General features: G+C 42.1%; 1 protein-coding gene across 6 annotated transcripts; it reads right to left on the bottom strand.

Moving 5' to 3' along the window:
* Positions 1-34,284: 34,284 nt before the first annotated feature.
* LOC106573625 (kelch-like protein 25) lies at positions 34,285-90,452 on the bottom strand. Of its 6 annotated transcripts, XR_001321390.2 has the most exons (5): positions 90,274-90,452; positions 84,367-86,218; positions 52,309-52,359; positions 51,888-51,986; positions 34,285-36,297 (listed from the first exon to the last, which is right to left on the bottom strand). XR_001321390.2 is itself a non-coding variant. In XM_014148849.2 (3 exons), the coding sequence occupies exon 2, from the start codon at positions 86,172-86,174 to the stop codon at positions 84,405-84,407; it is 1,770 nt and encodes a 589-aa protein (XP_014004324.1). In that variant the 5' UTR covers positions 86,175-86,218; positions 90,274-90,452; the 3' UTR covers positions 34,285-36,297; positions 84,367-84,404. The 6 variants fall into 6 exon arrangements, 2 of the variants coding, with proteins under 2 accessions (XP_014004324.1, XP_014004323.1); XR_001321389.2 differs by lacking the exon at positions 34,285-36,297 and having other exon boundaries at positions 51,557-51,986; XR_001321387.2 differs by lacking the exons at positions 34,285-36,297; positions 51,888-51,986; positions 52,309-52,359 and adding exons at positions 59,354-60,069; positions 60,174-60,468.
* Between the last annotated feature and the right edge of the window lie 53,727 nt (positions 90,453-144,179).

The raw sequence follows: 144,179 nt of genomic DNA, 5'->3' as shown, positions 1-144,179 counted from the left end.
ATATTCTAGTTACTGGGCAGGAGTAGTAACCAGATTAAATCGGGTACGTTTTTTATCCAGCCGTGTCAATACTGCCCCCTAGCCCTAACAGGTTAATTAGAGCCTTATTCTAAAATTTATTCAATTGTTAGTTTTTTCTCATCAATCTGTACACAATACCCCATAATGACAAAGCAAAAAAAAAATCCCTGAAATATCACTTTACATAAGTATTCAGACCCTTTACTCAGTACTTTGTTGAAGCACCTTTGGCAGCGACGACAGCCTTGAGTCTTCTTGGGTATGACGCTACAAGCTTGGCACACCTGTATTCCCATTCTTCTCTGCAGATCCTCTCAAGCTCTGTCAGGTTGCATGAGAAGCGTTGCTGCACAGCTATTTTCAGATCTCTCCTGAGATGCTCAAGGACATTCAGAGACTTGTCCCGAAGCCACTCCTGCGTCTTGGCTGTGTGCTTAGGGTCGTTGTCCTGTTGGAAGGTGAACCTTCGCCCCAGTCTAAGGTCCTGAGCGCACTGGAGCAGGTTTACATCAAGGATCTCTCTGTAAATTGCTCCGTTAATCTCTGCCTCGATCCTGACTAGTCTTGCAGTCCCTGCTGCTGAGTGACCATCAGGTTCTTGGTCACCTCGCTGACCAAAGCCCTTCTCCCTCGATTTCTCAGTTTGGCCGTGTGGCCAGATCTAGGAAGAGTCTTGGTAGTTCCAAACTTCTTCCATTTAAGAATGATGGAGGCCACTGTGATCTTGGGGAGCTCAGAGACAATCCTGTCTCTGAGCTCTACGGACAATTCCTTTGACCTCATGACTTTTGCTCTGACATGCACTGTAGACTGTGGAACCTTATATAGTTATTTGTACTCTGATGTAATGACAGGAATCGTTCATATCCATCATATATCCTCTTCGGATCCCTGTGGATATGAGATGGTAAGTTACTGGGGGAGGACAGACATCAATGTTCATTATGATGAGATGCATGACCTTCGAGTGATTCTAAAATCCATGCCAGACCAGTAATACGGTGTCTTTGATGTGAATACAGTTTTATGGTGAATCCATCCAATTTCCCGTTTCCCCTTCCCTCTGACAGTACAGCATGTTCTCTCTCTATGATTTAATCTGAAAGGTGTGAAAGTGGATAGTACCCTATGCTGACGCATGGCAACACCTCGCTTGTGAAACTACCGAAAGTTGTTTTCTAGATAGTATCCTCTCAGAAATCTTATTTTGTCACTCAATGTTTGTGTGTGCCTGTTCTCTCCTTTTCTTAGTAGAATTTCTCAACATTTTACCCAACATCTGACCAAATACCTTTCTTTGGCCTGCATGGAAACCTAATATCTTAGCTGTGATCACCGTCATTGTTATTCTCCACCTTGTAGGGAAGTGGTTCCTGAACTTTTTCACTATTGTCACGTCTACATTGCCTTCAGAAAGTATTCATACACCTTAAATTATTCAAAATGTTGTTGTGTTACAACCTGAATTGAAACTGTATTAAATATAATTTTTTCTCACCCATCTACACACAATAGCCCATAATGGCGAAGTGAAAACATGTTTTTGGACATTTTTGCTAATTTATTGAAAACGAAATACAGAAAAATAGAATTTACATAAATATTCACAACCCTGAATCAATACTTTGTAGTAGCACCTTTGACAGTGATTACAGCTGTGAGTCTTTCTGGGTAAGTATCTAAGAGCTTTCCACACCTGTATTGTGCAACATTTGCCCATTATTCTTTTCAAAATAATTCAAGCTCTGTCAAATTGGTTGTTGATCATTGTTAGACAACCTCATTCACTGTCTTCTTGGTAAGCAACTCCAGTGTAGATTTGGCCTTGTGTTTTAGGTTATTGTCATGCTGAAAGATGAATTAATCTCCCAGTGTCTGGTGGAAAGCAGACTGAACCAGGTTTACCTCTAGGACTTTGCCTCTGCTTAGTGCCATTCCGTTTTTTCTTTGTGCTGAAAGACTCCCCAGTCCCTAACGATTACAAGCATACCCATAACATGAGGGAGCCACCACTATGCTTGAAAATATGTAGAGTGGTACTCTGTAATTGGATTTGCCCCAAACATAACTCTTTCTATTCAGGACAAAAAGTTCCTTTGCCTAATTTTTTGCAGTATTACTTTAGTGCCTTGTTGCAAACAGGATGCATGTTTTGGAATATTTTGTATTCAGTACAGGCTTTCTTCTTTTCACTCTGTCAATTCAGTTAGTATTGTGGAGTAACTACAATGTTGTTGAGCCATTATCAGTTTTTCATATCATTGCTATTAAACTCTGTAACTGTTTTAAAGACACCATTGGCCTCATGGTGAAATCCCTGTGCAGTTTCCTTCTTCTCCGGCTACTGCGTTAGGAAGAACTCCTGTGTCTTTGTACTGACTGGGTGTATTGATTCACCATCCAAAGTGTAATACTCAAAAGGATATTCAATGTCTGCTTTTTACATTTTTTACCCATCTACCAATATGTGCCCTTCTTTGCGAGGCATTGGAAAACCTCCCTGGTCTTTGTGGTTGAATCTGTGTTTGAAATTCACTGCTTGACTGAGGGACCTTACAGATAATTGTATGTGTGGGGTACAGAGATGAGATCATAAAAACATCATCAACACTATTAATGTACACAGAGTGAGTCCATGCAACTTATTATGTGACTTGTTATTAAGCAAAACTTTACTCTTGAACATATTTAGGCTTGCCATAACAAAGGGGTTGAATACTTATTGACCCAAGATATTTCAGCTTTTCATTTTTAATCAATTAGTAAACATTTGAAAAAAATAATTACACTAAACGTAATACATTTTAAATTCAGGCTGTAACACAACAAAATGTGGTAAAAGTGAAGTGGTGAGAATACTTTCTGAAGGCACTTGTATTTCTATGGGCATAAGCACTGTCAATGAGACAAACTTTTCACACCCCTCTTGTTGGCGAAGAGAATTTAGCAGGTTTAATGCTTATTTCCTGCAATTCCATACATTTTGCCATGGGGTGGAAATGTTATATATTTTTTTTTAATTTTAAAGCTAATTTAAAGTACATTTCCTGCAATTATACAACATTTGCCATTTGGTGGAGAGAACATTTTGCAGTTTTAAAGCTCATGTTTTTCATGTGATATTTAAGAGACCAACATTACCACAAAATCAATGGGTTAAAATCCTAGCTAAAAAATAGGCTAGTTGATCTGGACATTTCTGAAAAGCTACAAATATAAGGTCTACAATGACTGGCATGACAAGAGGCTGCTAATGCAGTACCCAATTTCGAAATTGCACTTTACTCTACATCCAGTGTCCTTACACGCTGTGACACAGTAATAACCATGTATGATATGCCATAACAGCTGACATTACTTGTCATAACATGTCATAATATGGTCATAACACTGTCATGACCTATATAGTTACACCTGTTATGACATATATTGAATTATTTTATGGCTGGTTATGACACCTACATAACAAATGTCAAAACCCAAATTATTCAAATTTGTTTTTTTCCTGCCAAGAAGATTCCTTTCGCTTGAAAGTTTTTTTCTTAAATCCTTGTTTTTTCTAATGAATTCTTTACAGTCATGTTTTTTTCTCCATCATATTTTAAATAACTTTGTGACACTGTCATGAAGCATTACGACCATCCTGTGTCACTTTCCTTGGACTAAGAAAATATATTTTATGACACTGTCAAGAAGCATTATGACCATCATTATCATATAAGTCAAATAAGCCTATCACGTACATGCCAGTCATCAGTCAAAAAGAGGGTGTCTTCTTCCTGCTCCTGAAATCTGCTCCTGCAGTCATCCCTGTCATCAGCAACAGAGCATTGGAGTTTTTGCATGTCTGACGTCAATGTGTGTGCAATTACACTTACAGTTGAAGTCGGAAGTTCACATACACTTATGTTGGAGTCATTAAAACTCGTTTTTCAACCACTCCACATATTTCTTGTTAACAAACTATAGTTCTGGCAAGTCGGTTAGGACATCTACTTTGTGCATGACACAAGTAATTTTTCCAACAATTGTTTACAGACAGATTATTTCACTTATAATTCACTGTATCACAATTCCAGTGGGTCAGAACTTTACATACACTAAGTTGACTGTGCCTTTAACCTCTCTAGGGTCGGCGGGACGAAATCGTCCCACCTACGTAACAGCCAGTGGAATCCTGTGGCGCGTTATTGAAATACCTTAGAAATGCTATTACTTCAATTTCTCAAACATATGACTATTTTACACCATTTTAAAGACAAGACTCTCGGTAATCTAACCACACTGTCCGATTTCAAAAAGGCTTTACAACGAAAACAAAACATTAGATTATGTCAGCAGAGTACCCAGCCAGAAATAATCAGACACCCATTTTTCAAGCTAGCATATAATGTCACAAAAACCCAGAAGACAGCTAAATGCAGCACTAACCTTTGATGATCTTCATCAGATGACACACCTAGGACATTATGTTATACAATACATGCATGTTTTGTTCAATCAAGTTCATATTTATATCAAAAACCAGCTTTTTACATTAGCATGTGACGTTCCGAACTAGCATACCCCCTGCAAACTTCCGGTGAATTTACTAAAAATTTACTAAATTACTCACGATAAACGTTCACAAAAAGCATAACAATTATTTTAAGAATTATAGATACAGAACTCCTCTATGCACTCGATATGTCCGATTTTAAAATAGCTTTTCGGTGAAAGCACATTTTGCAATATTCTAAGTAGATAGCCCGGCATCACAGGGCTAGCTATTTAGACACCCAGCAAGTTTAGCACTCACCAAAGTCAGATTTACTATAAGAAAAATGTTATTACCTTTGGTGTTCTTCATCAGAATGCACTCCCAGGACTTCTACTTCAATAACAAATGTTGGTTTGGTCCCAAATAATCCATAGTTATATCCAAACAGCGGCGTTTTGTTCGTGCATTCAAGACACTATCCAAAAGGGTAAAGAAGGGTGACGAGCACGACGCATTTCGTGACAAAAAATTCTAAATATTCCATTACCGTACTTCGAAGCATGTCAACCGCTGTTTAAAATCAATTTTTATGCCATTTTTCTCGTAAAAAAGCGCTAATATTCCGACCGGGAATCTGCGTTTAGGTAAAAAGACGAAAGAAAATAAAGCATGGGGTCGACTTGTGCACGCGCCTAAGCGCATTGTCCTCTGATCGGCCACTTGCCAAAAGCGCAAATGTGTTTCAGCCTGGGGCTAGAATTACATCATTCAGCTTTTTCCTGCCTTCTGAGAGCCTATGGGTGCCGTAGGAAGTGTCACGTTACAGCCAAGATCCTCAGTCTTCAATAAACAGAGGCAAGAAGCTCAACTAATGGTCAGACAGGCCACTTCCTGTAAGGAATCTTCTCAGGTTTTTGCCTGCCATATGAGTTCTGTTATACTCACAGACACCATTCAAACAGTTTTAGAAACTTCAGAGTGCTTTCTATCCAAGTCCACTAATAATATGCATATTCTAGTTTCTGGGCCAGGGTAGTAACCTGTTTAAATTGGGTACGTTTTTCATCCGGCCGTGAAAATACTGCCCCCTAGCCCAGACAGGTTAAACAGCTTGGAAAATTACAGAAAATGATGTCATGGCTTTAAAAGCTTCTGATAGGCTAATTTACATAATTTGAGTCAATAGGAGATGTATTTCAAGGTCTACCTTCAAACTCAGTGCCTCTTTGCTTGACATCATGGGAAAATCAAAAGAAATCAGCCAAGACCTCCACAAGTTGTAGACCTCCACAAGTCTGGTTCATCCTTGGGAACAATTTCCAAACACCTGAAGGTACCACGTTCATCTGTACGTTCATCTGTACAAAGGACCTTGTGAAGATGAAACAGGTACAAAAGTATCTATATCCACAGTAAAACGAGTCCTATATCAACATAACCTGAAAGGCCACTCAGCAAGGAAGAAGCCACGGCTTCAAAACCGCCATAAAAAAGCCAGACTACGGTTGCAAGTGCACATGGGGACAAAGATCGTACTTTTTGGAGAAATGTCCTCGAATCTGATGAAAGAAAATAAACCTGATTGGCCATAATGACCATCGTTATGTTTGGAGGAAAAAGGGGGAGGCTTGCAAGTCGAAGAACACCATCCCAACCATGAAGCACAGGGGTGGCAGCAATCATGTTGTGGGGGTGCTTTGCTGTAGGAGGGGCTGGTGCACTTCACAAAATAGATGGCATCATGAGGGGGGGAAATTATGTGGATATATTGAAGCAACATCTCAAGACATCAGTCAGGAAGTTAAAGCTTGGTCGCAAAAGTCAAGGTATTGGAGTTGCCATCACAAAGCCCTGACCTCAATCCTATAGAAAATTTGCGGGCAGAACTGAAAAAGCGTGTGCTAGCAAGGAGGCCTACAAACCTGACTCAGTTACACCAGCTCTGTCAGGAGGAATGGGCCAAAATTCTCCCAACTTATTGTGGGAAGCTTGTGGAAGGCTACCTGAAACGTTTGACCCAAGTTAAATAATTTAAAGGCAATGCTACAAAATACTAATTGAGTGTGTGTAAACTTCTGACCCACTGGGAATGTGATGAAAGAAATAAAAGCTGAAATAAATCATTCTCTCTACTATTATTCTGACATTTCACATTCTTAAAATAAATTGGTGATCCTAACTGAACTAAGACAGGGAATTTTTACTAGGATTAAATGTCAGGAATTGTGAAAAACTGAGTTTAAATGTATTTGGCTAAGGTGTATGTAAACTTCTGACTTCGACTGTATAATTTAATATGGTCAATGTAATTAATTAAACATACTGTTGACACGTAGGCTATGGTGTAATGGAATGTTTTGCCTTGTGTGGTAGGCTTTGTGGGTTTTGAGACTCTTATGTAGGTGTCATAACCAGCCTTAAAATAACGCAATATATGTCACAACAGGTCTAAATATGTGTCATGACAATGTTATGACCATATTATAACAGTTTATGACAAGTTATGTCAGCGGTTATGACATATTATGATGTGTTATGACACTGGGTGTCAAGTAAAGTGTTACCATTCATTCTACTATTACAACTTTCAAGAGGGTGACCAAAATTACAGCTTGGACAGCTTCAGGCGATTACTGTCTCAGACATTCCGGTGGTTACCCCTCTAAACACTGGGTTGATACCCTGTCCCACCCCCTCCTCGGGACTGTTATAATACCTAGTCACAGTGTCATAAGACTGTTATACAAACACACAGCAACTAGGTGACTCCCAGGCAGCAGGAGCATGTGAGGAGCCCCCTGACTGACGCCCTGAGCCCTTCCCCCCTCGGCCCCAGCAATTGGCTCGGTCTGGCCATATAACCTACTGCTGGAGGGAGAGGGATGGAGAGGAGGAGGGAGGGAGGGAGCAGCAGCTTTATTTACCCTGCACACCGCAGCAGACAATGTGACAGGGTGGTTACGTGAGCCATAGTAATGTGTTCCACTGAATTACAGTCAGGGGAAACCAGGGAGAGAGGAGAGGCCACTCAGAGATGAAGGAAGAAGGGGAGAGGAGACTAGAGAATAACAGCAGTATGGCTGCTCTGTTGCCCGGGTTTTCAGGATACTGTTCTCCAGCTAATATGGCAAATAGATTACTGTGCACCAACAGTGACCTCTTGATGATTATTGTCACAACACCTGAACACCATACTTTATACATTACTTTATTAATGACCTTATAATTTGCTAGATCAAAGCTAGAAATGTAAGTGTCCTTTGCAGTGACATGCTATCTATGACACAGTTACCGTGAAGAGCTTACTTGTTATGATGTATTATGACAGCATTCCTACTGTATTCTTGAAAGGCACAGTGCCCTTTAATCATCTGTATAGCGTAGTGATTCAACATATAGCAGGGTTGGGTTCTAAAGTGCAGAGTGATCTGATAAAGGACAGGAACGCCAGGTAAGGTCCATTAGGGTGGATGTGTTATGCTGCATATCCTGTCTTTGACGCACTGGCTCTGCTCTACTCTACTCTGGCCACAAGGCTGGCTGCTGTTGATTTCCAGAGAGGTAGAACAACTCCTCTCAGAGAGTGAGAGAGAGCCATCAGCTTCTCTTCTCCTCTTCTCCTCTTCTCCTCTTCTCTTCCTCTCCTCTCCTCTCCTCTCCTCTCCTCTCCTCTCCTCTCCTCTCCTCTCCTCTCCTCTCCTCTCCTCTCCTCTCCTCTCCTCTCCTCTCCTCTCCTCTCCTCTCCTCTCCTCTCCTCTCCTCGCTGCTCCGTACCCCAGAGATCTCCCTCCAACAGGCTGGGTATCCCACCTCTTCAAAGGCTGTTAATTGCACTGTTAAAAATGTGTGGGATGACTCATCTGTCCAGGGGACCACACCTCTCTTGTCTCCTGTCATGTCCTGACCAGGCCTGTCCATCGGGCCCCTGGGAGCCGCGGTGCTCTCGCTGGTGCATGGCCCTGTTCACTGCAGACTGTACTGTACCTACCTTGACTAACAAGAGGTCTTGTCCTGTCACACAAGTGTTGGCAGGAAGGGGAGGGATGGGAGACCTTTGAGATTCCATCCACATTAGAGTACCGTAAATTCTGGACTATAAGCCGCAACTTTTTTCCCAGCTTTGAACATCGCGGCTTAAACAATGACACGGCTAATACATGGATTTTTCCCGCTTTCAATTTTTTTCAAAAAAAAACATTCTGTGACGTACTCAGTTTTTTGGCGGCATGAAGCTTTCATTAGACCAATGAAATTGCCGAATGGGTTAAGGTCAAACAACTTTTTTGTTTACTGTTTAGATTAAATTGAGCGCTCTCAAACTTCCCATCATTCTGATTACGGTAGTCATTTTGTCACCCTCATCATGGCAAAGACACGGAGAAATGCATATGATGCAGCTTTCAAGTTGAAGGCGATTGATCTGGCTGTTGGAAAAGGAAATAAAGCTGCTGCACGGGAGCTTGGTCTTAATGAGTTGATGATAAGACGTTGGAAACAGCAGCGTGAGGAATTGACTCAGTGCAAAAAGACAACTAAAGCTTACTGCTAATTTTATATTTTTTGTTACAAGCCGTGTTTCGTTAAAGCCTATTTATTTTTGTTACAAGCCGTGTTTCGTTAAAGCCTGTGTAAAGTTAATTTGTTTCAATGTACTGGTAGGCACCTGCGGCTTATAGACATGTGCGGCTTATTTATGTTCAAAATAATACTTTTTTTTAAATTCTGTGGGTGCGGCTTATATTCAGGTGCACTTAATAGTCCGGAAATTACGGTATACAGTATACAGAGTCCTGAAATGTGGAAGTGGAATCCCTGCATAGCACACAGAGCACTGTAAGTATAGTGCTCTTCCAGTGACATATTTACCATATTTGGGGAATCTATAGAGCAAGACTACAAAATAGAAAGGAAGAATACTGCCCAATGTGCACACCACGCCATTTAAACGTGACTAATTGGGTAATACATTATATATACAAAAGCATTTGAACACCCCTTCAAATAAGTGGATTCGGCTTATTTCAACCACACCTTGTTGCTGACAGGTGTATAAAATTGAGCACACAGCCATACAATCTCCAAAGACAAACATTGGCATTAGAATCGCCTTACTGAAGAGCTCAGTGACTTTCAACGTGGCACCGTCATAGGATGCCACCTTTCCAACAAGTCAGTTTGTGAAATTTCTGCCCGGCTAGAGCTACCCTGGTCAACTGTAAGTGCTGTTATTGTGAAGTGGAAACATCTAGGAGCAACAACAGCTCAGCCGCAAAGTGGTAAGCCACACAAGCTCACAGAATGGGACTGAGTGCTGAAGCGCATAGCATGTAAAAATTGTCTGTCCTCGGAAGCAACACTCACAACCGAGTCCAAACTGCCTTTGGAAGCAACGTCAGCACAAGAACTGTTCGTCGGAAGCATCATGAAATAGGTTTCCATGGCCGAGCAGCAATGCCAAGCGCAATGCCAAGTGTCGGCTGGAGTGGTGTAAAGCTTCCCGCCGTTGAACTCTGGAGCAGTGGAAATGCGTTCTCTGGAGTGATGAATCACACTTAACCATCTGGTAGAATCTGGGTTTGGCGGATGCCAGGAGAACGCTACCTGCCCCAATGAATGGTGCCAACTGTAAAGTTTGGTGGAAGAGGAATAATGGTCTGGGGCAATTTTTTATGGTTTGGGCTAGGCCCCTTAGTTCCAGTGAAGGGAAATCTTAACATTACAGCATACAATGACATTCTAGACGATTCTTTGTGACAACAAAGTTTGGGGAAGGCCCTTTCCTATTTCAGTATGGCAATGCCCCCGTGCACAAAGCGAGGTCCATACAGAAATGGTTTGTTGAGATCGGTGTGGAAAAACTTGACTGGCCTGCATAGAGCCCTGACCTCAACCCCATCGAACACCTTTGGGATGAATTGGAACTCCAACTGCGAGCCAGACCTAATCTCTCAAAATCAGTGCCCAACCTCAATATAAACTATTGTGGCTTAATGGAAGCAAGTCCCCGCAGCAATGTTCCAACATCTAGTGGAATGTCTTCCCAGAAGAGTGGAGGCTGTTATAGCAGCAAAGGGGGGACCAATTCCATATTAATACCCATGATTTTGGAATGAAATGTTCGACGAGCATACTTTTGGTCATGTAGTGCATTTGGTTGAGACTTTGATCAATAAGACTACAACCTATATTCACACACTCAAAAACACAGCCAAATGTTAGTTGAATTTCCAATGTGGTATCACTATGCTTTCAACCATCTAAAAGTACAACCAAAATTCAATGGAAAAACAATTTTTTGGACAGATTTTTCATTTAGTTTTCACACAAATGTCTATCACTGCACTTTCAACCATTTAAAAGCACAGCAGAGTTCAAATGGGAATACAACATCAGATATTTTTATTTATACAACAGATGAATATGTTATCACTGTGCTTAATCTAATAGAAGAACCAAATGACCTGGATGGATTTCAGTTGAGATTACATTATAAGTGCAAGGTGCAGGTGATTAATGCTGTTCGAGATTCTGCACAGATTATTACAGCAATTATGAAGATCTCCACAGACCTGTAACCACCTATGCATGCTCTCTTGAACATGCACACTTTATATGATTTCATAAGACATTTATAGTTACAGAAACCTCGAAATGTGGCCATGGATGTGTTACTCATTTTAAAATAGAATGTTACATTAGTTTGTAAAATAGACTTAACTTTAGGCGTTTTACTGTATTACAAAAGTAATATTGAATTGTGTTTGGTTGACAATGCAACCAAATATCAACAATTAAAGGAGATGTAACTACTGCTTGGATAGTTCCATCTGAACCACTGGCTTAATCCCATTCTTAAAGTTGTATTTTAGGTTGAGTTGGAAACATGAATCCAACATATAAGTTGTTTACTTGTCGACAAGTTAATGAGCTATTGTATTTCAAAAGTTATATTGAATTATGTTTGTTGTCAATGCAACCAAATATGAACATTTGAAGGAGATTTATCTTCTGCATGGATACTTCCATCTGTATCTTAAATTCCAGTTTTTCTACAAATGAATCATTGATGTTGGATTCACGTCTCCATCTCAACCAAAAAATAGAATTGAATGAACAGGGCTAAATCAAATTAAAGTTTAAATGCACTTTAAATAAAGTTTGATTTCATTAAGTCCTATTCTTCGACTTTGATTTTTGGTTGAAATGACGATGTGAATCCAACACATCAATTATTAAATTGAAGATAAGCTGGAATTAAAGCCAGTAGCACAGATGGAACTATCCAAGCAGAAGATTAATCTCCTTCAAATGTTGATATTTGGTTGCGTTGAAAACCAGACACAATTCAATATTACTAAATATCATTACATTGGAAATCAACCAGAGCTTGAAACCCCAGGCCTACACTCTTAGAATTTTTTTTGTTGCTATCTAGTACCTAAAATTGTTCTTTGGCTGTCCCCATAGGAGAACCCTTTAATGAAGCCTTTTTGGTTCCAGGTAGAACCCTTTTGGTTTCCACAAAGAAGCCTTTCCACAGAGGGTTCTACCTGGAACCAAAAAGGGTTCTCCTATGGGGACAGCCAAGGAACCCTTTTGCTAAGAGTGTTTTGTATTGTCTATTGTTAGTTGAATTCACATTGAAGATCTGACATTGTTTTAAAGGTACACATTTTATACAAGATTTGTCGATGTTGAAATGTGGTTACCATGATGCCATAATCCTGTGGTTGAAATTTCACCCTCAAACATTTTCTTTCAGATCCAATGTATTTTCCACGTAGATTCCATAATACATTTACAAATGATATGGGTGATAACTGATGACTGCCATGCTCTTTGTACAGTATTCCTCTCGGGGTAGAACATCAGGCTGCACTTCTACAGGTTCTATAAGAGGACGCATCAAACCCCCACTGGGCCCTGTTCACACGCTGAGTTTGTGCCTGACATGACTGCTTCCAAAACATCTTTCTTCCATGTGGTGTGAGGCTTGAAACAACTCCCCCATTCCCTGCCTCCCTCCTCCCTTCTGCCCACTTCACATCTCCCCCTCTCCCGCTCTTTCACCAGTGAACATGGTTTACATAACATGATTCTCACTCACGAGAAAATGGAAACAGCAACGCAAACAATGACAACAAACAAAGTGTCCTACTTTGAAAGGCAGTGCAGCAAAGAGTGACTAAACCCTGTGCTCAGACTCATTCTTCTGTGTGCTGTAGACGTGTGAACACTGTTCTCCCCTGGCATGCTGTTCCTCTACTCAGTTGCAGGAGATGTGTACTTGAAGATAATCTCTCAAGGATTAGCAAAGATGAAAGAGTTTTATATTGTACTTTGTTGTGTGTGAGTGTGCGCGCATTGGAGTGTGTACATACGAGTGTGTGCATGCATGTGTGTGAGAGAGAGCATGTGTAAGACAGAGTATGAGCTTGTGCAAGACAGTGTGAGCTTGTGCGGCTGTGGCATCCAGCACAAGCTTTGTTGTTTCAGCACTGCTCTGGGAGGTCAGCTCTGATTTTACAGCTGCATTTCTCGCATAGTTCCTTCCCACACTTGGCATGTTTACTGCCAGACAGACAGACAGACAGATGACATTGCCCCAGAGTAATGCACAGACAGAGAACCTGGGCTGTCGAGCCCTGGGCTTACCTATGCCCGGCAGCTCCAGACTCCTGTTATGTAAATTTGACAATCTTAAGGAGCCAGGCTTCCCATTGAACCGTGTCACAGCATGTTTCTGTGGAAATGCTATGTTCTCTCCTACATTCCCCTCTCTCAAGCTGGCATTACACAGTAGGCTATACAGTAAGTAATGTTGAGAATTTTCTCAGCAGGTTTACATAAAAGGATTCACTTAACCGTAACAAATTATGAAAGAAAATATAAAATATGATATGATCCACTGAACATGTAGCAATGTAACTATACTGTTATATGAGACTTTGTGTATAGCTTCTGCTTCTGCAACTAGAGCACTGTCTATGAATTTGAAGAGGTTCCATTTCCCAGCACCATCTCCATTATACCTGCGTTCAAATATATGTGTATTTTATTATTTGTTATTTAAATACTTATTTTCTGTATTTGAGTATATTCAAATAGTGTGGCCCGAAACAACTACCATTGAAAGTATTGGTAAGTATTTTTAAATAATTTGCTATAAATAGCCTACTCTTTGAAAGTATTTTCAAATACTTATTTCAAATACTATTTTCAAATACCTGGTTTACGTCAGTGTATTTGAGTATTTTCAAATCTTTGAAAGCAATTGAAATACCCTAAATAGTATTTGAACCCAGGTCTGATCGCCATACACCAAAAGAGTGGCTTGCTTCTGAAGCTAAACAGGGTTGGTGGTACTCGTCACTGGATGGCAGACCAAAGGCATCATTTATAAAATGTTTGTATGCACAGATTTAATCATAAAATCACAGCAACAATGTGAACATTTGGTTGTTGAGACAATTGGAATGTTTGATGAACAGATGCTTTCCTACAATGAGTCATGACAAAGATGGAAATAAATGTGAACCAGTAATCATTTCATGATAGATATGTCTGTTTTACTGTAAGTGAGATGATTAGGGGCTCTATTAAATCTGTAATGCTGAAGCGTTACAGACTCCGCAATATACATGTAAAGGTCATTTCCGATTGAGCTGACATAAGCAGTGTTTACAGTGAATGCAGTCACCACTAAAGCAGGAACATTGCCTTTTAATTTAGTAAATCACTCTGTAAAGCTGATTTCCGCGATGAAGATTGAATAAGGCCTTATGACGATCATACTTCCTTGTATGACAATCACCTTCAGTTTGAAAAAAAGAGAGGTACCATTGCTAGGCAGTGGCGATTTTAGCATGTAAATATTGGTGGGGCAAAAAAAATAAAAGTGGGACGCATGCCAGCAAAGCCACTACACAACACAACACTAAACAATACATTAATTGCACTGTAACAGTGACAAACGGTGCCCACAAACTGTTAGGGCCTACATAAAGCTGTCCCAACAGCAGTCCCAACACCTTACCACCACAACACCTGGCTACCAGTGGAGCCTTGTCTGGCAGCGAAACAGTTAATTCAGCCTCATTTACTGCCTTTAAAAAAACATAGCTGATATGGCTGACTTGCTTAAGCAAATGTGGTTTCTAATGACAATTGAGATGTACAAACTAGAGGTCGACCGATTAATCGGAATGGACGATTAATTAGGGCCGATTTCAAGTTTTCATAACAATCGGTAATCGGTATTTTTGGCCAACGATTTGCCAATTCTTTAAAAAAAAAGTTATAAATATTTTTTAACTAGGCAAGTCAGTTAAGAACACATTCTTATTTTCAATGACGACCTAGGAATGGTGGGTTAACTGCCTTGTTCAGGGGCAGAACGACAGATTTTTACCTTGTCAGCTTGGGGATTCAATCTTGCAAACTTACGGTTAACTAGTCCAACGCTCTAACCACCTGCTTTACATTGCACTCCACGAGGAGCCTGCCTGTTATACGAATGCAGTAAGAAGCCAAGGTAAGTTGCTAGCTAGCATTTAACTTATCTTATGAAAAACAATCAATCAATCAATCATAATCACTAGTTAACTACACATGGTTGATGATATTACTCGTTTATTTAGCCTGTCCTGCGTTGCAAATAATCGACGCGGTGCGCATTCGCGGAAAAAGTTGCTCCAACTTGTACCTAACCATAAACATCAATGTCTTTCTTAAAATCAATACACAAGTATATATTTTTAAACCTGCATGTTCAGTTAATATTGCCTGCTAACATGAATTTCTTTTAACTAGGGAAAATGTGTCACCTCTGCAACAGAGTCAGGGTATATGCAGCAGTTTGGGCCGCCTGGCTCGTTGCAAACTGTATGAATACTATTTCTTCCTAACAAAGACAGCCAACTCGGCCAAACGGGGGATGATTTAACAAAAGCGCATTTGCGAACAAAGCACAATCGTTGCACGACTGTACCTAACCATAAACATCAATGCCTTTCTTAAAATCAATACACAGAAGTATATATTTTGTGTTCCTGGTTCGAGCCCAGGTAGGAGCGAGGAGAGGGACGGAAGCTATACTGTTACACTGGCAATACTAAAGTGCCTATAAGAACATCCAATAGTCAAAGGTATATGAAATACAAATTGTATAGAGAGAAATAGTCCTATAATTCCTATAATAACTACAACCTAAAACTTTTTATCTGGGAATATTGAAGACTCATGTTAAAAGGAACCACCAGCTTTCATATGTTCTCATGTTCTGAGCAAGGAACTTAAACGTTAGCTTTCTTACATGGCACATAATGCACTTTTACTTTCTTCTTCAACACTTTGTTTTTGCATTATTTAAACCAAATAGATTTTTTTGATGTATTATATTAAGTTAAAATAAGTGTTCATTCAGTATTGTTGTAATTGTCATTATTACAAATAAATAAATAAAAAATATCGTCTGATTAATCGGTATCGGCATCGGCGTTGAAAAATCACAATCGGTCGACCTCTAGTACAAACTATGGCATAAGGGGACGACAAGTGGATAAGAGGCAATCCATAATTTCGATTAAGACATTAACGAGCGAGCTAGGATGGATGTAGCACTTTTGAAATGTACAGTGACAGAATTCAAATCATGGGCCGTTCTTAGTGTTCTCCCTGTACGCCAAGTCAGAACTGTAGTATAAATAAAGGGGGCATACAAGCAGACAATGAAAGCTCTTACAATATTCGATGATTACGTTTCTCTAAAACAGGTTATAGGCTACATGTGCACCACCAAGTCAGAACAGTAGGCGAAATTAAGAGGGGTAAATAGACCAAATTATTAGGGTGAGGCACACGGGCTACTAACATCTTACTACCCAACATACACATATTATTACTTTCTTAGCTACAGTAAACATATCTCCCTGGCATATTACATCATTTATGCAGCAGCATACAATACATTGTTGGACTCACCTTGTTGTGCTGTGCTCACTTGAGCAGGAAAGTCTGGCATTCTCTGGATTTATGGTGCTTTCAAAACAGCTGGGAACTCTGAAAAAAACAAGGTCATATAATGATGATCTTCAGGTCGTAGCTTCAGGCCAGATTTACAATTCTGAGTTGGATGACCGTTTCAAAACATATTTTCCCAGTCGGAGCTTGTTTATTCCCGACTTCCCAGTTGTCTTGAACTCACTGAAGTCAAGTTTTCGCAGTTCCGAGTTAACAGTTGTTTTGAGCATGGCACAAATCATGCTTCATTGACAGCATGGTCAATGTTGAATGTTTATAATTTTAAATTTGGAAAAGAGCCTTTTAATCCAAGGTGACGTAGTGTCCCCATGAGTGACAGAACACTGAGACAATCACGGCGCAACATTCCGTATTTTCTGATGGCTTGCCCCACAACCACAGAAAGCACTGAGCTAGGCTGAAACACCTGCATTTTGGAGCTGCCTTATTCAAGAAAACAAAATAGAGACCATGTTTGTATGCGGCTTTATCAACTCAATTATATATATTTATTTATTATATTGTTTGCATACTGATATGTGACACGTATTAATGCCAAAATAACATGCAAAACAGGCAAGCCAAGAAAAATGTTTTTTTTGTTGCTAAAAATGTGTGGCTCGAAACAGGTGGGGCTAATTTTTTTAAATGTATTGCTCAGATGTTATTGCTCAGATGTTATTGCGGGTGTACCGAAATGCTTGTGCTTCTAGTTCCGACAGTGCACCAATATCTAACATGAAATCGAACAATTCCACAACAACTACCTAATACACACAAATCTAAGTAAAGGAATGGAATAAGAATATATACATATAAATATATGGATGAGCAATGACAGAGAGGCATAGGCAAGATGCAATAGATGGTACAAAATACAGTATATACATGAGTAATGCAAGATATGTAAACATTATTAAAGTGGCATTATTAAAGTGACTAGTGATCCATTTATTCAAGTGGCCAATGATTTCAAGTCTGTATGTAGGCAGCAGCCTCTCTGTGTTAGTGATGGCTGTTTAACAGTCTGATGGCCTTGAGATAGAAGCTGTTTTTGGTTCCCAGCTTCGATGCACCTGTACTGACTTCACCTTCTGGATGGTAGCGGGGTGAACAGACACTGGCTCGGTTGGTTGTTGTCCTTGATGATCTTTTTGGCCTTCCTGTGACATTGGGTGCTGTAGGTGTCCTGTAGTTTGGCCCCGGTGATGCGTTGTGCAGACTGCACCACCCTCTGGAGAGCCCTGCGGTTGTGGGCGCTGCAGTTGCCGTACCAGGCGGTGGGTGATACAGCCCGACAGGATGCTCTCAACTGTGCATCTGTAAAAGTTTGTCAGGGTTTTAGGTGACAAGACACATTTCTTCAGCCTCCTGAGGTTGAAGAGGCGCTGTTGCACCTTTTTCACCACACTGTCTGTGCAAAACGTCAGTGTCCGTGACGTGGCTGGTTTTCTTTTTGTAGTCCGTGATTGCCTGTAGACCCTGCCACATACGTCTCATGACTGAGCAGTTGAATTGCGACTCCACTTTGTCCCTATACCGACATTTTGCCCTGTTTGATTGCCTTGTGGAGGGAATAATTACACTTTTTGTATTCAGCCATATTCTCAGTCATCTTTCCATGGTTAAATGCGATGGTTCACGCTTTCAGTTTTGCGCGAATGCCGACATCTATCCACGGTTTCTGTTTAGGGTAGGTTTTAATAGTCACTTAGGGTAGGCACATTTTAGAGTGGCCTTTGACTGTTCCCAGCACAAGGTGCATCTGTCTAATGAGCACTAACATTTGAGAGAAATAAGCTTTTTGTGTGTTTGGAACATTACTGTGATCTTTTATTTCAGCTCATGAAACATGGGACCAACACTTTACATTTGTTGTTCAGTATATATAGATTGTAAACAATAGTGGGGCATACTGGGCCGAGTATCAAACCTTGGGGAACCCCTTTATGTAACTAAAGGAACTCAGATTTGACCCCATCTACCTTGATGGCCTGAGTTCTGTCATTGAGATAATTATGAAACCATCGGCAAGCATCAGTACCCAACCCTATTGAGGACAGCTTATTCAACAGAAAAACATGGACTGCAGTATCAAAAGATTTGAACAAGCTACAAAATTGGCAGCACAATTCTTTCTATCATCTAAGGCATTCACAATATAATTTGCAACAACCATGGTAGCCGTAGTGGTGCTCAACTGGCTGACCAAGACCGGTATGACTACCATTTCTTTCAAATAGGAAACCAGGAATAGGAAATATGAAACCAAACATGAAACCAGAGATAAAATGCTGATTAAAAGCATCACAGATCTTAACTTTTCAGTAATGATGAAGGAGTCTAAAACTACTTGCTTAGGCAGGGAAGTAGAGGAATTACCAAGCTTCAGTGAATTAACAGTTTCCAGAATTTAGAGGGATCACTAACAGAGTATTTTTTTTGGGGGGGGCTGTGGTCCGTATTGACCAGCAGGGATGTTCCTGTCCCATTGCGCACTAGCGACTTCTGTGGCGGGCCTGGCACAATGCACGCTGACATGGTCACCAAGTGTACAGTGTTTCCTCCGACCCATTGGTGCGGCTGGCTTCCAAGTTAAGAGGGAGTTGTGTCAAGAAGCAGTGCAGCTTGGCTTGGTTGTGTTTCGTAGGATGCACAGCTCTCAACCTTCGTGTCTCCCGAGTCCGTACGGGAGTTGCAGTGATGGGAGAAGACTGTAAATACCAATTGGATAACACAAAATTGGGGAGAAAAAGGGGTAACAAAAATAATAAAACCTCTCGAGCCAGCTAAGGCATCCCTGGTTTCTTCGGCAGTGGCACCCGGACCCGATGTCACCAACCAAAACAAAAAACAACAAAAAACTCCCTGATGCTTCCAATATTGGTGTCAGCATTCTGTGAGGTCAGAAGCTGGGAGACAGGAAGCAAGTACAGGGACTGAATATTTTATAAATAACAGACATGAAACAAAACACGGACAGCGTCTGGACAAGGGAAACATAACGATATTAATGCTGACGCGGATCAAACTGAGGAATAGACAGATATAAAGGAGGCAATCAACAAAGTGATGGAGTCCAGGTGAGTCCAATGAAGTGCTGATGTGCGTAACGATGGTGACAGGTGTGCGTAATGATGGGCAGCCTGGGACCCTCGAGTGCCAGAGAGGGGGAGTGGGAACAGGCGTGACAGATACGGCATTTCTACCCTATTTGCAGCTCAAATCAATAATAAAATGTATTTCCTCAAACGGTATTGATGTGGGATCTAAAAGTGTGATAGACAACAAACTGAGGGGTGTTGCTAATGGGAAAGAAACGTTTTCCGCCTTATACAAGCTGGTTGGCATCTCCTCCTCAAACAACAACATCCCTGCTCAGTTATGTTGGGAACAGGACTTGGGTGTATCTCTCACTGCAGTACAGTGGGATGCAACATGGAAACACACAACATCGATATCCAACTGTGTAAGGTATAAAATTATTCAAAATTAAGGTCTTGCATAGGGCTTATATTACACCTCACAGATTTGTGTTGGTATGGCTGCGGTGAGGTTGGTACACTAATGCATCTGTTATGGAAATGTCCAGACGTCAAAAGATTTTGGACTGAGGTAGGTGATATGTTGAATTTTGAATGTACAGTATGTTTCCCACTTTGTCCTGCAGTGTGCCTGTTAGGAGGTAGGGTGGACAATATCTAACCTAGAACCACGCAACATACAGTATCATTGCATTGGCCTTCCCATCACTCAAACCAACAAATGGAAAAACCAAAGCCTGTAACAAATAGGAACATCCATTAAGTCATCCAGAAGCATCCTACTAATTCAATTTCCCAGGGAAGGGGGAGATCTTTTCAGGGAGGGATCCCTGCAGAGCACCGGCCAGTCGGTTATGGAGAGACGACACGGCGGCAACACACCCATCAGGTCAGAGTGGCGTCCAGCTGCTGGAGTAGAAGAGAAAGTAGGTGGATGTGGATGTTTTCTTTTATTGTATTTAACCTTTATTTAACTAGGCAAGTCAGGTGGATGTGGATTCCCCAATAGCTTGTATAAGTTCACTACTTGTTTGCTAAGAGTAGCCACTTCACCTCTGTAGTCCTCTGCGAGCAAACAGTTGCTACATTGAAAGTCCGGGGGGGCCACGTTGTCTGGGAATAAAACAAAATATCACAGCTCCTGCAGCATTGAAACTGTTTGTTAGCGACCTCCATTTGAAACTTTAGGCTAACTGGACTTCTGTGTCTATCTTCTTGACAGGAATTTACAAAAAAAAAACATGCATGTCAATCTCTCATGGCTCAAAGTGGAGGAGAGATTGACTGCATCACTACTGGTCTTTGTCAGAGGTATTGATGTATTGAAAGTACCAAACTGTCTGTTTCAATCAGTTAAAACACAGCACAGACACCCATACATACCCCACTGAAACAAGACATGCTACCAGTGGTCTCTTCACAGTCCCCAAGTCCAGAACAGAGGCTAAGAAACGCACAGTACTATATATAGCAATGACTACATAGAACTCTCTCCCACCTCAGGTAACTCAAGCTAGCAATAAAATCTGATTTAAAAAAACAGATAAACAACAACTCACAGCACAATGTGAAAGCGAGAGAGAGAGACATATACACATTATTCTTAGTAATGTAATAATGGAGCAATGTACATATGTATAATGCACAATGTTTTGTATGATGTAATGTTTTATTTCTGACCCGGGAAAAGTAGCTGCTGCCTTGGCAACAGCTAATGGGGATCCTAATAAAATACTAAATGTTATTATATTTATAAAAGTTATTACATTAATTAACCAGTGTTATTACATACACCATTATTACAGGGACTAATTAATACATTCTGCTTAAATTGAATAAATTCAAGTAGAGACCTGGCTTAGCTCATCTGTTGTTAATTATCATGGCTGCTATACATGATTTATAATAGGGGAGGGCAACATGCAACAGTTGTGTCCTCATGGAATATTTTATTGTCTTTATGATGTTTGGTTCTGAATTCCAGCTCAAGCTTGTTGAAAGAGAGATTTAGTGTTGGAGAAGCTACTCTGAAAATCTAGTTTTCCAAGCTACCAATTACTTCACACTGGAAGAATTAAGCTACACTAAAGCTACCCTTCAGAAATATAGTCTATTAACTAAAGATACATTGAAAAAGTAGTTATCTACATCCAAACTACTTTGTGAAAAATGATCATACGCAAATCTAAAATGTCATATAATACAAATAGCAAAAACAGATCGCTCTCGAGTCCCTTGTTAACAGGATGTGTTATTGAGTCTATTAAACACAAACCTATGTTTCAAGTGAAAATGAAGCAGGTCTTATGCCAACAAAGAAAGGAAATTCTTGCCTACAATTTTAGAAGAAAAAATAAATACCTAAAAGGGTTCTTTGGCTGTCCCCATAGGAGAACCGTGAAGAATCCTTTTGGAACCCTTTTTTCTAAGAATGTACTTCACCCATCTTTTCTTTTTGCAAAAAAGTAATTTGTAATTCCAGTAGTCTGCTACACCGCTACATGGCAAAAAAGTAATTAACTACTGAAAACACTAACTATATTTGAATTTAGTTCAACTACCACCAAGCTACTGCAAAATGGAGTATAGTTACTAGTGGAACTAAATGTACAGTAGCTCACTACTCCCCATCACTAGAAAGACTACACAATGGTATTTCCAAGTGGCTTTTCAACCTTATACACCTTAATTTTACCTCTTATACTTTCCCCAGAATTTGTGAGCCATTGTGAATGCGGTAGCTAGCAAATTTACATTTACATTTACGTCATTTAGCAGACGCTCTTATCCAGAGCGACTTAGAAATTGGTGCATTCACCTTATTTACGACACAACACTATCTATGTTGTAGCCTACTGTTCAGTGTAGGGTTTGTTGTAATTGTAGTTTTGTCCTCAACTGTTCCTGTTTGTATGCTCTCAGTCCCAGTGGTGCAGTCAGGCCAGTCCTAGTCTGCTGCTCTCTGCTCCACAATGACAACAACACCAACCACCCCTTACACACAATATTGCTGCAGCCAATCCTCAGCTTGACCTTTAACCTCTCAACTCCCAGGAGTCTGTGTATCCAAGGCACTCTCTGAGAGAAGGTCAATAGACTTTCTGCAGAACATGTCTGCATACTAAGCAGTAAGAGCAGCAAACCACTGTCAATCCCATCGCTGGGGGGTGAGATTAGCTGTTCATAGTGTTTACTTTTACACAGACTTATAGGGCTAATGGAATTTATTGATTTCACATGTCTCTCTTAATCAGTGGTAAAAAAAAATGAGATGGTGGAGTATCTGACAAGCCCTGATCTATGTTTGGCATTAGAGGGAGGAGTGAGTGTGTGAAACGCTCTCTGTCTTCTTAATGTACACTGACCAAAAATATAAACGCAACATGGAACAAAGATTTTACTGAGTTACATTTCATGTAAGGAAATCAGTCAATTGAAATAAATAAATTAAGCCCTAATCTATAGATTTCACATGCCTGGGAATACAGATACGCATCTGTTGGTCACAGATACCTTTAAAAAAACAAAAACAATTTGCATCATGCAGTGCATCTCTTTCGCATAGAGTTGATCAGGCTGTTGATTGTGGCCTGTGGAATGTTGTCCAATTCCTCTTCAATGGCTGTGCGAAGTTGCTGGATATTGGTGGGAACTGTGACATGCTGTCGTACACCTTGTTCCAGAGCATCCCAAACATGCTCAATGGGTGACATGTCTGGTGAGTACGCAGACCATGAAGGAACTCTGACATTTTCCGCTTCCAGGAATTGTGTATATATTTTTATTCAGCTTAAATTATTATCTCACCGGCATGCATTGCTTCTCCACACAATTGTGTATGTTCATGACATTTCTGGGAAGCTGCCAAACCAGGTTATTAGCCTGACTGTATGTACAGTATAGCCCACAGTATGGTGGTCATCAACAGTGTGGCTCACAGTATACGTCAGATCCTTGTACTTGTACATTTACAGTAGGGCAATTGAGAGATACTGCCTGAAAAATCGTGTAAACGTTCTTTATGAGCCATAATGTTGAACAAAATGTAAACTTTCACGAATTGTTGCCTGTGAGGCTTGTCTTTCAGTTGCTCTAAATTTTGGATAAAATATCCACAGGAAAGTATTTCTTAACAAACCTTTTAGGGAGCTGGTAGGTGTGGTTTGATTAGGCACCGGTTTTCTCTCATCTATAGCTATTGAACAAAGCATGCCATGAACAACGGGTCAGCAGGTAGCCGAGTGGTTAGAGCGTTGGACTTGTAACTGAAAGGTTGCAAGCTCAAATCCCTGAGCTGACAAAGTAAAAAATATGTCGCTCTGAAGGAGGCAGTTTACCCACTGTTCCTAGGCTGTTATTGAAAAAAAGAAATGTGTTCTTAACTGACTTGCCCAGTTACATTACTGTAAAAAATCAGCAGAGAATGAGAACAACACATATTTTTTTGTGTGAATTTTTAATTTTTTGGTATATTTAAATCCTAATAAAACATTTCAAAAAGGTGTTGTTTGTTCTCCATCCTCCTCTGATATACCTACCAGCTCTCTAAAAAGTCAGGTGAACAATACTTAACTGTGGATATTTTGTAAAAAATGTAGAGCAGCTGAAGGACAAACCGCACAGACAACCGGTATGTGCGGTTTGTAATTTTTTTCAACATTCTGGCTTGTAAGGAACATTTACATGATTTTGCAGGCGGTATATACAGTTGAAGTCAGAAGTTTACATACACCTATGCCAAATACATTTAAACTCAGTTTTTCACAATTCCTGACATTTAATCCTAATAGATATTCCCTGTTTTAGCTCAGTTAGGATCACCACTTTATTTTTAGAATGTGAAATGTCAGAATAATAGTAGAGAGAATGATTTATTTCAGATTTTATTTCTTTCATCACATTACCAGTGGGTCAGAAGATTACATACACTCAGTTAGTATTTGGTAGCACTACTTTTAAATTGTTTAACTTGGGTCAAACGTTTTGGGTAGCCTTCCACAAGCTTCCCACAATAAGTTGGGTGCATTTTGGCCCATTCCTCTTGACAGAGCTGGTGGAACTGAGTCAGGATTGTAGGCCTCCTTGCTCCCACACGCTTTTTCAGTTCTGCCCACCAACTTTCTATAGGATTGAGGTCAGGGGTTTGTGATGGCCACTCCAATACCTTGACTTTGTTGTCCTTAAGCCATTTTGCCACAACTTTGGAAATATGCTTGGGGTCATTGTCCATTTGGAAGATCCATTTGCGACCAAGCTTTAACTTCCTGACTGATGTCTTGAGATGTTGCTTCAATATATTCACATACATTTCCATCCTCATGATGCCATCTATTTTGTGAAGAGAACCAGCCCCTCCTGCAGCAAAGCACCCCCACAATATGATGCTGCCACCCCATTGCTGGATGGATGGTGTTCTTCGACTTGCAAGCGTTTCCCCCTTTCCTCCAAACATAACGATGGTCATTATGGCCAAACAGTTCTATTTTTGTTTCGTCAAACCAGAGGACATTTCTCCAAAAAGTACGAACTTTGTCCCCATGTGCAGTTGCAAACTGTAGTCTGGCTTTTTAATGGCGGTTTTGGAGCAGTGGCTTCTTCCTTGCTGAGTGGCCTTTCAGGTTATGTCAATATATGACTCGTTTTACTGTGGATATAGATACTTTTGTACCTGTTTCCTCCAGCATCTTCACAAGGTCCTTTGCTGTTGTTCTGGGATTGGTTTGCAGTTTTTGCACCAAAGTACATTCATCTCTAGGAGACAGAACACATCTCCTTCCTGAGCGGTATGACAGCTGCGTGGTCCCATGGTGTTTAAACTTGAGTACTATTGTGTGTACAGATGAATGTTGTACCTTCAGGCGTTTGGAAATTGCTCCCATGGATGAACCAGACCTGTGGAGGTCTACAATTTCTTCTCTGAGGTCTTGGCTGATTTCTTTAGATTTCCCCATGATGTCAAGCAAAGAGGCACTGTGTTTGAAGGTAGGCCTTAAAATACATCCACAGGTACACCTCCAATTGACTCAAATGATGTCAATTAGCATATCAGAAGCTTCTAAAACCATGACATCATTTTCTGGAATTTTCCAAGCATTTTAAAGGCACAGTCAGCTTAGTGTATGTAAACTTCTGACCCACTGGAATTGTGATACAGTGAATTATAAGTGAAATAATTTGTCTGTAAACAATTGTTGGAAAAATTACTTGTGTCATGCACAAAGTAGATGTCCTAACCGACTTGCCAAAACTATAATTTGTTAACAAGACATTTGTGGAGTGGTTGAAAAACGAATTTTAATGACTCCAACCTAAGTGTATGTAAACTTCCGACTTCAACTGTACCAATGAATTGTGTATTACTGTCACAGGTGTCGTAAGGAGAGGACCAAAACGCAGCGGGAATATGTACACTCATCTTCTTTATAGTGGACAAAGAAGGAAAAACCCAAAACAAACACGTATACAAAACTGTAACGGTTGTCTTCTGTAGAAATGGACCAAGGCGCAGCAGGTACGTGAATACTCATCTTTAATTAAAATAAAGGAGTAAAGCATCCACTTAACAATTCAAACAAAGTAACAACAGCTACAGTTCTGCAGGCTAGAAACGCAGTGCAAAAAACAACCACCCACAACCCCAAAGAAAAACACACACACCTATATAGGACTTCCAATCAAAGGCAACTATACACACCTGCCTTCAATTGGAAGTCCCAATCATCCACCCAACATTAAACCAATACAAACATGCCACGTCCTGACCCCAAAACTAAAACACTAGCTCCATCTACTGGTCAGGACGTGACAGTACCCCCCCCTCAAGGTGCAGACCCCGGAATGCACCTACCAAAAAAAAAAAAACAACACAAAACCCATAAACAATAACCCTAAAACAATAAGGGAGGGAAGGGAGGGTGGCTGCCGTCACCGACGGCACTGTGCTACACCCTCCCTCCCCAACCCACCTATCCTGGAGGTGGCTCAGGTGCAGGGCGTGGACCTTGCTCCACCGTCGGCGTAGCCCACTTCGGTGGCGCTGCTAACTGCGCCGGGCAGATGGGCCACTTGGGCTGACCCTGGCAGACGGACCACTCGTGCTGGGGCGGAGGACAGGAGGACCCCTCGGGCTGGACCGGGGGACAGGAGGGCCCCTCGGGCTGGGCCGGGGGACAGGAGGGCCACTCGGGCTGGGCCGGAAGGCATGCGGGCCACTCGGGCTGGGCCGGAAGGCATGCGGGCCACTCGGGCTGGGCCGGAGGGCAGGAGGACCACTCGGGCTGGACCGGAGGGCAGGAGGACCACTCGGGCTGGACCGGAGGGCAGGAGGACCACTCGGGCTGGACCGGAGGGCAGGAGGACCACTCGGGCTGATCCTGACAGGCCGGGCACCCTGGCAGATCAGGGCAGGCGGACCACTCGGGCTGGGCCGGAAGGCATGCGGGCCACTCGGGCTGGGCCGGAAGGCATGCGGGCCACTCGGGCTGGGCCGGAGGGCAGGAGGACCACTCGGGCTGGACCGGAGGGCAGGAGGACCACTCGGGCTGGACCGGAGGGCAGGAGGACCACTCGGGCTGGACCGGAGGGCAGGAGGACCACTCGGGCTGATCCTGACAGGCCGGGCACCCTGGCAGATCAGGGCAGGCGGGCACGTCTGGCAGAACCGGGCAGTCTGGCCACCCTGGCAGTTCAGGGCAGTCTGGCCACCCTGGCAGTTCAGGGCAGTCTGGCCACCCTGGCAGTTCAGGGCAGTCTGGCCACCCTGGCAGTTCAGGGCAGTCTGGCCACCCTGGCAGTTCAGGGCAGTCTGGCCACTCTGGCAGTTCAGGGCAGTCTGGCCACTCTGGCAGTTCAGGGCAGTCTGGCCACTCTGGCAGTTCAGGGCAGTCTGGCCACTCCGGCAGTTCAGGGCAGTCTGGCCACTCCGGCAGTTCAGGGCAGTCTGGCCACTCCGGCAGTTCAGGGCAGTCTGGCCACTCCGGCAGTTCAGGGCAGTCTGACCTCTCTGGCGACTGTTGACTAGCGGGCAGCTCTGACGACTGTTGACTGGCGGGCAGCTCTGACGACTGTTGACTGGCGGGCAGCTCTGATGACTGTTGACTGGCGGGCAGCTCTGACGACTGTTGACTGGCGGGCAGCTCTGACGACTGTTGACTGGCGGGCAGCTCTGACGACTGTTGACTGGCGGGCAGCTCTGACGACTGTTGACTGGCGGGCAGCTCTGGTGATGGTTGACTGGCGGGCAGCACTGACGACTGTTGACTGGCGGGCAGCTCTGGTGACTGTTGACTGGCGAGGCTGGGTTGACACACTAGACTCCTGATGCGTGGGGCTGGTATAGGACGTGCCAGCCTGGAGACACGCACCTCCATGCTAGTGCGTCTGGCGGGAAACACCGGACCAAAAGGGCGCACTGGCGGTCATGAGTGCAGGGTTAGCATCACCCCTTCCGGCTCGATGCTCCCCTTGCCCTGGCACCTGCGGGGCGCTGGTACTGGGCGAACTGGGCTGTGCGTCCGTATAGGCGAGATGGTGCGCACCTCAGCGTAACATGGCGCCCTCCACCTCGTACGCACCTCCCTGTAGTCACGGGTAGCTGGCTTACGGCTCTTCCCTGGCCTGGCCAAACTACCCGTGTGCCCCCCCAAAAAAAAATCTTGGGGCTGCCTCTCGGGTTTCCTAGCCAACCGTGTTCCAGCGTAACGTTCCCGATGGTTCCTCTGTCCAGCTGCCTCCACTCTCCTGAGTGCCTCCACCTGTTCCCATGGGAGGCGATCCCTTCCGGCCAGGATCTCTTCCCAGGTGTAGGCTCCCTTGCCGTCCAGGACGTCCTCCCATGTCCATTGTTCCCTTTTTCTCTCCTGTGGCTTCCTCCTCTTCTGCTGCTTGGTCCTTTGGTGGGTGGTTCTGTAACGGTTGTCTTCTGTAGAAATGGACCAAGGCGCAGCAGGTACGTGAATACTCATCTTTAATTAAAATAAAGGAGTAAAGCATCCACTTAACAATTCAAACAAAGTAACAACAGCTACAGTTCTGCAGGCTAGAAACGCAGTGCAAAAAACAACCACCCACAACCCCAAAGAAAAACACACACACCTATATAGGACTTCCAATCAAAGGCAACTATACACACCTGCCTTCAATTGGAAGTCCCAATCATCCACCCAACATTAAACCAATACAAACATGCCACGTCCTGACCCCAAAACTAAAACACTAGCTCCATCTGCTGGTCAGGACGTGACAAAAACACACCGACGAATAACAGGCCGGTAAGGCACAAAGCTATACGCAGCACAATCTCCCACAAAATCCCATGACAAACACACCCCTAATTATAGGACCTTCAATCAGAGGCAACGATAGACAGCTGCCTCCAACTGAAGGCCCCAACACCAATTAACTAAACATAGAACTACAATAGACTAGTCAGAATATAGAAATACACTAACATAGAACATAGACTAACAAACCCCGAACCACATAAACCAAACACCCCTCTACCTAAATACATAGCCCAAACCACATGAAACAAACACCCCCTTCCACGTCCTGACCAAACTATAATAACAAATAACCCTTATTACTGGTCAGGACATGACAATTACAGTCTGATTAATCAGACTAGTTGACACCCAGAGTTCTACTGCTGGGATTGTTCATGTTCAAGCCTTATGAACCGAATCATTTCAGAAGAAATTTACTAGCTGTCAAAGGAAGTTCTCCTATGCCAATTATCTAAAATGGATTCACATGGTAACACTAAAGGAAAGGGTTGACATGAATGAATGTACCCAGATAATTGCATCGTGAGGGATAATACATATTTATTGCTAGCTGTAGCTCAACTCAAATCAAATTGTATTGGTCACAAGGTTAGCAGATGTTAATGTGAGTGTAGCGAAATGTTTGTGGTCCTAGTTCCGACAGTGCAATAATATCTAACAAGTAATCTAATAATTCCCCAATTGCTCCTACCTATCTTTCCGATTTGGTCCTGCCGTACATACCTACACGTACGCTACGGTCACAAGATGCAGGCGTCCTAATTGTCCCTAGAATTTCTAAGCAAACAGCTGGAGGCAGGGCTTTCTCCTATAGAGCTCAATTTTTATGGAATGGTCTGCCTATCCATATGAGAGACGCAGACTCAGTTTCAACCTTTAAGTCTTTACTGAAGACTCATCTCTTCAGTGGGTCCTATGATTGAGTGTAGTCTGGCCCAGGAGTGTGAAGGTGAACAGAAAGGCTCTGGAGCAACAAACCGCCCTTGCTGTCTCTGCCTGGCCGGTTTCCCCCTTCTCCACTGCGATCCTCTGCCTCTAACCCTATAACAGGGGCTGAGTCACTGGCTTACTGGTGTTCTTCCATGCCGTCCCTAGGAGGGGTGCGTCACTTGAGTGGGTTGAGTCACTGACGTGGTCTTCCTGTCTGGGTTGGCGCCCCCCCTTGGGTTGTGCCGTGGTGGAGATCTTTGTGGGCTATACTCGGCCTTGTCTCAGGATGGTAAGTTGGTGGTTGAAGCTATCCCTCTAGTGTTGTGGGGGCTGTGATTTGGCAAAGTGGGTGGGGTTATATCCTGCCTGTTTGGCCCTGTCCGGGGGTATCATCGGACGGGGCCACAGTGTCTCCTGACCACTCCTGTCTCAGCCTCCAGTATTTATGCTGCAGTAGTTTATGTGTCGGGGGGCTAGGGTCAGTCTGTTATATCTGGAGTAATTCTCCTGTCTTATCCGGTGTCCTGTGTGAATTTAAGTATGCTCTCTCTAATTCTCTCTTTCTCTCTTTCTTTCTCTCTCTCGAAGGACCTGAGCCCTAGGACCATGCCTCAGGACTACCTGGCATGATGACTCCTTGCTGTCCCCAGTCCACCTGGCCGTGCTGCTGCTCCAGTTTCAACTGTTCTGCCTGTGGCTATGGAACCCTGACCTGTTCACCGGACGTGCTACCTGTCCCAGACCTGCTGTTTTCAACTCTCTAGAGACAGCAGGAGCAGTAGAGATACTCTCAATGATCGGCTATGAAAAGCCAACTGACATTTACTCTTGAGGTGCTGACAACTACTGTGATTATTATTATTTGACCATGCTGGTCATTTATGAACATTTGAACATCTTGGCCATGTTCTGTTATAATCTCCACCCGGCACAGTCAGAAGAGGACTGGCCACCCCTCATAGCCTGGTTCCTCTCTAGGTTTCTTCCTAGGTTTTTGGCATTTCTAGGGAGTTCTTCCTAGCCACCGTGCTTCTACACCTGCATTACATGCTGTTTGGGGTTTTAGGCTGTGTTTCTGTACAGCACTTTGAGATATCAGCTGATGTAAGAAGGGCTATATAAATACATTTGATTTGATTTGAACTACCTAATACACACAAATCTAAAGAGGTGAATGAGAATATGTACATATACATTTATGGATGAGCGATGGCCGAGTGGCATAGGAAAGGTGCAATAGATGGTATAATGGTATACAGTATGTACAGTAGATGGTATACATTATATACATATGATATGAGTAATGTTAGATATGCAAACATTATGAAAATGGCATTATTTACAGAGGCATTGGTTAAAGTGACTAGTGATCCATTTATTAAAGTGGCCAGTGGTTGGGTCTCAATGTAGGCAGCAGCCTCTCTGAGTTAGTGATTGCTATTTAGCAGTCTGATGGCCTATAGATAGAAGCTGTTTTTCAGTCTCTCGGTCCCAGCTTTGATGCACCTGTACTGACCTTGCCCTCTGGATGGTAGAGGTGTGAACAGACAGTGACTCGTGTGGTGGTTGTCCTTGATGATCTTTTTGGTCTTTCTGTGACATCGGGTGCTGTAGGTGTCATGGAGGGCAGGTAGTTTGCCCCCGGTGATGCGTTGTGCAGATTGCACCACCCTCTGGAGAGCCTTGCGGTTGAGGGCGGTGCAGTTTCCATACCAGGCTGTGATACAGCCCGACAGGATGCTCTTGATTGTGCATCTGTAAAAGTTTGTCAGGGTTTTGGGTGACAAGACAAATTTCTTCAGCCTCCTGAGGTTGAAGAGGCACTGTTGCGCCTTCTTCACCACACTGTCTGTGTGGGTGGACCATTTCAGTTTGTCTGTGATGTGTACGCCGAGGAACTTAAAACTTTCGTCCTTCTCCACTGCTGTTGCTGTCCCTTCGATGTGGATAGGGGAGTGCTCCCTCTGCTGTTTCTTGAAGTCCACAATCATCTCCTTTATTTTGTTGACGTTGACCGAGAGGTTGTTTTCCTGACACCAAACACCGAGTGCCCGCACCTCCTCTCTGTAGGCTGTCTTGTCGTTTTTGGTAATCAAGCCCACTACTGTTGTGTCGTCTGCAAACTTGATGATTGACTTAGAGGCGTGCATAGCCACGCAGTCGTGGGTGAACAGGGAGTACAGGAGGGGGCTAAGCACGCACCCTTGTGGGGCCCCAGTGTTGAGGGTCAGCGAAGTGGAGATGTTGTTTCCTACCTTCACCACCTGGGGGCGGCCCATCAAAGTCCAGGACCCAGTTGCACAGGGCAGGTTGAGAGGGTACTATAGTGTTGAATGCTGAGCTGTAGTCAATGAACAGCATTCTTACATAGGTATTCCTCTTGTCCAGATGGGATAGGGCAGTGTGATGGCGATTGCATCGTCTGTGGACCTGTTGGAGCGGTAATCAAACTGAAGTGGGTCTAGGGTGGCCGGTAAGGTGGAGGTGATATGATCCTTGACTAGTCTCTCAAAGCACTTCATGATGACAGAAGTGAGTGCTACGGGGCGGAAGTCATTTAGTTCTGTTATCTTTGTCTTCTTGGGTACAGGAACAATGGTGGCCATCTTGAAGCTTGTGGGGACAGCAGACTGGGATAGGGAGAGATTGAATATGTCCGTAAACACACCAGCCACCAGGACGCGGCTAGGGATGCCGTCTGGGCCGGCAGCCTTGTGAGGGTTAACACGTTTAAATGTCTTACGTCGGCCACGGAGAAGGAGAGCCCACAGTCCTTGGTAGCCAGCTGGTCTGCGCATGCTCTGAGGACGCGGCTAGGGATTCCGTCTGGGCCAGCAATCTTGCGAGGGTTAACACGTTTAAATGTTTTACTCACATCGGCCATAGAGAAGTAGGGGGAGGCGCAGTCCTTGTTAGCGATCTGCGACAATGGCACTGTATTATCCTCAAAGCGGGCAAAGAGGGTGTTTAGGTTGTCTGGAAGTGTAACATCGGTGTCCGTGATGTGGCTGGTTTTCTTTTTGTAGTCCGTGATTTCCTGTAGACCCTGCCATATACGTCTGGCTGTATTCTCGGTGGGGATGTACTGTAGCATGTAGTCATTGTGCAAATGCAATGCCAAAGCATGCGTATTCTGTTAGAAAACATGAAAGGACACTGAAACAAGGCATTTTGTGTTCCCTTCTCTGAACAGTAAGAAAGGTTGTTGATATTTAGTTATTCAAAACAGTAGGCATTCGTTGCACTTTGAAATCCTGTGAAGTTTAGCAAGACTTACGTGTTGCTTGAGGGTTTTATGAACTGGGAAGAGAGGGGTGGATATGCTAAAATATACATAAGTGAAGATTCAGGATTGCTCAATTATGAAGCAGCTTATGAAAACACCTGTAACAACTCTGATGCTGCATTTCAATTAGAGAGCAACCTCCCTGTGAATGCTAACATGCTATTAGGGTCATACACAGACCATTTCATGTAACAGTTTGGAAGTACGCAGCCTGAAAGTAGTTAGGTAGAGTACTTTATTATATGGTAACACCTGTAGTCAGGAGTAAATTTGTGTGGGGGTTACAAGGGACGTTCTGGTGCAGAGTGCCACCATCTCAGGATGGAAAACAGCATATAGTGAGAATTGATTACATTCCTGTTTGCAATTAGTATGGAAAATCAACTAGTTTTATGAACAGTGCCATCCCAATCTAACATGCAGGACAAGCCCACATCATTGTACACATACCATCTTAAATGGTCATAATGAAAAAGGAACGTGATAATAGCAGTCTCTTGTAAAAACCTAAGGGCATTAAAGTATGTGTGTTGGAGGGAGGGTGATCTTGGATGATATTGGATATCAGCGATGATGAAGGGCAGCAGGTGGTCTGTCCAGACGGCTGAGAGGCAGGTGGGATCGTCTCCTGGCAGAAGACTCACCTTCCACCTGCCCAGAGGACTTGCTACGCTGCCTGGCGATGCCTGCCTGTGCCCTTCATTGGCTGCCTTTGGAACTCCTCCTAAAGCTTCTGGGCTGAGAGCCACACAGGCAGATTAGAGGTGAGGGTAAATGTGTCTGTAATGAGCTAAAAACAGAGTTGCAACAACCTTGTGGACATACTGTCACTCTGAGTGTCAGATTGAGAGATTGGTGAGTGGGTTGTATAAGGATGAGTGGACATCTAGATCGAATATTCCCATTTACACTACTTAAAAAGTGGCCGGGGACCATACTTCTGTTTTTAAACTATCCTTTCAGCTAAAAAAAAAAGGCTGTGAAATCTACAGTTTGCATTTATTTTCCCTGAGGGGCCAGGACTGAGCTGGAAATATCGCTGTTGTGGTCCGCTTCCACACCTGTCACTCCCAGCCTAATGGGTCATTCTAATAGCTTCTCGCTGTAGCAGAGCAAACGTTACAGGATAAGACCCTTGTATCCCGGGAAAGAGAGGATTGCAAGGCAAACAGTTATAAATAAAACTCTAAATAATTGATTTAGGCAGACAACATATTCAGCAGAGCGAGGTTTATTGTTACTGTTGCCTTCACTGGGCTAGCTTTAGGGTCTTTATATTGGTGCTCATGAAGGAGGGATTCTATATACAAGTGAAAATACAGAATGGGTCATTTGATGCAGCATACTGCAAGAGTAAGTGTTTTGAATCCTATAGCAAAATAAAAAATATTGACCGAACTGTGCTTCCAAAAAACCTTGCATTAAATAATGAATCTTAGCTTTCAAGAGAACATATTTCTTGCATTGTTGTTGCTACAGCCAGTGAAGTGGACACCTCCTTCGACTACTTCTACTACTTGGCTGGCTTAGCTGTGCCCATTACCTCTTCTATTAACGTTCTCATCAGACTAACCACATCAGAAAAAGGATGAAATTCCGGAATAAATCCCCACTGGTCTTAATCTAACTGTAATTACGATCATAAGATGATTTTGTCTACTTCAAAGCCCTCTGGAATGTCTGCATTAGAGGTGTGACAAATCAGGACAGCAGGCTGAGGCACTCATTTAAGCCCCCGTCCCTGTACTTATGGAACCAACCAGTAGTAAATGTGAATTAAAAAGTCATTTATTCAAACACTTTAACAGAGTGAATTTATGACAAACCTTTCTACCAGTATTAGGCACAAGGAATTCAGTTCACAAGGAGGCCTTATTACAGTCCTTGAAGGCACCCCCGACATGGAAAAGTAACTGTAGTTTAAAAGTGAGTCTTTATCATAAAAAAAAAAAATCCCCCCTTCTCCTACTCGAAAAAGGTTGTAGCTTCTGGGCGGCTATCATTCCACAAATAAACTCCAGAAATAAACCAAATTCACCCCCCAAAAATCCCAGTATCAAAGCTTATTCACATATTCACATATACATTCACATATTATCAAATGTATAGTGCCAAGTGCAAATGTTGTATAACTCAACCACAATGTACACACTGGGTACAGATTCAATTTCAACATCTAGTGTTGATTTTACATTTGGTTGAGTTGTCAACAAATGTGAATTCAACGTGAAATCAACAAGAAATGTCACCATGTCCATTGGATTTAGGTTAAAAGGTGGGTGAAAAAAAGACAATTCCCTTACGTTGATTACTTTTTGCTAATCCAATCACTTTTCCATGTTTTCAATGTAATCACATTTAATTTTGGGGTTGAAATGACATGGAAACAATCTTGATTAAACCAGTTTTTGACCAGTGAGTAATGGGTATTGTTTCATGCCTTCAAGAAATGCTTCAATGATAAGAGGTCTACAATAGCAAATTGTGCTGTGGTGTTGACAGGAGTCCCAGGCTGAATTGTTTCATAGATACGAAGTAAATACAGTACAACTGCTTATACTTTAACATTGTGTTTCTATTATATACAGTATCTCATTGTTTTAAAGAGTTGACTTGCAATGTAGTGTAGGGCTGCTTGTTGGATCTGAGTGTCTGCTGAGGCTCATTAACCGTGTGTGCTGAGAGCCTACAGCAAAGAGCCAACAAACAGCACCACATTTTATGATGGAAGGGATAGTGTTCCTGCTTACTGTAGTTTATTAATTGTCATTTACAAAAACCAATCACCCCTTAAGACTACATCGCCTGGGTTCAAAGCTGGAATGATCAAATAGGGGATCCCTCAAATAATAAGACATTTAAAATGGCCTCAGTTAGAAATACTGAGAAATAATACCCAAATCGGTTGTCTGTCTATAAAGGGTCTGTTTCTCTCCATGGTCATGAATAAGACTGTTAGGAAGCATAGTGTAGATGTCTCCTTGTGCTGTGAGGGAGAAGATCCAGCGAATGGCATCCCTTTTGGAGGACCTTGTGTTCTGCCATTGGACCACGCACCCCTCAGATAATCTGGAACAGTCTTTACCTCCGAGGGGGTGTTTGGTGGAACAGCTATAGCTGGTCGACCCTGGCAGAACCAAACCCTTCACTCGCTGGACACATCTCGTTGGTCTACAGCAGGGAAGCCCCAGCAAGCCTCTGCTAGTCACTATGGCCGGAAACATGTGACATCTGTGAACAGAGAGGCAGATGGATACACAGTGAAACCAAAGTCTCATGTCTCAGAAGCAAAACACTGAAACAGACAAAACAGCGCCAATGAAGAATACAGACTCAAGACATCAACACAAGTTATTGGTTTATTCGGATCCCAATTAGATTTTGCCGAAGCAGCAGCTATTCTTCCACATATACACTGATGGACAAGAATGGTCACACAAATGTAAAATACAACGATATACAAACAATACAACTAAAGAATGTGTAGACTGTTAGTGTGTGCATCATTTCAGTCCCTATTGTGCCATGAGATGTTTTATACATTTTTAATTGTAATTTTGCTTGAGTAATTGGAGATGGAAGGGAGTTCCATGCGATCATGGCTCTGTATAATAAATACTGTGTGTTGGCATGAATTCGTTTTGGACTTGGACTGTGAAGAGATTCCTGGTGGCATGTATTGTGGGGTCTACATGGGTGTCTGAGCTGTATGTTATTTGATTTTGTAATCTGGAATTTTCATCACAGTAATATTTATCATAAAAACTAGGAGAAGCAGTTAATCTCTTGTCAACCCTCGGGGCTCCCGAGTGGCACAGCGGTCTAAGGCACTGCATCTCAGTTTAGAGGTGTCATTAGTCCCTGGTTTGAATCCAGGCTGAATCACATCTGGCCGTGATAGGGAGTCACATAGGACGGTGCACAATTGGCCCAGGTTTGGCCAGGGCATGAATTAAAACCCCTGTAGGTTTAAGTCCTTAGATCCCAATATCTACTAAGCTAACGTATGGAATTGTTATAAGTTGGTCATAAACTGTATCATTTAGCCATTTGATTTAGAATTTTTTAGGACCTATGTAGGTATCAAAAACATTTTTTTTACATTGAATATAGCCTTTACGGCTAGAGCCCATAGAAACGCATTGAATAATTAATTCATAAATGGCAAAACACAGTAAAAAAAATGTATAATAAGGAACAAGGTTTTGAAGTGTCTGTCCTATATCCGAGAGATATAATAAAACTTTGGTCACGTTATTTTTGGCTCATTTTACCCCATATGCACTTTTCGCAATTTTTACAGCCAGGCCCTGGGTTACTTTCAGATGGCTCCCCTGAAGCTTGTGTGCATCGTAGAGCAGATCAACCGACATCTTCATGCTCATGAGAGTATCACTTGTTGATATTTGTAGCTCACACGGTTTGGGTTTTACATGATGTTACCATTTGAAGCTGTGGAGCTTCAATTGACTTTAGGGGGTTAAATGAAAGGCGTGCAGCTCTGTTTTAGTTCTGAATTGTGTAAGTGCGAGATTATTACTGTACATTCATGTTGTGCAAAGCATTTTTTACAAGCAGATCCGCGTCATGTGAATCCCCCCCCCCAATGATGTATGCCGTATTGAAAGAGGCACATTACTTTTCCTGTCAAACGGGCTCACACAGTTTGTATATCTGCTGTTGCATTCTTCTGGTTTTGGCTTTGAGGCAACCTCTTTCGCTCACTCCTCCACCCACCAACCAAGCCCCTTTGTCAGCATTCCACATATTGTGCAAATGATCCTGCACATGGAGCATGATCAGCGCTGGAATCAGAATTAACTGCAGCCCAGAGAACAATGGGCCAGTGAGCTCCACAGAAACACAGCCACACAATGTGAGAATGGCTGCTCACATTAAACAGGTACAGTGCCTTCAGAGAGTATTCATACCTCTTGACTTATTCTACATTTTGTTGTAACAATCTGAATTCAAAATGGATTAAATATATATTTTTTATAACCCATCTACAAACAATACTCCACAATGACAAAGTGAAAACATGCTAGTTGACATTTTTTTGGCAAATTTATTGAAAATGAAATACAGAAATATCTAATTTACATGAGCATTCAATACCCCTGACTCTATTCATGTTACAATTACCTTTGGCAACGATTACAGCTGTGGGTCTTTCTGGGTAAGTCTCTAAGAGCTTTGCATACCAGGATTGTACAATATTATTTTTAACATTCTTCAAGTTCTGTCAAGTTGGTTGTTTATAAATTGTTAGACAGCCATTTAAGTCTTGCCGTAGATTTTCAAGCCGATTTAAGTCAAAACTGTAATTAGGCCAGTCAGTAACATTCAACTTCATCTTGGTAAGCAACTCCAGTGTATATTTGGCCTTGTGTTTAAGGTTATTGTCCTGATGAAAAGTGAATGTCTCCCAGTGTCTGTTGGAAAGCACACAACCAGGTTTTCCTCTAGGATTTTGCCTGCTTACCTCTATTATTTATTTTTAATAAACCAAAAAAAACAACCTTGCCGATGACAAGAATACCCATAACATGATGAAGCCACCACCATGCTTGGACATATGAAAAGTTGTACTCAGTGATTTTACCCAAACAAAAGGTTTTGTACTCAGAAAATAAAATGACTTTCTTTGCCACATTTTTTGAATTTTTACTTTAGTGCCTATTGGCAAACAAGATGCATGTTTTGGAATAGTTTTACTCTGTACAGGCTTCCTTTTCACACTGTAATTTTGGTTAGTATAGTATGTTGTTGATCCATCCTCCATTTTGTTATATCACAGCCATAATACTCTAACTGTTTTAAAGTCATCATTGGCCCCATGATGAAATCCCAGAGCGGTTTCTTTCCTCTTCGGCAACTGAGTTAGGAAGGGCACCTGTATCTTTGTAGTGACTGGGTGTATTGATCCACCATCCAAGGTGTAATTAATAACTTCAACATTCTCAAAAGGGATATTCAATGTCTGCATAATTATTTTTAGGTGCCCTTTGTGAGGCATTGGAAGACCTCCCTGGTCTTTGTGGTTGAATCTGTGTTTGAAATTTACTGCTCGACTGAGGAACCCTACAGATAATTGTATGTGTGGGGTACATACAGTTGAAGTCGGAAGTTTACATACACTTAGGTTGGGGTCATTAAAACTCGTTTTTCAACCACTCTACAAATTTCTTGTTAAACTATAGTTTTGGCAAGTCGGTTAGGACATCTACTTTGCGCATGACACAAGTAATTTTTCCAACAATTGTTAACAGATTATTTCACTTATAATTCACTGTATCACAATTCCAGTGGGTCAAACATTTACATACACTAAGTTGACTGTGCCTTTAAACAGCTTGGAAAATTTCAGGAAATTATGTCATGGCTTTAGAAGCTGCTGATAGACTAATTGACATCATTTGAGTCAATAGGAGGTGTACCTGTGGATGTATTTCAAGGCCTACCTTCAAACACAGTGCCTCTTTGCTTGACATCATGGGAAAATCAAAAGAAATCAGCCAAGACCTCAGAAAAAAAATTGTAGACCTCTAAGTCTGGTTCATCCTTGGGAGCAATTTCGAAATGCCTGAAGGTACCACGTTCATCTGTACAAACAATAGTACGCAAGCATAAACACTATGGAAGCACGCAGCAGTCATACCGCTCAGGAAGGAGACGCGTTCTGTCTCCTAGAGATGAATGTACTTTGGTGCGAAAAGTGTAGATCAACAGCAAAGGACATTGTGAAGATGCTGGAGGAAACAGGTACAAAAGTATCTATATCCACAGTAAAACGAGTCCTATATCAACATAACCTGAAAGGTCGCTCAGCAAGGAAGAAGCCACTGCTTCAAAACTGCCATAAAAAAGCCAGACTACGGTTTGCAACTACACATGGGGACAAAGTTCGTACTTTCTGAAGAAATGTCCTCTGGTCTGATGAAACAAAAATAGAACTGTTTGGCCATAATGACCATTGTTATGTTTGGAGGAAAAAGGGAGAGGCTTGCAAGCCGAAGAACACCATCCCAACCATGAAGCACGGGGGTGGCCGCATCATCATGTGGGAGTGCTTTGCTGCAGGAGGGACTGGTGCACTTCACAAAATAGATGGCGTCATGAGGAAAGACAATTATGTGGATATACTGAAGCAACATCTCAAGACATCAGTCAGGAAGTTAAAGCTTGGTCGCAAATGGGTCTTCCAAATGGACAATGACCCCCAAGCATACTTCCAAAGTTGTGGCAAAATGGCTTAAGGACAACAAAGTCAAGGTATCGGAGTGGCCATCACAAAGCCCTGACCTCAATCCTATAGAAAATTAGTGGGCAGAACTGAAAAAGCGTGTGCAAGCAAGGAGGCCTACAAACCTGACTCAGTTACACCAGCTCTGTCAGGAGGAATGGGCCAACATTCTCCCAATGTATTGTGGGAAGCTTGTGGAAGGCTACCCGAAACATTTGACCCAAGTTAAACTGTTGGGGATAGGGGGCAGTATTTGCACGGCCGGATGAAAAACGTACCCGATTTAAGCTGGTTACTACTCCTGCCCAGTAACTTGAATATGCATATAATTGTTTGATTTGGGTAGAAAACACCCTAAAGTTTCTAAAACTGTTTGAATGGTGTCTGTGAGTATAACAGAACTCATATGGCAGGCCAAAACCTGAGAAGATTCCAAACAGGAAGCGCCCTCTCTGACCATTTCTTGGCCTTCTTTGTCATCTCTATCCAAAACAAAGGATCTCTGCTGTAACGTGACACTTTCAAAGGCTCCCATAGGCTCTCAGAAGGCGCCAGAACGTTGAATGATGACTCTGCAGTTACTGGCTGAAAAACAGTAGCGCATTTGGTAAGTGGTCGATCTGAGAACAATGAGACAGGCGCACGCGTGCACGTGAAGTCCATTTTCTTCTTTGAGTCTTTGAACGAAAACAACTTCTCCCGGTCGGAATATTATCGCTATTTTATGAGAAAAATCGCATAAAAATGTATTTTAAACAGCGTTTGACATGCTTCGAAGTACGGTAATGGAATATTTTGAATTTGTTTGTCACGAAACGCGCCGGGCGCGTCACCCTTCAGATAGTGTCTTGAACGCACGAACAAAACGCCGCTATTTGGATATAACTATAGATTATTTGGGACCAAACCAACATTTGTTATTGAAGTAGAAGTCCTGGGAGTGCTTTCTGACGAAGAACAGCAAAGGTAATCAAATTTTTCTTATAGTAAATCTGAGTTTGGTGAGTACCAAACTTGGTGGGTGTCAAAATAGCTAGCCAGTGATGGCCGGGCTATCTACTCAGAATATTGCAAAATGTGCTTTCACCGAAAAGCTATTTTAAAATCGGACACCGCGATTGCATAAAGGAGTTCTGTATCTATAATTCTTAAAATAATTGTTATGTTTTTTGTGAACGTTTATCGTGAGTAATTTAGTAAATTCACCGGAAGTGTTCGGTGGGAATGCTAGTCACATGCTAGTTACATGCTAATGTAAAAAGCTGTTTTTTTTATATAAATATGAACTTGATTGAACAAAACATGCATGTATTGTATAACATAATGTCCTAGGAGTGTCATCTGATGAAGATCATCAAAGGTTAGTGCTGCATTTAGCTGTGGTTTTGGTTTTTGTGACATTATATGCTAGCTTGAAAAATGGGTGTCTGCTGACATAATCTAATGTTTTGCTTTCGTTGTAAAGCCTTTTTGAAATTGGACAGTGTGGTTAGATTAACGAGAGTCTTGTCTTTAAAATGGTGTAAAATAGTCATATGTTTGAGAAATTGAAGTAATAGCATTTCTAAGGTATTTGAATATCGTGCCACGGGATTCCACTGGCTGTTGACTAGGGTGGGACGCAAACGTCCCACCTAGCCCAGAGAGGTTAAACAATTTAAAGGCAATGCTACCAAATACTAATTGAGTGTATGTAAACGTCTGACCCACTGGGAATGTGATGAAAGAAATAAAAGCTGAAATAAATCATTCTCTCTACTATTATTCTGACATTTCACATTCTTAAAATACATTGGTGATCCAAACTGACCTAAAACAGGGAATTGTTACTTGGATTAAATGTCAGGAATTGTGAAAAACTGAATTTAAATGTATTTGGCTAAGGTGTATGTAACCTTCCGACTTCAAGTGTGGATGAGGTAATCATTCAAATATCATGTTAAACACTATTACTGTACACAGAGTGAGTACATGCAACTTATTATGTGACTTGTTAACTTTTTTGGGATAGGGGGCAGTATTCGGAAGTTTGGATGAATGAGGTGCCCAAAGTAAAGCTAGGATATGCATATAATTGGTAGCATTGGATAGACAACACTCTGAAGTTTCTAAAACTGTTAACATATTGTCTGTGGGTATAACAGAACTGATTTGGCAGGCGAAACCCCGAAGATAATCAACAAATTCAGCTCACCTCTGATTACAATGGCTGGGAATGGGAATATAAAAGGAAGTCCTCCCAGATTGCAGTTCCTAGGGCTTCCACTTCCACTTCAACAGTCTTTAGAACGAGTTTCAGGCTTGTTTTTTGAAAAATGAGCTAGAATTTGTAGTTTTTCTAAGTGGCTCCCATTTTGGCTGTAGTGTTTGTAGAGCGTTCCGGTGAGTGCGCTCATTATTTAACTTTGTTATTTATCTTCGGTAATGGTCTCCGGTATTCTCCGTCTTAAATTTTATCGTTTATTTCCATAATAGGGTACCTATGAGGATTGATTAGGAACGTTGTTTGACTTGTTTAGAAGAAGTTTATTGGTAACTTATGGGATTCATTTTGTATGTATTTTGAACGAAGGAAACTGGTGGATTACTGAGTCAAGCGCACCATTAAAACTTACTATTTTGGGATGTAAAGAAGGACTTTATCAAACAAAAGGACAATTTGTTATGTAGCTGGGACCCTTGGGATTGCAAAAAGATGAAGATCTTCAACGGTAAGTGATTTATTTTATCGCTATTTCTGACTTTCGTGATGCATCTGCTTGGTTGGAAAATGTTTGTGGCACGCTTTGGTGAGGGCACGCATTTGGTTATTTATCTCCGGTATTGAATATACTATTCTCCGTCTTAAATTTGATCGTTTATTTACATATTAGGGTACCTATGAGGATTGATTAGGAACGTTGTTTGACATGTTTGGACCAAGTTTATTGGTAATGTTTGGGATTCATTTTGTATGCATTTTGAAGGAGGGGAAACAAGTGGATTATTGAATGAAGCGCGCCAAATAAACTTACTTTTTTGGGATATAAATAAGGACTTTATCGAACAAAAGGACCATTTGTTATGTAACTGGGACCCTTGTGATTGCAACCAGATGAAGATCTTCAAAGGTAAGGGATTTATTTTATCGCTATTTCTGACTTTCGCGATGCATCTGCTTGGTTGGAAAATGTTTTTAATGCTTTTGTATGCGGGGCGCTGTCCTCAAATAATCGCATGGTGTGCTATCACCATAAAGCCTTTTTGAAATCTGACAACGCGGCTGGATAAACAAGAAGATAAGATTTTAAATTATGTATTTTCATGAATGTTTAATATTACGATTTCTGTAATTTGAATTTGGAGCTCTGCAATTTCACCGGATGTTGTAGAGGTGTGCCGCTAGTGGCACGACTAGCCCAAAGAAGTTTAAGCAAAGATTTACTCCTGAACTTTTTTAGGCTTGCCATAACAAGCCACATTCCACTTTGATATTATGGGGTATTGTGTGTAGGCCAGTGACACAAAATCTCAATTTAAACAATTTGGTTGCTTACCAAGATGACATAGAATTTTCCTGGGTGGCCTGGCTACAGTTTTGACTTACACTGAACAAAAATACAAAAAGCATTCGTACAAAAATACATTCGTACAAAAAGCTTATTTCTATCAAATGTTGTGCACAAATGTGTTTACATCCCCGTTAGTGAGCATTCCTCCTTTGCCAAGATAATTTATCCACTTGACAGGTGTGGCATATGAAGAAGCTGATTAAACAGCACAGGTGCACCTTGTGCTGTGCTGGGACAATAAAAGGCCACTCTAAAATGTGCAGTTGTGTCACACAACACAATGCCACAGATGTCTCAAGTTTTGAGGGGCGTGCAGTTAGCATGCTGACTGCAGGAATGTCTACCAGAGCTGTTGCCAAATAATTGAATGTTCATTTCTCTACCATAGGCCGCCTCCAACGTCATTTTAGAGAATTTGGCAGTACGTCCAACCGGCAGGCATAAGCTGCGGACAACAAACACAATTGCATTTTATCAATGGCAATTTGAACGCAGAGATACCGTGACGCGATGCGGAGGCCCATTGTCATGCCATTCATCTGCCGCCATCACCTCATGTTTCAGCATAATTCATGAATCCATGCTGCAAGGATTTGTACACAATTCCTGGAAGCTGAAAATGTCCCAGTTCTTCAAAGGCCTGAATAGTTACCAGACATGTCACCCATTGAGCATGTTTGGGATGCTCTCGATCAATATGTATGACAGCGTGATTCAGTTCCCGACAATATCCAGCAACTTCACCTAGCCATTGCAGAGGAGTGGGACAACATTCCACAGGCCACAATCAACAGCCTGATCAACTCTGTGTCAAGATGTGTCGCGCTGTACGAGGCAAATGGTAGTCACACCAGATCGCGCTGTACGAGGCAAATGGTAGTCACACCAGATACTGACTGGTTTTCTTATCCACGTCCCTACCTTTTTTTAAGGTATCTGTGAACAACAGTTGCTTAACTGTGTCCCCAATCATGTGAAATCCATAGATTAGGGCCTAGTGAATTTATTTCAATTGACACGGCTTTCCGAGCTAAACATCGTTAATTCTCTCCACATAACCTTGACATGTTTTCACTGCACTCCAGCTGAATGCTAATCATTTCCCTTTGAGATTGCAAAGGCATTAAAAGAAAGATTCAACCATTTGGAATGCTATATCGTTTTCTGAGCATATCTGAGCGATGTTCTATCGATTCCCAGGATAATTTCATGTTTTCATGTGTTTCACAGGCTCTTCCCGTTCACGCAGGCAGAAACAAACCTGGTATGAGGTAGCATTGTGATGAAACCACTCCCACTACTCTGCAAGTTAATAGTATGATTACTTTAAGATCGCAAAAATATCCATTATACATGTCAGATTTCAATATCTTCTCTGTAATGAGACATTGATCCTATTTTTGTGATATTCCTACCTCGAGAAATCAGTGACATGGATGCCAAAGAAAGCCAGGTTCCCCCAAGAAATTGACCAAGAAAAAATAAATAAATATTTTTGTCACGAATCCCACCGAAGGTGGCTCCCCTGCCTGCTCGGGCGGCGCTCGGCGGTCGTCGTCACCGACCTACTAGCCGCCGCTGATCCTTTTCGTTTGGTTTGTCTTATTGTTTGCACCTGTTCCTCATTTGTCTTTTGATTTTGGTTATTTAAGCCTGGTTAGCCCGCCCAGTGTTGTGCGGGATTATCTTAGCGTCAGGTTGTGTTTTTGTCGTTGGATGTGCTGGCGATTTACGACTGTGATATTGTATGCTGGCTGTGCACCTGTTTTGGGCACTTGGCATTTTTTCCACGCCGTTTGTGTTGGCGAGGTTCGTGTTGTGTTTTTTTATTTAAATAAACACAAAGTTCCGTACCTCTGCTCTCTGCGCCTGACTCCTACCACCACTCCTAGCAATCGTCTGACAATTTTGTCTGTTTCATAATTTTCTTTCAGCTGAACGTCTCATCGGCGAAAGCATCCAAGCAAGCGAAACAGTGCCCCTCTGTCTCAGTATGTGTAGGCCACCTATCTGATGCTGTCCGGTCAAAAAGAGTGGATTTTTTTGCGCACTTAGCACTGAATGCAAGTCACGCCAGCAAGCATTTCTCTCCCTTGATAAAAAAAAGTATAAAATAATAGCCAATCAGCATTGAGCTAAACCGAGAGAGCTCAACTATGAATGGTCCTGGCGCACCAAAAAAAAGTCTAATGGGAAACCAGTTTGGATTTGTCTTCACACCAATCGCATCACGTCAAAATACCAAACGTGCCCATGAAAGGAAGTTAGGATAGCAAGCAAGCATTTTAGCCAGGTAGCCTAGGCCAAAAAAACAAAAAGCGTATACTATATGACAGTCATAGACCATTTCGTCAACATGTTTTTTTCTACTTGTGTTCATGCACACACACATCAGAACCATGGACAGACACATATTTATCTTACGTTGATTGGACTAAATTGTTTTTGGTATCTTTTAGTTGTCACTGAATAAGACATAGCATAGGTGATTTGATGTTGAAATGTTGCTGGAATAGTGGAGGCAGCTCCTGCTTTTGCTACAGTAATTCCGTGGTTCTAAATCAATAATTGTTTAGTAGTCCGAAAATGTCGGAAAAATGTACTTGCTTGACCATGCTGTAGGTCATGTAACTGTTTGTTACATGCAATATGCTTTGAAGACTGGTTTTGTGATGAAACAAAATCTGTGGTTAAATTTATTCTGCCAATGTGTGGTCAAAGGTTTGGACACACCTACTCATTCAAGGGTTTTCTTTATTTTTACTATTTTCTACATTGTAGAATAATAGTGAAGACATCGAAACTATGAAATAACACATGGAATCATGTAGTAACCAAAAAAGTGTACAACAAATCAAAATATTTTATTTGAGATTCTTCAAAAGTAGCCACCCTTTGCCTTGATGACCGCTTTGCACCGTCTTGGCATTCTCTCAACCAGCTTCATGAGGAAGTCACCTGGAATGCATTTCAATTAACAGGTGTGCCTTGTTAAAAGTTCATTTGTGGAATTTCTTTCCTTCTGAATGCGTTTGAGCCAATCAGTTGTGTTGTGTCAAGGTAGGGATCATGTACAGAAGATGGCCCTATTTGGTAAAATACCAAGTCCATATTATGGCAAGAACAGCTCAAATAAGCAAAGAGAAACAACAGTCCATCATTACTTTAAGACATGAAGGTCAGTCAATGCGGAAGGTTTCTTCAAGTGCAGTCGCAAAAACCAACATGTGCTATGAAAAACTGTCTCTCATGAGGACCGCCACAGGAAAGGAAGACCCAGAGTAAGTTAGAGTTACCAGCCTCAGAAATTGCAGCCCAAATACAAGCTTCAAAGTTCAAGTAACAGACATCTCAACATAAACTGTTTAGAGGAGACTGCGGGCATCAGGCCTTCATGGTAGAATTGCTGCAAAGAAACCACTACTAAAGGACACCAACAATAAGAAGAGACTTGCTTGGGTCAAGAAACACAAGCAATGGACACTAGACTGGTGGAAATCTGTCCTTGGTCTGATGAGTCCAAATTTGAGATTATTTTTTATTTTATTTTTATTTCACCTTTATTAACCAGGTAGGCCAGTTGAGAACAAGTTCTCATCTACAACTGCGACCTGGCCAAGATAAAGCAAAGCAGTGCGACACAAACAACACAGAGTTACACATGGGATAAAAAAACGTACTGTCAATAACACAATAGAAAAATATATATACAGTAGAGGTCGACCGATTATGATTTTTCAATGCCGATACCAATACCGATTATTGGAGGGCCACGAAAGTGCTGTTTCAATCAATGCTTACGAGCCTGCTGGTGCCTACCATCGCTCAGTCAGACTGCTCTATCAAATCATAGACTTAATTATAGCATAATAACACACACAAATACGAGCCTTAGGTCATTAATATGGTCGAATCCGGAAACTATCATCTCGAAAACAAAACGTTCTTCCTGTCCGTATTTTATGTAACGGGTGGCATCCCTAAGTCTAAATATTCCTGTTACATTGCACAACCTTCAATGTTATGTCATAATTACGTAAAATTCTGGCAAATTAGTTCGCAATGAGCCAGGCGGCCCAAACTGTTGCATATACCCTGACTCTGCGTGCAATGAACGCAAAATGACACAATTTCACCTGGTTAATACTGCCTGCTAACCTGGATTTCTTTTAGCTAAATATGCAGGTTTAAAAATATATACTTCTGTGTATTGATTTTAAGAAAGGCATTGATGTTTATGGTTTAGGTATAGTCGTGCAACGATTGTGCTTTTTTCGCAAATGCGCTTTTGTTAAATCATTCCCCGTTTGGCGAAGTCGGCTGTCTTTGTTAGGAAGAAATAGTCTTCACAGTTCGCAACGAGCCAGGCGGCCCAAACTGCTGCATATACCCTGACTCTGTTTGCAAAAGAAGTGACACATTTGCCCTAGTTAAAAGAAATTCATGTTAGCAGGCAATATTAACTAAATATGCAGGTTTAAAAATATATACTTGTGTATTGATTTTAAGAAAGGCATTGATGTTTATGGTTGGAGCAACGTGTACCTAAGCGATTATATGCAACGCAGGACAGGCTAGATAAACTAGTAATATCATCAACCATGTGTAGTTAACTAGTGATTATGATTGATTGATTGTTTTTTATAAGATAAGTTTAATGCTAGCTAGCAACTTACCTTGGATTCTTACTGCATTCGCGTAACAGGCAGGCTCCGCGTGGAGTGCAATGTAAAGCAGGTGGTTAGAGCGTTGGACTAGTTAACCGTAAGGTTGCAAGATTGAATCCCCAATCTGACAAGGTAAAAATCTGCCGTTCTGCCCCTGAACAAGGCAGTTAACCCACAGTTCCTAGGCCGTCATTGAAAATAAGAATGTGTTCTTAACTGACTTGCCTAGTTAACCTGTCTGGGCTAGGGGGCAGTATTTTCACGGTCGGATGAAAAACGTACCCAATTTGAACAGGTTACTACTCTGGCCCAGAAACTAGAATATGCATATTATTAGTAGATTTGGATAGAAAACACTCTAAAGTTTCTAAAACTGTTTGAATGGTGTCTGTAAGTATAACAGAACTCATATGGCAGGCAAAAACCTGAGGAAAAATACAAGCAAGAAATGAAAATCTTGTGGCTGTACTATTTTCAAGTCATTGCCAATGGAACACACAGTGACTAAGGATTCATTTTGCACTTCCTAAGGCTTCCACTAGATGTCAACAGTCTTTAGAAAGTCGTTTGAGGTGTCTACGATGAACAGAGACCGAATGAGAAGGCTGGGAAGTTGGTGAAGGATATCAGTTCATTGGTGCGCGTTCATGAGGGAGTATCCTCTGTTCCAAAACGTTTTTCAAGACACAGGAACTGTCCGGTTGAAATATTACTGAATCTTCACGTTCTAAAGGCCCTAAAGATTGATGCTATACAACGTTTGACATGTTTGAACGAACGTAAATAGATTTTTTAAAACTTTTCGTTGTGACATTGTCCGTGCGGCTTCCTACATTCGGAGTAGCTGAACTGAATGCGCGAACAACAAGGAGTTATTTGGACATCAATTATGAACTTTATCGAACAAAACAACATTTGTTGTGGACCTGGGATTCCTGGAAGTGCCTTCTGATGAAGATTATTAAAGGTAAGTAAATATTTCTAATGCTATTTATGCATTTAGATGACTCCAAAATGGCAGCTATCTGTATTGCATAGTGTATTTTTCTGAGCACAGTACTCAGATTATTGCAAAGTGTGCTTTCCCAGTAAAGTTATTTTGAAATCTGTCAATGCGGTTGCATTCAGATGTTAATCTATAATTCTTTGAATAACAGTTTAATATTTTATCAACGTTTATAATGAGTATTTTTGTAAATTGTAGTACTGATTCACCGGTAGTTTTGGGGGAAATACATTTTCTGAACGTCACGCGCCGATGTAAAATGCTGTTTTTGGATATAAATATGAACTTGATAGAACGAAAAATGCAGGAATTGTCTAACATAATGTCCTAGGAGTGTCATCTGATGAAGATTGTCAAAGGTTAGTGCATCATTTTAGCTGGTTTTCTGCTTTTGGTGACGCCTGTCCTTGCATTGAAAATGGCTGTGGGTCATTTTTTGTCTATGTACAGTCCTAACATAATCTAACTTTATGCTTTCGCCGTAAAGCCTTTTTGAAATCGGACAACGTGGTTGGATTAAGGAGATGTTTATCGATAAAATGGTGTAAAATAGTTGTATGTTTGAGAAATCTGAATTATGACATTTTGTTGTTTTCGAATTTGGCGCTCTGATTTTTCACTGGCTGTTGAATAGTGTAAACCGTGGGTGGGACGCTTGCGTCCCACATAGCCCATAGAAGTTAAATAAAGGTAAAAAATAAATTAAAAAAATACAAATAAATCGGCCAAATCGGCGTCCAAAAATACAGATTTCCGATTGTTATGAAAACTTGAAATCGGCCCTAATTAATTGGCCATTCCGACTAATCGGTCAACCTCTAATATACAGTGTGTGCAAATGTAGTAATTAAAAAATAATAATAAAACATTTGACCTTTATTTAACCAGGTAGGCTAGATGAGAACAAGTTCATAGCATTGTTGGCTAAGGGCTTGTACGTAAGCATTTCACTGTAAGGTCTACACCTGTTGTATTCAGCACGTGACAAATACATTTTGATTTGAAAACATCCCCTCAGCATGATGCTGCCACCACCATGCTTCACCGTAGGGATGGTGCCATGTTTCTTCCAGATGTGACGCTTGGCATTCAGGCCAAAGAGTCCAATCTTGGTTTCATCAGAGCAGAGAATCAAGTTTCTCATGGTCTGAGAGTCTTTAGGTGCCTATTGGCAAACTCCTAGCGGGCTGTCGTGCATTTTACTGAGGAGTGGCTTCCGTCTGGCCACTCTACCATAAAGGTCTGATTTGGTGGAGTGCTGCAGAGATGGTTGTCCTTCTGGAAGGTTCTCCCATCTCCACAGAGGAACTCTGGCGCTCTGTCAGAGTGACCATCAGGTTCTTGGTCACATCCCTGACCAAGACCCTTCTCCCCCAACTGCTCAGTTTGGCCAGGCGGACAGCTCTAGGAAGAGTCTTGGTGGTTCCAAACTTCTTCCATTTAAGAATGATGGAGGCCACTGTGTTGTTGGGGACCTTCAATGCTGCAGGCATTTTTTGGTACCCTTCCCCAGATCTGTGCCTCGACACAATCCTGTATCGGAGCTGTAAGGACAATTCCTTCAACCTCGTGGCTTGGTTTTTGCACTGACAACTGTGGGACCTTACATACAGGTGTGTGCCTTTCCAAATCATGTCCAATCAATTTAATTTACCATAGGTGGACTCCAAGTTGTAGAAAAATCAAGGACGATCAATAGAAACAGGATGCACCTGAGCTCAACTTCGAGTGTCATAGCAACGGGTCTGAATACTTAAGTAAATAAGGTTTGTTTTTTAATACATTTGCAAAAATGTACACTTAACAAAAATATAAAACGCAACATGTAAAGTGTTGGTCCCATGTTTCATGAGTTGCAATAAAAGACCCCAGAGATTTTCCATACGCACAAAAAGCTTATTTCTCTCACATTTTGAGCACAGTATAAGTCATTCCCCAGTAAGGGACATCACTGAGATTAACCTCCAACATTCATAAACTTGTTCAGTAGACGAGGGCAAAATTTGTCTTGACAGCCACAGGTTTTTAAAATGTTTTTTATACATAGGAGTTTACAGGTTTTAGTTCCAGCCCTTTACCAACACCTCATTCAACTAATTGTGGTCTAAATGTAAGACTTGCACACAGTGCAATCCCCCAGAAGTCACATCTGTATTTTAGAATGAGCGTCATAAATTACAACGACCTGAACAATCTGCATGATAAACAATAATCTGGGTGAATCTATTTCTATATCAAATAAAAGTATTGGTCACGTCACAGATTAGCAGATGTTATAGCTGGTTCAGCGAAATGCTTATGCTTCTAGCTCCAACAGTGCAGTAAGTATCTAACATTGTGAAGTTGCACACCTCTGAAAATAATCCTGGGACATGGTGATTGTCCTGGTGGCTGGGGGGTTCCCAAGTTCTTCACATCTGCCCAGGTGTCAGGGTGGGATGTCCTTCAACCTGGAACAAGCACAGATAAGAGGGGAGAAATTAACCTCACTGCTCAAATTTCAGTGCTGGTTCAAGTTGCTGAAGCCACAACAACCTCTTAATGTGCAATTGTTAAGTTTACATTTAGAGTAGTAAAATAACTTATCCTCTAATTTTAACTAGTAAAGCCAAACCCAATGGCACAACACAATATCGTAAGAGAAAGTCAGCCAACATTAGGTAAACACACTCAACAGAATGCACAGATAACTTGGCTGGCAAGCAAGCCTAGATTGAACAGAACACAACTGGCTGCATTTACATTTTTCCATCAGATGTTGAAATGTCTTACCTCCTGCTAAGCCAATTGCGTGAAATGCCAATCAGGTGCCCTCTTTAGTCCCTGAAAACAAATGGGAAAACTAATTTGCCACATGTCTTTAGGTGGCTAGTAAATTAGCCAATTCATGATTAAAAAAATAATGTCTGGGTCTTCACAATTAACACTACTGAATCTACGATTAGTGTTAATTTCCGGTCACAACTAGCAGACTTGTTTACGTGCTGCTGTGCAGTTTGTTGCTCACCTTACTTTGCTACCTGCTAACTTCACGGTTTTTATTTTTAAATTACCGTTTATATTTTTATTTTTTCCCCTTGCTCAACTTTTTTCATTCCATTTTTTTCACCCCGGATGCTTTATCTGGACGTGTTTCGTCAGGACCTCCATCAGCCGAAGCTAAGTAGTAACGTTAACATGATGCTTTCTAATTGCAGTTGCTGTACTCATAATGTGGTCCCGTGTGGCTCAGTTGGTAGAGCATGGTGTTTGCAACGCCAGGGTTGTGGCGGGGGACCAGTACGGGGGAAAAAGTATGATATGTATGCATTCACTACTGTAAGTCGCTCTGGATAACAGCGTCTGCTAAATGACTAAAATGTAAAAAAAAAGTTACAAAATTATATACAGGAAAACAATTACCTTATGGCGAGGATAGCTGTGCTGCAAGCCCAGCTTCAGACGCAATTGTTAGGCAAGGGTAATTTAAGTGTAGGAAAGGATGAAACAGCATCTGTACAGATAGTAGTATAAATCCCCTCGCACAGTCCCTGCAGCCAGACAATGTTCTCATGGCTTCTGGAAGGAAATGCTGTAGGAATGCTCAACCGGTGTCGCTCATTCAGCCGACAGAAACGTTCAACCGATTCTCCCCATTCAGCAGCGGGTCGGAATCAGAGGCCAAGCCTTCTCTGGTCTCTACTCCTCCCATTACGGGGTCTGAGATGCCGAAACCTCCCACCATTAGCTCTGACAAATTGAAAACCCTAGTCATTGGCAACTACATTACCCGCAGTATTAGACTTAAAACGAATCATCCAGCGATCATACACTGTTTACCAGGGGGCAGGGCTACCGACGTTAAGGCTAATCTGAAGATGGTGCTGTATAGGGATATTGTTATCCAAGTCGGCACCAACGATGTTAGGATGAAACAGTCAGAGGTCACCAAGCGCAACATAGCTTCAGCGTGTAAATTAGCTAGAACGATGTGTCGGCATTGAGTAATTGTCTCTTGCCCCCTCCCAGTTAGGGAGAGTGATGAGCTCTACATCAGAGTTTCACAACTCATTCGCTGGTTGAGAACTGCTATCCCAAAAGATAGCATTTGTAGATAATTGGCCCTCTTTCTGGGACTCACCCACAAACAGGACCAAGCCTGGCTTGTTGAGGAGTGATGGACTCCATCCTAGCTAGAGGTGTGCTCTCATCTTATCTACGAACATAGACAGGGCTCTAACTCCCCTAGCTCTTCAATGAGATAGGGTGCAGGCCAGGCAGCAGGCTGTTAGCCAGCCTGCCAGCTTAGTGGAGTCTGCCACTAGCACAGTCAGTGTAGTCAGCTCAGCTATCCCCATTGAGAGTGTCTGTGCCTCGACTTAGGTTGGGCAAAATTAAACATGGCGGTGTTCGCCTTAGCAATCTCACTGGAATAAAGACCTTCTCCATTCCGGCCATTATTGAAAGAGCTTGTGATACCTCACATCTCAAAATAGGGCTACTTAATGTTAGATCCCTCACTTCCAAGGCAGTTATAGTCAATGAACTAATGGCTGATCATAATCTTGATGTGATTGGACTGACTGAAACATGGCTTAAGCCTGATGAATATACTGTGTTAAATGAGGCCTCACCTCCTGGTTACACTAGTGACCATATCCCCCGCGCATGCCGCAAAGGCAGAGGTGTTACTAACATTTACGATAGCAAATTTCAATTTACAAAAAAACCCCGACGTTTTCGTCTTTTGAGCTTCTAGTCATGAAATCTATGCAGCCTACTCAATCACTTTTTATAGCTACTGTTTACAGTCCTCCTGGGCCAAATACAGCGTTCCTCACTGAGTTTCCTGAATTCCTATCGGAACTTGTAGTCATAGCAGATAATATTCAAATTTTTGGTGACTTTAATATTCACATGGAAAAGTCCACAGACCCACTCCAAGGCTTTCAGAGCCATCATCGACTTAAACTTTTGTCCAACATGTCTCCGGACCTACTCACTGTCACAGTCATACTTTGGACCTAGTTTTGTCCCATGGAATAAATGTTATGGATCTTAATGTTTTTCCTCATAATCCGGGACGATCGGACCACCATTTTATTACGTTTGCAATCGCAACAAATAATCTGCTCAGACCCCAACCAAGGACCATCAAAAGTCGTACTATAAATTCTCGGACAACCTAAAGATTCCTAGATGCCCTTCCAGACTCCCTCCACCTACCCAAGGACGTCAAAGTACAAACATCAGTTAACCATCTAACTGAGGAACTCAATTTAACCTTGTGCAATACCCTAGATGCAGTCGCACCCCTAAAAACATTTGACATAAGAAACTAGCTTCCTGATATACATAAAATACCCGAGCTCTGAAGCAAGCTTCCAGAAAATTGGAACAGAAATGGCTCTACACCAAATTGGAAGTCTTCCAACTAGCTTGGAAAGACAGTACCGTGCAGTACCAACTTAATTGAGGAAAATAAGAACAATCCAAAATGTATTTTTGATACTGTCGCAATGCTAACTAAAAAGCAGCATTCCCCAAGAGAGGGTGGCTTTCACTTCAAGAGTGATACATTCATGAACTTTGAGGAAAAGATCATGATCATTAGAAAGCAAATTACGGACTCCTCTTTAAATCTGCGTATACCTCCAAAGCTCCGTTGTCCTGAGTCTGCACAACTCTGCCAGGATCTAGGATCCAGGGAGACACTCAAGTTTTTTAGTACTATATATCTTGACACATTGATGAAAAGAATCCTGACCTCTAAACCTTCAAGCTGCATACTGGACCCTATTCCAACTAAACTACTGAAAGAGCTGCTTCCTGTGCTTGGCCCTCCTATGTTGAACATAATAAATGGCTCTCTATCCACCGGATGTGTACCAAACTCACTAAAAGTGGCAGTAATAAAGCCTCTCTTGAAAAAGCCAAACCTTGACCCAGAAAATATAAAAAACTATCGGCCTATATCGAATCTCCCATTCCTCTCAAAACATTTTGAAAAAGCTGTTGCGCAGCAACTCACTGCCTTCCTGAAGACTAACAATGTATACGAAACGTTTCAGTCTGGTTTTAGACCCCGTCATAGCACTGAGACTGCACTTGTGAAGGTGGTAAATTACCTTTTAATGGCGTCAGACCGAGGCTCTGCATCTGTCCTCCTGCTCCTAGACCTTAGTGCTGCTTTTGAAACCATCGATCACCACATTCTTTTGGAAAGATTGGAAACCCAAATTGGTCGACACAGACAAGTTCTAGCCTGGTTTAGATCTTATCTGTTGGAAAGGTATCAGTTTGTCACTGTGGATGGTTTGTCCTCTGACAAATCAACTGTACATTTCGGTGTTCCTCAAGGCTCCGTTTTAGGACCACTATTGTTATCACTATATATTTTACCTCTTGGTGATGTCATTTGGAACCATAATGTTAACTTTCACTGCTATGCGGATAACACACAGCTGTACATTTTGATGAAACATGGTGAAGCCCCAAAATTGCCCTCCCTGGAAGACTGTGTTTGAGACATAAGGAAGTGGATGGCGGCAAATGTTCTACTTTTAAACTCAGACAAAACAGAGATGCTTGTTCTAGGTCCCAAGAAACAAAGAGATCTTCTGTTGAATCTGACAATTAATCTTGATGGTTGTACAGCTGTCTCCAAAAAAAATGTGAAGGACCTCGGCATTTCTCTGAACCCTGATCTCTCTTTTGATGAACATATCAAGACTGTTTCAAGAACAGCTTTTTTTCCCATCTACGTAACATTGCAAAAATCTGAAAATTTCTGTCCAAAAATGACGCAGAAAAACTTATCCATGCTTTTGTCACTTCTAGGTTAGACTAATGCACTGCTCTACTTTCCGGCTACCCGGATAAAGCACTAAATAAACTTCAGTTAGTGCTAAACACGGCTGCTAGAATCTTGACTAGAACCAAAAAGGTTGATCATATTACTCCAGCGCAAGGCTCTCTACACTGGCTTCCTGTTAAGACAAGGGCTGATTTCAAGGTTTTACTGCTAACCTACAAAGCATTACATGGGCTTGCTCCTACCTATCTTTCCGATTTGGTCCTGCCGTACATACCTACACGTATGCTACGGTCACAAGAAGCAGGCCTCCTTACTGTCCCTCAAATGTCTAAGCGAACAGCTGGAGGCAGGGCTTTCTCCTATAGAGCTCCATTTTTATGAAATGGTCTGCCTACTCATGTGAGAGACGCAGACTCGGCCTCAAGTCTTTATTGAAGACTCATCCCGTCAGTAGGTCCTGTGATTGAGGCCCAGAAGTGTGAAGGTGAACGGAAAGGCACTGGAGCAAGGAACCGCCCTTGCTGTCTCTGCCTTGCCGGTCCCCCTCTCTCCACCCCTATTACAGGGCCTAGTCACTGGCTTACTGGTGATCTTCCTGTCCGGGTTGGCGTCCCCCCTTGGGTTGTGCCGTGGTGGAGATCTTTGTGGGCTATACTCGGCCTTGTCTCAGGATGGTAATTTGGTGGTTGAAGATATCTCTCTAGTGGTGTGGGGGCTGTGCTTTAGCAAAGTGGGTGGGGTTATATCCTGCCCGTTTGGCCCTGGCCGGGGGTATCGTCGGACGGGGCCACAGTGTCTCCCGACCCGTCCTGTCTCAGCCTCCAGTATTTATCCTGCAGTAGTTTGTGTCGGGGGGCTAGGGTCAGTCTGTTATATCTGGAGTATTTATCCTGTCTTATCCCATGTCCTGTGTGAATTTAAGTATGCTCTCCCTCTTTCTCTCGTAGAAACTGAGCCCTAGGTCCATGCCTCAGGATTACCTGGCCTGATGACTCCTTGCTGTCCCCAGTCCACCTTGCCGTGCTGCTGCTCCAGTTTCAACTGTTCTGCCTGCGGCTATGGAACCCTGACCTGTTCACCGGACGTCCTACCTGTCCCAGACCTGCTGTTTTCAACTCTCTAGAGACAGCAGGAGTGGTAGAGATACTCTGAATGATCGGCTATGAAAAGCCAACTGACATTTACTCCTGAGGTGCTGACCTGTTGCACCCTCGACAGCTACTGTGATTATTATTATTTGACCCTGCTGGTCATCTATGAACATTTGAACATCTTGGCCATGTTCTGTTATAATCTCCACCAGGCACAGCCAGAAGAGGACTGGCCACCCCTCATAGCCTGGTTCCTCTCTAGGTTTCTTCCTAGGTTCTGGCCTTTCTAGGGAGTTTTTCCTAGCCACCGTGCTTCTACACCGGCATTGCTTCTACATTGCTTGCAGTTTGGGGTTTTAGGCTGGGTTTCTGTACAGCACTTTGTGACATCAGCTGATGTAAGAAGGGCTTTATAAATACATTTGATTAAATTTGATTAGTTAGTTTTGTTGTTCATCATAGCTTTCACGTCTGACATGTCCGAGATTCTTTTTAATGCGTAAATTCAGATGGCCACATTTGCTTCGCTCCCTCATGTTGGTGCTAGCAAGCAGGCTAGGTATAATCCAATCCAGTAGGGTCTGGAAACTAAATCGTTCAATAGCAAAAGGATGTTGGAGTATTTGCATAAATTTCCCCCTACTATGGTCCCGCCCTGTTTATGTCCCTCTCCCATTTTCGCCGCTCGCGTCGCCCAACAGTGCCATCGCCCACTTCACTTCAGTCATTAAAAATGGGCTACCGTTATTTCATCGTCCCCAACGTGGATCTTGTGTTAGCTAGCTTGGCAACAGGCTGATAAACACCAGTCACTCAACATTGGAATTATGAAATAATTTGAAGATTAACATAATTTGGTGAATCAATGTTTTACAGTTCGAAGTGTTATTACTTATCCTTTTGGATTTCTCTCTACCACGAGGGGACTTATGTTCGGCAGCAAGCAGGAGGATGAATACAAACTCGACAACCCAACCTACATCAAATATACACGTCCTTATTAAGATAGAAGGGGTGAGGGTAGTCACTAGTTACCACAGCCACAAAGTAATAGTTTCAGCTAAACCCCACCTAGTTCTACAATATCTTTACCTTTTCAATGCACTCACTGTTCCAAAATGTGACTGACCAGTTCAAATCGGTCTTATGTAGCAAAATTTGAAATTGAATAAAAGTAGAGACTCAGAGCTAGAAAACTGTATATCATACACTGCACTTAGGAACAATGGGAAAGTAATTCTGCTTTGAAAGTTGATCAACTTGTAAACTCACTTTTGAGAATTGGACCAACTGGGAGCTCTCGCTTGTCTACACCCATTCAGCATTATTCACACCCTCTTAAACCAGCCCCACCCATCTCTTTAAGGATTCACATGAGGTCATGTGCTAAACAGTGAGTAGTGTAGTAAAGACGAAGACTAAAAAGGTAAAAGTTGTAGCCTACAATAAGGAACAAATCCAGGTAAACAGTGTCCAGATAAATATTATAGACACTTACCCAGACACACTTGTATAAATTGATGGGTTATGTGAAATAAATGCTATAACCCCCAGCCACATTCAGTGGTGGAAAAAAATACTAAACTGTCAGAGTAATATCATAAATCACTTCAAATTCCTTATATTATATTGTAGTGTGCCCCTGGCTCTCGTTAACACAGACATAATTTACAAATGAAGCATTTGTGTTTAGTGAGCAGGCCAGATCAGAGGCAGTAGGGATGTTCTCTTGATAAGTGTGTGAATTGGACAATTTCTGTCAAAATGTAACAAGTACTTTTGGGTGTCAAGGAAAATGTATTAAGTAAAAAAATAAAAAAAATCTTAACAAGTGAAGTAAAAGTAGCCAAAACAATATAGAAAAAATTAAAGTAGTGTTCAGATACCACAACAAAAATACTTTAGTAAAAATACTTCACACCACTGCCCAAATGCTTTCACACTTTATAAACTGTTACACATGCACTTATCACAGTATTCCATACATAAGTTAAGGCCATGCAACCTGAGTGAGGTACACATGTACAGTACATGAACAGATGCATGCGCTATATATTTCTGTAATGGACACTTAATACGGTCACACTATTGTTGTGGTATGTTACGACCACACATACCAATATTTTGCTAAGTGGGTGGTTAAGAAGGTGTAAACTGTACAGCCAAATGGTTACTTGCATAGTAGCAATATCAGAAAGACATTTATATTAACACTAACTATCAGTGATTGATGAGGTAGTTATATGTATACAATCAGGGGTAAAGTGGGTGAGCAGCAGGATAAAAACATTTAATTGTAGCAGCAACGTATGCCTTGTGTGTTAGGAGAGAGTCATGTGAATAGAAGCACTGCAGTTAGTGCTGATGACTGGTCCGTTTAAACCACGCATGAACAAGGGAATCTATATTTTGGAGAACCTGTTTCTGTCTTGCCCTCGACTTTGGTGCAGGGCATGTGATGTCCATAGCTTCTTCGTCGCAAAACTCCCAGATCTTGTCAAAAATATACATTTGTCTAGCTGTGTCCAGTCCAGGTGGTGATTTTACAGGCAGACTATCTATGGGAGGAAGGATGCGCAGAAGCTGAAACATGGTCCAGACACCGAAAGCTCCTTGGCGACAACACCAGGCACCAGAGCATCAAAGCTGTAAAACAGGGAATAACAAAAATCAGAAGACATTACAACTCTGTACAACATCAATTCACCTCCCAAGTTTAGACAAGAATAGCAATGAAAATAATTGTTTACCTGAAGCGCTGGAACTGCTTGACCTGTGGCAGCAGCCTGAAGTACAGAGTCAGGTGTTGTTGCCAGCCATAGCTTTCCACCAGCACCGTACCATCCTCCAGTCCAACCAGCTATGGGATGTTGACCCGTCACAGTGCTGTCCTTCACAACACCAGCAATCTCAGACAAAGTGTTCACTCTGGTCTTTCTGAAGCTCCGCTTGATGAGGCTGAAGCACCAGTCGCAGGCAAACTTGGTGTGTTTTGATGACTGTATGACTGGTGGATTAGAGTCAGGCGTATTCTACTGATTGATGCTGAAAGACAAATTCCAGATAAATATTTTAGCCTTATAATAGATGCAAAATGGCATTCTGAGATACCACTACACAGTTCATACAGGGAATGTTAGCTACTGTAGCTAGCCAGCCATCTAACATCAGCTGGCTAGGTAACAGCAAGCTTTAACTAGCAATACAAACCGATTGTCATAGCTAGCTAAAGTTAACCAATAGGTTCAATGTAGCTAGCTAACATTAGGCTATAACTAGCAATGCGGAATGGCATTCTGAGAACTACACTAACGTTACACAAGTTAATGTTAGCTAGCCACTTAACCTCAGCTGACGTTAGCTAGCTAACAGCAAGCTTTAAGTTGGGGTCTTTTGTTTAGACGTCACATTAACTAGCTAAAATGTGAACTATAATCCCAATCCATAGAGTAACATTACTAGCAATAAAAAAACAATTGTCATAGCAAGCTAAAGTTAACAATGAACCTAACGTTATTTGGTTAGCAAGCCAGCCATCGAACTCCAGCTGTCTAGCTAACAGCAAGCTTTAGCTTGCAATGAAAATGTTAACAAAATTAGAAACGTATAAATGTCTGAATCCGTAGCTAGATTCTTACCTGTATACATGGATGAAAGCTTCATGGCAGACTACAACCCCTGTGTTTCTGTTTAGTTTAGCTTGTTTAGCCGGTTGTGTTTCCCGGTTTCAAAACGTGTTATTTTCAGAGAGTTAGCATTGCATGGCACGATCGTCATCCAGAAATGTGTCCATCACAACTTTTTCCCACTGACCTTTGTCGATAGCATATGATAAATTCAGGGCAGCAATGTTATTGAGAGCAGTAGCAACATATTTGCAGTTCTCCATGGTTAAAGTTATATATTTCGAAAACTGCATTACGAGCTGCTCATTTTATAGACAGATGCAACACTGCAGACCAATCCACATTCATCTCTCGGCATGTCCAGCCCACTCCTTATCTCAGCCAATCATGGCTAGCGGGAAGGTTGCTGTCTTTCTGTGGCTAAACCAACTAGGTTCGTAATTTAACAATTTTATTCGTATTTAGAGATGACATAAAAGTTTGATATTAAAAAAGGCACATGAAAGTTCACATGTTCCAGAAGGCATTTTATGGCTGGCGCTCGCATTGCCTTTGTTTTCCTTAGAAATAATAACTTTGGACATGTCTATTCCTATCAAAGTGCATGCCTTATTTTCTGTATATCGTGTTGTTTCTACTGTAGCATAACCAAATATATGCATGTATGGAGCATAATATATTTCGTTTTAAGTACTGGTGAAAAAAAAATCATGCGTTCCAATTCTTGCATAGTGGACGTGTATAAAATACTTTGACAGTTGAACTAACCCTAAGCTGTTCGCCAGCTACACGTGGAACCATGTTTGTTGACATTATACCATGCATTCTGGGTGTCACATAAACATCTCAGACCAAAGATGTTATAACAAATTCAGGTGAAGGGATGGTTCACTCATCTTTGAATGAAGGGAAGTGAATGATTGTAGACACACCCCCTTCAACATGCATACTGCAAACAGACGAAACTCATCATGTCTCATCTTTAGTTGACACGAAAAAAAGAGGAAAAAAAACACATGGCTGCGTGCAAACACCTCCGTGAAATTTTAGATTTTTACATTATTTTGATCAATGGTGAGCTCACCCGTGATTGTAAATAGTAATTGCTATTAGCCAATTCATATTATGGTTTGTCAGCCGAAAGTTAACACAAGCGGTCATATTTGGCTAAGTCAATCTTTCCTCAGATAACGCTAAGAATAATGTAGCATACATTTTCCGGTTTGGATGATTGCGTTATGCGGACACGGCTTCTGTGGATGTTTCAACATTGCATCCAAAAATAATAACTGGTCACATTTAGGACATTACGTTTTAAAAATCAGTGTGGCCAGCTCAAACGCTGACTGTTGCGTCAATCGAAACAATGTTCTAAATATGCGCTCTAATCACACCGGTTTGAGCGTACGCTGCAGGGACCACTGTATAATGAACACACCAGTGTTGGTACATTAACGACATTGCTAACCTTAAATTAAGCCCAAAAAGCAAATTGTTTTATGAATGTTTACAATATTAGATGTCGACCGATTAAATCGGCATGGCCGATTTAGGGCCGATTTCAAGTTCTCTTAATCGGAAATCAGCATTTTTGGACGCCGATTACATTGCACTCCACGAGGAGACTGCGTGGCAGGCTGACCACTGGTTACGCAAGTGCAGCAATGAGCAAAGGTAAGTAGCTAGCTAGCATTAAACTTTACTTATAAAAAAAACAATCTTAACATAATCACTAGTTACTACACATGGTTGATGATATTACTAGTTTAACTAGCTTGTCCTGCGTTGCAAATAATCAATGTGGTGCCAGTTAATTTAATCATCGAATCACAGCCTACTTGAACTTCACCAAACAGGTGATGATAAAAGCGCAATCTCGAAAAAAGCGCAATCATTGCACCAATGTACTTAACCATAAACATCAATGCCTTTCTTAAAATCAATACACAAGTATATATTTTTAAACCTGCATATTTAGTAAAAGAAATTCATGTTAGCAGGCAATATTAACTAGGGAAATTGAGTCACTTCTCTTGCGTTCTGTGTACGCAGAGTCAGGATATATGCAGCAGTTTGGGCCGCCAGGCTCATTGAACTGTCCGAAAACTATTTCTTCCTAACATAGACCATAATCAATAGTAATTAATTATGACATAACATTGAAGGTTGTGCAATGTAATAGCAATATTTAGAGTTATGGATGCCACCTGTTCGATAAAATACAGAACGTTTCCGTATTTCACTGAAAGAATAAACGTTTTGTTTTCTAAATGAGTTTCCGGATTTGACCATATTAATGACCTAATGCTCGTATTTCTGTGTGTTTATTGTATTATAATTAAGTCTATGATTCGATAGAGCAGTCTGACTGAGCAGTGGTAGGCAGCAGCAGGCTCGTAAGCATTCATTCAAACAGCACTTTCCTGCGTTTCCCAGCATCTACTCGCAATGCTTGAAGCACAGCGCTGTTTATGACTTCAAGCCTATCAACTCCCGAGATTAGGCTGGCAATACTATAGCGCCTATTAGAACATCCAATATTCAAAGGTATATGAAATACAAATGGTATAGAGAAATAGTCCTATAATAACTACAACCTAAAACTTCTTAACTGGGAATATTGAAGACTCATGTTAAAAAGGAACCATCAGCTTCCATATGTTCTCATGTACTGAGCAAGGAACTTAAACGTTAGATTTTGTACATGGCACATATTGCACTTTTACTTTCTTCTCCAACACTGTTTTTGCATTATTTAAACCAAATTGAACATGATTCATTATTTATTTGAGACTAAATTGATTTTATTCATGTATTAAAATAAGTGTTCATTCAGTATTGTTGTAATTGACATTATAAAAAAATAATAATAAATAATTAAATCGGTAACGGCGTTGAAAAATCATAATCTGTCAACATCTAGCGACAATAACAAGCTATTTAGAAATGCATAGTCTATCCTTGTATGTAGCAATGTCAGAGAATTTAATACAATTTTAGACAAAGCCTTTTAATTAAAAATAGGCATTTATGTTCTCAAATTAGTCTCGCAAGTAAATCGAATACTAACGTCCGTTTGGATATGCGAATAACTGTGCCCATCCCTACTTCAACAGCGTCGAACAAGAAAGTCTACGATGAGTTATGCTTTTTCTGTTGATGAAATGGGTTAAAGCACTTTAGATGATAATATTTATGAATAATCCTGCAGATTTAACCTTCAAAGTTAGTAGACTGTCAGAAGCTGGACTGCATTCCTTTACTATCAAAATGAGTAAAGGCGGAAGACAGTCAATTACGCCAAATTATCTTTTAACTCGTTTTGCATCAGCCTACTATTGTATATGGCTCTCAGACAATATGGAACATGCTGGAAGTTGAGACCTATAAGGTTTCATTAACTTCTTATGGATGGTGGCAGTATTGAGTAGCTTGGATGACTGACCCAGAGTAAACTGCCTGCTACTCATGCCCAGAAACTAAGATATGCATATTATTAGTAGATTTGGATAGAAAACACTCAGAAGTTTCTAAACTGTTTGAATGATGTCTGTGAGTATAACAGAACTCATATGGCAGGCAAAAACCTGAGAAAAAATCCAAACAGGAAGTGGTTTGTAGTTTTCAAGCGATTGCCTATCCAAACTACAGTGTCTGTGGGGTCATTTTGCACTTCCTAAGGCTTCCACTAGATGTTAAGTCTTTAGAACCTTGTTTGAGGCTTCTACTGTGAAGTGGGGATGAATAAGAGCTCCTGGAGTCAGATGACTGCCTGCAGGGCATGAGCCTCAGCCATGCGCGCTCACGTGAGAGGTAGCTTTGCATTTCTGAAGACAAAGGATTACCGGTTCATGGTAAATGTATGATGAAGGATCTCAGCCTCCTATTACAGTGTGCTGTATAACGGCTCCTGATATTCTTATCTGGACACCGGTCTAGACTGGAGCAGAATGAATATATCGCATTATGCAGCAGAGCTAAGGTTTGACATTTCAGGGCGGATAGGGATAGCAACGAGCCAGTGGATTCCAGGAAAGGGAAGTTCAGTGCAATGCCATGTCAGCCTGTTCAGATTACTGGCTAAATCCACTGCCAATATACATAGGGCAGGCTGAACAAGCAATGCCTAGCCCCACTATTCTGGGGAGAGAAAGCCGTCTTTAATGTATGTAGACAGGGTTTGTGAGGCAGAGTCTAGTATGCTCTCTATTCCCTGTGTCTAGCTACCAGCTCCATGGAGTTGGAGCACCAGTACATTGGGCCAAAACACCATGTTTCCTGCGACAGTAACGTGCCACAGAGATCAGATTAATATCCACACAATCTGATGTAGTGCCTCTGGAACAGCCACTCAATGATTAATATTCACAATCTGGATGTAGTGCCTCTGCAACAGCCACACAATTAGCTGGTTTAGTCTTTCTGGAAGCAGGGGGTACTGGTTGGCATGGTGTCACGACTGCTTGTTCTGGCAAATGAACTGGATTACTGATCTAGGCAGTCACAATGCAGCTACCCAATACAATCCCTCTGGACTGGAGGTAAGAGAAGCAGTAACGCAAGTGTACCATGCTTTCAAACACAATGTCACGTGGTGGGACTGGGACAGATGGAGCTGCAATTTTGCTTTAAAAGCTGCAATATGCAACTTTTTGGGCGTCCTGACCAAATTCACATAGAAGTGTGTGTTATAGATCTTTAATTATCATTGAAAGCAACTATAAGAAGCACAAAATCTATTGCCATTTCTATGCTTCCCGTTAAGTCTAGTTTGAGTCTTACTTTCAGTTTTGTAAACCAAATTAAAAAAACAGCTGGAAAATATATTTCACAGGGGTTTATATGGTGCAATGACTCCACACCAGGGGTGTCCAACCCTGTTCCTGGAGAACTACCTTCCTGTTGGTTTTTGATCCAACCACAGTTGTAACTAACCCGGTTCAGCTTATCAACCAGCTAATTATTAAAAATCAGGTGTGCAAGACTAGGGTTGGAGTGAAAACCTACAGGAATGTAGATCTCCAGGAACCGGGCTCTACACTACACTTGCTTTTTTAGTCAAACTGAAATTAGGTGAACTATTAGAATTTTAGCAACCAGGAAATGGCAGAGCAATTTCTGCATAGAGCATCTAACTAGCAAAGCTCCGCCAGTGCCATGTAAAGTGCAACAAGTGTTGGTCCCATGTCTCATGAACTGAAATAAACAATCCCAGAAATGTTCCATATGCCCAAAAATAGTATTCCTCTCAAATTTTGTGCAAAAATTTGTCAAGATAATCCATCCCCCTGACAGGTGTGACATATCAAGAAGCTGATTAAAACAGCATGATCATTATACAGGTGCCCCTTGTGCTGGGGACAAGAGGCCACTAAAAAATGTGCAGTTGTAACACAATGCCACAGATGTCAAGATTTGATGGAGCGTGCAATTGGCATGCTGACAGCAGCAATGTCCACCAGAGCTGTTGCCAGATCATTTCTCTACCGTAAGCCTCCTCCAATGTCATTTTTTAAAATTAGGCAGTACGTCTAACCGGCCTCACAACCACGTGTAACCACACCAGCCCAGGACCTCCACATCCAGCTTCTTGATCTGCGGGATCTTCTGAGACCAGCCACCTGGCCAGCTGATGAAACTGAAGAATGTTTGTCTGTAATAAAGCCCTTGTGTGGGCAACGAAAAATAATTGATTGGCTGGACCTTGCTCCCCAGTGCGTAAGCCAGTCTCCCAATTTCAATTGACTGATTTCCTTGTGATCAGCCATAACACACAGCAAAGCTGAATGTAATACCTTTACTGACCAAATGACTGATACTTGCAAAACAGAGATTGTACAGCTTTTAAAAAAAGGAGTACTCGCCCCAGTCATCATTCACTTTGGAAAGGTTTTGACAAACTGACTACTTGGAAAGGTAGCATGCTATAATGGTGCCACATTGAAAGTCACTGAGCTCTTCAGTACGGGCCATTCTACTTCCAATGTTGGTCTACGGAGAGTGCATGGGCGTGTGCTCGATTTTATACACAGATCAGCAACAGCTGGGGCTGAAATAGCCAAATCCATTAATTTGAAGGGGTGTTCACATACTTTTGGCCATGCATCTCAGTGCTAGAGGCGTCACAATAGACCGGATGTGATGCAGCCTGCATTCAAACCAGGGACTGCACCATATTTGCCAGTTCTTGGTGTGAGACATTACCCCACTCTTCCACCAAGGTACCTGCAAGTGCCCGGACATTTCGGGGGGGAATGGCCCTAGGTCTCACCCTACAAGCCAACAGGTCCCAGACGTGCTCAATGGAATTGAGATCCGGGCTAGTCGCTGGCCATGGCAGAACACTGACATTCCTGTCTTGCAGGAAATCACGCACAGAACGAGCAGTATGGCTGGTGGCATTGTCATGCTGGAGGGTCATGTCAGGATGAGCCTGCAGGAAGGGTACCACATGAGGAAGGATGTCTTCCCTGTAACGCACAGCATTGAGATTGCCTGCAATGACAACAATCTCAGTCTGATGATGCGGTGATACACCATGACGGATCCTCCATCTCCAAATCGATCCCGCTCCAGAGTACAGGTCTCGGTGTAACACTCATTCCTTCGACGATAAACGCAAATCCGACCATCACCCCTGGTGAGACAAAACCTCGACTCGTCAGTGAAGAGCACTTTTTGCCAGTCCTGTCTGGTCCAGCGATGGTGGGTTTGTGCCCATAGGTGACGTTGCTTCCGGTGAGGACCTGCCTTAAAACAGGCCTACAAGCCCCCAGTCCAGCCTCTCTCAGCCTATTGCGAACAGTCTGAGCACTGATAGAGGGCTTGTGCGTTCCTGTACCGCAGGTGTGATGTTCAGATGTACCGATCCTGTGCAGGTGTTGTTACACATGGTCTGCCACTGCGAGGACGATCAGCTGTCCATCCTGTCTCCCTGTCTTAGGCGTCTCACAGTACGGACATTGCAATTTATTGCCCTGGCCACATCTGCAGTTCTTATGCCTCCTTGCAGCATGCCTAAGGCACATTCACAGATGAGCAGGGACCCTGGGCATCTTTCTGTTGGTGTTTTTCAGAGTCAGTAGAAAGGCCTCTTTAGTGGCCTAAGTTTTCAGAACTGTGACCTTAATTGCCTATAAGGTGTCTTAGCGACCGTTCCATAGGTGCATGTTCATTAATTGTTTGTTTATGGTTCATTGAACAAGCATGGGAAACAGTGTCTAAACCCCTTACAATGAAGATCTGTGAATTTATTTGGATTTTTACAAATTATCTTTGAAAGACAGGGTCCTGAAAAATACAAAAAATAAAGCGAATTGGATAGAAAATGTGCATTTTACCAATCTCTTGAATCTTCAACATAGAAATGCTACAAAAAAATAATTTACAGAATCGTTACAAATAAGTCATCCATGATTCAACAAATTATATTTTGAAAGAGGAAGCAAAATATTTGAAGCATGTTTTCTTTGTCTCGTTCGCCACTTAACAAAGCTAACTAAGGATTTCTTTCAAAATAATAAACAACGTCAAATTAACACCATTTACAGAAAGACCTGTGTGAAGGCCAACTTACAGGAGGAACTTGAGGCAATTAAATATTTTCAGTCTGAAAAAAAAAGGGCTTGATGGTATACCAGTAGCAGTATAGCAGACCTTTGATGTACTCAAAGATCTATTATTACCATGTTTAATTACTCCTATGAAAATGGTAGACCTTTCAGGTATTCAACAAGGTCTGATTTCATTACTACTGAAACAGGATGCAGGTGGTAAGTAAAAATCAAGTCCACTTTTTATTTATTTATTTATTTATTTATTTATTTATTTATATATATATATATATATATAATTATTTTTAAAGAAACACTTCAATGTTGTGATGCGAAAATCCTGCAAAATGCATAGCACAGAATAAAAAAAGATTGATCAGGATGAACAATATCTGATAGACAGGTTTGTTTTACATGGATGATATATTGGAGATAATATACGACAATTACTTCAAATAATGGAACATTATGAAACAAAGATACCATAGTCTTCATTGCAGATTTCGAAAAGGCGTTTGATAAAGTACGACTAGAATTTATTAAAAAAATGCCTGGATTACTTTAATTTCAGTGAATCTCATAACTTTAACCAATTGTATGTACAGCAAGTGTAAAATAGTAAATAAATTGTTACTTAAAGTATTTTAAGAGGAGTAAAACAAGGCTGTCAGTTGTCTCCATATCTATTATGGCCATCAAAATGCTAGTTATTAAAATTAAGTGCAACAAGAACATCAAGGTGTTAGAAATCTAAGGTTAAAAACAAAAGTTCTTAAGTCTGCAATCTGGGTCTCTGCACAGTCTCATTGAATATCTTGATCACTTTTCTAACCTCTCTGGACTAAAACCTAATTATGACAAGTGTCACATATTACAGTGCCTTCGGAATGTATTCAGACCCCTTTAATTTTTCCACATTTGTGACCTGTGTGGTGGCTAATTTCTCCACATTACCAAATGAGGAGTTACAAACACACCAGTCTGAGTTAAAACAACATCTTTAATACTTAATTAAGATACTTTTGCAAAAGTACTTGACCTTCAATAATGCACTCTCTCGAATGAACAAGGTGATTACCCAATGGCTACATGGATCTTTTATAGCAACGATACACCCCCTTCAACGTACATTGACAAACCACAGATACTTAGTAACAGTTCAAAGGTTAAGTTTTGTATGACAGATATCCATAAAACACAGACAGTAAATGCTATGTCAACAGGATTAATGGTATAGCCCAGTATCTGGTCTCCTTAGAACTGTCCCTCCCTGGTACGGTATTGAACAGAACTATTTCATCCAATGGCATATATCAATTGTCAACTCTAGATACTCCCATCTCAAGCAAACCCCCTCTTGACCCTACTCCTGGACAGGCTCACTGGAGGGAGTGAGCCTCTAGGCCATATAATATCCCAGGATAAGTGTGAGATCTAAGAGAGGACATACAAGGGTCCATTTACTGCCATAATCCTCCCCACAATAAAGAAAAGGAGAGAGTGACTTGCTCACAGACATTGTGGAGAGAAGTCATTGGTTCCCCATTAATCACGCATCCCTTCACATGGTTTAAGAAATAGTTAAAGACACATTCCCATGACGACAAGTCTGACCTCTCCCCTCTCTGGGCCCCAAGTGTCTGAGCCCCAGCTAAGGTAGACGTGCAACTGAAAAGACACCAGAGTCCAATGGACACTTTCTAATGACAAGTACCTCAAATAAGCATATTATACTAATAAAAAACATCTTAATTATCTATGTTACCCAATTAATTCCACGACACCTGTTTCAGGAAACTAGGCGTATGTTGCCGGTCACTACTTCACAGGAGAGCCGTTTGAATGTAAATGTTTTTATTATTTTTTTTTTATCAAAATGCGTTTTTTGGCAGAAATGACCTCTGGAACATGTGAACTTTCATGTGACTTAATAACAAACTTGTATGCCATCTGTAAATATGAATAAAATAATGAGCCTAGTTGGTTAAGCCACAGAAAAAGCAAGGAACCTTCCCGCTAGCCATGATTGGCTGAGATAATGAGTTGGCTTGACACGGCAAGAGATGATTTTGGATTGTTCTGCCATATAGCACGCTTCTGTCTAGTTGAGCTGGTCAGTATGTGTAGGTAATCCAGTCTAACACGGCATTTTTAATGTATCACATAGTAATAGTAAAACTTAAAAAAAAGACTCCACTTATGCTAGTATCCATTTCAATATGTCACTGCAACAAGTGTTTCAGAGCACTCTCATCCAAGCGTGCCAGAGCGCAGAATAACTGAATTTACAAACGCTCAACACCCGTGCAATATGGCCAGGGACAGTAAATGTTGGCAAAAAAATATAAAAAAATAAATAAAACGCAATTGTTGCCAGGAGCAGTTACAGTCACCAACGCTCTGGAAAACATGAAAACAGCCTAACCAGCACTGCTAGGGTGAGTAAAGATGGTCAGAGTTAGGGTGGGGGCTAAAGCTTAAGATGATTATGGCATTGCACACGGGTGACTTGACACGAGCCAAGCAAGCTGTACAAACAAAACAGAAACAACCCAGGACGTCTTATTTAATGAAGGGGTTGCAGTCTGCCGTGAAACGTTCATCCATGTATACGGGTAAGAGTGTAGCTACAGTTGCAAACATACGTTTCTAATTTTGTCAAAAGTTGTTTTCATTGAAAGATAAAGCTTACTATTAGCTAACTGATGTTAGATGGCTGGCTTGCTAGCTAACATTACGTGTATGATCTGTGTGTAGTGATCTCAAAATGCAATTTCGCAGTGGTAGTTATAGCCTAATCTTAGCTAGCTAACAACTTTAGCTAGCTATGACAGTTTGTAGTGCTAGTACTCAATGGATTTGGATTATAGTGCATTGTTTAGCTAGCTACATGTCTAAACAAAAGACCAATTTAAAGCTTACTGTTAGCTAGCTGACGACACATCAAGTTAGCCGTAGTCAGTCACACACACACACACACACACACACACACACCTGGTTATATATCCTACCAACGGGACATCAAAAACTGTAATATCCTATGTTTCACGGAATCGTGGCTGAACGACGACATGGATATTCAGCTAGCGGGATATACGCTACACCGGCAAGATAGAACAGCACACTCCAGTAAGACGATGGGGGGCGGTCTGTGCATATTTGTAAACAACAGCTGGTGCACGAAATCTAAGGAAGTCTCGAGATTTTGCTCGCCTGAAGTAGAGTATATTGCGATAAATTGCAGGCCACACTACTTGTCTAGAGAGTTCTCAGCTATACTTTGTGGCTGTTTATTTACCACCACAGACAGATGCTGGCACTAAGACCGCACTCAGTCAGCTGTATAAGGAAATAAGCAAACAGGAAACCACTCACCCAGAGGCGGCCCTCCTAGTGTCCGGAGACTTTAATGCAGGGAAACTTCAATCAGTTCTAACAAATTTCCATCAACATGTTAAATGTGCAACCAGAGGGGAAAAAAAAAAAATTCTAGATCACCTGTACTCCACACAGACGTGTACAAAGCCTCCCTTGCCCTCCATTTGGTAAATCCGATCACAACTCTTACTTACAAGCAAAAATTTAAGCAGGAAGCACCAGCGACTCGGTCTATAAAAAAAATGGTCAGATGAAGCAGATGCTAAACCACAGGACTATTTTGCTATCACAGACTGGAACATGTTCTGGCATTCTTCCGATTCCACTGAGGAGAACACCACATCAGTCACGGGCTATATCAATAAGTGCATCGAGGACGTCGTCCCCACAGTGACTGTATGTACATACCCCAACCAGAAGCCATGGATTACAGGCAACATGAGCTAAAGGGTAGAGCTGCCGCTTCAAGGAGCGGGACTCTAACCCGGATGCCCTGCGACGAACCATCAAACAGGCATAGCGTCAATACAGGGCTAAGATTGAATCATACTACACCGGCTCCGACGCTCGTCTTATGTGGTAGGGCTTGCAAACTATTACAAACTACAAAGGGAAGCACAGCCACGAGCTGCCCAGTGACACGAGCTAAATCACTTCTATGCTCGCTTCGAGGCAAGCAACACTGTGGCATGCATGAGAGCATCAGATGTTCCGGACGACTGTGATCACGCTCTCCGTAGCCGACGTGAGTAAGACCTTTAAACAGGTCAACATTCACAAGGCTGCAGAGCCAGATGGATTACCAGGACGTGTGCTCCGGGCATGTGCTGACTAACTGGCAGGTGTCTTCAATAACATTTTCAACATGTCCATCATTGAGTCTAATACCAACATGTTGCAAGCAGACCAAGAACAAAGGCAACCTGCCTAAATGACTACAGACCCGTAGCACTCACGTCCGTGGCCATGAAGTGCTTTGAAAGGTTGGTAATGGCTCACAACACCATTATCCCAGAAACCCTAGACCCACTACAATTTGCATACTGCCCAAACAGATCATGCAATCTCTATTGCACTCCACACTGCCCTTTCCCACCTGGACAAAAGGAACACCTGTGAGAGAATGCTATTCATTGACTACAGCTCAGCGTTCAACACCATATTACCCTCAAAGCTCATCACTAAGCTAAGGATCCTGGGTCTAAACACATCCCTCTGCAACTGGATCCTGGACTTCCTTACGGGCCGCCCCCAGGTGGTGAGGGTAGGTAGTAACACATCTGCCACCCTGATCCTCAACACGGGAGCTTCGCAGGGGTGCGTGCTCAGTCCCCTCCTGTACTCCCTGTTCACCCACAACTGCATGGCCAGGCACGACTCCAACACAACAGGCCTGATCAACGACGAGACAGCCTATAGGGAGGAGGTCAGAGACCTGGCCGGGTGGTGCCAGAATAACAACCTATCCCTCAACGTAACCAAGACTAAGGAGATGATTGTGGACTACAGGAAAAGGAGGACCGAGCACACCCCCATTCTCATCAACGGGGCTATAGTGGAGCAGGTTGAGAGCTTCAAGTTCCTTGATGTCCACAACAAACTAGAATGGTCCAAACAGACCAAGACAGTCGTGAAGAGGGCACGGACAAAGCCTATTTCCCCTCAGGAAACTAAAAAGTTTTGGCATGGGTCCTGAGATCCTCAAAAGGTTCTACAGCTGCAACATCGAGAGCATCCTGACTGGTTGCATCACTGCCTGGTACGGCAATTGCTCGGCCTCTGACCGCAAGGCACAACAAAGGGTAGTGCGTACCTGGATGGACCTCTACACCAAGCGGTGTTAGAGGAAGGCCCTAAAAATTGTCAAAGACCCTAGCCACCCCAGTCATAGACTGTTCTCTCTACTACCACATGGCAAGCGGTACCAGAGTGCCAAGTCTAGGACAAAAAGGCTTCAACAGTTTTTACCCCCAAGCCATAAGACTCCTGAACAGGTAATCAAATGGCTACCTGGACTATTTGCATTGTGAGCCCCCCCCCGCAACATAGTCACTATACACTCATGTACATAATACCTCAATTGGGCAGAACAAACACTGCTTCTGCACATTGGCTAACCCGGGCTATCTGCATTGTGTCACACCAAACCTTCTTTTATACTACTACTACTACATATATGCATAGTCACTTTAACCATATCTACATACTACTTCAGTCAGCCTGACTAACCGGTGTCTGTACGTAGCCTTGCTACTGTATATAGCCTGTCTTTTTTTACCTACCTATTGTTCACCTAATACCTTTTTTTGCACTATTGGTTAGAGCCTGTAAGTAAGCATTTCACTGTAAAGTCTACACCTGTTGTATTCGGCGCACGTGACAAATAAACTTTGATTTATAATAATCCTGGGAAATATTTGTATCTGGAATTTTTCAGCATCAGTAGAACACACCTGACTCTCCACCAGTCATACAGTATAAGGAGAATGGTCTGATGCCTCCTATCAAAAAGAGAGCTGGCCCAAGCAAACACAGGTTACACCTGAAGCATGAGGACTTGCAGCGAGTGGTGAACTTCAACTATGCAGAGGATAATGCAATAGTATTACCAGGACATAAACACTTTAGTAGTAGAAAGCTGCTACCATGCCATGAGACAGAAGCAGCAGTGTGGTGTCTCTACAAGGAATCGATGACAACTATTGCTATGTAAAGCATAAAAATATTTTGATTATTTAATTGACCACCAACATGATTGGCACTTTGTCTGAGACTGCTGGTGTTGTGAAGGACAGCACTGTGACACAGGTCCACATCCCACAGCTGGTTGGACTGGAGGATGGTACGGTGCTGGTGGAAAGCAATGGCTGACAACACCTGACTCCGTACTTCAGGCCGTTGCCACAGATCAAGCAGTTCCAGCACTTCAGGTGAATATAATTTTCATTGCATTGTATGAGGATATTCTTATCTAAACTTGGGAGGTGAATTAATGCTGTGCAAGTTTGTAATGTTGTTATTTCCTGTTTTACAGCTTCGATGCTCTGGAACCAAGGAGCGCTCGGACTCAGTCGGGACCAGATGTCAGCTGCGCAACGCTGACATCCTTCCTCCCATTGATGATCTGCATGTACAAGCGCCACCTTGTCAGGACACAGCTAGACAAATGTAGCTTTTTGAGAAGATCAGAGAGTTTTGCGACGAAGATGCTATGGACATCACATGCCCTGCACCGAAGTCAAGGGCAAGACAGGAACAGGCTCTCTGAATATAGATTCCCTTATTCATGCTTGGTTCAAACGGACCAGTCATCAGCACTATCTGCAGTGCCTATATTCAAATGACTCTCTCCTAACACACACACACACACACACACACACACACACACACACACACACACACACACACACACACACACACACACACACACACACACACACACACGTTGCTGCTACTACCATTTCATCCCGCTGCTCAGCCACTTTACCCCTGATTGTATGCATATAACTACCACAATCACTGATTGTAAAATACTGTATATTTTATTATATTAACACTTTCTAATATTGCTACTATGCAAGTAACCCTTTGGCTGTACTGTTTACACCTTCTGTAGAGACCCATCCACTTAGCAAGATGTAAGCGGCATCTAATATCAAAAATATTTTACAATCTGGACACTACATGGAATTTTTCCTTATTGTAGGCTACGACTTTTAGTCGTAATCTTTACTACACTAGTCACTGTTTAGCACATGACCTCATGTGAATCCTTAAAGAGATGGGTGGGGCTGGTTTAAGAGGTTGTGAACAATGCTGAACAGGTGTAGACAAAGGAGAGCTCTCCAGTAGTAGTACCAAAACATTCAGAGGCCATTTTCTCAATTTTAGTTAGTTACAAGTTCAACTTTCAAAGCAGAATTACTTTCCCATTGTTCTTCAGAAATGCAGTGTATGATTCTGTACCATTTTGTAGCGCTGTGTCTCTGCTTTTATCCAATGACAAAAAAAATAAAAAATATAATTTTGCTACTTAAGACAGAATCAAGGTGGTCAGTCACATTTTGTTACGTTACAACCCTATTCTAAAATGGATTAAATAAAATCCTCGGCAATCTACACACAATACCCCATAATGACAAAGCAAAAACAGGTTTGAAAATGTATCAAAAACATACCTTATTTACATAAGTATTCAGACCCTTCACTATGACACTTGAATTTGAGCTCAGGTGCATCCTGGTTCCATTGATCATCCTTTAGATGTTTCTAGAAGTGGATTGGAGTCCACCTGGGGTAAAATCAATTTAATTTTATTTGGAAAGGCACACAAAAAGATACCACAGTAGACTGTGCATGTCAAGAGGAAAAACCAAGCCATGTCGAAGGAATTGTCCGTAGAGCTCCGAGACAGGATTGTGTCGAGGCACAGATTGAAAGTCCCCAAGAACACAGTGGCCTCCATCATTCTTAAATGGAAGAAGCTTGGAACCAACACTCTTCCTAGAGCTGGCCACCCGGCCAAACTGAGCAATCAGGGGAGATGACCAAGAATCTGATGGTCACTGACAGAGCTCCAGAGTTCCTCTGGTGATGGGAGAACCTTCCAGAAGGACAACCATCTCTGCAGCACTCCACCAATCAGGCCTTTATGGTAGAGTGGCCAGACAGAAGCCACTCCTCAGTAAAAACGGCAATTAAAGCACTCTGACCATGAGATACAAGATTCTCTGGTCTGATGAAACCAAAATGTAACTATTTCGCCTGAACGCCAAGCGTCACATCTGGAGGAAACCTGGCACCATCCCTACGGTGAAGCATGGTGGTGGCAGCATCATGCTGTTGGGATGTTTTTCAGTGGCAGGGACTGGGAGACTAGTCAGGATCAAGGAAAAGATGAACAGAGCAATAGCAGATGTGGCGGTAATTAATGCCAATGCAGTGTTCAATGTAGAATTGTTAATCAATTTAGAAAATTCCAAGGAATGGGCATAAACTAAATTGAATGTATGTATATCGAAAAGAGATTTGTTTGAAACCCTCAACTTGCCAAATTAAGCCCAGTTTCAAATTCACTGAGAATAACTGTTTGAGACGCGAGATGTGAATCACGTCGCACTATTCTATTATTACATGGTTTTATAAAGAGCCCAGGAAACAAGTGTCTTGTATGCCAAATTAATAAAACAAGCGCCACTCTGCTGAGGTTACTACCTTTTTGAAGATTGTGTGCCACGACATACCCAGTTGGTATTACGGTTTCAATCATTCAAAACTCGAACAGTCAAAAGGTCAAATGCCTATCCCGATCAGACAAGAAATCTAGAGATGAGATGACTTGGAATGAAATAATGAAGTCATGAAACAAATGTAATATAGACAACTGACATTTTTGTAAAGTAATGCGAATTAATTATGGTTAATAAGTGATAAGCGGTCACTACCATCATGGGACTATTAATTGTTTTATTCTGTGTAACATTATTCAGCCCACATAAGAGCGCATTTAACTTTAATTTATCTTTAAAACCAAAGTGTTATAAAATATAGAACAGAAGCCGAACCGATCTCAAAAAGCACTAACAGTAAAACTAAAGCAGAGGAAATGGCCATGTGTTTAACGTTGCCCATTTATTACAGCCATTAAGTATTCTCTACAGTGTGGCTGCTTGGGGTGGAAAGTTCTGGTGAAAGAACAGGCAGACTGTAGCCTGAGGTGTGTAGCAGCCTGGCAGGCTCCCTCTGAGGACCATTAACTGTAGTGGAGCTCAGATGTCTGTGATAGGACAGATGCCCAGCACCCAGTCAGTCATACATCTCTGCAATTTTGTCAAATTGCCCAGGGTATTGGTGGTAAACTCAGATTGGTTCATTAAAGAAAGACACCATTACTGTATTTCTGTTCAGAATTATGGTCAACCATCATTATATAGTTGCCTCTGGGTCTGATAGGTTCATAAAAACATGCTTTAAAATATAATAGCATTGGGTTGAAGCAGAAGACCTTTAGTGCAGTACCTTGATTCATACAGTATTATATTTATAATTTAACCAGGCAAGTGAGTTAATAACAAATTCTTATTTACAATGACGGCCTACACCGACCAAACCCAGACGACGCAGGGCCGATTGTGTGCCGCCCTATGGGACTCCCAATCACCGCCGGTTGTGATACAGCCTGGAATCGAAGCACTGAGATGCAGTGCCTTAGACCGCTGCGCCACTCGGGAGTACTGTAACTAGGTTACTTTAGTTTGCTGAGAGTGAAAGCGATCACGATGTTATAGTATCCCCTTATTTTCTGCTCGAGCGTAATTCAATTAAATCTGAACTCACTGTGTAGCCTAACCACTGAGCTGGAAAAACCCCATCTCCAAGCCAAGCCAGACAGACACCTCTTCATAGTTTTGACACTATTTTTTCCTCTTCCTCCCACAACCAACCACTATCACGTTGTACAGGAGTCAGCTGTAAGCCACACTCAAGCCAATAAAAACCATCAGCTCAAGGCCCTGTGGGTGACTGTTTTTCACATACAAATGTCAGGAATGAGAAGAGGATACAGGCCTTTGTACAGTCACCATGTTGGACTGAGGAGAATTCACCCCTGGGACACAGCTAAGCCGAGAGAGGCATCATCCATGTGCCAAGAGAGCATTCTAATAGGTCAACACCTCCCTATGGACATTCATTAGATTCACCTAGGGGTCATGATAGGGGCTGTACTAAATGTTTGATGCATTATAATAATTGATTATGCTTATGTTGTATTAATAGAAGGAGAGGGGTTATAAGACCCCGCCCTCCTTACATTTATAGGGTCCTAGACTACAGATTAACAATATATATTCATTATAGAGGTTTAGTATTGTTCCACAGTTGTTTTCTGCCTCTTATGAAGAAACTGTCTGAGAAATGTGTGACTGTGAAGACAGAACTCTGCAGGGGAGTGTAAGAGATAAGTCAGACATTCCACTATAAATCAACTTGGACATTGAGTGCTAAGCTTTTAGCTATATAAAACAAGAGTTTTAGTGTTGAGTAGGCATAGTGTTGGTCTCAGGAGTAGAAGATAATGACGTAGGCTGTGACATCAATAGGGCTGGACTTCGGGTTTAATAAAATAACTTGGGACCTTTTAAAATATTGCAGAACTTACTCAGAAACATGCGCTATGTTCCTGTTGTCACATCTGTCTGCAATTGCATTAAAGGTTTTTTAATGATGTAATTAAAGATAGTCAATGCTAATTTCACCAATGATTGACAAGGAACAAGGAAACAACAGTATCAAAGGCTTTTAATATTATGGACCAATGATTCTAATTTCCTAAATTATATTTCATAGAATCATTCCTCATATTGGATTAATAAGCATGACTAGTCAACCACCCAAAACCATCCAGTGTAACCCTAGTCCTCCTCACAGGCTGGGGGAGAAACAAGGTTAGATAAAGTTATTGCTAAGTCCCCATTAAAATGAGAGAGCTTCAAGCCCTGAGATCTGATTAAGTGTAAGAGGGTACCAAAATGTCTGACAAGAGGCTCCAGCCAAATCTAAAATGATTAGCCTTCCCTGTGGCTCAGTTGGTAGAGCATGGTGTGTGCAACGCCAGGGTTGTGGGTTCAAATCCCACAGGGGCCAGTACACAAAAAAAAAGTATGAAATGTATGCATTCACTACTGTAAGTCTTATCCAGAATAAGAGCGTCTGCTAAATGACTAAAATGTAATTAGGATACACACTTCTGGCATAAAATGTGCCTACTGACATGCTCTTCTGCTTACTGATTTGGTCCAACCGTATTACTGGGGAGTCGTGACTATCTTAAGTACCAGAGAGATACTTGAAAAGCAGGTGGAGTGTGGCTAGATGCAGGCAGGTAGTCTACTCTCCCTCCTCCCCTTTAGCCTGCTGTAGTTGTTAAAAAAAGAAAAGTAAATAACTGAAACAGTATTCACAGACCAAAGCATGTGGGTGTCTGTACTGTGACCACCTCACCTATGACTCCTTTACAGGGGAAGTCAGTTGCAGTCATTCAAAAAAGTGTTTTTAGGGAGAAATGGATGTGTGGAGAGGGTGAGGATGTAACAGCAGCTGTAAGTTCAAATCAAATGTTATTTGTCACATACACATGGTTAGCAGATGTTAATGCGAGTGTAGCGAAATGCTTGTGCTTCTAGTTCCGACCATGCAGTAATATCTAACAAGTAATCTAACAATTTCAAAACAACCAGAGAGTCACCCAGCTACTGTCTCCCAGGCAGCCCAGCCGCCACAGTCAGTCGGGGAGAGAGGAAGGGCAGCCACCCTGGGGATCCAGCCTCTGTAGCCTGGCCTCCAGGGGCTAATTATGAAGCTGGGCCATCTGCTCCTTTGAAATGGAGCCCTGTGATCTTGGCTGTAAGGTGAGTGTTAATGATTACACACAGGAGACTAAACCTCAGCTCACAGCACAGGGGTAATGTGAACTAAGTTAGTTGCTTCTGTTCTCACCAGCCTGGTAGATGACTGGACACTGACTTGAGCCTCCCTGTAGCAACATCATCCATTAAGACTACATGGGTTATTGGGTTTGAAGGGCTTTTCAGCAATACGCCAATCGCACTATAGTAGCTCAGCACCAGCAAACACATTCACTGACCTCTCGGAAAAGAACCATAGCATTGGGTTTTCTATAATCTATGTTAAATTACATTGCACAATTCAGGCACATGCATAACCATAAATAACTGCGATGGTCTCATTTATTCATGATAAAAACAGGACATCATGTAAGTTTAGGAAACTACAGGGCTGTACTTCAGACTATATTTAATGGGGTTAAGGTACATTTGGGAGCTACTGGCTTTCACAACTGAACAGCACCCGCCCCCATTAGAGTAGCTCTTGATTGCTCTCTGGTCACTCCATGTAAAACCGATTGAGCCCCAGTGTGTTCTCCAATAGGCTAATAGCCAATTAACTAGAAAATCTCTAATGCAGCTCACAAATAAATGTCTGAGTGGCTTACTGCTCTGCTGATCCTGACAGAGGCACAGCGATTTCCCCCTGATAAACCTTCTAGCCTTTACTGCTACTATAGTACAAGCTACCACTCCCTAAAGCCATCATCATCATCCAGGTACTGCAGAGTTTGTACTTTTCCTTGTTCCCACTTTGTTCTGAACCAACTTGCCTAGTTAAAAGGTTATACACACACCAAAAAGTTGTTGGCATTTACGCATGTCCCCATTACCAGTTAAACATAATCAAAACCTATTTCTTTCACTGTTTCGTTAATTTGTTCAGTCGTTTCATTCTCAACCAGGATTTCTATGGAACGCCGTTTGAGTCTACGTGTCGAAAAAGAAACGTGTCAAATAACACACTGTTTCAGGAGCTATAGTTAGCTAGCTATATAGCTAGGTGTCATCTAAAATAACCCTAATTTATAAGAGTTCTTATTTGATTAATGGTGGTCAGACCCATCCATGTGAAGCTAGCCACATTAAGGATTACCCACAATAGTGGACGCCGTTAGCCTTCAAAATAAAGTATGACATAATTCTACTATTTGTATTCATTTGCAATACTGTCAATGACACTTAGAAATTCCACTTGTGCCTAATCCTTATTGTGGCTAGATTCAAAATGTTTATTTATCTAGGCAGATCAGTTAAAAACCAATTCTTATTTACAATGACCACCTGCGCCTTGTCAGCGCAGAGGGTCGATCTAGCAACCTTTCAGTTACTGGCCCAACGCTCTAACCACTAGGCTACCTGCCACCCCACATAACCAGGTGCGGTCGAGCCTCACTAGCCAGATGAAGCTAGCTGCTTATAACGTTAGCTTTGGCCAACAGGGTTAAGTTGCTGACTAGCTATTTATTTCATGAACTGAAGTTCAATTTCAATACACGAACAACAATACTTACAAGGATTCCCAAATCATTGCTAAGAATAATGATAATGACTGCAGGTTGTACTGGTCATTGTTTTCAGGCTGGTTGTATTGGTGCTAGCTAGGTATCAAGCTAAAGCTAGCTACCCCAGAAGTTGCAGTCAAACAAATAATGCTTTATTACCAACGCAGTACTGTAAACACATCGTTCGTGGTCGGTGTTTGCAGACTTTTCTGTACAGCTTTGACAGTGCTACTATCTTTGACACACAAAGACAAACGGTTTTCTATAGTATATGTCATGAAGCTAATAGCAGTGACGCCATTACTGTGCAACTCCGGTAATGCAACATCTGAAAAATAGCGCACCTAGTAGTGTGTACCAATCCTCAACAAGTCGGTGAAAGCCAACATCACCCACGACAGAGAATGGTTGGTTGTCAAGGGCAATGAATTCCATCATCTTGGCTTTAACGGATTTTGCCTTTGAGTGGTCTCGCTGAAACTTTGTTACTCTTTCAAATGACTGCTCAATCCACACAGCAGACATTGTGGGCGAGTTTAGGACTGTGTTGCACTTAACCTGTTGGGGCTAGGGGGCAGTATTGAGAATTTTGAAAAAAATATGTGCCCATTTTTAACTGCCTCCTACACCAACTCAGAAGCTAGGATATGCATATTATTACCAGATTTGGATAGAAAACACTCTGGATTTTCTAAAACTGTTTGAATGGTGTCTGTAAGTATAACAAAACTCATATGGCAGGCAAAAACCTGAGAAAAAAATAACAATTTTGTGGCTGTACTATTTTTTTTTGTCATTGTTATTAGATACCACAGTGAGAAAGGATTAATTTCGCAACTCCTACTGCTTCCACTAGATGTCAACGATCTTTATAAAGTTGTTTGAAGCGTCTATGATGAACAGAGACCGGATGACAAGGAAGAGAAGTTGACCTCCCTGGGATGTCGTCACTTCATTATTGGCTGCACCTGCGTAATCATGTGATGCGATACATTTTTCAAAGACGTTTTTCAAGACACAGGAGAGGTCGGGTTGAAACATTACTAATGTTTCACGTTAAAAATGGCTCTAAAGATTGATGCTAAACAACGTTTGACATGTTTGAACGAACGTAAATAGATTATTTTTTTTACTTTTCGCCGTGACTCCCCCCCCCGCGCTACTTTTTAGTAGCCTACCGAAGCGCTAACAACTTGGAGTTATTGGGACATCAATTATGAACTTTGTTGAAAGAAACCACATTTGCAGTGGACCTGGGATGCCTGGAATTGCCAATGGATGAAGATAATCAAAGGTAAGGGAATATTGACAATAGTAATTTTGATATTACATGGTTACAAGATGGTGCTAACCTCTATAGCCTAGCCTATTGTTCTTAGCACAGCACCCGGTTTATTGCAAATTGTGATTTCCCAGTAAAGTTATTTTGAAATCTGGCATTGCAGTAGCATTTACGAAATGTTAAACTATGAATACTTGAATGACAATATTATAATTTACCAATGTTATCGAATAGTAATTTTGTGATTTGTAACGTTGTTCACCGGAAGCATTTGAGAGAAGAAAAAAAATCTGATTTTCACCGCTTCGGTAAAATGCTGTTTTTGGATATAAATATGAACTTGATGGAACAAAAAATGCATGTATTGTGTAACATAATGTCTTAGGAGTGTCATCTGAGGAAGATTGTCAAAGGTTGGTGCATAATTCTAGCTGGTTATCCGCTTATGGTGACGCCTGTCTTTGAATTGACAAAACATTACACACAGCTATTTTCAATGTACTCTCCTAACATAACCTAACTTTATGCTTTCGCCGTAAAGCCTCTTTGAAATCGGACAATGTGGTTGGATTTAGGAGATGTTTATCTTTCAAATTGTGAGAAATAGTTGATTGTTTGAGAAATTGAAATTATTAGATTCTTGCAGTTTTGAATTTCCCGCCATGGTCTCTTGACAATGAATCCCTATACCGGGATAAGATCCCCAACAGGTTTTAAGAGTGCAAACTTTTACATGGAGTCATATAGGTATGCACGGCAGCTTTGACATCGGATACCGATGTTAACATTTGTAGCTAATATCGGCCGATTCCAATATGTTCACCGATATATAGTGCAACCCTACCCCTTTCCTTGAGTAGCCACCTCTCCTCAGCACACACAAAATACAATATGGATTCCCCTAATGACTTTAAACAGCAGAACTTAGACAAGTTTAGCAGTCTGGTGTTCACTTATCCTGAGATCAGTCTGCCGAGTGTGTACATGTCAACAACTAGCAGACTTTTGAGGCGCCTTCACTTGAAAGACTTTAAATTACAAAATACAGTCAGCATTTGGGGAAATATAGTACACATCTTATGGAAAGTGCTCCATGAATATGTTCAAAGGATTTACACAGTGCATGTACTTCTCACTGGAATTCTTACAAATATGTATTTTTATTTTTTACAAAACAATATGCCTATTGCTTACCCAGTTCTGGAGACCACTCCTTGTTCATGTCAAGGCTGCTAGGCAGGTAGATGTTTCCAGGTGCTTACGAACGCAGTGGGAATTAGTGAGTAAGGCACTGTGGTTATACTGTTCCAGCTATCAGACGTGGGGTCATAACAGTCTAGAGTCTTGCAGCGCTGCGTCCCAAAGTAGCCCCCCACCACGTACAGTTTGTTTCCAGAGGCCACCGCATGGCAGCTCATTCTTTTAGAAGTCATGTCCCCAACACGAGACCACTGGTTGGTCTCACAGTCAAAGCGGTAGGCGGAGGCGGCGGTGAACTCAGTGTCTCCGCCCATTATGAAGATCTGGCTGCCCAGAACAGCAGCGGCTGTGTATCTCCACGGTTGCGGACATTCTGCTGCGATGGCCCAGCGGTTCTCTAGAGGGTCGTAGCACTGCACCTTGGAGGCCTTGTCTCTGTGTATGGTGGTGCCACCAAACACAAACAGCTTTAGCTTGGCGCTGACCACTGCTGCATTGCTAACACCATCTCTGAGTGGCGCCATCATGGTCCATTTGTTGGTGAGTGGGTCATACCGCTCTACTTGTTTGAGGGAGACTGAGGGGGAGGCAGGGAAGATGCCTGCTATGGCAGTGTGGCCACCCACCACATACAGCCAGTTCTCCAGTTCAGCCGAACCATGGCCGAACCGTGCTATCAACATGGGTGCTCCTTTAGACCACTCCTCGTGGACCGTGTCATAGATCCAAACATCCTTGGACACCCCGTTCTCAGAACCCCTCCCCCCAGTCACGTAGACCTTACAGCCAATTGCACAGGCACTGAACTCTTTCCTGGGACTTGGCAAGTCCGACTTGGGGATGATCTCCTTGGCTTTGTGGTCCACCTGGTAGATCTTATCACACATGAAGGTCTGTCCTCCCAGGATGAGCAGCGTGTGGCCTGCCTTGCGGGGCCGGGCACAGGGGCTGGTGACCACCCCATCGTTTTGCAGGATCTTCTTCTTGCACTGCATGGCCTCCTCGACTATCTGCCGGCTCCTCTTATCTGACATCACCAGCTCCTCGCAGGCCACTGCCTCGATCAGACACTCAGAGGGCAGCAGGGCCAGGCGGATGCCACCCAGCAGCTCAGGGAGGTAGTCTCTGCGGCCGTCCAGGTCGTAGCGCACCCAGCGCATCACAGCGTTGAACACGATATGCTCGTCCTCGATCTCCAGCTCATCGCTGAGGATCAGGTCCAGCAGCTTGTCTTTGTTGAGGCCGTAGAAGTCCTCTGTGTCCCGCAACGCCTCAAAGTGCACCAGGCACATCCTCCAGGAGAGTTCATATAGCTGTTTGCACTGGTGGGCATCAGAGAGTAGCATCATACCCAGGCAGTTGGACAAGTGCAGGTTCTTCTCCAGGAACTCCGCAGCAGCATCTCTGATGTCATGGAACTGCAGCATGTCTCCCGCCTCCAGCAACGACTCTGCGTTCTCCTCGTTGATGATGACACGTGACGAGTAGGCAAAGTCCAGCAGCAGCTCCAACACCTCTGGATGTACACTGTCTCTGAAGTTCACCTCGTTGTCCAGGGTCTCACGGAGCCCGCCGCTGAACATCGCCTCAAAGTAGCGGCTGCATGCGGCTAGTACCGCCCGATGGCAGGGGAAGGAGCGGTCCCCCGCCCACAGCGTCACGTCAGTGAACATGCACTGCTTGCGGAGGGTGTTGAGGTGGGTGAGCACGCTGTCTGGATGTGAAGGCTTATGGAACAGAGAGATGTTCATGGAGCCCGTGCTGGTCCGGGACTTACGGTTTTCGTGGACGCTGACTGACATGGTTTCAGAGACCTCCAGGGAGTCGCTTGTCCTAATTCCTCCAACTACGGAAAAATAAAAACAGAAAATGAGATACGAAACAAACTGGTGGATGTTTTTACCAACATACAATTTACTTCTAAAGTTGATCTCAATGGGGATTTATTGTTAAATCAAACTTAACAGATTCTACTCATTGGCCCAAAGTTGAGGGCAGACTAAAAAAATTCAAATGATATTTTATTACTTATCCAACTGATCATAGACAACCAAATGGGGTAAATGTATTAAACTACTAGGCAACATCTAGATCATGTGATAATGTGCTGCTTATTTGAATGCTATTCCTACATTGGAGTAAGGCCTATTACAACACCTCTAAGCCTAATTGCAGAAAATGGATCATCCTAAAGTGCATATGCCTATTTAATCAAACAAGTTAGCCTAACCAAAATCATAGGCCTTTAAATCAATCCAATTAGTGCATAAAAAAAAATCTTCATCAAAGTTACTCATTTAAATGAGCAGTGCTTAGTAGGTACAACATCATGATATTTATCACGAGATGTCTGAAATTATTCAGCAGTCTCAGCATTTTTTTATTAATAGAGCTCACACACTGCAGAGAAGGCCCACAGAGTAATGTGGGCAGAATTTGATCCTCAGCTATATGGCACATTCAAGCCACTTAACAAATCTCCTGAGTAAAGCATAGCCTAATTGTTAAGAGTTTGTAGAAAAGCCTTTCAAAAATAAAAAAAAAATCAACCTTCCTTCAAAGTAACCAAATCCTATTTATTAAATTGTAGTAGATACAGTTCCTAGCCTATGTAATGTCTTATCGATGGCCTACATGCATATTAAGTCATTAAGCAAAATCCCTGGCACGTTTCATAGCATATCAGCAAATCTACAGTTGAGCCGGTTTATTAATTATGGTCAGTCAACACAGGGCATCCCTTTAAGACGGTCTCTCCCACTTGCCATCAAAGTCCACAAAGCACTATAACAGCAATTCATATAAACCTCTTCAGAGCTTTCAAACCATTATTATACCACAGAGCATTTGATTAGTGAAGTCATTCCAATCTGAGACAAGCAGACATTGCACTGAATATTCATTAGAATGCTTTTCTTTTCATCCTGTAGCCTAACAGAGGGGAACTATTGTGGGGTGCAAAATGCTGCTCAATCACTATTAGTACTTCTACTGCATAGCAACACTCATAACCCAAAAGGATCAAGTCTTCTTTTAACTACATGGCATGGAAACAGACAACTAAGAGAGAGTATATAAAAGCCGTGTTTCAGCAACTTCATTTTATAGTAGCAGCTCAAGTGTGTGTGCTGACATGCAGTTTGGGGTCCAAAGCAGACAGGGGTTTGGGTTCAGTTGTGGCAGGTTAGGTTGGAGGGCACAGGCAGGCATACACACATCAGCAGGGCGTTTAAAATGTCAATGTCGGGTTGACAGGGAACAATGCAGCGGGTCAGTCACAAAAAAGATGGGGCACACAGCAAACCATGAAATTGAGTAAATGCAAAGCGGTGCGATTGTCCTGTACCAATTACACCAGCAAATACTGCTGATCCAGGCACAGACTGAAGAGGATTGGGGAGGGGTCAGCACCAGATCCCCCAAAAATGTCCCTCTAGAGGCCGGGCTGATAGAAATTAGGGCTGGGTGATATTTCATGGAGTCAACAAAGTGTTTTAAGTCAGGAAAAATGCTATGCACAGCTTGTACATTACTTAAGCCGGGGAACCACAAAATGGCCAAATGAGTTCTGGTGGTGGTTTATGTTATTCAAATAAAATAAAAGTTTATTGGTCAGGCACACAGTTTTGAAGATGTTATCGCAGGTGCAGCAAAACGCTTGGGTTTCTAGCTCATATAGTGCAGTAATATAGCAATACAATAAACAAAACTAAAACTTTAAAAATATAAAATAAGACATATCCGAATGAGCAATATCAGAGTCCGGAATATAAATATGTGAATGGTGTGTGTGTGTGTAGACAGTATATGAATAGAAAAGGTGTGTACAGCAGTAGTCATATAGGATGAGCAATGACTAGAATACAGTAAATAACATACTGTTTTACCCACTTTATTTAACATTTAAGTGAGCAGTGTTGACTATGTACATAGGACAGCAGTCTAAGGTGCAGGGTAGAGTACCGGGTGCTAGCCAGTTAGTGACAGTGTAAGGTTCAAGCCAAGGTACTGAACGGAGGCCAGCTAATGATGACTGTTCAGCAGTCCGATGGCCTGGAGATAGAACCTGTTAATCAGCTATTACTGCCAATAATAACAGCCAGTCATGCCCAGCGTGATCAGGACGATGCTGAATCATTCTCTGTGAGACTAAATACCAAAACTTCCAGGACATTCACACATGAATGGGACCTCTTAATTAGACTGCCAATAGGCAACTCGGAAACAAAGGTCCCTATTCCCCCCCCCATCTTGTTTCTTTCCTCCGTAAACATCTCAGCCCTTCCAGGATCTTTTCACATAGAGTTTGTATTCCAGTGCTACTCCTCTATATCAGACACAGGAAGGAAGGAGGAGAACCGAGGGGGGGGCTTTTTCAGGAGTCTGAAGCAGGGAACTTCTCTGCATTTGTGATGCAGAATGGATCACCAGCTGGTTTGCAGTCCTAATAACCAAGAGCTTCTATGAATCCGTAGGGACTCTACATGGCCCATTGGGAAATGGCTGGTGTCTGTGCAACTGAGGGCATGTGGGTTCAAACCCCTTTGACAAGCCAGTGAGTGAGTCTAATGAAAAAGTGTTTGAAAGAACAGCTCCAGGGAGTCAGGGACATTCAAGCCAGGAGCTTTCAAAGATGAGAATTCTTCTTTTAGTAGAATAGTTAATCCTTCATGGCTGAGAAGAAAATGGTTTTGGAGGCCACTTTGCCATCCTGTTCCAGATGGACCAGAGAGAAAAGCCAAAGAGAGTTACATTTTGGACTGAATCTGCCATCTAAAGTGGGATGAATTTATTAATGCGTCTGGTCTGGTGTGACTTGGAAAAGGAAGATTTTAATTGTAAAAGTTGGCATTGTAAATTAACCCATTTTCCACAACTAAGTCTAATAAAGCTCTTTAGTTTTAATGCAGCACTAACTATCATTGTTTGAGTCACCAAGGTTCCAGTTTGCTCCTAGCCTATTATGCTATAGCCCTGGAACTATGCATTTTTGCTTCCAACGTCTCAGTAGGGTGCCAAATAACATACATTTCTTTTTTCAACTTATTTATGAATGGAAATCAACCCTGTTTAGTGTGTTATGATTATTATTAAACAGAGACATCAAAATACACCCCTATGTGCCAGCCAGCAAGATGTAACTACGCTGATAAATCATATTGAAACCCTGGGTGGTGGGCTGCTGGCCACAAATAACTGAAATAATGATCACGTTAACGAAGTATCACCTAGGCTACAACAGCTGTTGAGTGAATCAATATTATTTTTTTTAACTCCTATAAAAGTACAAAAAGTTGAATTCAATACATCCAAAGGTGGTGTGGTTAGACAGCTTCGATTGAACACAAGTCACATGTGGCATCATGTCATGACATCAAAGCTGGCATTCCAATAAATGTTGCACTGTAGGCTAACTAATGAAGTCCGATTATGACGATTGCGAAATGAATTGAAACGCTCACATAGGTTAGCTTGCCTTAAGACTGCTGACAGCCATATCCCCCAAAAATATCTTCAGAATGATCTGGTCAGGCCTTGCACGTTAGCGCTAGCTAATTATGGATGGTTTCGCCAAAGGACTAGCTAACCAGTTAGCTAACTAGGTAGCTCGTTAACGTTACATGAGTTAGTTTTTTTCCTATTTCTAGAGTACCACAAATAGGTATCAAAGAAATCTGTTTAACCCTATGTTCTGTCAAGCTAACTAGCTAGTTACATCTATGCAAATAAGTTTAACAGCTAATTTACCTAGCCAGCCAACTAACTAGCATACAAACTTTAGCTGAAGTAACGACGTCCACCGAGCTACCCCTTCTGTCAAGACTTCAGATGCCAAGCTAGCAAACATTATCCAGATAAACATTTGCAAAGTAGCCTAATAACACTTGACTGTATACTCACATACATATGATTGTTAAACGGGAATCCAAGAAGTGTATTGGGTTCTGGTTGATTGATTAAACCATGATTTTACTCTGAGTAGTTGAGGTCCTTTCAAGCCACTTTGTCTGCAACTAGGTTCGGTCTGAGGTGGGAAATCAGAAAAAAGGCATATCCAGTGGTGTATTACTTGCAAGTGATTGGTGTCTCTTTACCCAATTCCGGCAGCCTATTTTATGCAAATCAGCACAACAACCAATAAAAGTAGATCTTTGGGTGCGATTTTGACAACTAATAGACCAATCGGATTAAACGACAGAGTGGTATCCGCCCTCTTCCTCTTGGTGGTAACAGCAAAACAATACATGCCCACTGACAATTAATGAATTACAGTACAGAGACCATTTGTAAGGGAAAGTGGATATCTAGTCAGTTGCACAATGAATGTGTCTAGGTCATTTAACCCAATCCTTCTCACCTCAACCTCTTTCAATTTTTTCTGTCTTAAATTATTGTTTTCCTCAAGTCTTCCCACAAAGATTAGGGCACTCCCTCTCTCCCTAGCAATGATATTACTCTAAAGACAAGTCTTGTAAAATATTCCAGATAAATTCAACAATGAAAATGAACATGAAGTTCAACCATGTTATTACTCTGGTAGGTATTTTCATTCGGTTCATGTTTTGCAATACATTGACTTTAAAAAAAAACTTGGTGTGGCTTCATGTCTATAATTTTGCCTTTGTCTAGTGTAGAGTTCCCTCTAGTGGAAGTAGGCCTACAACTGTACACCACTGCAGATACTGTGGCATATAGCCTAGAGTAAATAAAACTTCTCTTTGTTCACAGAAAAGACATCTTCAAGGGAATGAATAAGGCACTTCAGAAGGAGGTAAGCAAGGTACATTATGCAGTCCAATACTCCAATATAGAGTATAGAACTGCAATGATATCCCTTGAATGCCAGAGCGCAGCAGAGAAACATCTCTAATACTGGTACTTGCTAATTAGGGACTTGAGATCAAGTAATCAATGTAAGCTGTTGTTTTGAAGGTAACATTTTAACCACAGGATTATGTCATCATCATTACCAATTTTTCAACACAAACAAACTTTGTATAAAATATGTTTAATTTTGACCTTTGAAACAAGGTCAGATCTTCAATGTTATATCCACTATCAGAAAAAAGAGAATAAGATGAGCAGCACCTCCTACTGGATAGTTAATCTATCTACAGCTATCCATTTGGTGTCCCATCCAAGGTTTTAACTAAGGCCAGCTCTGCTTAGCTTTGATATTTGTCACTGACTACTACCAATGTGCTATCGTGAGAATGACTATTGAGAGATCCCTTAACAACTAAATAGATTCACTGCTATCGAAGTCATTTCAAAGGGTAGGTTTAACAGAGCAAATGAAATGTAACTATACTTTATAAGTCATATAACATGAATTATAAACTGGATTGTTCGAGCTCTGAATGCTGATTGGCTGAAAACTCTGTTATAGTGGACCGTATACCACAGGTATAACAAAACACATATTTTACGTTGGTAACCACTTTATAAAAGCAATAAGGCACCTCGGTAGTTTGTGGTATATGGCCAATATACCACGGCTAAGGTCTGTTTCCAGGCACTCTGAGTTGTGCATAAGAACAGCCCTTACCCCCCCCCTGTGCCTTATTGTTTAATGATACTAGGCCTATATATAATTTGTGAAGTCATTAAAAGCTATTGTTTCAATTAAACCCAAAGTCCAACTAAAAATACACAATACATATAGGCCTAGGGTTTCAAGATTTGGTTGATTTCAAATGTAATTTTTACGTTAATAATGAATATGTTGGATTTACATTGGTCTCCATCTCAACCAAAAATCTAAGTTAAAGAATAGGATTAACTTTATTTAAAGTGCCTTTAAAGTTTGATTTTATTTGGTTCTATCCTTTAACTTAGATTTTTGGTTGAGATAGAGATGTGAATCCAACATATCAATAATTCATTTGTAAACAAACTGGATATTAAATTGTGTTTGGTTGTCAGTGCAACCAAAAATGTCAACATTTGAAGGAGATGTATCTACAGTGCGTTTGGAAAGCATTCAGACCCCATGACTTTTTGTACATTTTGTTTCATTAGTATTTTTTTCCCTCATCAATCTACACACAATATACCATAATTATTAAGCAAAAACTGTTTTTTAGAAATCTTTGCAAATTTATGAAAAATAAAAAACTGAAAAATCACATTTACATTAGTATTCAGACCCTTTACTCAATACTTTGTTGAAGCACCTTTGGCAGTGATTACAGGCTCAAGTCTTCTTGGGTATGACGCTACAAGCTTGGTACACCTGTATTTAGGGAGTTTCTCACATTCTTCTCTGCAGATCCTCTCAAGCTCTGTCAGGATGGATGGGGAGCATCGCTGCACAGCTATTTTCAGGTCTCTCCAGATATGTTCGATTGGGTTCAAGTCCGGGCTCTGGCTGGGCCACATTCAGAAACTTGTCCTGAAGCCACTCCTGCATTGTTTTGGCTGTGTGCTTAGGGTCGTTGTCCTGTTGGAAGGTGAACCTTCGTCCCAGATTGAGGTCCTGAGCACTCTGCAGCAGGTTTTCATCAAGGATTTCTCTGTATTTTGCCTCAATCCTGACTAGTCTCCCAATCCCTGCCGCTGAAAAACATCCCCACAGCATGATGCTGCCACCACCATGCTTCACTGTAGGGATGGTGCCAGGTTTCCTCCAGATGTGACACTTGGCATTCAGGCCAAAGAGTTCAATCTTGGTTTCATCAGACCAGAGAATCTTGTTTCTCATGGTCTGAGAGTCTTTATGTGCCTTTTGGCAAACTCCAAGCGGGCTGTCATGTGCCTTTTAATGATGAGTGGCTTCCGTCTGGGCAGTCTTCCATGAAGGCCTGATTGGTGGAGTGCTCCAGAGATGGTTGTCCTTCTGGAAGCTTCTCAATACTCCACAGAGGAACTCTGGTGCTCTGTCAGAGTGACCATCGGGTTCTTGGTCACCTCCCTGACCAAAGCCCTACTCCCCCGATTTCTCAGTTTGGCCGGGTGGACTGCTCTAGAATGAGTTTTGGTGGTTCCAAACTTCTTCCATTTAAGAATGATGGAGGCCACTGTGTTCTTGGGGACCTTAAATGCTGCAGACATTTTTTGGTACCCTTTCCCCAGATCTGTGCCTTGATACAATCCTGTCTCAGAGCTCTACGAACAATTCCTTCGATCTTATGGCTTGGTTTTTGCTCTGACATGCACTGTAAACTGTGGGACCTTATATAGACAGGTGTGTGCCTTGCCAAATCATGTCCAATCAATTGAATTTACCACAGCTGGACTCCAATGAAGTTGAGATGTTTCTACAAGGATGATCAATGGAAACAGGATGTGCCTGAGCTCAATTTCGAGTCTCATAGCAAAGGGTCTGAATACTTAAGTAAATAAGGTATATCTGTTTTTTATTTGTAACAAATGTTCAAACATTTCTAAAAACCTGTTTTCACTTTGTCATTATGGGGTATTGTGTGTAGGTTGATGAGGATTTGTTTTTATTGAATCAATTTTAGAATAAGGCTGTAACGTAACAAAATGTGGAAAATGTCAAGGGGTCTGAAATCTTTCCAAAAGCACTGCACTGATTGGATAGCGCCATTTGTGCCACTGACTTAGTCTGGCTTTAATTCCAGTTTTCTACAAAGTTATAAATAAAATCAAACTTTAAATGCACTTTTAAATCAATTATTGAATTGTTGATATTTGGTTGACGCAGCGCATTTTTTTCATGCGCGCTCAAGTATGCTTTCCACTTTCCTCCAGTATTTATTTAGCAAAGATGATAACACATAATCACTCCAGACAGACAAGCAAAAACTCATTAAATAAATGTTGCAGTAGCCTAGGCTACACCTAAACATTTGAGATTTGACTAGTTATATGGGACGAAAACGAGACAATTTTTTAGTCTGATCAACTGCAGGCTACTAATAAGAGCAAATGTATACTGTGCGCTGTCCATTTGGTCAGGGTAACTAATTGGTAACGTTATGTATTTATAGTCAATTTGTGTGTCAGGAGAAAATGTGAATGTGATCAAATTTGGTTTATATTCAAAATTGGGCTGGCTAGGCTGCCTATACGTTTTAAATCCAAAATTATTAACTGGAATGAATAAATCAACATAATAGTGATGAGGCCTACAGCTGCATAGGCCTGCATAATGGAATCATGCATAAAGCAAGCTCAGGCCTGTGAGTTCTATTGTCTATCAGTTGTTGCTTCTGTGTCTGGGTAGGTGAAATCCCCCACCTTACCTTGACTAAATATAAGGTTGCTTGACTAAAAAAATTGCCCCCAATTCTGGGACCAGTCTGCTTGCAGTTGTCAGTTATCGTCAGGTATGTGAATGATCAGGGCTTTATTCAGGAACGTTTCTTAGGCTACTTTGATGTGTCAGATGGGCGAGATGTGCTGTCTTTGTTTAACTTCATGGACAAATTTGTTGTTCAAACCTACAGTGGCGCAGCTGTAATAGAATGTATCTGCTATTTGTATTTCCAGCTAAGTCCCCTCCTGTTCCCAGATTTAAGAAGTGATGACCATTCAAATCCACTACCATTGTCAACTCTCTCCTGACATGAACTGAAGCCACGTCTCATGTGCCCGATCATCCACTGTTACATTTAATGTTTCCTCTTTAAGCACTGTGAGTACCCCTATCAATTTTCTCTCATTACTGTATGTAGTCAATCACATACACAATCACATTATTACACATCAATGATTTTACTCCTTGCTTGAACTAAATCATCCTTAGCTCTTTTGTTCAACTGTGTAGTGTGTTGTGTTATTTCTTTGTTGTCTTCCCAGTCAAGTCCTGTACTGCACTGAAGTCAAGCCAATGAACACCTCAACTCATTCTTCATACCCTCGTTCAATCACTGCTGTGATCCCTTCCTAAAACGGTGTAAGTAGCCCTCTCATTACCATTCCACATAATATTGTACTATAAATGTCTTTATTAAATGCTTTATGTTAAAATAATTACTCTTTGACGATTTTTGAAACACATTTTGACATCTCCGTGCGTTCCGCGCCTATACCGTCGGTCTCCCATCCTCCTCAGTTTTTCTAGTCATCAGCCTCCACTGATCCATGGCCACATTTTGAGGTTACTGTGACTATAAATGTCTTCTTATGTAATCATAGAAGCCTGCATGTTCAAGATAGCAGATTACAGGTCTGTGGAGATCTTCATAATTGCTATAATAATCTGTGCAGAATCTCAAACAGTATTGATCATTTGCCCTATGTACCTTTAATGTAATCTCAACTGGAATCTATCCAGGTCATTTGGTTGTGCTGTTAAATGAAACACAGCGATAACACATTAAGTTGTTCTATCCATACAAAATATTTGACATTGCATTCCCATTTAAACTTTGCTTTTAAATGGTTGAAAGCACGGTGACAACTAAACCAAAAATCAGACATTGTTTTTGATTGGGAATTTGGTTGTGTTTTTAGATCGTTGAAAGCATAGTGATAACACATTGGTAATTCAACAAACTTCTGTCTGTCTTTTTGAGTGGGTGAATAAAGGTTGAAATCTCATTAATCAACGTCTCAACGAAGTATTACCCAAATTTCCATTTTGAAATGACGTGGTGTGTCCAGTGGGACACAACCAAGCCCTTTTCAAACCTCAAAGGTTGGCTATTATAGCATGAAAAAACATAGAAGGGGGAGGGCGATGATTGAGGATACATTTGAGGACATGGAGACACCAACCTTTCCCCTTGGACCCCTATCTCTTCATTGTTGGCAGACTGGATGGAACTGCTAATGGGAGGTGAGCAACTGTAACAGAGTTAAGAACATAACTGCATCACTCCACAGCTAGCTTGAAATATCGCTGATGCAGCCATCCACAAGTTACTATTTGTATGGTTCAATTTGTTTACATGTTGTCAAGGAGGGCAGTCATATGTGTTGCAAAGCAGAAGATCAGTGGTTCGAGCCCAGTATGGGGCAGTCGGACAGTGGAGTAAGCTAAGCTGTTAGCAGCACACTGACCCCCACAACACAACAATGCTTGATATGTGCTGTAGTATCAGACCGAGGTGTGCTCCCAAATAGTACAGTAAGTTGTTGGTCTTTATATGGCCCCAGCAGTCTTCTAAGAGCCATACTGGATCAGGTTAGGTTCGAGGTGCTGAGTTTCTCACAGCTGATAGTAAAGTAGAACATTTCAGGTAATTGAGCTTGTTGTGGTTTTGCAGCAGTCCTTTATTTAGATGTTTGATACCTATCAGTGAAACTGAATTATGTGTTGAGAACAGCCTGTGATCTGGCACCAGATGGATTATCAAAATACATGTATGGAAGTAGGCGAGATTTGAACAGCTGGGAGGGGTATTTGCACCATTGATTGCCATATTATACAGCCGATTTGGCACCAATGGTTCTTTTTTTCAGAAAACAATGTTTATTGCGTAACGGTTTCATGGCGTGGCTCATAGTTTGTGAGCAGATTCTCATATTTGTGATTGACAATGGTGTTCTGGTTTTCCATGAGAATTCTGTACATGGAGGCAGAAAAAATGCAAGTGCATCCCGAATGAAGGCAGAAAAACAATGTACCAGGCCATCTGTGGTTTACAACCTGATAGCAATATTTGTTGGACTACCAAGAAATGTATTGGTGAATTATATTAATCATGCATTGAATTGCATCCATCTATTCTGCCAACATTGCCTTAGTGTATGTCATGCAACATTAACTGAAATATAACCTATTTTTAAAACCTCTTATGAAGTTGGTTTTGTAGCATGACCTGGGGATTTGATATTATTTACTGATATTATAATTGTCAGTTTGTTTCATATCTGTCAAGTAGTTAAAACGCTGTCAGTTCCACTTTAAACTTTAGGTCACTGATTACTTTGTGTGCTAAACATGAAATTCTTTTTGCAAATTTTTTATTTCAACCTTTATTTAACCAGGTGGGACAGTTGAGAACAAGTTCTCATTTACAACTGCGACGTGGCCAAGATAAAGCAAAGCAGTGTGACAAAAACAACAGAGTTACAAAAACAAACGTACAGTCAATTACACAATAGAAAAAGCTATGTACAGTGTGTGCAAATGTAGACAATTAGGGAAGTAAGACAATAAATAGACCATAGAGGCGAAATAATTACAATTTACCATTAACACTGGAGTGATAGATGTGCAGATGATGATGTGCAAGTAGAGATACTGGGGTGCAAAAGAGCAAAAAGATAAATAACAATATGGGGATGAGGTAGTTGGGTGTGCTATTTACAGATTGGCTGTGTACAGGTACAATGATCGGTAAGCTGCTTTGACAGTTGATGCATAAAGTTAGAGAGGGAGATATAAGTCTCCAGCTTCAGTGATTTTTGCAATTCGTTCCAGTCATTGGCAGCAGAGAACTGGAAGGAAAGGTGGCCAACGGAGGTGTTGGCTTTGGGGATGACCAGTGAAATATACCTGCTGGAGCATGTGCTACGGGTGGGTTTTGCTATGGTGACCAGTGAGCTGAGATAAGGTGGGTCTTTACCTAGCAAAGACTTATAGATGACCTGGATCCAGTGGGTTTGGCGACGAGAGCATACAGGTCGCAGTGGTGGGTAGTATATGGGGCTTTGGTGACAAAATGGATGGCACTGTGATAAACTACATTCAGTTTGCTGAGTAGAGTGTTGGAGGCTATTTTGTAAATGACATCGCCAAAGTCAAGGATCGGTACGATAGTCCGTTTTATGAGGGTATGTTTGGCAGCATGACTGAAGGAGGCTTTGTTGCAAAATAGGAAGCCGATTCTAGATTTAATTTTGGATTGGAGATGCTTAATGTGAGTCTGGAAGGAGAGCTTACAGTCTAGCCAGACACCTAGAATATGTGGACAACTACAAATACCTAAGTCAGAACCGTCCAGAATAGTGATGCTAGTTGGGCGGGCAGCAATTGGTTGAAGAGCATGCATTTAGTTTTACTGGCATTTAAAAGCAGTTGGAGGCCACGGAAGGAGTGTTGTATGGCATTGAAGCTCGTTTGGAGGTTTGTTAACACAGAAGGGCCAGATGTATACAGAATGGTGTCGTCTGCATAGAGGTGGATCAGAGAATCACCAGCAGCAAGAGCGACATCATTGATATATACAGAGAAAAGAGTCGGCCCGAGAATGAACCCGGTGGCACTCCCATAGAGACTGCCAGAGGTCCAGACAACAGGCCCTCCGATTTAACACACTGAACTCTGAGAAGTAGTTGGTGAACCAGGCAAGGCAGTCATTTGAGAAACCAAGGCTATTGAGTCTGCCGATAAGAATGCGGTGATTGACAGATTTGAAAGCCTTGGCCAGGACGATGAAGACGGCTGCACAGTACTGTCTTTTATCGAATGGCGGTTATGATATTGTTTAGGACCTTGAGCATGGCTGAGGTGCACCCATGACCAGCTTTGAAACCAGATTGCAAAGTGGAGAAGGTATGTTGGGATTCGAAATGGTCGGTGATCTGTTTGTTAACTTGGCTTTCGAAGATTTAGGAAGGCAGGGCAGGATGGATATAGGTCTACAACAGTTTGGGTCTAGAGTGTCTCCCCCGTTGAAGAGGGAGATGGTCGCGGCAGCTTTCCAATCTTTGGGGATCTCGGACAATACGAATGAGAGGTTGAACAGGCTAGTAATAGGGGTTGCAACAATTTCGGCAGATCATTTTAGAAAGAGAGGGTCCTGATTGTCTTGTCCAGCTGATTTGTAGGTGTTATGAATCCCTTTGGCCCTGCAGTCTAGGGGGGATGGAAACAAGACCCGTAACATATCTCATGTAAATCATAACAGTGAAAAGGAACAGTGAGAACTAAAAACAACATACAACCTAAACCTACTGTCAAACACTTTAGGTTTATTTTTTAAATACACGGTAATGGGGGAGGGTGGGGGGGGAGGGGCTGAGCTGGACCCAAGGAAAGATCTAATAAATAAAATAAAAAAACTAAGCTAGTCTTACCTGCTTCAAGAACAGCTAGCTAACTTACCAATAAAATACAGTGGGTGGTCCGCCCAGTTCTAACTAGGGTACTTAGACAAAGTTTTCCTACGGGTAATGTATGCCCAAGGGCGACTTGGCTTGGTATCCCCTTTTCCCACCAAGAAACAAACAGCCATACACCACAGCAATACGTACTCACATGATAATGGACAATGTGAGATGTAGGCGCAAAAACAAAAGAGTGATAGCTCCAGAGACAACTGATTGGGTTTCTTTTAAACCAAGGGAAAGAGGATGTGATTGGGTAAGGGAAAAGGAGCAGGTGTGTCTTCTGATTGGCGACTGATGGCTGCCACCAGTGACTAGGGCAGAAGGAGAGAAAACAAATACACACAGGATACCTGTATCTGTAACAGTAGGGCTCCAGATTTTGCAGCTCTTTGCAGCTCTTTCAGAACATCAGCTGTCTGGATTTGGGTGAAGTAGAAACTGGGGGGGTGTAAGTTGCTGCAGGGGGTGCAGAGCTGTTGACCAGGGAAGAGGTAGCCTGGTGGAAAGCATGGCCGCCGTAGAAGAATGCTTATTGAAATGATCGATTGTCGTAGATTTATTGGTGGTGACAGTGTTTCCTAGCCTCAGCGACGTGGGCAGCTGGGAGGAGGTGCTCTTATTCTCCATGGACTTTACAGTGTCCCAAAACTTTTTGGAATTAGTGCTACAGGATGAACATTTCTGTTTGAAAAAGTTAGCCTTAGCTTTCCTAACTGACTGTGAATATTGGTTCCTGACTTCCCTAAAAAGTTGCATATCGCGGGGGCTATACGATGCTAATGCAGAACGCCTCAGGATGGTTTTGTGCTGGTCAAGGGCAGTCAAGTCTGGGGTGAAGCAAGGGTTATATCTGTTCTTAGTTCAATTTTTTTTTTAATGGGGCATGCTTATTTAAGATGGTGAAGAAGGCACTTTTAAAGAGCAACCAGGCATCCTCTACTGACGGGATGAGGTCAGTATCCTTCCAGGATACCCGGGCCAGGTCGATTTAGAAAGGTCTCCTCGCTGAAGAAGTGTTTTAGGGAGCGTTTGACTGTGATGAGGGGTGGTTGTTTGACTGCGGACTCATTACGGGCACAGGCAGTGATCACTGAGATCCTGGTTGAAGACAGCAGAGGTGTATTTAGAGGTCAAGTTGGTCAGGATGATATCTAAGAGGGTGCCCATGGTTACGGATTTAGGGTTGTACCTGGTAGGTTCCTTGATAATTTGTGTGAGATTGAGGGCATCTAGCTTAGATTGTAGGACGGCCGGGGTGTTAAGCATATTCCAGTTTAGGTAACCTAACAGTACGAACACTGAAGATAGATGGGGGGCAATCAATTCACATATGGTGTCCAGGGCAAAGCTTGGGACTGAGGGGGGTCTATAACAAGCGACAATGGTGAGGGACTTGTTTCTGGAAAGGTGGATTTTTAAAAGTAGAAGCACGAATTGTTTGGGCACAGACCTGGATAGTATGACAGAACTTTGCAGGCTATCTCTGCAGTAGATTGCAACTCCGCCCCCTTTGGCAGTTCTATCTTGTCGGAAAATGTTGTAGTTGGGGATGGAAATTTCGGGATTTTTGGTGGCCTTCCTAAGCCAGGATTCAGACACGGCTAGGACATCAGGGTTGGCGGAGTGTGCTAAAGCAGTGAGTAAAACAAACTTAGGGAGGAGGCTTCTGATGTTAACATGCATGAAACCAAGGCTTTTACGATTACAGAAGTCAACAAATGAAAGCGCCTGGGGAATAGGGGTGGTGCTGGGGGCTGCAGGGCCTGGGTTAACCTCTACATCACCAGAGGAACAGAGGAGTAGTAGAGTAAGGGTACGGCTAAAGGCTATAAAAACTGGTTGTCTAGTACGTTTAGAACAGAGAGTAAAAGGAGCAGATTTCTGGGCGTGGAAGAATAGATTCAAAGCATAATGTACAGACAAGGTTATGGTAGGATGTGAGTACAGTGGAGGTAAACCTAGGCATTGCGTGACGATGAGAGAGGTTTAGTCTCTAGAAGCACCAGTTAAGCCAGGTGAGGTCACCGCATGTGTGGAGGGTGGGACAAAAGAGCTATCCAAGGCATGTTGGGCAGGGCTGGGGGCTCTACAGTGAAATAAGACAATAAAAACTAACCAAAACAGAAATAGACAAGGCATATTGACATTAGGGAGAGGCATGTGTAGCCGAGTGATCATAGGGTCCAATGAGTAGCAATAGGTGTGTCAGGGAGCCGTTCAGTATTCGCTACTATGCTAGGCGAGCTGGAGACACGGCCATTCAGACAGCTAGCGGGCCGGGGCAAGCAGATGGGCCTTTGGCGACATCGCAACGGAAGAGGCTGTTGAAACCTCCTCGGACGATTACGTCGGCAGACCAGTCAAGATGGATTGGTGGGGCTCTGTGTCGGCAATAAAGGGTCCTGGCCAATTGGCAAAAGAGGTATTGTAGCCCAAGAATTAGCTGGTGGATCTCTTCGGCTAGCTGTGTAATGAGCCTAGCTCGAGGCTAGCTCAAGGCTAACTGGTGCTTGTATCGGGACAGAGACGTTAGTCAGGAATAGCCACTCGGATTGCAGCTAGCTAGCTGCGATGATCCGGTGTAAAGGTTCAGAGCTTGAAGTAGGAATCCGGGGATATGGTAGAGAAAAAGCAGCCCAATATGCTCTGGGTTGATATCGCGCTGTGCAGATTGGCAGGTATTGACCAAGCTGAGGCTGGCTGGTGTCCGAGTTAACAGTGAAGACTGCTAGCAGTGGCTAACTGACTACTAGGTAGTTGGCTGGCTAGCTCCTAATGGGGGTTCCGGTTCTAAAGTATAAAAATAGCAGATCCGTACCATATTGGGTGAGGCAGGTTTCAGGAGAGTATAATCAGTCTGTAGACGGAAAGTGAGATTAAAATATATACAAAATATATATGAAAAAAACTAGGAAAACTATATTTACACGGGACAGGACAAGACAAAACACACGTCCAACAGCTACACCACCTTGGAAGTAATAGTTGTACATTTCGATTGGGAAATGCTTAAAGGTTGTGTTTTTGTGTTTTACAAAAAGTACACTCCCTCATACATGAGTGTGCTGGTATTACGGTTGCTGTCCTTTCAGAATCACGAAACTGTCAGGTTCGCCACTGCACATACATGTGTCATGACGTTGGCCTCTTTGAGTACAGGGAGGACAGTTGACCCCCTCCCCCCCTTGCACCATCCCCCAACCTACCTTCCCCCACCCAGTCCCTGTGTGAAGGAGTGGTAAAATTCCAGGAGATTCTCTTGCCACATGGCCCATAGAGAGACACAGGAAATTCTTCCAACTCACAAAATTGGGGAGCCAAGCGACATTTAGGTTCTGGAGAAGGTATGGAAGATTGGTGAAGAATCCAGCTACGAACTGGTCCGCTTGGTACAATTTTGTGATACTCAGAAGAGACAATATAGCCATATTACCATAAAACGGTTTATATAATAGCCTCAGCCTTGAGACTTGCATCCACATGGTTGTATAGAATGTATTAATAAGGATAAAGCTATTTGTAATACATTGAGATGCTATGTACTGATGTTAATGTGATAGAATTGGATTTCTGTACCAAGCTTAACTCAGTCATCGGCACGCCCCCAGGGACACAGACAGGACCAGGCGTCATGTTCTATGTTCACTATAAAACCCCCCCTGACTTACTAGTCTAACAGACCCGGCCTCCACTCCATTGCGAGTTGGCCAATAGGTTTGACCATCCAAGTACTCTACTGAAAGTGAACTATACCACGTGGTTAACTTTTAGACTATCGATACCGACAGAATAAGAACAAGTCTTTGATATTAATTATTAGTCTGCAGCTAAGTAAATTATATCATTGAACGCGAAGACCAACGAAACATCCATTCTATGACGACATTAATGAATGTCGCTTTGAAAGATCCATTCTAGGAGAGAGAGAGAGAGAGAGAGAGAGAGAGAGAGAGAGAGAGAGAGAGAGAGAGAGAGAGAGAGAGAGAGAGAGAGAGAGAGAGAGAGAGAGAGAGAGAGAGAGAGAGAGAGAGAGAGAGAGAGAGAGAGAGAGAGAGAGAGAGAGAGAGAGAGAGAGAGAGAGAGAGAGAGAGAGAGAGAGAGAGAGAGAGAGAGAGAGAGAGAGAGAGAGAGAACTCTCCAATAGAACGACGCTCCAACAAGGATCCCGACGACACGCTGAGCGGAAATATATATTGATTGCAGTTGTTCCCGAATGAGTGAGCGTTCAATTGTTAATATTAATGAACTCTGTGTACCTCCTCAGCTGACCGTTTATGACCCATTGTCTAACAGACCAGCCATGCCTGTTTTAGCCCACTAGGACACATTACCCTACCAATTCTTTGTGATGATAATTACTGTTTGTATACTTTATTTGAATTACTTTGTTTAGTAAATAAATGATTTTAAGACAATTGATGTATGGATGACTCTTAGTAAAGACTGGGTTCGTGCAGATACAACAATTTACGACGTTTGGAATGAGACTGGACGCGAGGTAAAATACACCATTTAACCTGTTAGGGCTAGAGGGCAGTGTTGACACGGCTGGATAAAAAACGTACCTGATTTAATATGGTTACTACTCCTGCCCAGTAACTAGAATATGCATATAATTATTGGCTTTGGATAGAAAACACTCCAAAGTTTCTAAAACTGTTTGAATGGTGTCTGTGAGTATAACAGAACTCAAATGGCAGGTCAAAACCTGAGAAGATTCTGTACAGGAAGTACCCTGTCTGACCATTTCTTGGCCTTCTTTGCCATCTCTATCCATTACAAAGGATCTCTGCTGTTACGTGACACTTCCTACGGCTGCCATAGGCTCTCAGAAGGCGGCAAAAAGCTGAATCGTGGCTTTGCAGGCTCTGGCTGAAAAAAAGTAGCGCGTTTGGGTAGTGGCTGGTTACAGTACTGTGAGACTCAGGCTCGTGCCCGCGTCGACCGAAAGCTTTGTTTTCTTTCCTCTGTTTACCTAAACGGAGATTCCCGGTCGGAATATTATCGCTTTTTTACGAGAAAAATTGCATAAAAATGGATTTTAAACAGAGGTTGACATGCTTCGAAGTACGGTAATGGAATATTTCGATTTTTTTTGTCATGAATTGCGCCATGCTCGTGACCCTGATTTACCATTTCGGATAGTGTCTGGAACGCACGAACAAAACGCCGCTATTTGGATATAACGATGGATTATTTTGGACCAAACCAACATTTGTTATTGAAGTAGCAGTCCTGGGAGTGCATTCTGACGAAGACAACAAAGGTAATCAAACTTTTGTAATAGTAAATCTGACTTTGGTCAGGGCTAAACTTGGTCGGTGTCTAAATGGCTAGCCGTGATGGCTGGGCCATCTACTGAGAATATTGCAAAATGTGCTTTCACCGAAAAGCTATTTTAAAATCGGACACCTCGATTGCACAAAGGAGTTCTGTATCTATAATTCTTAAAATAATTGTTATGTTTTTTGTGAACGTTTATCGTGAGTAATTTAGTAAATTGTTAGTAAATTCCCCGGAAGTTTGCAGGGGGTATGCTAGTTCTGAACGTCACATGCTAATGTAAAAAGCTGGTTTTTGATATAAATATGAACTTGATTGAACAAAACATGCATGTATTGTATAACATAATGTCCTAGGATTGTCATCTGATGAAGATCATCAAAGGTTAGTGCTGCATTTAGCTGTCTTCTGGGGTTTTTTGACATTATATGCTAGCTTGAAAAATGGGTAGTCTGATTATTTCTGGCTGGGTACTCTGCTGACATAATCTAATGTTTTGCTTTCGTTGTAAAGCCTTTTTGAAATCGGACAGTGTGGTTAGATTAACGAGAGTGTTGTCTTTAAAATGGTGTAAAATAGTCATATGTTTGAGAAATTGAAGTAATAGCATTTCTAAGGTATTTGAAAATCGCGCCACGGGATTCAACTGGCTGTTGCGTAGGTGGGACGAATTCGTCCCGCCTAGCCCAGAGAGGTTAAACCAGAAGATAATCGGCCTATACTATAATATAATATAATATAATATATAATGTTATAATATAGGAAAGTTATATTAGGAAAATTATAGCTTTGTAATCTGAATATTTTCCTTGGTGCCCCGATCTCCTAGTTAATTACAATTAAACGAATAATCAGTTTAATCGCGTGATAATGATTACAGGGAGTTAATTGATAAACATGTCTTCAGTTTAATGGTACCCCAAAGACACGACACATGTCTATAATAGCTATAAAGGCTGTTAAGAGAATGTTTTAAGAAAGGAGTGTACAGTATATATTTGGCCTGGCGAATCGGTTTTATTTGCTGACTGAATTTAAGCTGATAATTATTTATTGTTTTACTCATCAGGTCTCGTATAGTCTTGGGAAGAAATTACAAGTCCTCACTCTCCGAGATCGAGTCAAGACCGAGTACAAATGTGTCAGTCAAGTCCGAAACATTCTATGTGGTCTTGAGACTGGACTCAAGACCGAGACTGGTCTTGAGTACTACAACGCTGGTATTAACAATCGCGAATTGTAATAAAAAATAAATAAATATACCCCTCAAATCAAGGAAGGTCCCGCTCCCGGCTCAAGGTTGGGAAAATATGGACTAGAGGGTATTTATCCCAGGGACGTTCCATTTGATTCAGCGGACTAGAGGGTATTTATCCCAGGGACGTTCCATTTGATTCAGCAGACTAGAGGGTAGTTAACCCAGCAAACATGCTTATCCCAGAAAACATTCTCATCTTGAATAAAATATATATTGTGCACTATTATGCAGTAACATGTAAATGTGACTATGTTTGAAGTGTTCAAAACAGATATATCTAATTGTAGCATTTAATTCTCCAAGTTATTTCAGATAAGGCTTTATGATCAGCTGAAGTTTACCTGAAATTCACTTGAAACAACTGGTTGATAACAACCGAATTACATTCGTTTGACCTATGAAATAAAAAGTGTGGTAAAAGTAATCTATTCAAAGGCGGTGCATCTGCTGTACATAAACAATGTTTCCCGGTAGGCCATTATTGTAAATAAGTATTTGATCGTAACTGACTTGCCTAGTTAAATAAAGGTTAAATATATTTTTTTTTAAACGTGTTTAGTGCTGAAAAGTAGTAAAGATGAGGAGCGTGGCCTTTTGGAGGTTTTAAACATGTCGCTGGAGCATTGAAATAAAAATTAAGATTGGTGGTTTCTGTATCCTGCCATCTGGAGTTGTTTGTGTTGCGCTGTACCCTAAGGAAAGCAGAGAGGGGCTTGGGTGAAATATGTGAGGTATTGAGACAGTGATTCATTGGGAGTTACTATGAAAATGTGAAGAACCATCATAGATGACCACCCAAAACTGACCTTTTTCTAAGTACATCCTTTCCTGATAACAAGGGACCACGTTCCCCCTTTGGACCACGGTTTAACCTTTGCTTTGGGCAGTGATGGGGAGATTGTAATGGAAGACAGGTGTGCTTGCATATGAGACATCCTGATTATGACCCCAAAAAAGGGGTACTTCCAAATTAACAGCTCCCCTGATTAAATAAATGTTTATATTTTTATTTTGCATATGTTCTAATTTCAAGCTCTGTCAGCTGTAAGCATCATTTCTTCCAACATATTGTTCATTTTGTATTCAGCATGAAATATTTACACTATTAAAAACAAAAAACGATGATATAAGTGAGAATAGGCAGTTGTGACCTGTCATTCAGGGCAGTTGATGGAAGAGCCCCACCTATTTTGGGCTCCACCTTTATAGCAAAAAATAACATATAATACATATGTGTATGTATATGTGTATATACAGTTGAAGTCGGAAGTTTACATACACCTTAGCCAAATACATTTAAACTCAGTGATTCACAATTCCTGACATTTAATCCTAGTAAAAGTTCCCTGTCTTAGTTCTGTTGGGATCACCACTTTATTTTAATCTGAAATGTCAGAATAATAGTAGAGAGAATGATTTATTTCACCTTTTATTTCTTTCATCACATTCCCAGTGGGTCAGAAGTTTACATATACTCAATTAGTATTTGGTAGCATTGCCTTTAAATTGTTTAACTTGGGTCAAACGTTTTGGGGAGCCTTCCACAAGCTTCCCACAATAAGTTGGGTGAATTTTGTCCCATTCCTCCTGACAGAGCTGGTGTAACTGAGTCAGGTTTGTAGGCCTCCTTGCTTGCGCATGCTTTTTCAGTTCTGCCCACACATTTTCTATAGGATTGAGGTCATGGCTTTGTGATGGCCACTCCAATACCTTGACTTTGTTGTCCTTTTGCCACAACTTTGGAAGTATGCTTGGGGTTATTGTCCATTTGGAAGACCCATTTGCGACCAACCTTTAACTTCCTGACTGATGTCTTGAGATGTTGCTTCAATATATCCACATAATTTTACTTCCTCATGATGCCGACTATTTTGTGAAGTGCAGCAGTCCCTCCTGCAGTAAACCACAACCACAACATGATGCTGCCACCCCTGTGCTTCACCGTTGGGATAGTGTTCTTCGGCTTGCAAGCCTCCCCCTTTTTCCTCCAAACATAACGATGGTCATTATGGCCAAACAGTTCTATTTTTGTTTCATCAGACCAGAGGACATTTCTCCAAAAAGTACGATCTTTGTCCCCATGTGCAGTTGCAAACCGTAGTCTGGGTTTTTTTATGGTGGTTTTGGAGCAGTGGCTTCTTCCTTGCTGAGCGGCCTTTCAGGTTATGTTGATATGAGTCGTTTTACTGTGGATATAGATACTTTTGTACCTGTTTCCTCCAGCAGCTTCACAAGGTCCTTTGCTGTTGTTCTGGGGTTGATTTGCACTTTTCGTACCAAAGTACGTTTATCTCTAGGAGACAGAATGTGTCTTCTTCCTGAGCAGAATGACGGCTGCGTGGTCCCATAATGTTTATACTTGCATACTATTGTTTGTACAGATGAACGTGGTACCTTCAGGCGTTTGGAAATTGCTCCCAAGGATAAACCAGACTTGTGGAGGTCTATAGTTGTTTTCTGAGGTCTTGGCTGATTTCTTTTGACTTTTTCACGATGTCAAGCAAAGAGGCACTAAGTTTGAAGGGAAGCCTTGAAATACATCCACAGGTACACCTTCAATTGACTCAAATGATGTCAATTAGCCTATCAGAAGCTTCTAAAGCCATGGCATCATTTTCTGGAATTTTCCAAGCTGTTTAAAGGCACAGTCAACTTAGTGTATGTAAACTTCTGACCCACTGGAATTGTGACACAGTGAATTATAAGTGAAATAATCTGTCTGTAAACAATTGTTGGAGAAATTACTTGTGTCATGCACAAAGTAGATATCCTAACCGACTTGCCAAAACTATAGTTTGTAAACAAGAAATTTGTGGAGTGGTTAAAAAACGAGTTTTAATGACTCCAACCTAACTGTATGTAAACTTCCGACTTCAACTGTATTTAAAAAAAATAAAAATGTAATCTTTATTTTAACAGGGAAAACAGACTGAGACCTGGATCTCTTTTACGGCTGTGCCCTGTGTAAACATGTTGACATGTACAGTTTTAGGCATACAGACAAGAACATTTCAATCATACAAAACAAAGACACAATTCAACAGAAACAATCACAGACAACATCATATTGATCCTCCATAACATTTTTGAAATGGGCAAGGGACACCAGAGTGTCTAACTTAAGTTGGATCTGCAGTTTGTTCCATAAATAAGGTGCAAAGGAACTAAAGGCAGTCCTACCCAACTCTGTGGAGACCGCAGGAGTCTCTAATGTAATCCACATCTGTGATCTGGTTTTAAAATTAGTATATCTAGTGGAAATTAATGATGATATATATGGAGGTAGTTTTAAAAGAAGTGCTTTATAAATAAACAAGAGAGCATGTTGCTCTCGCCTCACGGATAGAGGCCCAACCCACATGTTGATATAGGATACAGTGATGAGTTTTGTAACTATCACCCGTGATAAACCTGAGTGCACAATGGTAAATAGCATCCAGTGGTTTTAATGTGTTTGCCGATGCATGCATATAGATAATATCACCATAATCTAAAACGGACATAAAAGTAGCCTGCACAATTTGTTTTCTATTTACGGAGGACAGACAAGCCCTGTTTCTGTAAAGGAACCCTATCTTGAATTTGAGCTTTTTTCCCAATTCAGTAACATGTTTTTTAAAAGAAAGCCTATCATCTAACCATATCCCTAAGTATTTATATGCAGAGACCTGTTTGATTTGAGTACCATCCAAGCTAGTGATTACAAAAGTGTTTCTAACTGAGAGTTTAGACCTAGAAAAAATCATGACATTTGTTTTCTTAGCGTTTAAAACAAGTTTAAGCTGTAAAATAGACCCCTGTAGCATCCTAAAATCAGACTCCAACTGCATTAAAGCTTGGTCCGCTGTTGGAGCAATAGAGTACATCACTGTGTCATCTGCATATAAATGGAATTTACAATATCTGACATCATCACCAATGTTGTTTAGATAAAGTGAGAACAATAGTGGGACAATTATTGAACCCTGAGGGACCCCTTTAAGTAACTTTAAGGGGTCAGACTTGACCCCGTCGACCATGACGGCCTGAGTTATATCTTTAAGATAGTCATAAAACCATCGGCAGGCATCAGTGCCCAGTCCTATAGATGACAGCTTACTCAAAAGGATAGCATGGTCTACAGTGTCAAAAGCTTTTGACAAATCTACAAACAACGCAGCACAGTGCTTTCTATCATCTAAAGCATTTGCAATATCATTTACAACAAGCATAGTGGCCGATGTGGTACTGTGTTTAGATCTAAAACCAGATTGATTGGTGCTAAGAATACTGTTAGCAGAAAGAAAAGATTGTAACTGTTTGTTGACTATAGATTCTAGAATCTTTGCCAGACAAGGGAGCCTAGAGATGGGTCGATAGTTATCCAAATCAATACCGCCACCTCCCTTATGTAATGGCAGAACAAAAGCTGCTTTCCACACCTTAGGGATATTTCCTGTGCTTAATGTTAGATTAAAAATGTGTGTCACTGAACCAGAAATGACACAGAAATGACACTTAATGACACTTAAGTAAGTACGGGTCTAAATTGTCAGCGCCTAAGGATTTCTTAGTATCAATGGCACACAGGGCAGCTAGAACCGATGCTTCGGTTATTTTCTGGAAACTAAAAACAGGGTTACCATTTTTCAGAGTGACGGTTGAAAAGCAAGACGAAAAATCAACTAACTGGCCAGTACCACAATGGCCACTTTTCCTTTCAAATAAAAAAACAGCCGAGATGAAATGCTTATTAAAAGCATCACAAATATCATTTTTTTCACTTAGGATACAGGAGTCTGAGATAATTTGTTTAGGAAGAGAAACAGCAGAATTCCCCAGTTTCAGTGAATTAACGGTTTTCCAGAATTTTGCAGGATCTCCTGCAGAATCTGTCATAGCATTAAAATCTACTCTACTAGACATTATTCTAACAAATACCCCCCATAAATACACAGCCAGTGGGGTTTTTGCAAATGATATCAGTGACCACTGCCCTATTGCTTGTATTAGAGATACCAGGCTGAAACACTCTGATCCCTGTATAATCTCTAAGAGAAATTATAAACATTTCTCACAGCAAGATTTTATCCTTCACTTATATCACTCAGAGTTTTTATCCACTTGCTGCTTTCTGGACCCGGTTTTAGCCCTTGCTTTTTTCTCTTCTATTGTTACTTCTCTGTCTGACAAACATGCCCCGCTTAAGAATCACAGAGTAAGAAACCGAACCAGTTCTTGGTTCTCTCCTGAATTGTTAGGTCTTTTCCTGCAAAATAATCAGGCCTGGGCCTTGGCGAGGAAAACAGGTACTCCAGCTGATTGGCTGTTTTTTAGGCAATTGAGAAATAAATGTACTGCAGCTGTCAAAAAGGCAAAATCCAATTACTTCCTTAACCAGCATGGCTGCCACTGCATTCTGTAGTGATACTCCATCCCATCTGATTTGCGCTTAGTAGGGCTATCATTTGTTTTTCAACAGGACAATGACCCAAAACACACCTCCAGGCTGTGTAATTGTTTTATTTTATTTTTATTTTATCTTTATTTTACCAGGCAAGTCAGATAAGATCAAATTCTTATTTACAATGACGTCCTATTCCGGCCAATGCCTAACCCGGATGACGCTGGGCCAATTGTGATCGTTCCAATGGGACTCCCAATCACTGCCAGTTTTGATACAGCCTGGAATCGAACCGGGGTCTGTAGTGATGCCTCTTGCACTGAGATTCAGTGTCTTAGACCGCTGCACTTCTATTTGGGCTATTTGACCAAGAAGGAGAGTGATGGAGTGCTGCATCAGATGATCTGGCCTCCACAATCACCCAACCTCAACCCATTTGAGATGGTTTGGGATGAGTTGGACCACCGAGTGAAGAAAAAGCAGCCAACAAGTGCTCAGCATATGTGGGAACTCCTTCAAGACTGTTGGAAAAGCATTCCTCATGAAGCTGGTTGAGAGAATGCTAAGAGTCTGTAAAGCTGTCAGCAAGGAAAAGGGTGGTTACTTTGAAAAATCTCATATATATTGATTTGTTTAACACTTTTTTGGTTACTTCATGATTCAATATGTGTTATTTCATAGTTTTGATGTCTTCACTATTATTCTACAATGTAGAAAATAGTAAAAATAAAGAAAAACCCTTGAATGAGTAGGTGTGTCCAAACCTTTGACTGGTACTGTATATAAGTTCATCAGTCAGGACTGAGCTCCAGCAGATTTGTCCCCCAGTGGGAGAGATGTTCTTATTGGATCTAATTAGGTACAGAGTTGATCAAGTCTGATCGTATTGGAATTTAATGGTCATTCATAAAATAATGTTGTGATGCATGTTTTGAATGCTACTTTGGCATTAATACGTGTCCCATATCAGTTTGCAAACATTGTAAAAAGTGTGTTTTAAAATGTTTTTATTATTAATAAAGCCGCATACAAACTTGGTGTCCTTTTTGCTTTCTTGAGTAAGGCAGCTCCAATATGCAGGTGTTTCAGCCTAGCTCAGTGCTTTCTGTGATGGTGGGGCAGCAAGCGGAAAATACGGACCGTAGGGGTTGGTAATGTTCTCTAGTTGCACCATGATTGGCTCAGTGTTACTGATCACTCATAGGGATACTACATCACTGCCAAATCTAAGGGTAGAGCTCGAAAATTCAATCTCTTGGGGTGCTACCATAGTTACATTAGAAGTGCCTATCCAAAAATGCTCAAGGTCATTGGCCACAGATATAATGACATCAAATCACGTTATATCTACAGCAGCTTTGATTGGACTGATCATGTCAACATCATACTTTCACAATCTTAGCTAGCAAGCTAGCAGTCATCATGAAGTCGACAATCTACTGGCAAATCCTTTTTAATTCTTGTCATATGAAGAGAAATAATGAAGAGAAATTCTAGATAAAATGTATCGGTGGTCATCGGCCATAAATATTACACAACAAGTTGGAAATTGAAAAATGAGTGGTTTGGAAGGAATCAGTGGCTAACTGCAAGCATTGCAAAGCAATCAGTAGCGTGCTATTCAGTGGAGTAGGTGTGTGGTCCCAAGTCTGGGTTTAAGGGTCTCTTTTCCAAGCTTAAAAGGATAAACATTTAACATTGGCCATGGTGTCAGTCTAGCATGACCTGCCATGCTCAAAACAACTGGAAACTTGGAACTGGGAAATCAGATTTCAGTGAGTTCAAGACAACTGGAAAGTCGAGAAAAAAACTAGCTCCGACTGGGAAAATACATTTTGAACGGTCATCCAACTCGGAATTGCAAGTCGGGAACTCGGGCCTCTTTCTAGAGTTCCGACCTCAAGATCACTGACGTCATCATGATTTGACCTTGTTTTTATCAGAGTTCTCAGTTGTCTTATTAAAAGCACCATAAATCCAGAAAATACAAGACTTTGATGACAAAGTCATCATCATCAAAGTCATCACGAAGGACCGCCGTGCCACTTTCCTGTTCAAGTGAGCACAGCACAACAAGGTGAGTCCAAAAATGGATTGTATGCTGCTGCATAAATGATGTAATATGCCAGGGAGATATGTATTTTATTTATTTATTTTGTATTTTTTTTATTTTAACTTTATTTAACCAGGTAGGCCAGTTGAGAACAAGTTTTCATTTACAACTGCGACCTGGCCAAGATAAAGGAAAGCAGTGTGATACAAACAACAACACTGTCACGATTCCCACCGACGATGGCGCCCCCTCCTGCTCGGGTGGCGCTCGGCGGTCGTCGTCACCGGCCTATTAGCTGCCACTGATTCCCTTTTTTGGTTTTCCCTTTTTTTGGTTTTGTGCACCTGTGTTTAGTTTGGTTAATTAGCGGGGCTATTTAATTTAGCTGGTTCGCTTCCGTGTTGTGCGGGATTATTTCGTCTCTGACGGCTCATGTTTGTGTCTGTTTTACGCAGTGTGTGTTTTCTCCCCTCTGTTTGGGAATATTTGTTTGGTGTGTGAGTGTACATTAAGGAAGGTGTCTGGGTGTCTTTGACTGAGCACAGATGGAGCAGGAAGAGACTTAAACCCTGGTGTCCCTAGCCAAGGTGGGCCACCAGTACTTCTCAGACAGGCAGGCGATGGTACAGCTTATCCCAGGATGACCCGACACAGGCGCCGTGTATGCCCAGGTAAGGAGGCGGTCCCGCACACCTGTGTGCACATAGGCATGGTTCTCCAGGCACTGTGCAGGTTTGGGTTTCCGTGCACAAGGCCTGCTGTATGTCGGCATCCACATCCCACACCACTGGCGTGATGATATGGAACCGAGGAATGATGGGTGTCTCCTCTCCCTGCCTCTCATCTGCACCATAGAAGCGAGACAGGGCGCCCGCCTTCACGTCCTTTGAGCCTGGCCTATAGGAAAGCGTGAATTGGAACCTGGTGAAGAGTAGGGCCCACCTTTAGCCTCCTTGCTGCCCTGATGTACTCCAGGGTGCGGTGGTCCATCAACACCAGGAAAGTGTGTTTGTACCCATCCAGCCAGGGCCTCCACGCCTTCAGAGCCTTCATGACCGCCAAGAGTTCCTGGTCCCCTACGCCGTAGTTCCTCTGGGTGGGGCTCAGCTGCTTGGAGTAGAAGGCGCAGGGCCATAGCTTTGGAGTGGTTCAGGTGCACTGGGACAGCACTGCCCCGACTCCTCCTTCGGATGCATCCACCTCGACGATGAAGGGGAGTGAGGGGTCGGAATGTACCAGTACGAGAGTAGTGGTGAAGCGTGACTTCAGTGACTCGAACGTCCTCTCCGCCACCGCCGTCCAACGAAGGTGCTGGGGACCTTCTCTCAGCAGGGAGGTAGGAGGTGCGACCACTGTGCTGAAACCCCGGATGAACCTCTGGAAATAGTTGTCGAACCCAAGGAATCGCTGGACTGCTTTCACGGAGTTGGAGACGGGCCATAACCTGACTGCGCAGACGTGTTGCTCCTCCATCTCCACTCTCTCCGTGGATATGAGGTAGCCCAAAAAGGACATGGACCACTGGAAAAACAAACTTTTCTCTTGTTTGACATATAGATCATGCTCTAACAGTTTTCCCAGCACAGACCTGACTAACGAGACATGCTGGGTACGGTCAGCAGAATAGACCAAAATGTTGTCTACATAAACCACTATGCCCCGTCCCAGCATGTCCCTAAACACTTCGTTAATAATGGCCTGGAAGACTGAAGGAGCATTAGACAGGCCAAAAGGCATTAGGAGATACTCGTAATGGCCCGTGGTTGTGGAAAAGGCCGTTTTCCATTCGTCGCCTGCACGAATGTGCACCAGATTGTAGGCGCTCCTCAATTCAAGTTTCGTGAAGTACTGCGCCCCGTGCATTTGTTTGATGACGGTTGGGATAAGGGGTAAAGGATAGCTGAACTTGACAATGGCTTTATTCAGAGTTCGATAATCAATGCAGGGGCGCAGTCCCCCATCTTTCTTTTTAACCTGTCTGGGCTAGGGGGCAGTATTTTCACGGCCGGATAAAAAACGTACCCGATTTAAACTGGTTACTACTCTTGCCCAGAAACGAGAATATGCATATTAGTAGATTTGGATAGAAAACACTCTAAAGTTTCTAAAACTGTTTGAATGGTGTCTGTGAGTATAACAGAACTTATATGGCAGGCAAAGATCTGAGAATATTCCAAGTAGGAAGTGGCCTGTCTGCGATTTTGTAGTTCTCCTTTTGTTTGTCAATCGAAACTACAGTATCCGTGGGGTTATGTTGCACTGTCTAAGGCTTCCATTGGCTCTCTAAAGCCACCAGAAAGTGGATTGTGGCGTCTCCTGTCTCTGGGCAAAGTATAACAACTCAGTTTGTCAGTGGTCTGCCTGAGGACAAAGGGAATGGAAATGCGCATTCACGAGACCTCGCCCTTTTTTCTTTTCCTCTTTGAATGAATACAGTATTGTCCGGTTGGAATATTATCGCTATTTTACGAGAAAAATACCACAAACATTTATTTTAAACAGCGTTTGACATGCTTCTAAGTACGGTAATTGAACATTTTGATTTTTTTTGTCTCGAAATGCGCTCGCGCGTTACCCTTTGGATAGTGACCTGAACGCACAAACAAAACGGGGGTATTTGCACATAACTATGGATTATTTGGAACAAAAACAACATTTGTTGTGGAAGTAGCAGTCCTGGGAGTGCATTCTGACGAAGAACAGCAAAGGTAATCCAATTTTTCTAACAGTGATTCTGAGTTTAGGTTGCCCCGAACTTGGCGGGTGTCAAATTAGCTAGCCGTGATGGCTGAGCTATGTACTCAGAATATTGCGAAATGTGCTTTCGCCGAAAAGCTATTTTAAAATCTGACATAGCGATTGCATAAAGGAGTTCTGTATCTATAATTCTTAAAATAATTGTTATGTATTTTATCAACGTTTATGATGAGTAATTAAGTAAATTCACCGGAAGTTTTGGGTGGGAATGCTAGTTCTGAACATCACATGCTAATGTAAAATGCTGTTTTTTGATATAAATATGAACTTGATTGAACAAAACATGCATGTATTGTATAACATAATGTCCTAGGAGTGTCATCTGATGAAGATCATCAAAGGTTAGTGCTGCATTTAGCTGTGGTTTGGGTTTTTGTGACATATATGCTTGCTTGAAAAATGGCTGTGTGGTTATTTGTGTCTATGTACTCTCCTAACATAATCTAATGTTTTGCTTTCGATGTAAAGCCTTTTTGAAATCGGACAATGTGGTTAGATTAACGAGAGTCTTATCTTTCAAATGGTGTAAAATAGTCGTATGTTTGAAATATTGAAATGATTGCATTTTTGAGGTATTTGTATTTCGCGCCACGCGATTCCACTGGCTGTTGAATAGAGTGGGACGCTAACGTCCCACCTAGCCCATAGAAGTTAACAGAAAATAAGCTTGAGGAGGCTGGTGATATAGAGAAGTGGATAAAACCCTGCTCTCCTGTACGTAGATCAATGGCCTCGGTCTTAGCATAGGAGAGGGGAAAGACGTGTCCTCTCGGGAGGGCTGCATCAGACAGCAGGTCAATGGCACAGTCCCAAGGGTGATGAGGAGGCAGGCGTGTAGCCTGGGTCTTAGAGAACCCGGTGCAGATCCTGGTATTCCTCCGGTAAATCCACTTGAGGGGCGTGGTCCGGACTTTCCACCGTGGTGGTGTTGACAGACACCGCAAGACACCTCCCCTGACACTCCTGGGTGGGAGCAGGAGAATTCCCTGGCTTGTCACCTCCTTGCCTATTTATGGACAGAGGGCAGGTTGGGGAGAATGACCCCTCTCTCCACAATAGGAGCAGAGGCCCAGATTCCTCCTTCTCCTACACTCTGCCTCGGGCAAACGTGCAGATCCCACCTCCATCGGCTCTGGCCACGAAGCAGGTGTAGCCTTGTGCTCCAGATTCCGCACAGGTCCTTGTCGGACCCACAGGAGGTTGTCCAACCAGATTGCCATGCTGATCGAGTGACAGGTTGTCATCACGGCAGGCTAACTCCAGCTGAACCTCCTCCCACAGTCTGCTGTAGAACACTGTAGGACCAGAGCCAACTTGTTCTATCCGGTGGAGGCTGCGATGGTCTGGAACTCCAGGGCGAACTCCGAGGAGGTCCTAGATCCTTGGCATAGTCAGAGTAGACTCTCACCCTCCTCTTGGCCCTCCACAGGATGATCAGACACCGAGCGGAAGAGGAGAGTGAAGGGCTCGTAGGACTCGACCTTGGGTCCGCCCGTTTCCCAGACTGGCATCACGAGGACTGCAACCATCCTGCATTTGGAGAGGAATATGCAGTCCCTCCAGTCTCCAGCACCGGTTCCGGCACCAGCCCCCACACCACCACTACCTGACTCCGTCCCATCTGAGTCATTCCACGGAATACCCCTGTCCCTCCCGGAGTACTTTGATGACGCGCCAGCGAGATTCAAAGGATTCCTTCTGCACTGCAACCTGTGCCTCGCTCCGGGAGAGACAGGGTTGCCACTGTCATCTCGGCACTGACCGGACAGGCCCTGGATTGGGGTGCGGCTCACATGGGACGGAGGCAGGTAATGGTGGTGTGGGGGCTGGATGTTGTATCATGGTCTCCTGGAGGTTTTTTCTAGTTCCTGTTTTTCCTGAGGACATTTTTAGGACTTTCTTGGGACATTGTGTCATGGACTCCTTGAGGTTTTGTCTAGTTTGCGGTTTGTCCCAGGGACGTCCACGAGGAGGTTTTTAAGGACATTCTTGGCACGTTGTGTCATGGTCTCTTGGAGGTTTTGTTTAGTTCACGGTTTGTCCCAGGAATGTCCCAGAGGATGTTTTAAGGATGTTGTGTCATGGTCCTCTGGAGATAATATCCCCCACCAACATTAGACAATATGAATAAAAACCAAACTCAAACTGCTGAAATAAGTAAATGATGGATGTAGTTTTATTTTTACTCATACAGGGCTGTTAATTTTAATCTATTCAAACAGACCCCATTTCAAAGGAAACAAGCACTCATTAAGATGAGGTGTGGCCAGTTATTGAGTGTGTCCAACACACTTAAACACACTTAACAAGATAGAGTTTTGTTGATGCTGAGAAGAACGGAATGAATATGTTTTCAGATAATGTTCTTTCAACTTTACTAAAGTTTTATTGTGGTTTTTAACAAAGTTTTCTTAACGTTCTGAGAACGGAATGTATGTTTTTAAATAACATTCTTAGAACATACTCTGAACGTTAAGAAAATTTTCTTAACATTTTCGGAACAATTTTAGAACATGACTTTAAAGGTGCTACACCAAGAATTTCTCCCATATGTGGAAGATAGGTGAATTGCAACAGCAGTCGGCTGCATTCAAAACAAATCAAGCCCCTCCCCCACCTTCCATTTCCCCGTAGCATGGCGGAGACTCGCACTTGAGCCTTTTACTTTCGGTTTTGGTCCACCAACTTCAAATAGCTGTAAAACCAATATTTATTGTTATTGAAAACATTTCACAGCGATTTTGATGGTACAATGATTCCCTACACTATTGTTTTCTCACATAAACTGAAATTTAGCAAATAGTGTAGAATTTCATCAACCAGGAAATGACAGTCATTGGCCACTCACTGCCATTTCCACTATATAACACAGCCACAAAGTCAAAACAGCTTTCTCATTTTGACAAATGCCGCTCCGACGGGAGAAATCAATAGATTTATACTGTTAGCACTAAGCCAGTGTGCCCTAGGAGGAAGTCCACTGTGAGCAGCTCACCCTGCACTAACATAAATAACATGAGCACATCTACTGCTGCTAAGCTTCCCAGTAAAGCAATGAAAGCAAGTAAGCATCCCAGAAGAAAAGTGCTCAAAATATCCCACGTTAATATATGTAGCATAAGAAACAAGGTTCATGAAATCAATAATTTGCTAGTAACAGATGACATTCATATTCTGATCTCTGAAACTCACTTAGATAATACCTTTGACGACACAGTGGTAGCAATATAAGGTTATAACATTTATAGAAAATATAGAAATGCCAATGGTGGAGGTGTTGCTGTTTATATTCAGAACCACATTCCTGTAAAGATTAGAGACGATCTCTTGTCAAATACTGTTGAAGTAGTATGGCTACAGGTTCATCTGCCTCACCTAAAGTCCAATGTGGTGGGAAGCTGCTGTTAAAGACTACCAAGTGCTAACAGTCAGTATCTGGATAACATGTGTGAAATGCTTGATAATATATGTGATATCAAAAGAGAGGTGTATATTCTGGGTGATTTAAATATTGACTGGCTTTCATCAAGCTGCCCACTCAAGAAAATGCTTCAAACTGCAACCAGTGCCTGCAACCTGGTTCAGGTTATGAGTCAACCTACCAGGGTAGTTACAAGCAGCACAGGAATGAAATCATCAACATGTATTGATCACATATTCACTAATGCTGCAGAAATTAGCTTGAAAGCAGTATCCAGATCCATTGGATGTAGTGATCACAATATAAGTAGCCATATCTAGGAAAACCAAAGTTCGAAAGGCTGGGCCTAATATAGTGTATAAGAGGTAATACAAAACATTTTGTAGTGATTCTTGCTATTGATGTAAAGAATATGTTGGTCCGTGGTGTGTAATGAGGAGCAAACAGACACTGCACTTGACACATTTATGAAATTGCTTATTCCAGTTGCTAATAAGCATGCACCCATTAAGAAAATGACTGTAAAAAGTGATACATCCCCGTGGATTGATGAGGAATTGAAAAATTGTATGGTTGAGAGGGATGAGGCAAAAGGAATGGCAAATAAGTCTGGCTGCACAACCGATTGGCAAACTTATTGCAAATTGAGAAATCGTGACTCAACTGAATAAAAAGAAGAAGAAACTACACTATGAAACCAAGATTAATGAAATAAAGAATGATAGTAAAATGCTTTGGAGCACCTTAAATTAAATTCTGGGAAAAATAAATAATCCAACTCAGCTCCATCATTCATTGAAACAGATGGCTCATTCATCACAAACCCAACTGATATTGCCAACTACTTTAATGATTTTTTCATTGGCAACATTAGCAAGCTTAGGCATAACATGCCAGCAACAAATACTGACACTACACATCCAAGTATATCTGACCAAATTATAAAAGACAAGCATTGTAATTTTAAATTCCGTAAAGTTAGTGTGGAAGAGGTGAAAAAATGATTGTTGTCTATCAAAAATGACAAGCCACCGGGGTCTGACAACTTGGATGGAAAATTACTTAGGAGTGGCGATATCGTCCGCTATCATCCTATTTGCCACATCTTCAATTTAAGCCTACTAGAAAGTGTGTGCCCTCAGGCTTGGAGGGAAGCAAAAGTCATTCCGCTACCTAAGAATAGGAAAGCCCCCTTTAATGGCTCAAATAGCCTACCAATCAGCCTGTTACTAACCCTTACTAAACTTTTGGAAAAAAATGTGTTTGACCAGATACAATGCTATTTTACAGTAAACAAACTGACAACAAATTTTCAGCATGCTTATAGAGAAGGACATTCAACAAGCACAGCACTTACTCAAATGACTGATGATTGGCTGAGAGAAATTGATGATAAAAAGATTGGGGGTGCTGTTTTGGTAGAATTCAGTGCAGCCTTTGACATTATCGATCATTGCTGCTGCTGGAAAAACGTATGTGTTATGGCTTTAAACCCCCTGCTATATTGTGGATAAAGAGTTACCTGTCTAAAAGAACACAGAGGGTGTTCTTTAATGGAAGCCTCTCCAACATATTCCAGGTAGAATCAGGAATTCCCCAAGGCAGTTGTCTAGGCCTATTACTTTTTCAATCTTTCCTAATGAATTTCCACTGGCTTGAGGAAAACCAGAGTGTCTATGTATGCGGATGACTCAACACTAAACATGTCAGCTACTACAGCGACTGAAATGACTGTAACACTTAACCTCTTACATCTAGATGTTCCGCTAGCGGAACACCTGCTCCAATATCCAATGATGGGCGTGGCGCGAAATACAAATACCTCTAAAATCCGAAAACTTCCATTTTTCAAACATATGACTATTTCACAGCATTTTAAAGACAAGACTCTCGTTAATCTAACCACACTGTCCGATTTCAAAAAGGCTTTACAGCGAAAGCAAAACATTAGATTATGTCAGCAGAGTACCCAGCCAGAAATAATCAGACTACCCATTTTTCAAGCTAGCATATAATGTCACAAAAAACAAAACCACAGCTAAATGCAGCACTAACCTTTGATGATCTTCATCAGATGACAACCCTAGGACATTATGTTATACAATACATGCATGTTTTGTTCAATCAAGTTCATATTTATATCAAAAACCAGCTTTTTTACATTAGCATGTGACGTTCAGAACTAGCATACCCCCCGCAAACCTCCGGTGAATTTACTAAATTACTCACGATAAACGTTCACAAAAAACATAAATTATTTTAAGAATTATAGATACAGAACTCCTCTATGCACTCGATATGTCCGTTTTTAAAATAGCTTTTCGGTCAAAGCACATTTTACAATATTCTCAGTAGATAGCCCGGCATCACAGGGCTAGCTATTTAGATACCCACCAAGTTTAGCACTCACCAATATCAGATTTACTATTAGAAAAGTTTGATTACCTTTCCTGTTCTTCGTCAGAATGCACTCCCAGGACTTCTACTTCAATAACAAATGTTGGTTTGGTCCAAAATAATCCATCGTTATATCCAAATAGCGGCGTTTTGTTTGTGCCTTCTAGACACTATCCGAATGGTAAATAAGGGTCGCGCGCATGGCGCATTTCGTGACAAAAGATTTCTAAATATTTCATTACCGTACTTCGAAGCATGTCAACCGCTGTTTAAAATAAATTTTTATGCCATTTTTCTCGTAAAAACGCGATAATATTCCGACCGGGAATCTGTGTTTCGGCAAATAGAGGGAAAAACACAAAGACGAGGGCGGCCAGTGCACGAGCCTATGCCCTTTGTCCTCTGATAGACCACTTAGCAAAAGCGCTCGTGTGTTTCAGCCAGGGCTTTGAATTACGTCATTCAGCTTTTTCCCGGGCTCTGAACGCCCATGGAAGACGTAGGAAGTGTCACGTTAGAGCAGAAATCCTTTGTAATGGATAGAGATGGCAAAGAAGTTCAAGAAATGGTCAGACAGGGTACTTCCTGTACAGAATCTTCTCACGTTTTGGCCTGCCAAATGAGTTCTGTTATACTCACAGACACCATTCAAACAGTTTTAGAAACTTTGGAGTGTTTTCTATCCAAAGCTAATAATTATATGCATATTCTAGTTTCTGGGCAGGACTAATAATCAGATTAAATCGGGTACGTTTTTTATCCAGCCGTGAAAATACTGCCCCCTAGCCATAGCAGGTTAACAAAGAGTTGCAGTTCATTTCAGAGTGGGTGGAAAGGAACAAGTTAGTCCTAAATATTTCTAAAACTAAAAGCATTGCATTTGGGACAAATCATTCACTAAACCCTAAACCTCAACTAAATCTTGTAGTAAATAATGTGGAAATTGAGCAAGTTGAGGTGACTAAACTGCTTGGAGTTACCCTGGATTGTAAACTGTCATGGTCAAAACGTATTGATACAATAGTAGCTAAGATGGGGAGAAGTATATATATGATAAGGCGCTGCTCTACCTCTTGACAGCACTGTCAACAAGGCAGGTCCTACAGGCCCTAGTTTTGTCAGACCTGGACTACTTTTCAGTCATGTGGTCAGGTGCCACAAAAAAGGACTTTGCAATTGGTTCAGAACAGGGCAGCACGGCTGGCCCTTGGATGTACACAGAGAGCTAATATTAATAATATGCATGTCAATCTCTCCTGGCTCAAAGTGGAGGAGAGATTGACTTCATCACTGCTTGTATTTATGAGAAGTATTGACATGTTGTATCCACGAAGCTGTCTGTTTGAACTACTGACACACAGCTCAGACACACAAAAGGTCTCTTCACAGTCCCTAAGTCCAGAACAGACTATGGAAGGCGCACGGTACTAAATAGAGCCATGACTACATGGAACTCTATTCCACATCAAGTAACACATGCAAGCAGTAAAATTAGATAAAAAAACACCTTATCCTGTCTGGGAACCTGGGACGTTTGCGTCCCACCCTAGTCAACAGCCAGTGGAATCGCGTCGAGCGAAATACAAATACCTCATAAATGCTATAACTTCAATTTCTCAAACATATGACTATTTTACACCATTTTATAGATACACCTCTCCTGAATCGAACCACGTTGTCCGATTTCAAAAAGGCTTTACAGCAAAAGCAAAACATTAGATTATGTTAGGAGAGTACACTGCCAAAATAATCACACTGCCATTTTCAAAGCAACTAGGATGCATAACAAATACCCAAAACACAGCTAAATGCAGCACTAACCTTTGACAATCTTCATCAGATGACACTCCTAGGACATCATGTTACACAATACATGCATTTTTTGTTTGATAAAGATCATATTTATATATAAAAACAGCATTTTACATCGGCGCGTGACGTTCAGAAAATATTTTCCCTCAAATGCTTCCGGTGGACCAGCGCTACAATTTACAAAATTACTATTCTTAAACATTGGTAAAATATAATATTGTCATTCAAAGAATTACAGATGAACATCTCGTGAATGCAACCGCATTGCCAGATTTAAAAATAACTTTACTGGGAAATCACACTTTGCAATAAACGAGGTGCTATGCTCAGAATAATAGGCTAGGCGATACAGGTTAGCGCCATCTTGGAACCATCTAAAATCAAATATACTATTGTAAATATTCCCTTACTTTTGATTATCTTCACCAGAAGGCACTTCCAGGAATCCCAGGTCCACAACAAATGTAGTTTTGTTCGAAAAAGTTAAATTTATGTCCCAATAGCTCCTTCTTGTTAGCGCGTTCTGAAGGCTACTCATAATGTACAAGGCGCGCGGGACTTGTCGTCACGAATGTGCAAAAAATATATATTTACGTTCATTCAAACATGTCAAACATTGTATAACATAAATCTTTAGGGCCTTTTTCAATCAGAGCTTCAATAATATTCAAGGCGGACGATTGCATTGTCTTACTAAACGTTTCGGAATGAAAGGGTACCCACGGGTGCCCGCGTCATAGTAGTAATGGCCCTCCCCCTATGACCAACTTTCCAGGCCTCTCGTTCGGTCAGTTTTTACCGGAGAAGACTCAAACCACTTTGTAAAGACTGTTGACATCTAGTGGAAGCCTTAGGAAGTGCTAAATGAATCCTAACTCACGGTGTGTTTCATAGGCAAAGTGTTGGTGATTCCACAAATCAGATTTCCACTTCCTGCATGGAATCTTCTCAGGTTTTTGCCTGCCATATGAGTTCTGTTGTACTCACAGACACCATTCAAACAGTTTTAGAAACTTTAGAGTGTTTTCTATCCAAATCTACTAAAGATATGCATATTCTAGTTACTGGGCAGGAGTAGTAACCAGATTAAATCGGGTACGTTCTTTATCCGGCCGTGCAAATACTGCCCCCTAGCCCCAACAGGTTTTAAGGAACAGTGGGGACTGTGAAGCAACACAAACATAGGCGCATACACACACGATAGCATATACGCTATACACACACGTACACATGGATTTTGTACTGTATGTATGTGGTAGTGGTGGAGTAGGGGCCTGAGGGCACAGTCTGAATGTATTGTGATGTTTTTAAAATTATAATTAATTTTGCTGTACCCCAGGAGGAGTAGCTGCTGCCTTGGCAGCAGCTAATGGGGATCTATAATAAATATAAATACAAATAGGCGAATATCACCGGCAATCATAACACTGGTGGGTAAGTAATACTGTGAAACACAATGAACATTTTCTGAAATTAAAATGCAAAAACTCTAAAAAAATCCTGAAACTTGTAGGAAATGTTATGCTGAAGTACTGTAATTCCCACAGAAGAATGTCAAACCATTTGGAGAACGTTACTAGAACATTACCAAAATTGAAATGAAACCGTCTTTGAACTTTTACTAAACATTTTATTAAAGTAAGGAAATACCAAGAAAATATATATTTTTGTTAAGTTCCTTAAATGTGCTGAATGTTCCAATGTCAAGCAACTATCCTGCCCCATTCCCAGAGAAGTTGTGGGAAGGTTGTATGCAAAATAACCTTAGGACAACCACACTTTTACCAAGCTCCTGCTTTAAGTTTGAATCCCAAATGGAACTGGTCTCTCTTTTACTTGAAACCATCCTGCATTTCACTTATACTGTAGGGGGTAGGTGATTGTTATTTCTGTAGTTAGGCTGCTGATCTGTGTATACCTTGTTCGGAATTTGAAGGTTAGTGCACATTGGGGGTTAAAGCTGGATAATTCATAAATTGTAGCATTAGAGTCATGTATACCCTTCCTATGACTCTGCACACTCCTCTGATGTATTTATGGAAAGTGCTGGTGCTTGGTATGAGGATTGGTACTACAGTATATGAATGCTCAGCCTATAAAGTATGTGTTATTTGACTGTCTATTTCCAGCAGTCTAGTTGTAAGAGAAAATCTGTTGTGGTCTGAGTTGAAGATTGTGTTTTAGAGCATTGACCCTCACTGTTTACTATATTAATGTAAGTGTAAAGGGATTCCACGTCCATAGTCACAAGAAAAGAGGAGCCAATGTTGTTAAGATCAGCTAATTTGTTCAGTGTGTATATATATAGGTGGTGTCTTCCAAAAATTAAGGTAGTTCGGATACTAGTGTTTTAATATGAAAGTCAACGTACTTGGAAGCAGGCTCTAATAGTGTAATTGTTGCTAATGATGGGCCTTCCAGGCAGATTATGTAGTTCCTTGTGCACCTTGGGTAGCATATAGAAAGCTGCTAACCTAGGATTAGTAAGGAGCAAAAAGTTATCCTCTTGTTTGGTAATACATATTTCTTCTCTAGACATCCCAAAAAATCTCCCATTTCATATATTCCATGGGATTAGACGAGAGAGGTTGATAGTAAACTCAGCAAAAAAAAGAAACGTCTCTTTTTCAGGACCCTGTCTTTCAAAGATAAATTATTTGGATTTTTACGAATTCACAGATCTTCATTGTAAGGGGTTTAAACACGGTTTCCCATGCTTGTTCAATGAACCATAAACAATTAATGAACATGCACCTATGGAAACGTCGTTAAGACAGTAACAGCTTACAGATGGTAGGCAATTAAGGTCACAGTTCTAAAAACTTAGGACAGTAAATAGGCCTTTCTACTGACTCTGAAAAACACCAAAAGAAAGATGTCCTGGGTCCGTACTGTGAGATGCCTAAGACAGTGCTACAGGGAGACAGGATGGACAGCGGATCGTCCTCGCAGTGGCAGACCACGTGTAACAACACCTGCACAGGATCAGTACATCCGAACATCACACCTGCGGGACAGGTACAGGATAGCAACAACAACTGCCTGAGTTACACCAGGAACGCACAATTCCTCCATCAGTGCTCAGACTGTCCGCAATAGGCTGAGAGAGGCTGGACTGAGGGCTTGTAGGCCTGTTGTAAGGCAGGTCCTCACCAGACATCACCGGCAACAACGTCGCCTATGGGCACAAACCCACTGTCACTGGACCAGACATGGTTTTGTCTCACAAGGGGTGATGGTTGGATTCGCGTTTATCATCAAAGGAATGACCATTATATTGTTACACCGAGGCCTGTACTCTGGAGTGGGATAGATTTGGAGGTAGATGGTCCGTCATGGTCTGGGGCAGTGTGTCACAGCATCATCGGACTGAGCTTGTTGTCATTGCAGGCAATCTCAACGCTGTGCATTACAGGGAAGACATCCTCCTCTCTCAAGTGGTACCCTTCCTGCAGGCTCATCCTGACATGACCCTCCAGCATGACAATGCCACCAGCCATACTGCTCATTCTGTGCGTGATTTCCTGCAAGACAGGAATATCAGTGTTCTGCCATGGCCAGTGAAGAGCCTGGATCTAAATCCCATTGAGCACATGGGACCTGTTGGATCGGAGGGTGAGGGCTAGGGCAATTCCCCCCAGAAATGTCCGCGAACTTGCAGGTGCCTAGGTGGAAGAGTGGGGTGACATCTCACAGCAAGAACTGGCAAATCTGGGGCAGTTCATGAGGAGGAGATGCACTGCAGTACTTAATGCAGCTGGTGGTCACACCAGATACTGACTGTTACTTTTGATTTTGACCCCTCCTTTGTTCAGGGACACATTATTCCATCTGTTAGTCACATGTCTGTGGAACTTGTTCAGTTTGTCTCAGTTGTTGAATCTTGTTATGTTCATACAAATATTTACACATGTTAAGTTTGCTGAAAATAAACGCAGTTGACAGTGAGAGGACGTTTTTTTGTTGTTGCTGTGTGTAGTTATAGTGGGGATTATTACACTGACGATGAGCTTGTTGCTCATATTTATCTCTGCCCCAAACCACAACTGCCCTTACTACATGCAACAGCTTTTTATTACTATGATCCAAGTGCTTTGAAATGTGTATGTCCCATGTATGTGAGACATTAGAAGGCTGAGTTTACATGTCTCTGGTATGTTTTTCATATAATACATGTTATGTCTAAATGTTAACCACCCTTATAAGTCAGATATTACAATAATCTTCTATGAATCTTGTAAGTGTATTTGCTGCCATATGTATTACTTACAATTTCCAAGTAGAACATTATACTGTAAGAATCTTGTTAAATTCTCCTATATCTTTTCCATATGGGGGAGGTTTAATCTGCCTGGTACGCTAGTAACATTGGGGTATAAGGGATACCCCAGTAGGACATGATTACACATGGGCATTGCTCTGCTCTGTCTCTCCTCTCCTTTCTGCAGCAGGGATTAAACTGTCTACAGGTCCCTACTGCCTGCTGTGGACCGGACAAGGAGCCTCATTAACCTTCATGGCTAAGGACAGCCTTAAAGTAACTGACCAGTGTTTCCAGATTTCAATGAAATGGTCATTAAGTATGTTAAAAAGCAGATTTTCTGTTTTGGAATGGTGTGAGCTTAACCTAAACAACAGAATGGTGTGGGCGTATACCGGTCATAAAAAATATTAACGCGAGTAGGGTGCTGATTGGCCAGGTCACCCTCCTCAGAAGGACTACATCATCCTCTGAGGAAATAGCAAGCACTGTTGAAATGGTCTGTTTGAGATACAAGTTTGAGGTGTTTTTTTGTCCAATTTATGCTTTGGCCACAAATACGAGTATAGGATGAGTCAATTGAACAGCATTTGTTCTGTCCTTCTCCTTGCCCCAACCTGGTCTCAAACCAGGGACCCTCTGAAAACATCAACAACTGCCTCCCACAAAGCAATGTTACCTATCGCTCCACAAAAGCCGTGGCTCTTGAAGGCCTCAGAGCGAGCGACATCACCGATTGAAATGCCTCTAGTGCGCACTGCTAACTAGCTAGCCATTTCACACAAGTTACACTCACCCCCTTTGATCTCCGCAGCAGCAGCAAACCCAGCAGCTGGGCAGAGCCAAACTGAGTGATCCGGGTCAACAGCATCAATGTAACAGTCTTGCTTCCGTCCCTCTCCATGCCCCAACCTGAGCTCGAACCAGCTACCCTCTGAACACATCGTCAACAGTCTCCCACGAAGCATAGTTACCTATCGCTCCACAAAAGGCACAAATACTTCAAGGTCTCAGAGCAAGTGATATCACCTATTGAAATGCCACTAGTGCGCATGGCTAACTAGCTAGCCATTACATCAACAACATTATTTGGGTATGTGTTAACAGAATATGAACTTTTAAAAGTGAGATTTTCACTGGACAGTTACTTTAAACACACTTTGTTATGGAACCAGACATGTTATTTATTATGGACATAGCAGCCCTACTAGAGGTTTCTTGCCTGTATAGGTGATTTACTTATGGAGATGTTTACTACAAGCTGCACACCACTTTTTCCTATAGGAAACTGAACCCATTAAGTCCTAGTATACTGTATGCCGTCTGACAGGACAGCTCAACCTTGTTTGCTGCAACATCGTGGGTCATCAGCCATGGCCTATGGCACTACTTTTATTTTTTTTATTTCACCTTTATTTAACCAGGTAGACAAGTTGAGAACAAGTTCTCATTTACAACTGCGACCTGGCCAAGATAAAGCAAAGCAGTGTGACACAGACAACAACACAGAGTTACACATGGAGTAAACAAACAAGCCAATAACACAATAAACAAGTCAATGATACAGTAGAAAAAATAAAGTCTATATACAGTGTGTGCAAAAGGCATGAGGTGGTAGGCAATAAATAGGCCATAGGAGCACATAATTACAATTTAGCAGATTAACACTGGAGTGATAAATGAGCATATGAAGATGTGCATGTAGAGATACTGGTGTGCAAAAAGAGCAGAAAAGTAAATAAAATAAAAACAGTAAGGGGATGAGGTAGGTAGATAGGGTGGGCAATGTACAGATGGGCTATGTACAGCTACAGCGATCGGTTAGCTGCTCTAATGTTTAAAGTTGGTGAGGGAAATAAAAGTCTCCAACTTCAGCGATTTTTGCAATTCGTTCCAGTCACTGGCAGCAGAGAACTGGAATGGAAGGCGGCCAAATGAGGTGTTGGCTTTGGGGATGATCAGTGAGATATACATGCTGGAACGTGTGCTACGGGTGAGTGTTGTTATCGTGACCAGTGAACTGAGATAAGGTGGAGCTTTACGAAGCATAGTCTTATAGATGACCTGGAGCCAGTGGGTCTGGCGACGAATATGTAGCGAGGGCCAGCCGACTGGAGCATACAGGTCGCAGTGGTGGGTGGTATAAGGTGATTTGGTAACAAAACGGATGGCACTGTGATAGACTGCATCCAGTTTGCTGAGTAGAGTATTGGAAGCTATTTTGTAGATGACATCGCCGAAGTCGAGGATCGGTAGGATAGTCAGTTTTACTAGGGTAAGTTTGGCGGCGTGTCACGGAGGCTTTGTTGCGAAATAGAAAGCCGATTCTAGATTTGATTTTGGATTGGAGATGTTTAATATGAGTCTGGAAGGAGAGTTTACAGTCTAGCCAGACACCTAGGTATTTGCAGTGGTCCACATATTCTAGGTCGGAACCGTCCAGGGTGGTGATGCTAGTCGGGCGGGCGGGTGCAGGCAGCGAACGGGTGCGGGCAGCGAACGGTTGAAAAGCATGCATTTGATTTTACTAGTGTTTAAGAGCAGTTGGAGGCCACGGAAAGGGTGTTGTATGGCATTGAAGCTCGTTTGGAGGTTAGCCTGTTGAGGCTAGGGGGCAGTATTTTCACGGCTGGATAAAAAAGTACCCGATTTAATCTGGTTACTAATCCTACCCAGTAACTAGAATATGCATATACTTATTATATATGGATAGAAAACACCCTGACGTTTCTAAAACTGTTTGAATGGTGTCTGTGAGTATAACAGAACTCAAATGGCAGGTCAAAACCTGAGAGATTCCTTTACAGGAAGTGGCCTGTCTGACCATTTCTGGAACTTCTTTGCCATCTCTATCTTTTACAAAGGATCTCTGCTCTAACGTGACACTTCCTACGTCGTCCATGGGCGCTCAGAGCCCGGGAAAAAACAGAATGTCGTCATCCCAGCCCCAGGCTGAAACACATTATCGCCTTTCTCAAGTGGCCGATCAAGGGACTGTGGGCTTAGGCGCGTGACCTGGCCGCCCCCGTCTTTGTGATTTTTTCCTCTGTTTGCCGAAAAGGAGATTCCCGGTCGGAATGTTATCGCTTTTCTATGAGAAAAATGGCATAAAAATTGATTTTAAACAGCGGTTGACATGCTTCGAAGTACGGTAAAGGAATATTTAGAAATGTTTTGTCACGAAATGCGCCATGCGTGCGACCGTTATTTACCATTTCGGATAGTTTCTGGAACGCACGGACAAAACGACGCTATTCGGATATAACGATGGATTATTTGGGACCAAACCAACATTTGTTATTGAAGTAGAAGTCCTGGGAGTGCATTCTGACGAAGAACAGGAAAGGTAAGACCATTTTTCTTATAGTAAATCTGATTATGGTGAATGCTAAACTTGCTGGGTGTCTAAATAGCTAGCCCTGTGATGCCGGGCTATGTACTTAGAATATTGCAAAATGTGCTTCATCCGAAAAGCTATTTTAAAATTGGACATATCGAGTGCATAGAGGAGTTCTGTATCTATAATTCTTAAAATAATTGTTATGCTTTTTGTGAACGTTTATCGTGAGTAATTTAGTAAATTGTTAGCGAATTCCCCGGGAAGTTTGCGGGGGGTATGCTAGTTCTGAACGTCACATGCTAATGTAAAAAGCTGTTTTTTGATATAAATATGAACTTGATTGAACAAAACATGCATGTATTGTATAACATAATGTCCTAGGGTTGTCATCTGATGAAGATCATCAAAGGTTAGTGCTGCATTTAGCTGTCTTCTGGGTTTTTGTGACATTATATGCTAGCTTGAAAAATGGGTGTCTGATTATTTCTGGCTGGGTAGTCTGCTGACATAATCTAATGTTTTGCTTTCGTTGTAAAGCCTTTTTGAGATCGGACAGTGTGGTTAGATTAACGAGAGTCTTGTCTTTAAATAGCTGTAAAATAGTCATATGTTTGAGAAATTGAAGTAATAGCATTTCAAACGTTTTGAAAATCGCGCCACAGGATTCAACTGGCTGTTACGTAGGTGGGACGAATTCGTCCCACCTAGCCCAGAGAGGTTAATTAGCACAGTGTCCAAGGAAGGGCCAGAAGTATACAGAATGGTGTCGTCTGCGTAGAGGTGGATCAGGGAATCGCCCGCAGCAAGAGTGACATAATTGATATATACAGAGAAAAGAGTCGGCCTGAGAATTGAACCCTGTGGTACCCCCATAGAGACTGCCAGAGGTCCGGACAACATGCCCTCTGATTTGACACACTGAACTCTGTCTGAGAAGTAGTTGGTGAACCAGGCGAGGCAGTCGTTAGAAAAACCAAGGCTATTGAGTCTGCCGATAAGAATACGGTGATTGACAGAGTCGAAAGCCTTGGCCAGGTCGATGAAGACGGCTGCACAGTACTGTATTTTATCGATGGCGGTTATGATATCATTTAGGACCTTGAGCGTGGCTGAGGTGCACCCGTGACCGGCTCGGAAACCGGATTGCACAGCGGAGAAGGTACGGTGGGATTCGAAATGGTCAGTGATCTGTTTATTAACTTGGCTTTCAAAGACTTTGGATAGGCAGGGCAGGATGGAAATAGGTCTGTAACAGTTTGGGTCTAGGGTGTCACCCCCTTTGAAGAGGGGGATGACCGCGGCAGCTTTCCAAACTTTAGGGATCTCGGACGATATGAAAGAGAGGTTGAACAGACTGGTAATAGGGGTTGCAACAATGGCAGCGGATAGTTTTAGAAAGAGAGGGTCCAGATTGTCTAACCCAGCTGATTTGTACGGGTCCAGGTTTTGCAGCTCTTTCAGAGCATCTGCTATCTGGATTTGGGTGAAGGAGAAGCTGGGGAGGCTTGGGCGAGTAGCTGTTGGCCGGGGTTGGAGTAGCCAGGAGGAAGGCATGGCCAGCCGTTGAGAAATGCTTATTGAAATTTTAGATTATCATGGATTTATCGGTGGTGACCGTGTTACCTAGCCTCAGTGCAGTGGGCAGATGGGAGGAGGTGCTCTTGTTCTCCATGGACTTTACAGTGTCCCAAAACTTTTTGGAGTTAGAGCTACAGGATGCAAATTTCTGCTTGAAAAAGCTAGCCTTTGCTTTCCTGACTGACTGCGTGTACTGGTTCCTGATTTCCCTGAACAGTTGCATATCACGGGGACTATTTGATGTTATTGCAGTCCGCCACAGGATTTTTTTGTGCTGGTCAAGGGCAGTCAGGTCTGGAGTGAACCAAGGGCTATATCTGTTCTTAGTTCTGCATTTTTTGAATGGGGCATGCTTATCTAAGATGGTGAGGAAATTACTTTTAAAGAATGACCAGGCATCCTCGACTGACGGGATGAGGTCAATATCCTTCCAGGATACCCGGGCCAGGTCGATTAGAAAGGCCTGCTCACAGAAGTGTTTTAGGGAGCATTTGACAGTGATGAGGGGTGGTCGTTTGACTGCGTACCCATAGCGGATACAGGCAATGAGACAGTGATCGCTGAGATCCTGATTGAAAACAGCGGAGGTGTATTTGGAGGGCAAGTTGGTCAGGATAACGTCTATGGGGGTGCCCATGTTTACGGATTTGGAGTTGTACCTGGTGGGTTCCTTGATGATTTGTGTGAGATTGAGGGCATATAGCTTAAATGGTAGGACTGCCGGGGTGTTAAGCATATCCCAGTTTAGGTCACCTAACAGAACGAACTCTGAGGCTAGATGGGGGGGGCGATAAATTCACAAATGGTGTCCAGGGCACAGCTGGGAGCGGAGGGGGGTCGATAGCAAGCAGCAACAGTGAGAGACTTATTTCTGGAGAGATTCATTTTTAAAATTAGAAGTTCAAACTGTTTGGGTATAGACCTGGAAAGTATGACAGAGCTTTGCAGGCTATCTCTGCAGCAGATTGCAACTCCTCCCCCTTTGGCAGTTCTATCTTGACGAAAAATGTTGTAGTTGGGTATGGAAATCTCAGAATTTTTGGTGGCCTTCCAAAGCCAGGATTCAGACACGGCAAGGACCTCAGGGTTGGTGGAGTGTGCTAAAGCAGTGAGTAAAACAAACTTAGGGAGGAGGCTTCTGATGTTGACATGCACGAAACCAAGGTTTTTTCGATCACAGACGTCAACAAATGAGGGTGCCTGGGGACATGCAGGGCCTGGGTTTACTTCCACATCACCCGAGGAACAGAGGATATGTAGCCAAGTGATCATAGGGTCCAGGGGGCAGCGGTAGATGGAACAGGAAGGCCGCAGAGTAGTCGCTACTACGCTAGCACGCGGGCGACACGGCGCTTACAGTTAGTAGCCCGGGGCTAGTAGAAGCGTCTGCTCTGACGGCCGACGGAGGCCGGTTGGAGGCACAGCGGATGGAGTATTCGTCGGCAGACCAGTCGTGGTGGTGCGGCTGGGCGCCGTGTCGACAAAGGATCCAAGCCTGATGGCGAAAGAGGTATTGTAGATGTAGTCATTTAGTTTGCTAGCCGGGGGATGCGCCTGGCTCACGGGTACCTGGTGCTAGCTTCAGGGCATGGGGCGTTAGCCACTATAGCCACTCGGTAGCAGCGGTGATCCGGTGCCAAGGTCCAGAGCTTACGGCAAGGATCCGGTGGAGTAGTGGGTTCTAGCCGTGTTTGGGTGGGGTTGGGGTGAACAACTGAGTAGGCCGGGAGGTGGGTCTCAGGGATAGCTTCGGTACTGGGTAACTCGGTGGGTGCTAGCTAGCTGTGAAGATCAGGAGTAATGGTCCAGGGATTACGGCAGGAATCCGGCATTGTAGTGGAGAGACAGTCCGATACTGGTAGGCTGGCGAGTATTATCCAAGCTAAAAAAAAGGGCTGGTATCTGTGCAGAAGGTAAAGGCCGCTAGCAGTGGCTAACAATGACTAAATAGCTTGTACCTAAATTAGTTGGTTAGCTTCTGATGGCTAGGTGGCTCTTGCTATAAGGTCTAAACATAAAAAATAATAGCGGTTCTGTATCACTTTGGGTGAGGCAGGTTACCGGAAGGTATAATTGAGTTAAAATGGAAAGAGATTGAAAATAAAAATCAAAATATATACAAAAAAGGACAAAAAATACAAAAGTACACGAGAGGAGGAACAAAACACGTCTGCACTGCTACGCCATCTTGGGTCTTGATGATCTTTACTTAGCTAATAACGTTCACACCAGGGGCCAAACCTGGTCTAATTATGCAGATCAAAGTGTTGTGAGCTAGTAAATCTAATGGGATTAATATTGAGAGAAAGAGAATGACAGATAACGGGAGAGATGTGGTTCCTTTCATGGCATCCATGTCAGTCTGGCCCAGTCATTCTAAGGATGTAAAGTGTTAATTAACAAATTAACCGGTTGCGAGACAGCCGGACAGTTGTTATCTGTGGCCAGAGGTCTCACTGTAAAGATCTACTGATCAGTTCTCTGCCTTCAGGACATGATGTTGCCTGTAACACTCTTCCTGTAGAAAGATCAGAGCTGCAATATTCTCCTGCTCAGACCTCAAGGCCTTGTCATTACATTTACTGGATGACTGTTTTTTTGTTGCTCTGGTTCCTGGCACCTAGTCTGACAGTAATGGTGTGGTGTGGCAGTGAGTTATGTCTGTTTCGTTACTGAGGCAGCACTGCTTTAAACATTGTTAATTCGTACTGAGGGTTTGTATCCTAGATATGTTCTGAATGGAACAGGCCCATGGTTTTCCTCGATCGCCCTGCTGGTCCTAGAAAGTTCAGGTTGAATAGTTTGGCACATTAGGGTCGTGTTTGTTTTGATTGTTGCCATTTCTCTTGCAAACTGCCACAATTCACTGCACAGGTACAGTGAAACAACTGCATATGCGTTGCTTTGGAATTATCTTACATAATTATGAATGATTGATTACAAAATATTTAGTTCAAAGGTTAAATGTGTTGCCTGTCTGCAAACTGTATATCTAATGCAATTTTGATCTATTTCCATTCCACTATTTGTGTTGTGAGGAAGGCACAGGAATTGCAAGCATGTTGAGTTTTGGAATCTCGTCAAAGATAGATTAACAACACACACACACACACACACACACACACACACACACACACACACACACACACACACACACACACACACACATTGAGTAACACTGAGGCTCTGTAACAGTGTGCTACAACCTGGAGTCCACAAGCTGATCTTGATGACAAGGGAGTGTGCTGGGGTGATTTACTCCACCTACACTCGAGTTCACTTATCCGTGTCACTGTTTGACATTTGGGCAGTGGTTCAATGGTAGAGTTAACGCACAAGGGCCTTTTTAACACAGCCAGGTGTATTCTTCTAGTCATAGCTCAATGGGTGGGCTGCCCCTGGCGCACACACACACACACACACACACACACACACAGCCAGACAGTAGTAAGAGAAAGGGGAACTGACTGAGGCCCCATTTTACATGTGTCCTTTATTCCCCTTCAGGGTTAGAAACAGCACAAGCCATGCACAGCTACAGCAAATGCAGTAATTGTACCTGGAATGGAACCCTAAGAAAGATGGAACTACTCCTGCAGTGGTAAGCAGGATGTGCATCCTTGATACAGAATGTCTTGTGCAATAACAATTCATGCTGTTACTTACGCCTCTTGGAGGAGGGAACGCAACACCCTGATACATCTCAACTCCCTGTGGAATTGAAAAAGTATGTGATCGTAGGTGCGGGGAAGGACGACAGAGGCAGATTAAATACTGTTTACAGGGAATTTATTATTCCTTAACACGGTAATGTGGGGAAAAGGGGCTGTACAGAACCAAAGCAAAGAAAGTACAAATTAAAAAGTTCCTCCTCCTACCTTACCTGCCTTCCACCTTCTTACCTAGCATTTAACGCCACCTGGCGTGCTAACCAAAATACAGGGGTGGTCCGCCCAGGTCTTACCTAGTGTGCATAGACAGATTAAATAAACTCAGCAAAAAAAGAAACGTCCTCTCACTGTCAACTGCGTTTATTTTCAGCAAACTTAACGTTTAAATATCTGTATTGAGTTTATTGAGTTTATTTTTACAGGGACAGTGCACATTAATCAACGTTTCAGTAAAAGTGCCGGTTTTTGCCAGCCGGCTAATTTTCAACCGCAGTACCTGGGCAGGTTATTAAAAACAATTACAATATAGACAATCATTGAGCAGTGAGCACACGCAGAGCAACATAGGACAAGCAAGACATAGCATAAAAACAGAGCAACATAGGACAAGCAAGATGTAGCATACAGACAGAGCAACATAGAACAAAAAGCAACAAGACAAATTCCATAAAAGCAACAAAGTGTTTCCACACCTCACAAGCTACAGACAACAGACAACATGGAAAGCGGCAATACACAGCTAGGGATTATGTTCACAAATCTGATTGACCTTTAGCCATGTCTTCATGCATTTTGTGAAAGTGTGATATGTGGTGCAGTTATGTGTGTCTGATGGCAGTGTATTCCAGACATGGGGAGCTCTCACAGAGAAAGCGGATTTACTAAAGGTGCTTTTCCTTAAGGGAACTATACAGTCACCTCTCATGGCAGACCTTGTGGATCTAATGCCATATGTTTGGGTTTTCTGTTTTACAAAAATACAGAGGGGAGGGGGAGCCAGGCCATTTAGGATCTTGAATACAAGACATGCGTCGGTGTATTGCACAAGATTTTCCCAACTCGGGAGCTCATGCTTTCTGAGGATGTAACAGTGATGATGGCTATTGGGCTTCCTATCAAGCACTTTGAGAGCCTGTTTGTAGACAGACTGAAAAGGTTTTAATGTTGTACAGCAAGCTTGGGCCCAACTAGTCAAGCAGTATTTTAAGTGGGGGAGTATCATAGACTTGAAGTACAGTTTTGCTACCTCTGTAGTCAAACAATTTCGTAAATCGGAAATTAGCTAGGTTGAATTTGGTTATTTGAATTACCTTTTTCACATGCTTTTAAAAAAGCTTCTCTCCTGACACATAGACATCTGGCTCAGTAGCATCTGTTGCACTCTTTGTGAAGAACATGCAAACAGTTTTTTTCACATTGAGATGCAAACACGAGTCACTGAGCCACTTTGTAACCTGGACCATTACAGTAGTGAGTTCTTGTGCAGCTTGTTGTTTGCTCTTTGCATGCACATATATCACTGTATCATCTGCATACATTTGAACTTCAGACCCAGTACAGACAGAGTGCAGATCATTAATGTACAGGCCCTTGGGGCACGCCCACATCATAGCTAAGAGTGGGCGACAGCTCATTGCTCACTCTGACACTGAGTTCTGCCTTCAAGGTATGATTTCATCCATCTCAAGGCATCGGGGGAAAAGTTGAACTTGGACAATTTTGTAATGAGAATCACATGGTTAACAGTATCAAAAGCCTTCGTTAGGTCCAGAAACACAGCCCCAACAACGCCCCTTTTGTCCATCTTGGACTTCACATTTTCCAGAAGAAAGCAGTTGGCCGTTTCTGTGGAGTGTCTCTCTCTGAAGCCAAACTGCATGGAGTGTAATGTGAAGGGGCTGTTGTTGAGGTGGGCAATCAGTTGTTCTGCTATATACTTTTCAACAACCTTCGACACCACAGGTAGTATACTAATGGGCCTGTAGTTACTCACGTCAGCAGGGCCGCCCAATTTAAAGATGGCCGTTATTATGGCCGACTTCCATACCCTTGGAAACACCCCCAGACCAATAGATGTGTTGGTGACCTTAGTAATGGGGCCAATGAGTGACTCCTTGTAGTTTTTAAGAAAGGTAGAGTCCAGCCCAAACACATCTTTGGATTTAGACTTCTTTAGTGAGCTAATCACCTTGTTCACCTTTGACTCAGAAATCTCCCTTATGATGAAGACAGGTTGAGCATCATTCACTAGCACTGAGCCCAAGAAACCAGTGGAGGGTTCTGTGTCAGTACCCTGACAGAGTCAATAAAGTAGGAATTGAAGGCTATTGCTATTTCAACTGCATCCTGTGTTAGATTGTTATTCACCATGATTTCTAGTCTTTTTGCAGTGTTTCTATGGTCTTTCCCTGTTAACTTTTTTAGATTCTCCCAGATCAGTTTAGAATTTCCCTTTGCCTCACCAATTATGTTAATAAAACATTTTGCCTTGGCCTGTCTGATTTCTTTCATCACCTTATTTCTCAACATGGTAAACCTACATCTGTCATGCTCTAATTTGGATTTTAGGGCTGTTTTTAGAGCAAAATCTCGTTATTTCATCAATTTCCAGATTTCTCCATTTAGCCAAGGAAGAGTGCCTTTTTGGCCAGGATTGGATTTGATTTTCTTTAGGAAACCATTTATTGTAGTCTGGATTGTGGATAGAAAAACCTGACTATCAGCTTCCACGTCTGTATAGGACAAGAGATCATTCCATTAATTGCGTTTTCAAAATAGTTTAATTCACTCTTAGGTATTCTTAGTTGATCCGGCTTTCTAACAGTAGAGAGGTTAAACCAGCTCTTAGACAGCTTTCTGGCTATAAGTGTCAGATTATGATCAGATAGCCCAGTAACCATATTGAATGGTTTAGTCACTCTCTCTGGTTTATTACTGAACACCAAATCAATCTGTGTTTAAGAGCAACAAGTCACCCTGGTTAGCCCTTTAACTAGCTGTGTAAGGTCAAAGCTATTAGTGATCTGTTTGAGGGTTTTCCTACAAGACTTGTCTTCATAATTAATATTAAAATCTCCCATTAAGATGACATCTTTCCCAAAATCACATTCCCTAAGCATGTTATTAAACTGATCAAAAAACACTTTTGGTGGAAGGTGGTCTATACATTCCAATAAGGGTAAAATACATTTGGGGAGACAGTGTAACGTTCAGGCCAATACATTCTAGTTCATTATCACATGACCACTCAATTTGTTTACATCGGATATGTTCTTTAATGTAAATCATCAGACCCCTCCTCTTCCTTCAATCCTGTCTCTCCTGAAAACATTGTAGCCAGGCACAATCAAAGCAGCATATGGAGAGTTTTTATGGAGCCATGTCTCTGAGAGGCAGAGGAAGTCAAGGTTGGAGTCTGTGAGTAGATGTTGAATTTGATAACTTTTTGGAATGACACTATGAATGTTCATGTGCCCCCTTAGTAGTCCCTTGGGCTTAGCTCGTGGGTCCCAGATGACTCAAGAGTTATTGACACATTGAAAAAAGTTACATTTTCTGTGTTTTCTGACGGCTGGGTTTAGGCCATTTTGTTTAGTTTTGATTAGGGGCAGTTCGGTAGCGAAACTAACAATCCCTCCCGCTTGCACTGGATGCAGAGAACTAATTAAAACAGCTTGCGTACCAGAAGCAAAGTCAGGGATTGTATATAGCGGGTTGGGCATGTTTGAAGAATCAAAATCTATCCTGGAGCCGGGTGAGTCGAGAGAAACCATGGGACCATACCACTCACCCACTTCCACAGCGGCAACGATCAGTGGACGAGGCCATCCACTGCTTTCCACTCCGTGGAGTATCGCTGGCTCGGTGATGTTAGGCCCAGGATTGAGTTGCACATCCCCGTGAACAGGTAGTTTAACAGTTTCCGATATATGTTGGACTTGTGTTTGTTACGCCTAAGCGGTTCAGTGGAATAGGGAGCGAGGTAGACTTGGCCATTATTCAGAACATTATGGTATGCTGTGTACTGTCCTCTCCCGTGGAACGGTGAACCAATGTGTTTGGTGTTGATATTCTCCGGCAGTAGATTTGTGTCATCCCAGCAAGGATGCACTAAGATTATCAGTAGAGCAGCTACATAACTGACAATCATGGCCAACATAACAAGATTCAACAACTGAGACAAACTCAACAAGTTCCACAGACATGTGACTAACAGAAATTTAATAATGTGTCCCTGAACAAAGTGGGGTCAAAATCAAAAGTAACAGTCAGTATCTGGTGTGGCCACCAGCTGCATTAAGTACTGCAGTGCATCTCCTCCTCATGAACTGCCCCAGATTTGTCAGTTCTTGCTGTGAGATGTCACCCCACTCTTCCAACAAGGCACCTGCAAGTTCCCAAACATTTCTGGGGGGAATGACCTTAGCCCCCTCACCCTCCGATCCAAAAGGTCCCAGACGTGCTCAATTGGATTGAGATCCAGGCTCTTCGCTAGCCATGGCAGAACACTGACATTCCTGTCTTGCAGGAAATGACGCACAGAACGAGCAGTATGGCTGGTGGCATTGTCATGCTGGGGGTCATGTCAGGATGAGCCTGCAGGAAGGGTACCACATGAGGGAGGAGAATGTCTTCCCTGCAACGCACAGCATTGAGATTGCCTGCAATGACAACAAGCTCAGTGACACACCGCCCCAGACCATGACGGACCCTCCACCTCCAAATCAATCCCACTCCAGAGTATAGGCCTCGGTGTAACGCTACTTACTTCGACGATAAATGCGAATCCGACCATCACCCCTTGTGAGACAAAACCACGACTCGTCAGTAAAGAGCACTTTTTGCCAGTCCTGTCTGGTCCAGCAATGATGGGTTTGTGCCCATAGGCGACGTTGTTGCCGGTGATGTCTGGTGAGAACCTGCCTTACAACAGGCCTACAAGCCCTCAGTCCTGCCTCTCTCAGCCTATTGCGGACAGTCTGAGCACTGATGGAGGAATTGTGCATTCCTGGTGTAACTCGGGGAGTTGTTGTTGCCATCCTGTACCTGTCCCGCAGGTGTGATGTTTGGATCTACCGATCCTGTGCAGGTGTTGTTACACGTGGTCTGCCACTGCGAGGACGATCAGCTGTCCATCCTGTCTCCCTATCTTAGGCGTCTCACAGTACAGACATTGCCTCATGCCTCCTTGCAGCATGCATAAGCCACGTTCACGGAGATGAGCAGGGACCCTGGGCATCTTTCTTTTGGTGTTTTTCAGAGTCAGTAGAAAGGCCTCTTTAGTGTCCTAAGTTTTCATAACTGTGACCTTAATTACCTACCGTCTGTAAGCTGTTAGTGTCTTAACGACCGTTCCACAGGTGCATGTTAATTAATTGATTATGGTCCATTGAACAAGCATGTGAAACAGCTTTTTAACACTTTCGAATGAAGATCTGTGAAGTTATTTGGATTTTTATGAATTATCTTTGAAAGACAGTGTCCTGAGTTTGCTGAGTTTACTATGGGTTATATATGCCCGCAGTCCTCTTGCCTAACCCCCCCCAGGAACAAATGAAACAGAATAATTTATCAATAATTTCCGTGAACACTTTCAATAACCAAAAACACTAAGTCCTATTGGCGTACACATACCTCTGAAGGAGTGGCTACAAAATAATGTCAACAAAACTTTCACTGACCATCAACCAGCACAGGGCATAAAAATAAGCTCTCCTCCCTGATGAAGGAACACTGGCTTTTATCAAGCTGTAGAAGGAGTTGGTAATTGAATAGACAGCTGTTTCCCCTGACAGGAGGGAGGGGTCACATCTCCAATCAGCGATGGGGCCGACCAATCAGCTGCTTTAGGATTCCAGAAAGCCATTTCCTGAAATACACACACATACAAACCCACAACAACACAGAAACTGGGGAACGTAACACATGCATATAATTGTTTTATGTCACAGACATGATTATTTTTGTATCAGTGCAAGAATGGATCCCAGCATAGATTTGAATTTCACAATGTTAGCTTACATGCTACTTAGATATGTGATTCTAATTCATTGATGGGTTCAGTTTAATTAGTCTGCATGCCATTGCCTCTCCCAACTTCTGTCTCCACAATAAACTCTGCCACCACTGCGCTTGCAAGATTTTTAGCTTACTGATATCTAGCCTAGTAGTTTCAATGTAAATCTTCCCAATTACAGTTGATTCTTTATTTAATGAGGTGTGTAGGAAAGTTCGTATTTTCTATAAAAAGCAGTTCTTCAATGTCCTTCCGGTTACCTAAAGGAACAGATACATACTCTAAAGGATGAATACAGTATGGTGTCAGCTATTATGCCTACTTGGCAATATTTACAGTAACATCTGGGCTCCCGAGTGGCGCAGCAGTCTAAGGCACTGCATCTCAGTGCACGTCTTTGCTAGGTAAAGCTCCGCCTTATCTCAGCTCACTGGTCACGATAACAACACCCACCCGTAGCACGTGTTCCAACAGCTATATCTCACTGGTCATCCCCAAAGCCAACATCACCTTTGGCCACCTTTCCTTCCAGTTCTCTGCTGCCAATGACTGGAACAAATTGCAAAAAAGTTGGAGATTTATATTTCCCTCATTAACTTTAAACATCAGCTATCTGAGCAGCTAACCCATCGCTGCAGCTGTACACAGCCCATCTGTAAATAGCCATCCAATCTACCTACCTCATCCCCATATTGTTTTTATTTACTTTTTGCACTTTTGCACACCAGTGTTTCTACTTGCACACTCATCATCTATCACTCCTGTGTTAATTTGCAGAAATTGTAACTATTTCGCTACTATGGCCAATTTATTGCCTTACCTCCTCACGCCATTTGCACACACTGTATATAGACTTTTTTCTATTGTGTTATTGACTGTACGTTTGTTTATTCCATGTGTAACTCTGTGTTGTTGTTTGTGTCACACTGCTTTGCTTTATCTTGGCCAGGTCGCAGTTGTAAATGAGAACTTGTTCTCAACTGGCCTACCTGCTTAAATAAAGGTGAAATATATATATATTTTTTAAAGAGGCGTCACTACAGTCCCTGGTTCAAATCCAGACTGAATCACATCCGGCCGTGATTGGGAGTCCCATAGGGCGGAGCACAATTGGCCCAGCGTTGTCCGGGTTTGGCTGGGTAGGCCGTCCATTGTAAATAAGTATTTGTTCTTAACTGACTTGCCTGGTTAAATAATTAAAAAAAAAATATATCTGCTACTTAATTAACTTCCTGTTGGAACCCAAGATGTTGCACAACAGCAGTATAATTTATTTAGAGATACACTTGGGACTATATACACAGAATGTCCCTCTAGCATATTCAAGTATAATGGATATGTATATAAATGTGTATAATCTTGTCCAGTATCTTTACAGGCCCATGAATTATAAGAAATATCCACCCAAAAACTATATTTTGGTCTCAAAATGTTTTGCATGTCAGAAGTAACATTTTCAAGATATTGGATTTTCAAGAAGCACTTGCTACAGTTTTCCTTTCAGGAGGCTTCTGTGAACTCATTTCACTGGGAACTCAGTTCTCAGATGCACCTCACTAGAAAGCTATCGTGTCAGGCTTTGCAATACAAATGCCCTTACTTCTCCT

Source organism: Salmo salar, chromosome ssa16, assembly GCF_905237065.1.
Source record: "Salmo salar chromosome ssa16, Ssal_v3.1, whole genome shotgun sequence".
In the NCBI taxonomy this organism is placed as follows: Eukaryota; Metazoa; Chordata; class Actinopteri; order Salmoniformes; family Salmonidae; genus Salmo; species Salmo salar.
Note: the sequence above shows the minus strand (reverse complement) of the source record. Positions and strands in the feature narration are given on the sequence as shown.

Coding starts and splice junctions, on each gene's coding strand:
- LOC106573625 (XM_014148849.2), bottom strand. CDS start 86,174: ATGTCAGTCAGCGTCCACGAAAACCGTAAGTCCCGGACCAGCACGGGC.